Source organism: Lupinus angustifolius, chromosome LG15 (assembly GCF_001865875.1).
Source record: "Lupinus angustifolius cultivar Tanjil chromosome LG15, LupAngTanjil_v1.0, whole genome shotgun sequence".
Taxonomy (NCBI): Eukaryota; Viridiplantae; Streptophyta; class Magnoliopsida; order Fabales; family Fabaceae; genus Lupinus; species Lupinus angustifolius.
The window spans coordinates 5,889,645-6,033,823 of NC_032023.1; the positions used below are offsets into that span (position 1 = coordinate 5,889,645).

Here is a 144,179-nt window from a genome sequence, read left to right on the forward strand (position 1 = left end):
AAAAATTTCTTTTGCCAAAAGTGAAGTCTTTAACCTTATAACAATGTGGTAAGCTACTTCAATTGTAGAGGATCTGCAATAAAGCAGCCACCTAAGTCTACGTTAAGTCACATGGTTTCTGCAAAAGGAGTCTTAGATAGTTCAATCTACGAGTGAGCAAAACCTGGTCCGACTCGTAGACCCGTCTCAACCCGATGACTTAAGGACGGGTCTGACCCGTCCAAATAAATAAAAAAGGACGGTTTCGAGTCTATGTCTGGGTCACCCGACCCGTCCCTTATCGTTATATATCAAGAATAGTTAATACTTATCAATATTCACTATGTTCAGCCCACATAACTCAAATACCTACAAGCCCATGAATATTGATTAATAGAAAATCAGTTAATTTTTAGTTTTTGTGTACTTTGTGTGAACTCCAATTTAAGTTTCATTTTTCAGTTAATAGCTAGTTATTGTATTCGTTTTTGTGTGAACTTTTGAGTATTGACATCTTGTCATTTCAGTTCTCATGTGTTTTTTATCATTTACAAGAACACTTCAGCTTATGTTGGCACTTGACAATTTAAATTGATCTAAAATTTTCAATATCTTATATAATTTCTAGTCACGTGATTGTGATAGTTTTTAGTTTGAAGGATGCAATTTCTGGTTTTTAGTTTATATACTGATGTATGTGGGATGCGGGTTTTAGTTGAGTTTAGATACATATTGGGATAATTTCGATTGTGCATGCTTAAAGATTTGAGAAAAAAATCTACATTTGTCATTTTGTCCTTTTTCAACCTAGACTCGTCTCTATCTTGACCCGTCTTATTTTGGACTTGTCCCTCACGCGTCTCATCCTAACTAGGGATGCGTTCGGGTTCAAATATTGACTTGATCAATATTTAGGGATGGGTGAGAGACATGCTTAACTCGTCCCAACCCGTCTCACGCTCCCCCTAGTTCAATCAACATGTACTCCTCACAGATTGGCATTTATTGGATTTTTACTTCTCTTACATTATTGTTTTGCCACCAATTTTTTAAAAATTTAGCATATCCGATATTGTGATACATCTTCCAGACTTCATCACATAGGTGATGACTTTTTCACTTCTCTTTTTTTAATATCTTTCTTATTTTTATATCATTGTTCACATATTGTACCATCCAATCTCTTATTTTTATATGAATGCTCACGGATTGCTTTTGCATCACTATAATCAATAATTAAAATACAAATAGGTATGTCTTCTAATTAATTAGTAATTTTGTTTAGTAAAGCCCATGAAAAATTACATGCAAAAGATAATATTATTTAACATGTCTATTTCTAGCATCAATTGTGCAAGACGAAAAAACATTGAGATATTAAAGACACTTTTCTATGAAAAAGACTACCCTAAACACATTGGTAACTATGAAAAGCTATAGTCATACATTTGTTGTTTCCATTTTGAAATGAAATTAAAAACTCAAATAGATTGACTTTAATTAGAGACACTACCATATATATGTGTACAACACTTAAATTTTAACATAATTACTTCCTCTACAGAATGCTTTACGTTATTACACATTCAACATTCCATATTTTGCATATCTTCTCTTTATACATTATTTTATTTACATAAAATTTAATTAATCATATATTTAAGTAATATATGCTTATTTTTATGTTTCCTTGCAGGTCAACGTGCCTTCTTCTTCATAGCATATTTTATAAAATATTTATTACCAAAAATAGTTATTCCATTTTATTGACACTTGATTTCATTCAAATGGGTATTTTTGTAATCACATATTTTATTTGTTTACAAAAATTATAAAATAAAAATTTGTATATTATATTACTGAAAAGTATATAACACTTTACTTATGTCTTTACTTGGTAACAATAAAAAGATGATTTGAATTTTGAAATCATAAACACAACATATTTACACATGCACATGTACATTATTGCATCTCTTTGAACAATTGCTTTTCATTTTTCTTTCATTTCCCTGACAAGTAATCTAACTCATCTACCTCTCTCTTTTATGCTACTCAAACTCATCTACATCTCTCTTTTATGCTACTCAAACTCATCTCTCTCTTCTTTCTTCATATTGAAACTCATCTTTCTTTTCTTTCTCCAAAAACATGATCATTAGTTAAGTAAATCACGTCTACATTTTTTAATAGTCTATTATTTTCTAATATGAGAGTCTTTGCATGTTCGTTGTGTATGAGTGTATTATTTTATGTCATATGTGATTTTTTAAAAGTTATGCATTTTCATTCCCCTCAAAGCATGAGAGTCTATACATATGTTCATTGATATTGTCTAATTTTAAAATAATTTATTTTTGTGAAATAATAAGGCATATTTTAGTAATTGCCTCTTAGTTTTTGAATTATAAGAAATAACTCAGTAGACTATATTGAGACAAGATAATATTTGGCTTAATCTAGATAAACTTCATGTCTGAATTAATTTTAAAGTATTCTACAACCTTTTTTATTTTAAATTATATAAACTATATACTTTAGTATATGTATTCTACAACCAGATTCAAGTTTGTTCTATCTTTGGATTATTCACAACCTATTTGGTTTATTAATTAAATTAATTAGTTAATGATTAATTACTTAAATGAAAAAATTATTTTTTTAGTTGTGCCTAACAAGATTGAGTTTGGTCCTACGTATCCCTATTAAGGGAATCAATGCTTACGTAGTTCTTTAAGTAGAAAAAGACTTGTTAGTTGGATTGATTTTAGAAAATATAAAGGTTAAATCTTGACTAACAATCCTACTGATACAAGTGAAGTACATCACATACATCCGATACCGCATTTGTATTGAGGGTTAGTTAAGATATTAACTATTTATAAAAAAATAGTTTTTTGAGTCATAAGTAGATTAGCTATAGTGATTGTTAAGCAGATGAAGTGCAGCCCATATGTCCGACACCGCATCATGTCTAAGAAAATTTACAATAATTGTTTTATAAAAAATTAAGTAACTTTGCACTTATTTATAAAAAAATTCCACAATTTTTATTTTTTTCGTTATTTACATCGAAGACACAAAAAAAAATTGTAAATCATTAAGACAATCATCCCCGCTTGATTAATGAGGTAACCCATAAAAAAATGAATGAAATTGTTATGCTAATTATATGGTATGTAACATATTATGCTAAGTTGATTGATTTTACTAATTATTGTTCTTTATTTGTTAAAAATGTGAATATGGAATAATATCGTTATTTAAAGAGAAATGAATATGACTAGAACAATTTGATTTAAAACAATTATAGATTATTATTCACCACAATGAAATTCTTTTGTTGTTAATGTTGTATCTATTATTTTATAGGCTAATTAAACCTAAAGTGTGCACTTTCATCATATACAAGTTTATCAATTTTTTAATTTAATATCAGCCTTGTAACAAACAAATAATGATGAATTAAAATATACAAACTCACCTGGATGCCAAGAAAATAAGTATTTTTTATTCAGAGAAGGCCTGGATCCCGTTTGAGTGCTTAAGGGGGCCCAAGACGCGTGGCACCGTGTTACTGGACGAAAATGAGGAAATGCAGTGTCTTGGACACGTGTCCGTGTTCTACTCGATGGTGAGAAGGGTACACCAGCTACACCGTGAGACCGCGTGCAGTGGATCCAGGCGCCTGGGATGGGGTCCTAATCCTGTGTTCCTCGGCGCACGGAAGAAAGATGCACCCGCTGACGTGTAGCAACGTGGCTGGAAGAAAGGAAAGGCGCACAGTGGGTCACGTGGGCGCGCCTGCAGAGGATCCCGTGTGCACACGGGATGAGTATCCAGTGCGGAAATTGTTGGTGAGCTCGGGTGACGTTTCGCTGCCTGATTGGCTACAGCGAAGTCAACGCGTGATGCATAAAAAAGGTCAGCGGTTTGGACGGCTGTAATGCGGTCCTGGGTGCACGAAAACAAATGTGGACACGCGCACACAAGAATATTTCTCTTGTCAATCTCTTCCTTCTCTCTCTGGACGTGTTTGGCAAGGGGTTTGGGGTATTTTGGCAGTGTTCTTTTTTACTGTAAAAAATAGCTCTCATCTACTATTGTCCTAAACCTCTATTTATAATAAAACACCACAAAATTAAAATCCCTAAACACTTGCTTATTTTTTTAATTCTCAATAAAATCTGATACAGATATTTAGGAATCACAATAAGCCTAATTTGATTCTCCATTAATTCTGAAATTTGAAATTCAAATTTTGAAATATTCTTTTACTTTATTCTTATGCCTTTAATTTTTTTTTTACAAATCAAATATTATATTTAATAACCTCAATTAGTCTGATTTGATTCCCTATTAACCATGGGATTTGAAAAAATTGATTTTAAATCTGAAATTTGAATTTTAAATCTGAAATTCGAATTTAAATTTGAAAAATTGAAAAATTATTCCTTATTAGTTTGAATTTAAAATCTTTTATTTTTTTTATTATTTTTTTTGTTTTATCCGAAAATAAATATTTAAGAGAAAAATAATCCCCTTTTTTATTATTTATTTTTTTTTGAAATTCGAAAATTAATAATAATATTTTTTTATCCAATTCTGATTTTAAGCGTGATATTTTATTTAAATGCTAAAAAATATAATAAATAATAATATTATTTTTTTTTTGTTTTGGAAGATGACATGTGGGCCTATGGTGGCCTAAAAAACATTTTTTTTTTTTTGAAAAATTGTTTTTTAGGGCTTAGACTTTATTTGTATTTTCTTGAAATGGAAAACTTATTATTTTGGAAACGAATTGGGCTTTTTCTTGGGCCGGACAAAAATGGGTATTCACAGTTTGAACATAAAGATGGTATCACTTTTGGCCTTTAACAAACACAGCCATAGAGTTTCCTACTTAATTTTATTTTCATAGGGAATTTAAAGTTGTGAGCTTTGGAGTATGATAGTGTATATTGTATTTCTGATCCTTTTTTGAAATATCAAATTTCCACATTTGTATCTCTCACATATGGTGCCTTATTTAGATTCAAAAAGAAGAATGTGTGAGGAAAGTTAGTAATCAGTCATAACAACAAGGGAGGTGTATCATTAAAATAAAAGTTCATATTCATAATCCTGGTTTTATAGCAAGGCTCTATGATTGTTAATTTTTTTATTTAATCCTTTGAAGTTCTAGCATTAAAATGCATGATTTTTTTGTTAAAGGGCATTGTTTTAGTTAGATACAAAAAATTTCTTTTGCCAAAAGTGAAGTCTTTAACCTTATAACAATGTGGTAAGCTACTTCAATTGTAGAGGATCTGCAATAAAGCAGCCACCTAAGTCTACGTTAAGTCACATGGTTTCTGCAAAAGGAGTCTTAGATAGTTCAATCTACGAGTGAGCAAAACCTGGTCCGACTCGTAGACCCGTCTCAACCCGATGACTTAAGGACGGGTCTGACCCGTCCAAATAAATAAAAAAGGACGGTTTCGAGTCTATGTCTGGGTCACCCGACCCGTCCCTTATCGTTATATATCAAGAATAGTTAATACTTATCAATATTCACTATGTTCAGCCCACATAACTCAAATACCTACAAGCCCATGAATATTGATTAATAGAAAATCAGTTAATTTTTAGTTTTTGTGTACTTTGTGTGAACTCCAATTTAAGTTTCATTTTTCAGTTAATAGCTAGTTATTGTATTCGTTTTTGTGTGAACTTTTGAGTATTGACATCTTGTCATTTCAGTTCTCATGTGTTTTTTATCATTTACAAGAACACTTCAGCTTATGTTGGCACTTGACAATTTAAATTGATCTAAAATTTTCAATATCTTATATAATTTCTAGTCACGTGATTGTGATAGTTTTTAGTTTGAAGGATGCAATTTCTGGTTTTTAGTTTATATACTGATGTATGTGGGATGCGGGTTTTAGTTGAGTTTAGATACATATTGGGATAATTTCGATTGTGCATGCTTAAAGATTTGAGAAAAAAATCTACATTTGTCATTTTGTCCTTTTTCAACCTAGACTCGTCTCTATCTTGACCCGTCTTATTTTGGACTTGTCCCTCACGCGTCTCATCCTAACTAGGGATGCGTTCGGGTTCAAATATTGACTTGATCAATATTTAGGGATGGGTGAGAGACATGCTTAACTCGTCCCAACCCGTCTCACGCTCCCCCTAGTTCAATCAACATGTACTCCTCACAGATTGGCATTTATTGGATTTTTACTTCTCTTACATTATTGTTTTGCCACCAATTTTTTAAAAATTTAGCATATCCGATATTGTGATACATCTTCCAGACTTCATCACATAGGTGATGACTTTTTCACTTCTCTTTTTTTAATATCTTTCTTATTTTTATATCATTGTTCACATATTGTACCATCCAATCTCTTATTTTTATATGAATGCTCACGGATTGCTTTTGCATCACTATAATCAATAATTAAAATACAAATAGGTATGTCTTCTAATTAATTAGTAATTTTGTTTAGTAAAGCCCATGAAAAATTACATGCAAAAGATAATATTATTTAACATGTCTATTTCTAGCATCAATTGTGCAAGACGAAAAAACATTGAGATATTAAAGACACTTTTCTATGAAAAAGACTACCCTAAACACATTGGTAACTATGAAAAGCTATAGTCATACATTTGTTGTTTCCATTTTGAAATGAAATTAAAAACTCAAATAGATTGACTTTAATTAGAGACACTACCATATATATGTGTACAACACTTAAATTTTAACATAATTACTTCCTCTACAGAATGCTTTACGTTATTACACATTCAACATTCCATATTTTGCATATCTTCTCTTTATACATTATTTTATTTACATAAAATTTAATTAATCATATATTTAAGTAATATATGCTTATTTTTATGTTTCCTTGCAGGTCAACGTGCCTTCTTCTTCATAGCATATTTTATAAAATATTTATTACCAAAAATAGTTATTCCATTTTATTGACACTTGATTTCATTCAAATGGGTATTTTTGTAATCACATATTTTATTTGTTTACAAAAATTATAAAATAAAAATTTGTATATTATATTACTGAAAAGTATATAACACTTTACTTATGTCTTTACTTGGTAACAATAAAAAGATGATTTGAATTTTGAAATCATAAACACAACATATTTACACATGCACATGTACATTATTGCATCTCTTTGAACAATTGCTTTTCATTTTTCTTTCATTTCCCTGACAAGTAATCTAACTCATCTACCTCTCTCTTTTATGCTACTCAAACTCATCTACATCTCTCTTTTATGCTACTCAAACTCATCTCTCTCTTCTTTCTTCATATTGAAACTCATCTTTCTTTTCTTTCTCCAAAAACATGATCATTAGTTAAGTAAATCACGTCTACATTTTTTAATAGTCTATTATTTTCTAATATGAGAGTCTTTGCATGTTCGTTGTGTATGAGTGTATTATTTTATGTCATATGTGATTTTTTAAAAGTTATGCATTTTCATTCCCCTCAAAGCATGAGAGTCTATACATATGTTCATTGATATTGTCTAATTTTAAAATAATTTATTTTTGTGAAATAATAAGGCATATTTTAGTAATTGCCTCTTAGTTTTTGAATTATAAGAAATAACTCAGTAGACTATATTGAGACAAGATAATATTTGGCTTAATCTAGATAAACTTCATGTCTGAATTAATTTTAAAGTATTCTACAACCTTTTTTATTTTAAATTATATAAACTATATACTTTAGTATATGTATTCTACAACCAGATTCAAGTTTGTTCTATCTTTGGATTATTCACAACCTATTTGGTTACTTAGCCTAATCTAGTATTATTTATTAGGCTAAGTAATTTTTGTTAATTTTTGTTCTTTCTCAATGTATTACGAGAGGTAGGACTTGGATGATTTTTTATATCCAAAAAGAAAATAATTTTTGTAATCAACTTTGGACACAGTGATCAAAATAAGATAAGAAGAATGCAAGAATGATTAATAAAGGAAAGGGATATGTTTTTACTAATTTAGAGTATGTTGGAATAATAAGTTTTAACCATCAGATATTAAAATTGACGATAAACTTTATAAAAAAATAACTACATTAGATTGAATGGTTCTACCATTATGAGATTATAATTTTCTTTTCTTCTTTCTCTCAATCTCATGTGAGTAAGAAGTCAGTGTTTGGTTATTCATCTTTTCTTCTTTCTCTCAATCTCATGTGAGTAAGAAGTCAGTGTTTGGTTATTCATCTTAATTGTCTATATTAAAGTCATAAGTGCTTATGTTTTAAACAAAACATGATTGATACAATTTTTAATGGATATTTTTGTGATGTAACATATATCAATATTTTATATATGAATGTTGTTATAAGTATATTTTTTATTATTATTTTGGGAAAAAGTGCGCACATTGTAGGAAATAAATATATCTATAACAGTTGTTTTAATGAGATAAAATAGGGTCATACTTCTCATATAATTTTATTGTCAATCTAAATATTTAAAAATACCTGAAAACTTGGTGATTCTTGAAACTGACATTTTTTACAACTTGCAATTTTAGTATAGACAGGTCAATAAATATCAAATATTAGATACATATTTCAACATTTTTTTATATCATTCAATTTTATTACTTCAAATTGTTGATTACGAATTATTTTTTACTTTTTATTCTACTATTTTGACTTACATCAACAAGGACAATTGTTGATCAAACCTACAACATCACTACAAGGACAAACAATTTCTGCAATCTAGAGTAATACTTGGATCATAATTTAGATCGTTGACCAAATCAATGAATATGTTCTGAGTACATTCGAGATGAATAATTTTAGTTGTCTTTATATTTTCATTATATTAGACATAATAGATTTATTAAACTTATACTAATATATATTCTAATATATGATTATAGGTGAGGAAAATGGCTACCTGAGTTTAGACTCAGTTGATATGTTTGATGTTATGAAAGTGAAACATTCAATATACTAATTTTTGAATTTTTAAACTCACTTGCAACATTTGGTCATCTTAATCATAAGATAAGTTGAAGTTAGAACTCCAATAATACTATTGAAGAATTTAGACGGGTATGAAAGATTACATAATGATGTAAGATTGGTTGTCACAAAAATGACAAATCATGTACTTGAAGCAAAGATCATGAAAAAACATTGGAAATATCATATATATTTCTCATAGGTGAGGTCAATGTCTCCATTTTAATCATCATGGTCTTTCAAGCTTATCGGAAGACAGCTCCTTATAATTATTTTCTATGGTATGATAATCAATAAATCTCAAGGTCAATCATTAGAAAATGTGAGACTATATTTACCTAGACCAGTGTTTAGTCATAATTAATTGTACGTAGTTATTTCAAGAGTTCAAAGTAAAAAAGAACTAGAGATATTAATACATGATAAGGACAACTACTACACACAACAATAAATGTGATATATATAAATATTTTTCAAAATCTCTAACAAATATTCTACAACTTACTTACATTGTATTTCAAACATTTATTCATAATATAATCATTCATTAACAACTCTACATCAACAATAAAATAGATAGAAATCATCTTTTATAATGTAACCCTCAATAATATTTTTATTAACAAATTATATTATCGTTCTTTAATTAAATTTATACAAAATATATTATCATTCGCATTGATATCCTACTTGTTACTTCAAAACCAAATAACAAATCCAAACCGTTGTAAAATGGCCTAGATATTGCTCTAGAACTAGAGCTAGAAGTAGTTACAAATTTCACACACCATATTTTAAGAGGCCCAATAGGAGTTTAAATTAACATGTACAGAAAATCAAAATGTAAGAAAATCTATATTTTTACATCTCATCACACGTAATTAGATGTAACACACTACTTATCATAATGGGAAAATATTAAGTTACAAAATCAAAGTGTACGAAAATCTATATTTGTATATCTCATCACGCGTAATTAGATGTAACACACCACTTGTCTTAATGGAAAAAAAATTAAGTTACCAATGTGATGATGAGTCCTTAAAAAATAAACAAGATCATAATTTCACTTGCTTGGAAAACATACAAGGACAACCTTCTCACACAAGAGAAATGCCTTCAATGTCTTCATGGGTCATCCTTGTTCTAATATTTGTGTTAGCCTTCGTGACATGGGTCCCTGTCGATGCCGAAGAAAGCCTCTTAGAACATTGCCTAAGGCGAACTATTAATCTGCCTTCGCCGCCATCATCACCACCTCCTACGGTTAAAGCATATTATCCATGGTCTCATATTGATCGCTATGTTTGTAATGATGAATTTCGGATTGTGCAACATTATGTGCAGTTAAGGGGGAAGTTTCCTACCAATTACTTGAAGGCACTTTGTAATATCTTTGATAATAATGATCAAAAGGTGGAGCATTACATCAAGGGCAGAATTTTCATCCAAGATTTTAAAGGGCTTGTAGCTGGTCGTACTTGTACCACCATCTGAAGAAAAAAAAATAACATCCTTAATCTAGTCTCAATAATACATTAATATATATAACATAAATGAATACGAATAAATGAGTCCATTGTTTTATTATTCTTTATCATTAATTATATTAGACTCATCAAATTTGATATGTTGTTTATTATTCATAACCTTATGTTAAATCCACCCCTTAGTTCACCTACCAATATTTTTGTTCTCACAAATAATACAATTCTAAGACCAGCTTGTTCATTGGCTTAAAGCTAATGTTATCCCTCGTTTATTTGTATGAAATAATTTTTTACCATTAATTTTAGCATGATTAATATGGCTTTGCGAATACTTAGCACCCGAAGCATTTTTCAGTATATAGGAAATTTTACAAAACTTGATGTCTATGCTGAAATTTCACAATTTAGCTTCAGCCAATGGTCCAAAATTTGATTCTTAAATCTTTCCACTTAATGGAACTAAATTGTGAAACATTTATTAAGTCAATTGAAGGCTCGATCAAATTCATATATGAATGAGTTATCAACTCTAGCCCTCCACAAGTTTAATTTTTAAATATTAACTATGTTCTCTTGTGATAGGAATTCATAATTCATACCCCCTTAACCTTGACACAATTAAACTCAATTTTGAGGTCTCTTATCATCAATTTCATGTATATCTTGATGCCTAGCCATGAGGACTACCCCAATGAGTCGTTAAGTTGATTCAATGTTAGGTTATTTTAAGACTAGTTTTCTATATAAAAAATTAACTTTCAAATTTAAATAATCATTTTGATTGTGTTTCAGTCATTCTAGATTATTATACGAGACAGTGTAAGTATTTTTTACATTGTCATTAAATTATTTACCATTCATATATTAACTATCATTGATTTTCAAACAAAAGTAATATAAGTAACGATGAATGATGTACTAACAGTGTAAACAAATTTATCATAGATTTTAAAGTCTTATTATATAATTGAATTCTCATTATGGTTGCTTGGGTTTTTTTATTTCTACTTATTTTTGTTTTAAAAAAAATTAACAATTCATTGCTACTTCTTGATCTTTTAATGGATAATATATTCTCTCCTTTTGAATCTCCAAGAAGAACAAAGCATAAAATCACCTAATTTTTTGTTCTCTCGTTTAAACCTCAACCAAACATAACATAGATGCACTCATATCATTAAGTTGTGTTTTGCATTAAAATGGAAATAGGAAAGAAGTTATAAGTATCCATAATAATTTAACTTAAAAAACAAGGCCACTATGCTTAGTTGTTTCCTTCACAAAATTGCAAATTGACAGCATAAACATTGAAGAATGGACCATAGGGAAATATTTTGTATCTAGATCCAGCAACATGGGTCCCACAAGAGCCCCAATCTTATGCCTTTGGATGCTAAAATTCAAGACAATTGAAGCCGTTGATGGGCCTTAATTACCCTAAACGAGGCTCTTTGTTCAAACATTCTCCAACACAATCCCATAGATATAAAGAGAGAAAGTTCTATGATAATGAATAAATTATTATATAAACAATAAGATGACATTGGAATACACCCCTTTCTGCATCAAAATAGGACATTCCATGTCCATGTGAGACCCGATGTTTTAAAAAAGTTTTCTTAGAGGAGTTGAAAAATATAGTAAACGTACATTGGAAGTAATTTTTACCTAAAATATTAAATATTTAGTTTTGTTATGTGAATTGTATAATATAAATTTACTAAAGTTTTATATTCATTGTTGACTTTCTATGATTTGATCATGTATCTGACTTGACCTGATGAGATAAAGACTTAATTATTATTTATATAATTAAATTATTTTTAGCTTCTCAATTTAAGAGAATCCAAAAATATACATAAAAGATTTTCCCTTCTTGGAAATAATTAGAAATGAGAAAAATAATCGATTTATATTTATCCTTAAAATTTATTTAAGTGGTATCTGTAATAATAGTTTGTAGGGGAGTATGAATATTATGATACTCGATCTGTTGCTACCCACATAATTAAATTTATTTTTAATTAAATATTTTATATATTATAATTTTGCATTTATTTTAAATTATTCATTTTGTTGTCATTTCATTATCAACTTTAGTGATTGAACTATATTGTTAAATTTATAATAAACATGTCTTATTGATTATGTAATAATCATGTTTAAATATTAATTGTTACAAAATATATAAATATATAATTAAACTTAAAAATTATTAAATACATGTGAATACTAGAGTGTAACGGTAAAGAGATGTATGTATTACAGTAACACAATGCCTAAAAATAATGGGCTATAGTATTTCCAATGACTATTTTTACATTATTCTTGATATGAAATAAGAACATTATTCTCTCAATGCTATTGTGAGAGGAGGAAAAATATATGCACTTACAGTTCAAAAGTTTTATATATTAATAGTTCATCATTCATATTTAATCATCATTGATATTTCAAAAATATTAATATAAATGAATGATGGATGATGTGTTGATTGTATATAAATCTTTACAATAAAAATGCATAGATATTACACTCTTATTCTAATTAGAAAATGTGGATCCCAAATGGAAAAAGTTGAAGATAGAAATTTTGTGATAGTTGTTAGATATGTTGTTGAACTCATATAAGAATAAAAATGTTTTTTTTTTCTATTATGGAGAAAATGTAAATGTTGTTCTTAATTTTTGGGAATGTGTATTAAATTATAAAATATTGTGTAAGATTTAAATAAGAATAAAGTTGATAAGTGCATTCTTCTAACATTCTTAATGAAATAAGAATATTCTCACTCATTTGTCAACGTAAGAATCTTATTTGTTAAGAATACTCATTACACAAAAACATTCTTATGTTGGCCTCAAAAATAGAAATAAGGAAAGATGGATTTTAGTTTGGTTGAATAAAAAAGAGAGGAAAAAAATTGATAAGAGAGAAGTTATAGAGAAAGTGGATCTCTCCCTCATTTGATTGATTGAGAAGGGAGTAAGGGAAGAGATAAGTAAAAAACACATGGGATCCACCTAAAAATTTCTCTCCATCTATGAGTTGGAAGTGTGGAATAACAAAATCAATCCATTTAACTACTCTCTATATTATAATACTATTTATTTTTATACACATTTTTCACCATTATCTTTAGTTTATATTTTTACTTCGTAAATATTGTTTAAAATTACAACAATATAATTTTTACAATAAATTTTAAAGTTGTAATTCATAAATTTTTAATTAGTAATAAAATATTTTTATTTTTATTTTTTTAGTGTATGAATATTTTTGTCATTCAAGAATTTATATCTATAATTTATCTTCTCTTTCACGCTTATCAAATAATATAAAAATCTATTTTATTTCACACACTTTTATTTCCTATCTCTCTTTTTCTTCTTTGATTTTCTACTCTTCAACCAACCAAAGCCAAGAGAATTCATTTGTTACTATAAAATAAAGAAATATGATAGATTGTGAGACTTAAATAAGAATAAAATTATATTTATTATTGTAGAAAAAACTAAATATTATTCTCATAATATTAGCATTCAAATAAGAATGGAATAGACATTTAGGAGGGGTGGTGAATGGTTGTAGAGAAGCATGCTCACTCAACTAATTGATTGATATATTGATATATTCTCTCAACTTAAGATTTTTTAATAATTTTTTTTGATGGATTGCTCCTTTACTAACCACGAAACCAGACGATCTTTAAATCATTTTCAAATTAAATTTAGTACATTTATTTTTAACTAATTAAAAACTTTTTTTTTGCACAAAAAATAATATTATTTTTTTGGATCACTCATAAATTAGCACGGAACTAGATTAGACAATGTTAATATTATTTTCATCGGAAATAATAGATTTTCTCAATGACTTACTTAATATAATTTTTGTTTGAATCATTTAATATATATTTTCATTAAAATATGAAATACTAAGGAAAGAGCCAAGAAGACAACACGTGGACGTGAGCAAGAGCCAACTAATAAATAAATCGAAAAATAATAAGAAGGGACTCATCTTCTTTATTCAATCAAAAACTATATTTTCTAAAAAAGTCAAAATATATGAAAATATCATATGTGTATCTATGTTGGACATATTAATGGATTATTGGTTGTAGGATATATATTCTTCATCTTACATGGAATAAAGATTGACTATTCCGTACAAGGAAATCTTTTTGTGAGGAGGAATAGATAGGAAAATTTACATATGTGGTGCATCTTGACCAAAAAATTACGGTTTTGGTGTACCATTTAGAAAAATTACAAAACTAGTGTAACTTTATAGAAATCGGCAATGGATTTTTGTTCTCTCTCCTCCCCCAAAATCGGCACTACTTTTTATTTTTTTTCTATCCCCTAAATCGGCAATTGGAGAGTTTTTTATTTTTTTTTCACTTGGGGGAGTTATATTATTAGTTTTAGGGTTTAATTTTTCAAACACAAATCCTAACAACACACAACATAATAAATTTTGTCAACCTTAACCCTAATAACATAATACAATAATGAATATTCATTATGTGTGTTTTTCATTATTGTATTCTGTTATTAGGGTTAGGGTTGACAAAATTTATTATGTTGTGTGTTGGTAGGATTGGTGTTTGAAAAATTAAACCCTAAAACTAATAATATAACTCCCCCAAGTGAAAAAAAATCAAAAACTCTCCAGTTGCCGATTTAGGGGATAGAAAAAAAATCAAAAGTATAAAACTCCCCCTATTGCCGATTTAGGGGGGAGTTTAAAAAAATTATATTATAATAAAACTCCCTCCCCAGTGCCGATTTTGGGGGAGGAGAGAGAAAAAAATACATAAATCGGCAATTCCATTGCCGATTTCTATAAAGTTACACTAGTTTTGTAATTTTTCTAAAAGGTGCACCAAAACCGTAATTTTTCGTTCAAGGTGCACCACATCTGTAAATTTTCCGGAATAGTTACATTCTAAAATTACATACATGATTTTTTTAAAATATAAACTATATATATAGATGTTTGAGAATATTTTTCTCCTATTTAAATTTTCTAAATTTGACTCCATGTATTAAGATTTTAATATAATTATAGGAATATGTTATTTTTTCTTTTAAATGTTGGAAAAAAATACACATATGATTTATATATATTATAAATGTTTGAGAAAATTATCTTCCTTCTCAATTTGATTCAAATTATTGGGATTTCAATTTGATTTTAGAAAAGAAGATGTTTTGTTTAAGTTGAGAAAAATTACACATACATTATTACTTTTATTGATATAAACTAGATATATTTTATAGATATTTGAGAACATTTTCCATTCAATACGTTTTTTGATTTTGACTCAAATTATTGGAATTTCAATACAATTTTAGGGTGAAATTTTTGTTGTTCTAAAAGTTGAGAAAATGGCACATGGTGACTATTTAAATATCAACTATATATATTATAGATGTTTGATAGTATTCTCTTTAAATGTGTCTTATGAATTTGATTTCAATTATTGGAATTTAAATATAATTTATGAAAGAAGTTGATTTTTTATTTTAAAAGTTGAGGAAAATGATACATACATAATTCTGTTTTTAAATAACAATTATATATAAATTTTATAGATGTTTGAGAATATTTTCTCTTTAAATATGCCTTACCATTTTGAATGGAATTATTGGTATTTCAATATAATTATAAAAAAGATAATTTTCTCTTTTAAAAGTTGAAAAAATGGTGCAGAGATAATTTATTTTTAAAATACCAACTGTGTCATAAATGTTTGATAACATTTCCCCTTTAAGCATGTTCTATCAATCTCACTCCATTTATTAGAATTCAAATATATTTTAGGTAAAGATAATTATTCTTTTAGAAATTGAGAAAAAATGGTATACACATAATTTTTTTAAGAGTTTAAAATCTATACACTATCGATATATCACTCACCATTGATTTGTAATAATTTTGTTTGAAAGTCAATACTAACTAACAAATGGATGAAGAGATTTACCAAAGTATAAAAAATACTTACATATTAAATCTTTTTTTTAACCCTTAAAACTGAAATTAGAAAATAAGTTCAGCAAACTCAAGTTGAGTTCACATTGTTAAAAGCAAGAACAAAATCACCCATCTCAAAATAATAATAATAAGTGCCCAAAAAAAGAAGGAGAAGGAGAAAAGGAGTAATGTGAAGTTGAAGTAGCTTTTTGTGTTGTGTCTCATTGAACAGGATCTTAGTTGTAATAATAATGGGTGGAGTTACCTCATCCATGGCTTCAAAACTTGCATTCTTCCCACCAAACCCACCTTCTTACAACCTTGTCAAAGAAGAAGTAACAAAGCTTTTGCTCTTAAACCCATTCCCACACCGTGAAAACGTTCAAGTTCTCAAGTTCCAAAACCGTCGCGGAAATGAGATCGTGGCTATGTATGTTAGCTACTCTATGGCAAAAACAACTATCCTTTATTCTCATGGTAACGCTGCTGATATTGGTCAGATGTATGAGCTCTTCATCGAGTTGAGCATTCACTTGCGTGTTAATATCATGGGGTACTTCAATTTTTCATTTTTCCTCTTTTTACTCCATATAAAAATTCAATTTTTTTATTTTACTTTTGGAATTTTGTGAAGTGGTTTTATAATTTACATACCCTTTTGGATTCTGTACATGTAATAGGTGTTTTTATGTGATTGGTAGTTGTAATTTTTTTAGCTAAATTTTGGTGGTGGTGTGTGTGCCACTGTGCCTTTTGGGTACAAGTTCAGTACTTCAGTAGTGTTGATTCAGCTCTGGGGAAGCTTGGTTGGACTGTTTTTTCTTGGATTTACCAGGTTCTGATGTTGATGGATTTGTTGATATGAATAATTTATTGACTTTATTAAGGTTTGATTAGTTAAATATGTGATCAATTTTGTCTACTAAGAAGGTTAGGGGCAAATTGTAATTTTCTGGTTCTGGTTCCTCTACAGACCTGCATCAACAGTATTATAAATTTATGATGTGAATGCTGAGCCATATGTTTTTTCTGTGGTTCTAGCGTCTTTGGAATTTAGTGATTTGGAGGTGTGGGTGTAGTATACTAGTATTCCATCATTTTCAATAATAATTTACTATCAGCTAAGTTGGATATTTTTTAGGTTGTTCCAGAAATTGATGTGACATCAGTTAAGCTCAATGGCAGGTTTTATGTATTGCAGGAAGTGCGATTTTTTGTCCACAGTGTGACCAAAGCATTTTTTTCCCGATCTATCATTAGCAGATATTCTTGATGTTTTAACTTATAAGTGTTGCATAAATTGGTTTGTATGGTTGAATTGCTAGCTTCTAAACATTGCCATTCCCCCTTCAAGACCTTGACTTTAAGTCCATATAGTTTGACGGCTTACATCTAATTTAGAGCTTGCAGTAACAACTCCGATGCCTGATACAAATGAAATTGTAAACTCTGGTGCATTGGTTTTGAAATAATGATGAAGGAAACTTATGCTGGAGTTACCTTGATATACTAATGATATACATTCAAGCATTTAGAGTTCGGACACAAATATACTATGTTCACTTTTTGCCCTCTAACAGTTATGTTTGAGACAGTACTTTTTGAATTGCCCATCTATTAATCATCCTCGTTTAAATTACTCCAAAAAGGATCCACTTACAGAAAATGATAAAGGAACGTTAAAGTACTATACCTGCTTGTCACATGATAGTTGTCTTTGTTAACACATTTTCTAGTCAGATTTTATTATGTTAATGATGTTTTGAAGCACCTTGTTTCAATGTGTGCAGATATGATTACTCTGGCTATGGACAGTCATCAGGGAAGGTAGTTACACTTCTGTCTGCTTTATTTGATTTTTTTGATCTCATCCGACAAAAGCATCCTGAAAAACTTATCTGGATATTTTTCACAGCCCAGTGAGCATAATACTTATGCTGACATTGAAGCTGCATATAAGTATCTTGAAGAGAACTACGGTGCCAAACAGGAAGACATAATCCTTTATGGTCAATCTGTTGGAAGCGGCCCTACTTTGGATCTTGCTGCCCGCTTACCCCGACTAAGGGCCATTGTTCTCCACAGTCCTATATTATCGGGCTTGAGAGTAATGTACCCTGTGAAACGGACATACTGGTTTGACATTTATAAGGTCAGATCTTCATTGTCCTGTGATTTGGGAATTATTTATTGTTGTTGCAGTTTGGTATTTATGTATACTAGCCTACTACTGCCTTAACTTAGTTCTTTTTATTGTTGTGCAGAACATTGACAAAATTCCCTTGGTGAAATGTCCAGTGCTAGTAATCCATGTAAGTATTCCATGTTCATTTTGTTGCATTCTCCACAAACAATTATCATGTTCTCTTAATTTCTGTGGTTGCTGTAACTGGTATAAATCAACGTTTTCTGCAATGGTTGTAGTGTTGAACTCATTGCTCAGCTTTGTGTTCAAATTGACCTGACAAATAGAATCTCTTTAATGCAAAAAGCCTGCATATTGTTGTGTAGTATCTGCATTTTCCTGCTTACAATTGTAATGAAAATCATGATATCAATTGATAAATAGAATACAGTGGTTTTCGTAGCACAAGCTTGTTAAAACAAAAGGTTGGAGTCTGTTCATTATGGCAAAACATCACAGCATCATTGTAGAAGAGAAATCAACCTTTGTTTCTGATATAAACTTTTAAAATTGTATTCTTGTGAATATTATAGAGGGTGATCCTCGGCACAACGGTATGGTTGTTTGCCTTGTGACCCAGAAGTCATGAGTTCAAATTCTAGAAACAACTTCTTTGCTTGTAAGGGTAAAGCTGTGTAAATCTACCCTCCCTAGATCCCACTAGTTGGAGCATCGAGCACTAAGCCACCCTTTTTATTCTTGTGAATATTATAACATAATACATTGCTTTTCTGTAGTTATTTTTTTGGGCACAAAGCATTTCATATAGCTTTCACTAATTTGACATTGTTCCCATACTTTCTTCAGGGAACTGCTGATGAGGTTGTTGATTGCTCTCATGGCAAGCAGTTGTGGGAGTTATGTCAACAGAAATATGAACCTTTATGGCTCAGAGGTGGAAATCACTGTAATTTAGAACTCTATCCAGAATATCTTCGGCATCTCAGAAAATTCATATCAACAGTAGAGAAGTCACCATCACAAAGACTAAGTTTTAGGAGAAGCATTGAGCAATCAAGAGGGAGTATCGATTTTTTCCAAACTCCAAGGAAGAGTACCGATCAAAGGGACAAATCAAGGAAGAGTACTGATCGGAAGGACAAACCAAGGAAGAGTACTGATAGGACAGACAAACTGAAATTTCATGAACACAAAGTCAACAATCCAGAAAATATAGAGAAGTTTAGAGTCCATTTTGACCAGATGGAAAAGTCACGAAGAAGCATAGGTTACGATAAATTGAGAACGATCGAGTACCAAGATAAATCCAGGAGAAGCGTCGATGTTCAGTTTGATAGACCGCGGAAGAGTATTGATTGGCTGGATAGAACTCGAGATGGTTGAACCTTTTGAAGCATCTGTAGTATTGGTACTGGGTTTGCTACATGTGAGGGGAAAGTACAAAGATACAGGCACAATTACTTATACTGGGGGTATAACTTATGGTTTTCAGAATGCATACCACATCTGTAAATTTTCCGGAATAGTTACATTCTAAAATTACATACATGATTTTTTTAAAATATAAACTATATATATAGATGTTTGAGAATATTTTTCTCCTATTTAAATTTTCTAAATTTGACTCCATGTATTAAGATTTTAATATAATTATAGGAATATGTTATTTTTTCTTTTAAATGTTGGAAAAAAATACACATATGATTTATATATATTATAAATGTTTGAGAAAATTATCTTCCTTCTCAATTTGATTCAAATTATTGGGATTTCAATTTGATTTTAGAAAAGAAGATGTTTTGTTTAAGTTGAGAAAAATTACACATACATTATTACTTTTATTGATATAAACTAGATATATTTTATAGATATTTGAGAACATTTTCCATTCAATACGTTTTTTGATTTTGACTCAAATTATTGGAATTTCAATACAATTTTAGGGTGAAATTTTTGTTGTTCTAAAAGTTGAGAAAATGGCACATGGTGACTATTTAAATATCAACTATATATATTATAGATGTTTGATAGTATTCTCTTTAAATGTGTCTTATGAATTTGATTTCAATTATTGGAATTTAAATATAATTTATGAAAGAAGTTGATTTTTTATTTTAAAAGTTGAGGAAAATGATACATACATAATTCTGTTTTTAAATAACAATTATATATAAATTTTATAGATGTTTGAGAATATTTTCTCTTTAAATATGCCTTACCATTTTGAATGGAATTATTGGTATTTCAATATAATTATAAAAAAGATAATTTTCTCTTTTAAAAGTTGAAAAAATGGTGCAGAGATAATTTATTTTTAAAATACCAACTGTGTCATAAATGTTTGATAACATTTCCCCTTTAAGCATGTTCTATCAATCTCACTCCATTTATTAGAATTCAAATATATTTTAGGTAAAGATAATTATTCTTTTAGAAATTGAGAAAAAATGGTATACACATAATTTTTTTAAGAGTTTAAAATCTATACACTATCGATATATCACTCACCATTGATTTGTAATAATTTTGTTTGAAAGTCAATACTAACTAACAAATGGATGAAGAGATTTACCAAAGTATAAAAAATACTTACATATTAAATCTTTTTTTTAACCCTTAAAACTGAAATTAGAAAATAAGTTCAGCAAACTCAAGTTGAGTTCACATTGTTAAAAGCAAGAACAAAATCACCCATCTCAAAATAATAATAATAAGTGCCCAAAAAAAGAAGGAGAAGGAGAAAAGGAGTAATGTGAAGTTGAAGTAGCTTTTTGTGTTGTGTCTCATTGAACAGGATCTTAGTTGTAATAATAATGGGTGGAGTTACCTCATCCATGGCTTCAAAACTTGCATTCTTCCCACCAAACCCACCTTCTTACAACCTTGTCAAAGAAGAAGTAACAAAGCTTTTGCTCTTAAACCCATTCCCACACCGTGAAAACGTTCAAGTTCTCAAGTTCCAAAACCGTCGCGGAAATGAGATCGTGGCTATGTATGTTAGCTACTCTATGGCAAAAACAACTATCCTTTATTCTCATGGTAACGCTGCTGATATTGGTCAGATGTATGAGCTCTTCATCGAGTTGAGCATTCACTTGCGTGTTAATATCATGGGGTACTTCAATTTTTCATTTTTCCTCTTTTTACTCCATATAAAAATTCAATTTTTTTATTTTACTTTTGGAATTTTGTGAAGTGGTTTTATAATTTACATACCCTTTTGGATTCTGTACATGTAATAGGTGTTTTTATGTGATTGGTAGTTGTAATTTTTTTAGCTAAATTTTGGTGGTGGTGTGTGTGCCACTGTGCCTTTTGGGTACAAGTTCAGTACTTCAGTAGTGTTGATTCAGCTCTGGGGAAGCTTGGTTGGACTGTTTTTTCTTGGATTTACCAGGTTCTGATGTTGATGGATTTGTTGATATGAATAATTTATTGACTTTATTAAGGTTTGATTAGTTAAATATGTGATCAATTTTGTCTACTAAGAAGGTTAGGGGCAAATTGTAATTTTCTGGTTCTGGTTCCTCTACAGACCTGCATCAACAGTATTATAAATTTATGATGTGAATGCTGAGCCATATGTTTTTTCTGTGGTTCTAGCGTCTTTGGAATTTAGTGATTTGGAGGTGTGGGTGTAGTATACTAGTATTCCATCATTTTCAATAATAATTTACTATCAGCTAAGTTGGATATTTTTTAGGTTGTTCCAGAAATTGATGTGACATCAGTTAAGCTCAATGGCAGGTTTTATGTATTGCAGGAAGTGCGATTTTTTGTCCACAGTGTGACCAAAGCATTTTTTTCCCGATCTATCATTAGCAGATATTCTTGATGTTTTAACTTATAAGTGTTGCATAAATTGGTTTGTATGGTTGAATTGCTAGCTTCTAAACATTGCCATTCCCCCTTCAAGACCTTGACTTTAAGTCCATATAGTTTGACGGCTTACATCTAATTTAGAGCTTGCAGTAACAACTCCGATGCCTGATACAAATGAAATTGTAAACTCTGGTGCATTGGTTTTGAAATAATGATGAAGGAAACTTATGCTGGAGTTACCTTGATATACTAATGATATACATTCAAGCATTTAGAGTTCGGACACAAATATACTATGTTCACTTTTTGCCCTCTAACAGTTATGTTTGAGACAGTACTTTTTGAATTGCCCATCTATTAATCATCCTCGTTTAAATTACTCCAAAAAGGATCCACTTACAGAAAATGATAAAGGAACGTTAAAGTACTATACCTGCTTGTCACATGATAGTTGTCTTTGTTAACACATTTTCTAGTCAGATTTTATTATGTTAATGATGTTTTGAAGCACCTTGTTTCAATGTGTGCAGATATGATTACTCTGGCTATGGACAGTCATCAGGGAAGGTAGTTACACTTCTGTCTGCTTTATTTGATTTTTTTGATCTCATCCGACAAAAGCATCCTGAAAAACTTATCTGGATATTTTTCACAGCCCAGTGAGCATAATACTTATGCTGACATTGAAGCTGCATATAAGTATCTTGAAGAGAACTACGGTGCCAAACAGGAAGACATAATCCTTTATGGTCAATCTGTTGGAAGCGGCCCTACTTTGGATCTTGCTGCCCGCTTACCCCGACTAAGGGCCATTGTTCTCCACAGTCCTATATTATCGGGCTTGAGAGTAATGTACCCTGTGAAACGGACATACTGGTTTGACATTTATAAGGTCAGATCTTCATTGTCCTGTGATTTGGGAATTATTTATTGTTGTTGCAGTTTGGTATTTATGTATACTAGCCTACTACTGCCTTAACTTAGTTCTTTTTATTGTTGTGCAGAACATTGACAAAATTCCCTTGGTGAAATGTCCAGTGCTAGTAATCCATGTAAGTATTCCATGTTCATTTTGTTGCATTCTCCACAAACAATTATCATGTTCTCTTAATTTCTGTGGTTGCTGTAACTGGTATAAATCAACGTTTTCTGCAATGGTTGTAGTGTTGAACTCATTGCTCAGCTTTGTGTTCAAATTGACCTGACAAATAGAATCTCTTTAATGCAAAAAGCCTGCATATTGTTGTGTAGTATCTGCATTTTCCTGCTTACAATTGTAATGAAAATCATGATATCAATTGATAAATAGAATACAGTGGTTTTCGTAGCACAAGCTTGTTAAAACAAAAGGTTGGAGTCTGTTCATTATGGCAAAACATCACAGCATCATTGTAGAAGAGAAATCAACCTTTGTTTCTGATATAAACTTTTAAAATTGTATTCTTGTGAATATTATAGAGGGTGATCCTCGGCACAACGGTATGGTTGTTTGCCTTGTGACCCAGAAGTCATGAGTTCAAATTCTAGAAACAACTTCTTTGCTTGTAAGGGTAAAGCTGTGTAAATCTACCCTCCCTAGATCCCACTAGTTGGAGCATCGAGCACTAAGCCACCCTTTTTATTCTTGTGAATATTATAACATAATACATTGCTTTTCTGTAGTTATTTTTTTGGGCACAAAGCATTTCATATAGCTTTCACTAATTTGACATTGTTCCCATACTTTCTTCAGGGAACTGCTGATGAGGTTGTTGATTGCTCTCATGGCAAGCAGTTGTGGGAGTTATGTCAACAGAAATATGAACCTTTATGGCTCAGAGGTGGAAATCACTGTAATTTAGAACTCTATCCAGAATATCTTCGGCATCTCAGAAAATTCATATCAACAGTAGAGAAGTCACCATCACAAAGACTAAGTTTTAGGAGAAGCATTGAGCAATCAAGAGGGAGTATCGATTTTTTCCAAACTCCAAGGAAGAGTACCGATCAAAGGGACAAATCAAGGAAGAGTACTGATCGGAAGGACAAACCAAGGAAGAGTACTGATAGGACAGACAAACTGAAATTTCATGAACACAAAGTCAACAATCCAGAAAATATAGAGAAGTTTAGAGTCCATTTTGACCAGATGGAAAAGTCACGAAGAAGCATAGGTTACGATAAATTGAGAACGATCGAGTACCAAGATAAATCCAGGAGAAGCGTCGATGTTCAGTTTGATAGACCGCGGAAGAGTATTGATTGGCTGGATAGAACTCGAGATGGTTGAACCTTTTGAAGCATCTGTAGTATTGGTACTGGGTTTGCTACATGTGAGGGGAAAGTACAAAGATACAGGCACAATTACTTATACTGGGGGTATAACTTATGGTTTTCAGAATGCATATGTTGCTCTTGCAGTTTCATTGCAATGTTCATGTAGGTTTGGATATGTTGGGATTTGATATGCTTAGAAGATTTTTTTTAGTTTGTGTTCAATTGATGTGACATTAACCTTGTTTTAGTCTGAAGAAAGATTATGAACCTCATGTTAAAGGTGGACATTGCTATTATTTGTATAAAAACTTACATGAATTGAATATTCTTATTTATTTTTTCCTTATTTTTTTATCCTAACTCGTTAGTCTTTAGTCTTGTACTTTTTGGGTCATGGTTTGATGCAATTTCTTGAGGTACTTAGTTGCCATTTAGTTACTTGGTTGCTGTTAAATATAATGGAATTATTGCATTACAATATCATAGTTGACTGTGAATGATAAATGGAGTATGGTGGATTCATAACTACTATTATGTTATGGATTTATCCATATTCCATTCCAGAAATTGAAGAAGCATGGCTCAAAAGGAGAGAATAGAGAAACATAAGAAGCATTGCAATATCATAGTTAACTTCAGTGTGCAAACACTCATGAAGTTAAGGCACCTTAAGACTAAACCCCTTGTTTAGACAAAGACTTATAAGATAGAAAGTAAAGAGTGAGAGTACAAACAAATATATTTTACTATAACTTATCAAATCAAAGATTTATAATTTAAGAAATAAATATTCAACACCTTTTAGTCCTATGCAATTCTTCTTTGTTTATTGAGTCTCTTCATATTCATCACTTTTTAGAGATTCTTTAACCCAATCTCTGCATAGTTGCTCTGTGAGCATTTTTACATTAGCCATTTTATGCTATGTCCAAGTGTTCTTTATTTACTCTCTTCAAACTATGTCTAAGTGATGTTTGTCTTAGACTCTTCAAACTTCCTATAACCTAGGTAGAATATGTTTTATAATTTAGCCTATGGAAGATTTCTCAATCAGCAACTTCTACTTAATGAAAAATATATAATGAAGCTCATGAAGATGTTGTTTTTATATCCTAAGCCATTTAAGACTTGTTCAATTTGCATATATATATTAGGTCATATAAATTTTAGGCCATTTAGCTCACTTACTTCTGAATTCTGATCCTAGTTTTAGAATATCATGACCATTTTGTAATGTAGATTTCTAATTATAATTTTTATGTTTGTGATTAAAAAATGTTTTTTTAACTTGATGCGCCTTTTGATCTAATCCAACATTGCTTAAATTCAATTTGATGTGGTCCAATATGGTATGAACACAGTGTAATATGATTTTTAAGGCCGTGGAGATAATTTGATCCAATTGAAGTAAAACAAAATTAACAAGTATTTATCTTTAAACATGGCATTTATGCATGACAGGTAGAATTAAGTTACAACTTGCACCCTCAAAAGAAAATAACTGATATAAAGATTAATAAGTCTATTAATGTGTTGTATATGTTACACTAAAACCAAGTTAAATAATGTACAATAACGTTGGTTACTATACTTTATTATCCAAAAACTGCAGAAGAGTTATACTTTCCAAGAATAGAATTGCATGCACTTTTGTGTGTGGTAGCACAGTATTTTTACATAAGGGCCCATTTTCTCATTACTTTTTGAAACCTTTCCTGAAGTAATAAAAACAAAAACAGTTTAACAAAACGTTACACTTCACTTGCAACAAAACATGACATAATGCTCATAGTGTGATTCAGCATGCAAAAGAAAGATGATCCTTGAAGCATACAATATCAGAGTATGGCACAAAGGTTGTAAGACACAACTGCAGATTTGGCACCTAACTGATAATTATACAATTGAAAATCTCTCATGTTTCCTTTCTTTCACATATTGAACCTTTTGTTTCCATACTTAACCAACATCATAGCATATCCTATCTTCATAACTCTATAGATTATCATTATATATTGTTGATGTCCATAAGGAACCATTAACTTACTCATACATTTTACTACTTGTTCTTCTTGGCTTTCATTAGTTTTCATTTCCTTATATAAAGCATCCTTGCTCCATTTGTTTTAATCACATTCCATTGAATTGATTCCAACAAAAACAGGCAACATGGAAATGAAGAAGCTCTTATGGGTAGCTCTATCACTCGCCTTCCTTTTCGCAATAGCCGAGAGCTTTGATTTGCATGAGAATGATTTAGCATCAGATGACAGTTTGTGGGACTTATACGAGAGATGGAGGAGTCACCACACAGTTTCTCAAAGTCTAGATGAGAAGCACAAGCGCTTCAATGTGTTCAAAACAAATGTGATGCATGTCCACAACACTAACAAAATGGACAAGCCTTATAAGTTGAAACTGAACAAGTTTGCTGACATGACCAACCATGAATTTAGAAGTAGCTATGCTGGTTCAAAGATTAACCACCACATTATGTTCAGAGGTATTTCTAGTGGTAATGGGTCCTTCATGTATGAGAAGTTTGATATAGTTCCTACTTCTATAGATTGGAGGAAGAAAGGTGCTGTCACCATTATAAAGGATCAAGGTCATTGTGGTAAGTTCATTCAATTACTATGTTCATCTTATCTCTATTTCAGGAAAGTATGTGATCATATAGAGGATAGAGGTATATATACAAAGGTTATAAAAGAAATTTCATAAATCTTGATTAGACTAGTTATGTATTAAATTATGGTTGTGATTACTACGATCATTATGGTCATTGTGATGCAGATTGCGGCAATTGCCTAATGCAACCCAAATTCGGTTTGATACAGTTGTGTTGCAACCCGATGCAACCACATAATTGCGATTCAGTGTTACACCATAATTATGGTGTAATGCGGTTGCAACTGTCATCACAACTATAATATTGTTACCACAGCACGTGATACAGTCCGTAATTTGAATGAGTGATAGTGTCTATCTATTACCTTATATGTATTTAGTAAGGATGAATGTAATGTAATGTTAATGATGCTGTTGTTAATGTCTACTATAGGTAGTTGTTGGGCGTTTTCTACTGTTGTAGCAGTTGAAGGCATTAACCAAATCAAGACAAATAAGCTAGTGACATTGTCTGAACAAGTGCTTATTGATTGTGACAATAAAGAAAATCGTGGATGCGAAGGTGGGCTAATGGAAAATGCTTTTGAGTTCATAAAGAAAAAGGGTGGCATAACAACAGACAGAAATTACCCTTATGCAGCAGCAGATGGAACCTGTAATAAATCAAAGGTTCATATATAATGTTGAGTTTTTTATGAAACCAATATTATTGACCAATAACTAGAGTAATTTAAAGATGCAAAATAATTCATATTTTTGCAGATGAATAATGTGGTTGTGTCAATTGATGGTCATGAGAAAGTACCTGCAAACAATGAAGAGGCACTGCTTAAAGCAGTTGCCAACCAACCTATATCTGTAGCCATAGATGCTGGAGGAACTGATTTCCAGTTTTACTCAGAGGTAAATTTCTTCACTGTTAAATTTGTTAAAACTTGCTCAAATCGAAGCATTAGTGACTAGTGACCCCCACCATATATCCTAATTCCCTCCACATAAAGGGAAGGTTATGGAGCAATCAAATTCATTTGTGAAATAGCTCTGAAGTCTTCTATTTCCGTTCCTTCTCCTATACCAAAACCTAACTCGCAAACAATTCCCTATCAATATTGACACAAATGGGTATTCATAATTTTGTCTACTAATGATTACAGGGAGTATTTACTGGTGAATGTGGCACAGATCTAAATCATGGTGTAGCAATTGTGGGCTATGGAAAAACTCTTAATGGGACCAAATACTGGATAGTAAGAAACTCTTGGGGATCAGAATGGGGAGAAGAAGGTTACATAAGAATGCAAAGGGGCATATCTGACAAAAAGGGACTATGTGGCATAGCTATGTTAGCTTCTTACCCAATCAAAACCTCATCCACAAACCCAACAACAGAAGCTTCATCATCTCTTAAAGATGAGCTTTAAATGTTTGTCCATGCAACCTTGTTTGTTGTTTGCTTGTGTGTTAGGAATTGCCTCATAGCTACATGAAGTAATGATATTTTATATGTTGGATTTCATGCTATAAATCTAGTACTTAGGGTTGTGTTTCAAAGAAATAAACATTTCAATTTGATTGCTTGGAATTTCTCATTCCATAATTTAACTTAATTTGATACCAATGTTAAAAAGTTATATTAATAAGATATTGATTTAGTGATGTAAGATCCTACTAAATGTTAAGGTTGAAAATTTAATTCCTGAGAGCAATACTTATTGGGAGGAGCAATCACGAACATCGAAATTAGTTTCTTACTTGAAGAAATACCCTTTGTAATATAAAAAAAATGTTAAAAAGTTATACATTTGTATTAGATGATGTGTTGTTAAAGAATTTAATCAACTTTGACATTTCTAGCAGTAGTTAACATTGCCAAACTCACCAAATCACATGTCAATACATAGATTACATGACATTATAAAAATAAGATAAAAAATATATTGGATAAAGGCAAAATGGTGAGTTAGGGTTTTTTTGTTGAGTACCCCTTATACTCTCACTAGATGTAGCTTGTTTTTGTAATGGGTGATACCCCTCATACTCTCATTAATAAATATTTTTCTTATAATAAAAAAGGAAAAGGGTGCCCTTATAGTAGGAGTAAGCAAGACTCGGTTCGACCCAGTTCCACCCGTACATTCGTCTTAACCTGATAACTTAGAGATGGGTCTGACTCGTCCAAATAAATAAAAAAAGACAGACCTGATTAAAAGGAATAGACTTGTCGTCAAAAAAGGGCGGGTTTGAGTTTATGTCCAAGTCACGTGACTCGTCCTATAAAGAATATTTGAATAAACACATATCAATATCTATTATGTTCAGCCCACATAACTTAAATACTTACAAGTCTACACAACATATCCACACCTCTTATCATATGATCATTATTCCTTACCGTTTTTTCATTGTTTAATTCTCCTAGATAGTGAAGAGCTGCTGCGACGAGAGTGAATGACATTGCGACGCTTAAGAGTTAGTTGATTTTCCTCTTTGAAGTTGATTATGTTTATGTTATTGACTCTGATTGTAAATACTCAATAGCCTTCAACCTATCTTTTTCCATTATTTTCAAACCACCATCCAATCCATAATAGACCCTAGTCCTTGTCCTTGGTAGGTAACCGTGGAGATTCTAAACTTTTACTTTCACAAAATACAAAATTTAAAACATAAGTTTTGAAATAATTTGTACCTTTATTTATAATTGATGTGACAAACTGGTCATCTTAGTTTACTAGGTGTCATTCTTTTATGTAGTAAAATTTTATTTAAACAAAATTTATCATTAATTTATAATAGTTATTGTAGTACGCCAATACCTTGTGTCAAAATGAAAATTATTGCAATAATTGATTGTGATAGTTTTTAGTTTGAAAGATGCAATTTACGGTTTGTAGTTTATATACTGATGTATGTGGGATGTAGGTTTTAGTTGAGTTTATATACAGATTGTGATAATTTTGATTGTGCATGCTTAAAGATTTGAGGAAAAAAAGCTATGTTTGTCATTTTGTCCATCCGGACCTGTCATTGTCTTGACCTGTCTTATTTTGGACTTGTCCCTCACGCGTCTCATTCTAATTAGGAACGAGTTCAGGTTCAAAAATTGAATCGATCAATATTTAGGGACGAGTTTGGGTTCAAAAATTGACGAGATCAATATTTAGGGACGAGTGAGGGATATGCTTAACCCGTCCCAATCGAGTCCACATCTGCTATCTCACTCCTTTGTGTCACTCTATGTGCCAATAGAAATGATTAGCCGGAAAAATAATTAATAATTACAATTTTAATTTAAATAATTATTTTAACCAATCAGAGGTAATGATAAATGGAGTAATATAAAAAGTGAAACAATAAATATGTTCTCGTCCCAATCCATCCCACACCCACCCTAACTCATAGTTACTTTATCAAACCTATCAAGTATAATAAGAAATATGATTTTTCTAAATAACTTCATAGCTTTCATAGGTAATGATAAGAAGGATGAATCATTCACATACCACATATCTTTTAGGTGAATATTTATTTTTAAGAGAAAAAAATGTCCACGCTAATAGAATATGAGTTGTATATCTCTTACTGCATTATATACTAAATATTACAATTTGAATAAATTTTTATACTAACAATGCATAAATATTACACTCATTTTTTAATTAAAAAATAAATAACAAATTGAACCCTTAAAAATATTTTGTTGTCATATATCAATATCCCTAACCCGTATTGGAGATGAGGTGTACCATCTCCTCCATTTTTAGTCTAATATCTATACGTATTAGTATAAAGATTTATATACATTCAGTATATTATCCATCATTTATTAATTTTATTTAAGATTTAATGATATTAAAAATGAATGGTGTATGATGTAATGACAGTATGAAAAGACAGTTACATTTTTTGGTAAAAAATGTTTTATTATTAGTGCATACATCTTTTTCTCATAATTTTTTTAGGACATATGCTTATGAGAAGGTAGAAGAGATCCAACTCATGTCTGAATCTGAAATTGATACCTTGGAATTGCTTTCATTAGTTAAGATTTACCATCAGTAATGATAATAGCTTTTGATTATTCTATATAGATTTCTTCTTTAATATCTTTATGTAGAAAAGTTCTTTTAACATCATGTTGATCAATTTCTAATTTGTAAGTCTATACTAGCTGCTACACTCAAGATTACCTTATAGAGAAAAAGCTCATACTATTGAGAATATCTCTTCAAAATTAATACATTTCTTCTCATTGCATGATTTCAAGGCTATCATACATTTGGAGCCAGACTCCTTTCCAATGTGTTTTGTCTTTTAGTTTTAAGAGTAAAAATGTATTTTAATCTATACTATATACACAATGTAATTTATAGTTTCCTATTTTACCCTTACAATTTTCTATTTTCTACCAAAAAACTATATACACAATGTTCCCTTCATTCACATTATTACTTAGTTTTCAAAAACTATCATCTTTATTATTTTTTAACCATATTTTTTTAGAACCGTTTAAAACCTCTCATTTGAATTAATTTAAAAATAAAAATGGCACGTTAGTTATTTTTTCAAAAACTACCACATCCAAAGAAATTGTTGCCTAAATTATATAATTTGAAAGGATAACACATCTTTAGTTATTGTTCTTTCCACTACATTATTTTAGGTTGGTATTTCTAAAAAACACAAAGCAATGCACCAAAGGTGCTGCAAAAATATAATGTTACCCACTACTATCATTTCCCATTTTTACTCTCCATTATCTTCCTCTTCCAATTTTAAGGTATTTCTAACAATAACTACATTTCATGGTAATACAATATATTTCATGAATGAATACAATAAATAAATGTTCGTCACTCTCTTTTATTTTGTACTTTATGTTAATGAAGTTATGTTGTTACATTGGTTAATTGTTAAAATGTGTTGTTCATCCAGAAAGTGAGTTGTTGGAATAATACTCCTTGAATCAAAAGAGAAGGATGTTTCAATCAACAAAGATGATGCATTGGCATTCAACTTTGGTGTTGTAATTGGTGGTATAACAAATAAAATATTGAATTGGTTTTTTTTTTGTTTGGGGCCACTTCAAAAGCTCACAAGTCCGATGAGTCAACTGACTTTTTTATAATTAGTTCCAATGGAATCTTTACTGACCCACATTGATGCTAATTAGAACTTTGCAATCTTTACTAACTATAAGACTGAGATTGCAACTAAGAGAGGAATGTGAATTGGTTGACTAAAAATTATGACTACTCTTTCTGCCAAATGAAGAGTTAAAGTGCAGCGGATAATATTGTAGAAAAATAAACAAGAATAAATCAAAGAGTTAAGGGAGAAGAGAGTACACACAGATTTTTATACTGGTTCACCTTCTTGTTCACAAGAGATTTTCCACTAAATATTATGAGTTGTAATTACAATATCTCACCCCGAGATCTCTATGTACCTTACACACTCACTAATACTTATCACATTGAAAAACACCTTTCCAAGTAACTCTATCCCCTTTCTATTCACACGCCATGAAAGAAAGTAATTACAATGAATAAAGAATTTAAATGATGGCTTGGATTGCCTTAGAGTAATTGGTTACTCAAATTTGAGGAATCGGTTACTCCAATTTAAATATTGTTGGATAACTGATTCTCACTCATGTAACCTGTTTCTCAAATTTCAGTAACCTTTTACACAATATTTTGAAAAATGTTTTTATTTAAAACTTGAAGTGTTTCAATTCCTTTTAAAATATTTTGAGAATTATTACTTTAGATATTAAAGAGTATAGGATAAAAGTACCTATTTAGACTTAGACTAATTGTCTAGAAGGTTTAATCTTCTTGGTCTTCATAAGTATCTTCACACTAACTTAATTGCTAATTAATTTATCTATATTTAAGAGTGGTAAATTTTATAATTTCATCTTATCGAATGATATTTATTATTTTAGTTTTTAATATAACTCTTACATGCTTACTATTTATCTTTGCTTCTTCTATGCAAAGTAAAGATGATCATATTTGTATGTGGTAACCAAATTAACATATGTGATTTGGAAAGATAATTGGTAATTTAGCTTATTTGGAATATTTTTTGAGTACATAACTTATTTGGAATGAGTTATCACCAAAAGATCATGTTATGAAAAATGTGATAAAAATATAGTATTCACTTACAATTTACTCAATAATGTTTTTATAGATGGTTGTTTCCACATAAAACCATCCCATAATTTTGGATAGAATGTGTGGTCTTATTCATTCATATGTTTTACTACATTTGATGATGTAAAAAATATACATAATCAATTAAAAGATAACTACTATCATAAAGTATATATAATTCTATATAGTAAGTTATAAAGTCAAAATGTGTATATATTTATTGGTAAGGAAACAACCATTATTTGTAAGAGAAATAGTATGAGCTCCTTTTAAATCTCATGTTTTCATTACTATTTTATGATAAAAGACTATGAATTACTATTATACGCTACCAACCCTTCCTTTTTATACGTACCATGGATATGAGGTAAAGAAGAAATTTATTAAATATCTCATTAATGCATGATCATTGAGTGAGGATAAGTTAGATCAACTAATTTTGTTTCATATAATAACTTTTCCAAGTGGAATGAGATTGAAACTTTTAATTTTTTTTATGTTTATTTTTAATTGATATATTTTAATTTATCTATACAATACTTAATTGGTTAGGACTATAAAAAAACATATAATTTTATACTAAATTATAAAACAGATTCAATAAGATCATTGTTTAATAGAGATTAATACTTATATTAAACACATTCAATAAACCACATATCAGGTATAACCACTCAGGTACAAATATAAATATATAATTCCACTACTGGTTTATTTAAGTCAGATTATTGTATTGATTGAATATAGATATCTAAGGTACATGTATAATTTCATAAAAGAAAATGACCTATAAAGATAATTGTAAGCGATTCAATTATTTAAATGTTCAATTTTTAAATAATAGAATTGAATAATTACCTCAATCAAACATGTTCAACTCCAAATTATAATATCTAACATAAATTATTATATTTGATATTTATAGCATATAAATTATATATTATAAACAGTAGGAAAGTGGGTTGACAGACACGAGAGTGCCTGTCAACACGCTAGTTACATATAAAGAAGATACAACTGTCATTATATGTATTGTTTTATTTGTTATTTCATAATATTATCATCTGCAGTACTGGAGAAGAGTGTGGCTCAGTGTTATAAAAATCGGCTCGTACCGGCCAGTTCAACCGGTAAACCGGTGAACTGATCTTAATATTGATACAGTAATTATACCGGTCATGCAATCATAACGGTTAAAACCGGCCAAAACTGGCCAAAACCGGTCAAAACCGATCATACTGGCCGGTTTTCAATTGAACCGTATCGGTCATATCGACCAGTTTTTATTTAAAATTAATTTTTTCATGAAATTGAAAAAATATTTGCTTTTTTAATTGATTTTTCAACTTAATAATAATATATTATATTTTTATATCTAATTTCGCTTGCGATTTAATTAGTGAACCACCGATTAAACCGCTATACCACTACCCTTACCAGTTTGACCGGTACAATATTAACTGGTGTGGCTTATACCATTCTTTAGTTTTAAGTCTATACACTATTTTTGTTTTTGATGAAAATAGTCTAGACTTGAAAATATGAAAAAAAAAAATATTTTGAAGCATCATTACCACCACATTGCAAGAAAACACCACCCCTCCACCAAAACATAAAGACCAAACATTCTCCTTATGAAAGTCATATCAATAACTTCCTCGGAGTTTCATGACAGTTCATTCTGAGTCTATGTACTTACATATATTTATAAACAAACCATCATTCAAGAAGGTCTATGTCCTTCTATAACGAAAGTAATTAGGAATGAACTATGCCAATAAATCTTTCATAATATTTGACATCCAATTAATGGATATTAGTGAATGTGCTGGTCCAGATAGAAACGGAAAGTCCATCTAGTTATTGTGCTTACAGTTTTAGTGGAGGGGTTATGGTGGTTGAAGAGATTTTGGTGTTTTGGGATAAGTATGTTAATGATGAGGAAATAATGTCAAGGATAAGAGAGTGATTTTTTTAAAATGGAAATTATAAAATTACCTTTACCATATCTATTATAATTAGAATAGAAAGGTTAATAAAACTCTTGGTGTTTAATGCTAACCGATTCCAACTAAAAAAATATCTTTACCTAAGTTAACAAAATCTTATATATATATGGAGGGGATCCATTTACTTCAAAAGTAAATTTAAAAAATCTACTATACATTTTAGTTATCTATTCTATGAAAATCTAATAGTTAAGTTCTTTCACTGTTCCTTAGGATTGACTTTGGGCTTTTCCTGTGCCCAACTTAGGTGGAGGGCGAAGAAGGCCTCCTTCCGGGGGTGCTCGAGCCATTAGTGAGATACCACTCTAGAAAAGCTAAAATTCTAACATTGTGTAAGGACCTATAGGTGAATGGATAGTTTTATGTGGATAGTTTCTATGGGGTTTATGCCTCCCAAAAGCTAACAGAGGTGTGTAAAGGTTTCTTCGGGCTAGACGAAGATTGACCCTCGAGTGCAAGGGCAGAAGGGAGCTTGACTACAAGAACCACCCGTCGAGCGGGGACTAACAATGCCAAGTGGAAGGGTGGTCGCTCAATATATTAATTCAAACCATTAATTATTCATAATATTAAGGACTAAGATGTGAAATATGTTTTTTAAATTTACTTTTCGAGTAACTGAATTCCCTATCTATATATTACAACATCTACCATCATAATTTGTTAATTTTTATTTTCGACAAATATATTATAATTTATGAAAAATGTAATATCCACTATGTAAATATTTATATACAATTACTGTATCATTCATAATTTTTTCATTTTTTTGAAGAGTCAATAATTAAGAATGACTACTAAATAATAAACTAATTGTGTATAAAACTCTTTGTGGTACATTTTTTTCATAGATTTATAAAATAGTTAATGAATATTTCCTGTGCTAATAATAATATCTTTCTCTTCCGCAAACCAGTGAGTGAGTGTAAAACCAGAAACACAGGTGCAAATAGAATCATTAGTACCAAAGTGGTAGTAACTCGGGAACGAAGCAAAATAGAGTGAAGAAAAAAAGGAAGATGAAACGGTTTTTCAAAACAATAGAGAAAGATTCAGATGCGTCATTGAAGAAACCAAAGCCCAATGAAGAAATTGAAGAGAAGAAAGAGCCATTGAAATTCTTGACCTGGAATGCTAATAGTTTTCTCCTTCGTGTCAAGAACAATTGGAACGATTTCACAAAATTCATCACCACTTTTGATCCTGACGTCATTGCTATTCAGGTCCCTTAATCACTCACTCTTTTTTTTTATAATTTTTTTTGGTTATTTAGAGTTAATGATTGGAACCTAGTAGAGTGATGTTGATGCTGCATTTAACTTAATTTCATGTTTATAATGTTGTCAATGTTGATTTTATTTGATTTTGTTATTAACAACGGTTCAAGAATGTTGCTAAGTGGTTTTGGCATTTTTGTTATTTGATGTATGTAGGAGCATACTTGAGTTGATAATGTGTTTCTCTCTAAGCTTTTCCCAACTCTCTTTCGATTTTCATCCTATTTGTTAATTTTACTCTCATATCTCTTCTAACCTAAGAAGCAGCGGAACAATATAAGATACTAGACATGGATAGCATTATATGATATATGGTACAATATAAAATGGACTTATAAGCAGAAATTTGAAATTAAAGGAGAGGGGTTATATTTTAAAAGTTAGCCTAGGTAGTCAATTGCAGAGCATAGTAGCCGACCCCAAAAACACTATAGCGGGATAGCTACTATAACTAAGAAAAAACATAAAAGTAATTTATAACCTACACATGTAAATACAGAAAAATACTAAAATATATCATATTAAAGACACATTCCTGATTAATAATCAAGATAAGAGTATTACAAATTCTAGAGGTGATCGAAGTTGGAGGCAATAACAGAGTTATATCTCACAAAATTGAACCATAAGAAGAAAGAGAAGGAAGAAGAATGAAGAAAGGTAGAGCCGAGTAAAAATCGCATGGCCTAGGAAAGCCAACATGTTAAGTAGAAGGGAAAGAAGGGGAAGTATAAATTACCTCAAAACCTAGGAAAACACCTGCCACCTATTAAAAAGATGGGGCAAAAAAGACTTTTCCTCTCTAAAATTAGGGTTTAACTCACAACAAAACATGTAGCAGATCATGATCTGCTATTTGACCTGTGATTTCACCACAGTTTGACCTGCTACAGTCGCTACGGTCATCTACACCGCTATCCACTTTGGTGTCGCTGGGAACAGCCGAAAACTTGCTATAGTCCGCTATCGCAGCGCTATAGTGTGCTATTGACTACCAAGAAGTTATCATACTCGTTGTGAACATTATAAAATACTTATACTATCTAACTATTGTGATTTTATATCTATGTTGGTGTCGAAGTTCAAAAAATGAAAAAATAAATCGTAAATTACAGCTAGAAGTATCCAAAAGTGTCTGAGGAATCGGACACAAACATGACAACTCTTTTGAAGTGTTCATGCTTCATGGCTTTTGTCCACTCCTTTAGTTTTACTATTTTTAGGAATTTGCATGATATTGTGGTTATGGCGTTAGTCTCTTGTTCCTTTGGGTGTTTTATCCCTATAAATCTGATACCTTGCTCTTAACTTATTCTCCCAGTAGAGGTGGATTCCTTCTTGACATAACCATCTGTTAGTGTAAATCTCCCCTGAGGTCAAATATGCTTTCTTCACAGTTGCTAAACAAGATTAACCACTAATGATTTGCTCCAGATATGCAGACCTCTCCATGCTTTGTCTCCCAATTGTGGATGTTGTGCTACTCCATTTATTGGAAACTGGGGCTCATCCCTTTTAGCATTGTTGTGCAGCAAGTTTCTTTGAAAAACTGTTTAGGGTTTTTGGTGAATATTGGATTGCCCTAGGTTTTGCGTCAATTTCTCCTTATAAAGTTTAGAGGATTCATATCTCAGATGGAAGCGAAGATTCTATGTTAGTGTTCAGATTTTGATATTCTATTGGGCTTATGGCTAGAAAGAAAGCTAGAAAATTCAATGGAACCTTGTCAAGTCTAGACTTCATCTAGGATAGTTTTTTTTAGCATCACTTTCGTATTCGACTAATGACCTCTCTAGATGTTCTCATTGTTAGATATGTGGAGAGAAGTGACATGCTTTGTCACATTACTCAACATCATAGGGATTTTTCCCTTGAGTGTACCTTATCCTCTTTATTTGTACTCTTTTCTTCTTGCTTTATAAAATTTCTTTTTGTATACAAAAAATATTATCATGGGATAAGTTATTCAGTTGGCTGCTAAGCCTCTTGTCAAATTATTACATGTTATAATTAATATTGTCATTGAATAATTGACTTGACAGACAAATAATTGAAGAGTTTAACGTTTAAGGCTAGTTGTTTTAGTTTGAGCATGAAAATGATCCTGCTTTGGTTGTACCTTAATTAAGTTGCCCTCACGATGTCATTTATGTCCAAGAATTATTCTGTTTTATTGGGACATATTTATGCTGATAAACTTGGTTGGTGAAAATCTTCTAACATCACTTTATCACTAGGAAGTGCGGATGCCTGCTGCTGGGTCTAAGGGCACACCTAAAAATCAGGGAGAATTGAAAGATGATACAAATCCTTCCAGAGAAGAAAAGAAGGTAATCTTCTGTCTCGTCATAGATTATAGTAACAAGATAATCTTCCTATGACTGAGTAAGTATTGATTTTTTATGTAACTTTATCTATTCTTAGCCATACATGGGTTTTCCCATTTATTTGTGATTCAAAAAAAGCACTTTATGATATAGCTTTTTTAGGGCTTTTTCAGAATTTGACTTTTTTAGCTTCTAAGAAAAGCACTAAAACAGTTTTTTCTTCATAAACTCTATCTGATGTTATAAATTTATAGACATATTTTTAATTACAAAACATTCGCTCTCTCTCTAAAATAGCTTAAACAAACAGGTCCTATATCATTATCGTGTTATCCTTAGTAGAGCAAAAAGTGGACGACTTGATCAAAAATGCTAATTGGGAAGGATGTTGATGATTTTTCTCGGGTTTACTATTTTTATTCTCTGAATTTCTGAATGAATTTCATCACTAGGAAGAATGGCGTTTGCATTCTCAATCCTTCACCAGTGTTCTGTTATATATAATTTGACTGTAGAATGTAGATGGAGTATCACTTAAAAACACCAAGAAAACTAGTCATATAGGAACTAGTATTCTCTGGTAGTTCTCTGAGCATAGTTTCTGCTTTAAGACAAACCGGGGTTACCATTAAGAATGCCAAGAAAAACTTTATACAAGTTCCCTTATTTTAATTTATGATTAGGTTGCTTAACATATGAATGATGAACTCATGAAGCTTTCAAATGAAAGGATATAGTATAATAACTCTATAGTAACACATGATGTTCTTTGATTGATCTTAGAATTATTTGATGGTGTGCCGAAGTCTTGATGCAGTGATATGCATGAACATTGCTTCTCACACATTTGTTCTAACTTATGCAGATACTGATGCGTGCGCTTTCAAGTCCTCCTTTTGGTAACTATCATGTTTGGTGGTCTCTTGCAGATTCAAAGTATGCAGGGACAGCACTACTTGTGAAAAAATGCTGCAAGCCAAAAAGTGTTGTTTTCAATCTTGATCAAATAGGTATCTTGCTTTACAGATTTTTTTGGCATTATTTACGGCAATAAATGTTGACAGGAATGAAAATACTGAAGTTTTACTCAAATATATTTCCAACATTTTTGCATTGGATTGAATTTCCTTGTTTTCTTTACTTCTGATGAACCCCACCTTTGTTTCTGTTGTTAGCATCAAAGCATGAACCTGATGGCCGAGTAATCTTAGCTGAATTTGAAACACTTCGCTTATTGAATACATACGTACCAAACAATGGATGGAAAGAGGAAGCCAACTCATTTCAAAGGAGAAGAAAATGGGACAAAAAGATTCTGGATTTTGTTACCCAAAATTCAGACAAGCCTTTGATATGGTGCGGGGATCTGAATGTCAGGTGGCTATTCTCCATTTTTATTTTGGATTTGGTACTATAGGGTTATTAGTTCTGTCCTTTGTTTGCCAAAAACTCTTGCTTCTTGAATTCTTTTGTCAATAGGTTCTAGATATGAGTCAAGGTCTGCTATTGGCTGCATCTAATTTACTTATTATCCAAGTATCCATGCCATGAACAAACCAGAAATCCGCCAGTTTGAGAGGACCACTAAGACTGATGCTTTTTATACCTTGATGCAATTATACAAACTTTGTTTTGATTCGCTTTTCGATGTAGTTTTATGTAAAGGCCAAAGCACAAAAAGAATTCAGCATTTGACATGAGATTTCTATTTATCCATAAAACTTAAGGATATGAGTAGTTATGGCCTTCTTTAATTTTATTATCTTATACTAGAGGATTGTTTTAAATGTTGCATGGATTTTTACATGGAGTTTGATTAATAGTCCATGTTATTAGCTGTGTCAGTCTGTTTACAAACACATTTATTTCCTTCCCTCTCATGAATACATCGTGTGCAGCCATGAAGAAATTGATGTGAGTCATCCAGAGTTTTTTAGTTCTGCAAAACTCAATGGCTATGTTGCTCCAAATAAAGAGGTATAAGCAATTTATTTTCTGTAAATTGAGATCATCTCTTTAACTCCGAGAAGCTTAAGCTGTCAGGTGGAGCCAAGACTACTTTTATATCTCTAAGACAATAATTGCCCCCTCATGCAAGAGCTCTTCAGGCTTACAGCGTGGGCGATATACAAACACAGTTTATATTGTCCTGAAATTTAATCTAATTATGCAGAAGAGTTGGCACTGCAACTCTGCAAGAATCAAATTCCTGATCACTTAGTCATAGTGACTTTGATTCCATGTCTAACTCCAGCGGTTAGATAAAAGCCCAAGAATGGATTTTTTTATCTTACAATGGCTCAAATAGTGTCACACAGTTCTCCATATACATATATTAATTGAATATCTGATATGGCTTTTATGCAGGATTGGGGGCAGCCTGGATATACCTCCTCTGAAAGAAAGCGGTTTGGTACCATCTTAAGAGAGTGAGTGATCTCATATTCCTTTTGTTCCTTAATATATGTTTGTTATAACATCAACTGGCAAAAGCTCATACCTTGAACTTGTTATCACTTATCATGTATGGATTGGTTAGTAATTCATATTTGTGAATGTGGTGGAGAAACATAGTTGCTCTATTTAACTTGATGACAAGAAAGATTCCTAGGATCTATTATTGCCTGTTCTGTTGTAATATGTTAATGTTTAAGAAGTGATACTTTCTATGTCCATTTTGGTTCCATTTATACCTGCTTTTGTTAATCAACTTTCATAGTAAAAATTATTACTGAGGAGGTAGTAAAATTTTTCTTTTGTTCTAACAATGCTTAATGGCGTCAGTGTCAATTAAAGGTAAAAAAGGTAATAAAAAAAACAGAATGAGTCATTATAGCAACTATAAGAAGATAGGAGACTTTGTACCTTGCATTAGTCCTTCAGATATCATTCTTCTGAAGTTTTGAACAAGTTTGCGAACTTTGTATTTTATGAAATATTGCAACCAAGAAGTCGACAATCAAATTAATATACAAACTATTAAATCTTACACCATTGTTTTGGCTTATTGTAACTCCTCATCCCCTTCTACTACCACTTTTTTAAACTAGTACCACCACTAGTATCATCACCATGTTAATAGCTGATATTTTAGAGCTTGCATCAGGGGAAAGCTGGTAGATGCCTACAGATTTCTGCACAAGGATAAGGACATGGACCGGGGTTTCTCATGGTCTGGAAACCCAGTTGGAAAGTAAGAAATTATTGTTATTCTGTTTTATACCATGAATATTTAGTTGATTGAGGGGTGAAGCTAGGCAGTGTTACAATTGTAGCTTTCGGGCAGTGGGGGGCAAAGTTCTGTATCTCCCTAGAAAGGCATAAACTAGTGGCTGTTAAAATCTGAGATGAGTTGTAAAGATAAGAAAAGAGGAGTTCTTTTATTATCTGTCTTCTTATTTAACTAAGACAATCATTGACTAGCCTAATTGGATTTGTCTTGTTAGTCCTTATGAGTTTTCCTTTGTAGGTATCGTGGAAAACGGATGAGAATAGACTACTTTATTGTTGCAGAAGAGTTCAAAGAAAAGATTGTTGCATGTGAAATGCATGGACAAGGGATAGAGCTACAAGGTAAGTTTCTATTCATTTAATTGCTACTTATCTACTCCTTTTGGGTAGCTCGGTCAACAAAATTTGTATTTCGTGATGTATATACGATTTTTATTGCTTACCCATCCTTTAGCTTATTTGCTGTGTTACAAATATGAAACCAGAGTGTAAGCATTAGTAATTGGCGCTGGTCGATTGCATCTTAACCAATTTAATGGCTTGCTAAAAACTAGTTTTGTTGGGATTGAATATGTGATTGTTTGTACCAAAAAAGAAGCTATGGTTGGACCAATGACAACATAGTTAGCTTCTAGTTTTCAGGCTAATTATTTTCTATTTCATGGCTAATTAAATTTCACTCCGATCTTTTATCGATTACTGTAAATTGCTTATGTTATAACAAGTATGACATTTGCTTTTGCCTCTGCAGGTTTCTATGGAAGTGATCATTGCCCAGTTACATTGGAGCTTTCTCCAAGTTCTAACCCTAAAAAAGAGGATACAGTATAAGTACGTAGTTGTTTGTTACAAAGCCACTGCTTCAGTCATTTTTGTCTTATTTAAACTTCGGTTGTGTGAGAAGCCAGTGTTGCTTTGTTTGTCTAGTTTGGACAAGGGTGTATTCGCTCAGAAATGGTTGTTATATAATATTGATTTTATCATGGCCAAGTTGACAATATTGTAGTATTGCTTCTGTATGGATTTAATATGTATACACTGAAAGTGTAAATGTTTTTTATACTGTTAGTTAATCATCCACCATTGATTTATTAACCACCATTGACTCTCAAACAAAAGCAATACAAATCAATGGTGAATGATGTGCTGATAGTATAAAAAACTTTACAGTGTTAGTGCATATATTTTAAAATCATAAGTAAAAAGAAACGATATTCACTTGCTTCTGTCAACATTAATTGTTTGTTACTACAATTGGAACTTCCTTCTTTTAAGTTTTGATGATAATTCTTACAAGAAAGGAAAATGATAAGAAAGGTGTATTGGGTTGTTCCAATTAACTATCACCTTACTATGGTTAAACATCTAAAAATTTATAAAGACATTGATTTTAAGATTGAAATTATGAAATGGAAAGACAATAAAATCGTGAATAAAATAATACAAATATTAAGGATTCGATTTCTCTTCCAAGGATCTAGTCCAACATAGTTTTCTATCATTTCATCAATTAGTCTATGTACCCCAAGCTTACAACGACATGAACAAAGCAGTGAGTTCATAACCAAATGTTTTACATATTACAATGTTATTCCTAACAATTGTGATATGTGATAGTAATTTAATGGTATGTTAATCCTTTAATTTCCCAATTGGGATAATAACCACAAATCAAGCCATGAGTTGATGAGAATCATAAAAGCATTAAGAGCACACTTACCAATTAATAAAGCAGTTATTCAATTCAATCAAGAGAATTACATGCTAAACATCAAGTTCGTTTAAGTACCTACCAAAAGGTTTATATGCTCATAATAATAATTAAGAAGCAAGAGAAAGAAAAGCAAACTTCATGGAATGGATTTGGAGGAACACAATCAAGCCTGGACCTTTTGAATCTTTTCCTTTGACCAAAGACACCTGTAGTTGTGCACATAGTAGTTAAACTCACAATTTAACTTGTAGGATCGGTAGATCGTATGAGTTTTCAAGAGCTAACGAGTCACGTGCCCACCTTGAATTCGATGTCACCATTGTTGGTGAGATCGTTAGGGAAGAGCATAGGATCGTAAAATCACCCAAGATCTTACGAGTTTTTGTTTTTATGGCAAAAACCCCACATTGTAAAATCTCAATCTTCTAAATCCGTAAAGAAGGAAAACCTATGGCCCAAAATCATTTGACCCGTTTAAAATTCTTCTAAACCCTAAGAATTTGTTTGGGAGTCGGATTTTGGAGAGGAAGGAAGGGAAAAGAAAGGCTTGATAATCATCTCACAAGTGTATTTCATGGCTCCCAAGCCTTCCATTTCCCTTTCTTCCCCTCCAAAATCCAACTCCCAAACTAACCCTAAATTACAAGATAACAAATACCATACCAAAAATTGATTTTCATTTGTCACAGAAGTCAAGAAAGAAGTTCCTCTCATCTTTATCTTCATAAACCTCTTTGAAAAAATTATGCTCACTCTCTCATTTAAACAATTACCACTTCCTTTTCTCTCTTCTTAGAACAAATTATGCTTAGTATACATGACAACACGGATTTGAAGGACATGCTGAATAGCCACTTCATGAGATTAATGAAGATGAAGAGCTCAACAAAGATGATTATCTTGATATCCCCTTGCATGATTTGATTTATTGTCTAGATATTAGGTTATGATACTTGTTGGTATTTGTTGTTGTCAGACACTTGATTGTGTTGACATGTTAGTTTTACAATTATGTAAGATCTAATACTTTAATATGCATATATTTCGATGTTGAAGTATAAGTATTATCAAGTGCTACTTATTAATTTTGTTATTTATAACAATGGAGAAAGTTGAAGTTTTTATTATTTTATGTGTATATATATATAAAAAAAAAAATCAATATTTGGTAGGATCTTATGATCCATGTTATGATCACACGTTTTACGTTCTCGATCTTGTAAAATATGATTGTGCACAAAGACTAATAAAGACAAAATATATAATGGTGGAAATGAAACTACTTAACCATGCGAAATTAATACAAAGTTTCATTGTTACACTAAATGTGCTACACAATGGGACATTATACTAGAAATAATAATAAAATTCTAAAACATACATACCCCCACAAGGTAATAACAATATTAAAGAGCAAAAGAGTTAAGTTTCAACATTAGCTTTATTTCCGGCAAGGATGAGAGAGATTTCAAGACCACGGCTGAAGGCTTGATTAAAGAGAAGCCGAGATTGGAAAGTGGAAATGAATGGGAACCATGATAAGGACGCTATCGGTGCAAAAATGATCATCCCCATTCCAGCATCATACATTCTGGCGAATTCACGGACAGAATCCCACAACCCCAGACTCCAAACAACCCTCTTCCAAGTAATGGCCAGCTGAAAATATTACAAAATCATATCAATGTCGGACAAATCTCAACGAAGACTTAATAGTGCATGATGCAGGGGACCAAAAAATAAAGGTAACATAAATTTATTAAAAATAAATGAAAACAAAAACTTACAGATAATATTGCCCATCCTGTAGGGATAAATGCAAGGATGCTCGCAAAAAGGTCACGTATGGTTAGTCTAGTAAAGGCAACAACAACACAAACTGCTGCAACAAGGCCGAGAGCTGCAAATCCCTGTGCAATTCGCACGTATAGATGGAAGCGTGAAGATTTCTTAAGGCTGTAAGTAAAGATCTGCAAGGCATGGAAATATCAGAATCCTAAGACAAACAAGATTGCTGGGTTCAAATATAAATGAAAGCAAAAAGAGTACACAAAAGGAGAAATATCTAAAAGATTAAATTATTAGCAAATAAGTTCACACCTTAAATATCAAGACAATTCCAACCAACACAGCCCATGAAAATCCATAAACCTACAAAACAGAAAATTAACAGAACCCATAAGAAATTCTTAAATTTGTTTTATATTAAAGGCATTACTAGAAGCTATAAGCTTTTTGATGTAGCATAAGTAGAATATATAGTATAGACTAGAAAAAAAGCATTAACTTTATAGTATTTTTGGTGTTAGGACTCAGTAAATTGTATGGCTAATATCATAAGCAAAGAGGAAGACAAAATTGTTTACCGCAAGCGATGTATCTTTTCCAGTAGCATTTAGCTTATACACAACACCATATTGAAACAAGAAGAACCTCAAACTCAAAATTGTCTCCAAGATACGCCCCCTCAAAGTTTGAATATGAATCTAAAGAAAGGGTAACTGTCATTAGCAATTAACGCCAAAAGCCATGAACATGGAAGCTATTCTAGCATACAATATGTGCAGATAACATGAATTATATAGTTAAGAAATACTGAGACACAATTTAAACCTGTTGAGAAAGTAGCCTTACATAGTATTATTGTAGGCATAGTGTACAACATATCTTAGTATACTACAACTGTACTTGTAAAATAAACATTACTACAGAGCTTTAAACTAATACAAATAAGATCACTCTGAACAGTGACATTCACTCACATGCACATCAAAGGATTTTTCTCTAACATCATTCTCTTCATCATTGTAGAGACCAATGTCTAGGTTCCAACTCAAAGTCTCATCAACAGGATTTAACTATGTTGTGACATCTATGGTACACTTTACAGATTGTGCTTAATAAAACATTCTGAATTGTATTTCAGTCTCTCAATCTTTTTTGTGCTCATGCAATTAATTCTGTACCTCCAATAATATTCTATGCAGTAGAAATTTTCCATAAAAATTATCTACCAAGTTTAAAGTTTTTATGTCTTCATATGGCACCCTCCACCATCCTCATGCACTCACAATCAAAGAATGGCAAGGCTATGCATAAGATACTTAATGAGATTTTTGGGATGTTATTTTAACAAAATATTTAATTAACGTACACCCATCTCATTCTTATTGAATCAAGTTTATTTGAAGAACAGCTCTTCTGAAAGCTTAATCTATTAGATGTAACTTGTAAGCCAAAAGATGGCTTTAAAACTTCTAATATTATCCCTCATGCAAGTGCCCAGTGGATTTAAAGCATGGATAATGTACAAGCCCATTTTGACTTAAGCTAAAGTTCAACTTGATGAAGAATGAGGGCGACAATAGTTGAACTCCAAGCCATTATGGTCATAAAGGCTGTAATACCAAGTTAGAGTCTCTAAAAAGCTCAAAGTCTTTGTGCGTAAGCAGTTGAAGGGTTTGATATATCTACAAGATCCCCTCTTATATTGTGTCCAAAGCCAACTTCTACAAAAAGCTTAAGTTCTTCTTAGCATTATGAATGCAGTTTGGACTTCCTGGCGACCAGTGAAGGTTGCCAGTGACACATGAGAGCCTCCTATACATGTGTATGATGGAATTGGAGAGACAATCCATATTACGACTTTGTCAGTCTTTGCTAATGTCTTTCAGCCATTAATAAGGATGAAGGCCAATCCTCATCTTTCATTGTTATCTTGAATCATCTTACAAAAATTAACATTTATTTTTCTTCTTTTATTTTACTTCATTGTAAAAGTGATTTCCTTCATAATTATAGAGCAAGACAGAATCAGTCTTCCGTTTTGCCCCCTCTCGATCAAATAACAAACAAACAATCAAGTGAAATATGTTAACCTGTTCTTCGTCCCACCAAGACTCCCAACTATTATCTCCCTTGACTCCTACACCTCCTTTGTAAAGAAGCCAATTTGTCCAATCTTCAAAATCTTCCACAGTCCTGTTTATCAGATAAGAAAATAAAAATGATGCCATCTACCCAAACATGGAAAAAAGATTTATTGGGAAATCAAAAGCATTTCAATCTTACAAAGACACAAGTGTCATCAGTTTGTCCTTAAATATTAAATACATTAAAACGTCTTTTATGGCCACAAAACTGTCCTGTAATTTGCTAGATCATTTTGACGTGGTCATTTTTATTTCTTTCACATCGGAGGACCGAACTAATGAAACTTGTATACAGTAGACAACTTACTTTTGCCACTCAAAACCAGAGGGATTGAAAATGTAAGGAGCGAAGAGCCAAGAGATGACAAGGAACCAACTGCTAAGAGTTATCAAAACATATGTAACAGCTCCTCCCTCTGCATATCCATATGCAATGTAGACTATAAGAAGTATTGCTATCTCAAGCCTGTAGCATTAGACATAATAACATAAATGTAACTCAGTTTCCTTCAAATTCAAAAAAAATATATATGTATAATAAACATGTATTACTCACGCTTTGACAAAGTGGCTCCTAGAATACAGTCTATAATTTTCAGCAAATTTTATGTGACGGACAACAAACCCTCTGCCAGTTGCTCGGTACTGTGGTAAAAAGTCAAACACATCTTAGTTACTAGAAACAACTATATATGCTGACATTTCCACAATAAATAATATAAAATAAAATACCTTTGCACCCCCATGGAGAATGGTACGTCCAAAATAATGAGTTCTAGTTCCCAACGAGAATGTGAAGAAGACAGAACACAACTGTAGTTGCATAGTGATGAAACTGAAAACAGCCTGCAAACATTTATAAGATAAAGACGGTGATTGAGACAAAAAAGAACAGAGAATGCAGAGGTTGATATTTATAAAGGAGTCCTTAAAATCAAATGGACTAACCTTCAACAATCCCAATTCAAGTATAAAACCCATGATCATTGGTACTGCAGTAAAAACACCAATCTGGACCAAAAACTGAGCATTTAAAGCTGCATTAAGTGCTGTGTTACCCAATAATTTTGCCTCATGTGAAATAGCTTCATCGAGACCAGAGAATGCCTGAAAGAGGTATTAACATCAAAGAAAAATAGCAAGCTCATTATAGTCCAATACAATCCAAGGTACAAGCCAGTTCATTATCATATTCATCACAACAGCAATGGCTATTGAACCTCAGCAATTTCTTATTCAATCCAATATCTGATACTGCTAAAGTGTGAAGTAAAAATGGCCCAAAGAATATAACACATCATAAGAGTTGAGAATACTAACAACTATTGGATCATCAACTAGTTCAACTAAAACATGCCAGGAATTTGTTTTAGATGGTAGAATAAGATATTAGTTACAAACATACAATGAAAGAGTAATGACAAATAAACAGCAGGATACATATCCCCCTTACATATAGAATAATAAATGGTAAAAGAGTCCATAAAAAAGTGGTTAAAGACAAGTGATTAAAGAACAGGTGTTATTAGCTTACCAGATATGCTCTTCCATATAGAAAAACATATACTGTGAGGACTGTCATCTGCATTAAGAAATTGGAAAAATTAGTAAGGGATTTAAGATCAGTTAATGTCATCACAATATCTACGAAAGAAAAAAATAGGCTAAGAAATATACCATAGTGCAGACATAAAAACCAACAGTTGTAAAGTAGAAAGAAAGCATTCTGAAGAAATCAAAAAGTTGTCCAAGCCTATAAATATCCCTGCTAAGCACTTGCTCTCCATTACCACCAGCCACTTTCCCTTCAAAGAGAGCAATCTGGTTTAATCCCACATCTCTTCCTTTTCCAACCTACAAAACAAAGCAGCAATAAGCAATTGAGAAAGAGGAGTTACATGGAGCTGAAACCAAAAGTTTTTATTGTGTGCTTGGTATATTCAACCTGAATGTATTCATGGTGAGTTATATTTCCTTGCCGCAACGTCGAATTGAAACCTGCAGGACATTTTACAGGAAAAACACTGAGAAGAGAAAGAGTTAAAGTAGACAATCCTAATTTTTGTAGTTAAGAGATGGTAACAAGAGATAAATCTCAATCCCTGGTGCACTTTAGAGGTTCAAATGTAAATAATTTATAATATTCCCTTTCCTACACTACTTGATAATGACTAGTCATTGTCTACCTTTCTCCAAGTTATTTTTATTTTTCGCACAACAATTACAGCACACATACTAACCCTTATATTAGATGAAGTGGCTATACAATAAAGGATAAGGAATGAATGTATTAGAGAAAGAGTGGCACCCAAGATGGTTTGGTGACCATGTGAGAAGATCAATAGAATCTCCAGTTATAAGGGTTAATATGGAGGACTTCCCAAGAATTAGAGATAGAGGAAAACGAAGAAAAACCCAACATGAAATAATTAGAAATTGTTTTGAATTTAAACGACTTCCCTAAAATTTTGGCTTTTGACACGGATAAAGTGGTGCGCTTATATCTTTTGGCTGACCCCATCTAGTGGAAAAAGGCTGTGGCTGCAACATTAACAAGAAAAACCTTTTCCTTCTTGGTGACTACTTAAACAGAGATATAGGAAGTACAACTAAGACAAGGTACATGATTTGACACAATATGGATGCAGAAAATGCTAAAAAAATTATAAATGATATCAATATGATTCACTAAACATAAAATGTTAACAATTTATCTAATTATAGTTACATTTCCATCACCATTGGTATAAACAATTAGAAAGCGCAGAAGTATAAAAGGTTATCAAACTAGGAGTATCAGAAAGTTTGTGAAGTATCTATTACGAATACATATTCAATACAGACACAGTGACTATTTTGAAGTTTCTGTCCATGCTTCAAAGACAAAGACCATATGCAGCACATAACGATACAAAATCCAGTAAAGCATTTATGTGAATTGAGCAAATAGCACATAACTGATTGTATGGAAATATAGCTCACTGATGTAAAGGAAATTAATTCAAACACCAAAAGAGATAGATTCATGGGCTAATCCATAAACATTTTTTGGGGGGCAGGGGGATAATAGGTAATTAGGTATGGAGGTATATGGTCAAGAAACTTCTTACTTTTCATAATATTGCATCATATGATCACACATCAGATCTATGAAGACACGGACATGTCCTAGGCTATAAAATCAAAGGTGATCACAAATGAACAAGAATAACAAACATCATTTTTCACTTACCAGAATATATATCTTCACTAATATTAATAACACGTGATGCCTTACTAATGCCTCCCCGGGTTATGTGAAATATTCGATCGAAGACATCTGGGTGTCCATAATGCATGCGAACTCTGCAAGATATTTTTCCAACAAAAGAAATTGAGTAACCTCAATAAGATACAACAGATTTAATTAAAACGAAAGGTTTAAATGTGTCAATCCTTGAACACCAATTAGCTTATAAGTGCCAAATTTGCCTTACCCTCCTTTATCTTACCTATCAATTTGCACATACCAGATCATGGGTATGTTTGGTTATGGAATGCTAATGAGGAATATGAAATGGGACTGAATTACAATGCCCTATTCAAACACAGATTCATTTAATAATAAAACACATCCTAATATTTTGAGAGGGTGAGCCTTAGCACAACGCTAAGGTTGCCAGCCTTGTGACCTGTATGTAGGTCATAGGTTCAAATCCTGAAAACACCCTCTTCCCTTGCGAGAGAGTAAGGCTGAATACATCTCCACCCCATGCTCCACTAGATGGGAGCCTTGTTTACTACGGCGCCAAATAGGCTAATGCTTCAAAATTGATTGATAGGTGTTGTTATATTAGAAAAGATGTTCCTATTTTTATTTTGGTTTCATTGTATCTGTAAACAATAGAACTAGAGAAAGGGAGCGAGAGAGAGAGAAAGAGAGAGGATGAAGTTGAAACTGCAACTCGGAAAATATTATTTCTCAAAAGTAAATACAATAGTAGCAAGAGCTACTTATATAGTGGCTGAGCAGTAACAACAAAACTGCCAGCTCACCAACTTTACATTCTAACAACTTGCCTAACTAATCAACAGAATTCAGTAACAAACTAACAATATAATAAAGCTCTAATACAATATTCTAATAGTATCAATTAGGAGAATTCACATCAATTGATTAGGACATTTTGTAAAGGTTTACTTATTTCCTTGATTAGGCCATTCTTAGCCTATAAATTGTATTGTAGTCATTAGTTATAGTTTTAATCAAGCAATAAGATTATTATTCTTCTCCCTTCAAGTATAAGCTTCTCAAGGATTCAGTACTTTGACCTTTTGACCATTCAACTATTTGGTCAATAGAAATGGAGGTATATTTTTTTATCATAAAAGAAGTATCATTAGAAGAGTATAGAATAGTACAGAAGAGGATAAGACATACTCAAAGAACTAGAAAGAAACAGATACAACTAGGACAAAAGGGATACCAAACGAGTAACCCTGTCCCATAGGGTATATTTAGGAGAACTAACACCTCTAAAAGTCTACTAAGGATAAAAAAGTGTAGGTCCATAGGGCAGATTCCGGATTCTTCAAAGAAATCAAACAATCTAAGCCAAATGTATCTTGTTACCAAGCAATGAAGGGAAGTGTTGAAACTATAGGTTTTAGGATAGTCAGGGAAAAGGAATGCTCAAGATAGTAGATTTGTATTGTTGCTGTGGTGAATGATGTAATTATCTAAAGCTTCTATGGTAGAATAGCATATATCACCACAGAGAATTGTTCAATTTAGTCTGGTTATGCCCTCTATTTTCTCTTATTACACCCAATAAAAAAAGCAGGCAGTTAGTAAGCTATAAGGATTAGTTAATTAGCTAGAGAGAATTAGTTCCAAAATATACTTCATAACTTGAATGTTTTGTTCCGTTTACTTTTTGTTAGGGAGCATATCTACCAAGCTATTTTTCGCTACTAAAATCTAAATATACCTTCATTTATCACATATTGGCTAAATTGGGAAAGATTCCTTTTACAATCACCTTTGTTCAATATAGAAAATCTTTTTCATTGCAAATTGCTAGATAAGATGTGCAAGATTAACTATGACTTGAAAGAGTGATACTTCTAAAGTATCTTCAAATTTTGGCATTATAACAGGGAAACATGTAATGGAACACTTAAAAAGAAAATAAAAAATATTTAAAGCAACAGAGGCAGGTAGAAATTGAACCCTACTGCTACCAGAGACAGCTTTAAACAGTAATGCCATCGATGACATATAATAAAAAAACTCCATTAAGATCCAATAGTCTCAAATAAACTCCAAAGCAATCAAGTCAATGAATGTTGAAAAGATGAAAGGAGGAAATATTAAAGGAAATGTGATTGTTAGAAGATGATTGAAGATAAAAATAAAACATAAGGATAAATTTATTTTCAACCCTCTATACAGCAATTACATTCATCAATTGCCAAATACAACTTACTTCAGAGGATTTGCTAAAACACGTTGTCCCAAGGTGACGAAGCTAGTTTCTTGATTTGACATGAACCAAGCCAAGGATGAGACACTGCAAAAATATCAAGCATGGCAGCAATAGAGCAAAGTTATCATCATATTTTTCTAAATGCCACCAAAAAGCTAGCTCATATGGGGAGGATTGCTGAAGTCATTATAGATGACTCTTGGCTCTTATTCTTAACCAATGTGGAAATTTGATATTTAAAAAAAATTATAACACAAGCAAGCCAAACCTTCCAGTAAAAACATGCTCCCTCACACCAAGAATGGTTGGAGAGCGAAGGCCATGATTCGCATGGAACTCCTCAAGAAGGTTTCTCATTTTCATTGCCTCCTCAAGATAATTATCCTGTCCAACAAAGCAGTTAATAATTTATATACATCTATCTTTAGCCATTCATTCATCAATACAAAAAACACGCAAGTGGAGAGAGGTAGCTTTCTCCACAAAAACGTCATTAGTCCGAATCACCTACAATTTAAAATCTAGAAATGGCTGGTGAACCACTTAAAAATGCGACAGGCCAATATGTCATTGCATATATATGAAAAATAGGAGAACATGGGCAAGAGACGAAAGGATAAAAATCTGCTGAATGTTCTGACCGTGACATAATCATTTTCCTCCTATTATATCCACTAATAATTTTGACAAGCACACTACTAGTAAATATAGCTTTTTCTGATATGAAATACGGATGTTATTAAAGGGAAATGATGGCAAATATAAGGGCAGTCCGCAATGTACAAAGGAGTGCCAATTAACAAAGCTGACCAAACTCTTGTGGCAATGTTTGATCTAAGCCAATCATGAATCATTGATGTACTTGTTTGAAGTGTACATATTTCATACTTCTTCAAGGAGATTTCTTTGAATATGAAGTTTCTTTGTGATAGATTTGAAATTGGGCTTCTACTTGGTGTGAAACCCATGGGCTTTATAGAAGGTATACTTCATTGATGTTTTTGTTCATCTTGTGCGTTCTTGTAAGGAGTAGATCTCTTATCCTCGGCACTCTTATTAATAATCTTCCATTCATCTTAGATTTTTCTTGATTTATAAGAAAATACAAATGGGGCTGTTATTTAATATTTAGCATCACATCATAACACACCACTATCTAATATCATATTGTTCTAACCCCAATTTCTATCTAGCCCTCTTTCTATCTAAAGTCTAAATTTTCAACATTGTCATTAAACAAGCAGCAACTGATTGCATGCTTTCACATTTGGAATCTAAAACCATGGTTTAGGGAAAACTACGAGATAAGCTTTTACAAAGACCAAAGGTTCTACAATATCTGTATAAAACAGAGTCTTATGAAGTTTCAGATCCCAACAGCTCTATACCCAACAAATATTTGTAACATAATTCCAACATGACAAAGCATAGAACTGAGAGATTCTTTTCATTTTCTTTCCTTTTAATTTGTCAATTTTAGTACAATATAAAACATCTTGTAAGCAGAAAAATATAAAAGTTTGCAAAGGAAAAAGAACATAAGACCAAATGAGACATGTCTTCACCTGATTCATGTCAATAGTTTGAACAGCATCACCACGAGTAAAAATAATAGCATGGTTTTGGTTTTCAGGCTTTCCTTCACCAAGCTTTGGATCGCCAGGTAGTTTAATTGAATATATTTCCTACATACACGATATGCAAGAAAAATCATTAAAGACTAAATTCTAAGAAAAGAAACACAGCATAAAACAAAAAAAACCAAGAGTTTCATCAACTAATGTTAAATTAGTAAAAGCAGAATAAAAATTTCTGATGACAGTTAGAAGTGTAAAACTCCAAAAAGAAACGATGATAGGATAGTGGACACCAACATGCCTCAGACTTAGAATTCCAATCAAAAGAAGACACATTATTAAATCAAACAAAGAAAATAAGGAGATACAGGAAACAAAACTACCAGAACAAAATCATGGAAAATCTAATGGTTGAACAACAGGGTTTAACATTGAAAATCTAATATTTAACATTGTTTTATCTATTCATCTCAAACTAAGGAAAATGAAAGTAAGAGAATGATTACAAATATTAAATATTTAAAAATCATTCCAGCCAAGTCCAAGCCATTGGGTCAACATTACAGCACGTCATAACGTTTAAGGCATCAAAAGCAGTCTCACCAGTTTCATTAATCTAGTAATCTTAATGCAAATAATACCTAGCAAGACTTTCGTAAAATCTCCAGACAATTCAAATATGTTTAAGCAAAATATTCATTCATTCTATTCATAAAAAAACAAATAGAACAATCAGAAACACCACTAGAAAGGGGATTCAAAAGATTATGTTTTTTCACTTCCAAAACCAATCCATTAACAAAAAAGACAATTCAAATATGTTTAAGCAAAATATTCATTCATTCTATTCATAAAAAAGCAAATAGAACAATCAGAAACACCACTAGAAAGGGATTCAAAAGATTATGTTTTTTCACTTCCAAACCCAATCCATTAACGAAAAAGACAATTCAGATATGTTTAAGCAAAATATTCATTCATTCTATTCATAAAAAACAAATTTCACAATCAGAAACACCACTAGAAAGCGGATTCTAAAGATTATGTTTTTACACTTCCAAACAGGCTATCACTATCAAACACCACTAGAAGCTTTTCTGTACCTGATCCTTTCCATTTATATCAGCCTTGACAAGCTTTGAATAAAACACACTTGGTGTCTTTGCATCGGTTGTACTTTCATCGACATGAATGAAAGCAACTCGGAGTGCCTCATTCCTGAGAACAAAGATAAAATATATTACCAAAATGGATAGCACAAATTTAAAAAAAAAAACAGTAACCCAGAAAGCCTTTCTTATTGATAAATAATTATCAAATAAAATTTAACAAAATTTCACTCTGTTGGAGGGTTTAGATAGAAAGGGAAGGCTAACTTTTCGTTTCAATTACAAAATTCTCTTAAGAATAAATCTGCAATAATTAGACGGTAACATAATAATCTTTCATTTTTAAATTAACAAATAACCAGAATGATTACCAAAAGTAAAAGGAGCTGTTGGTGAGTAGGTTTGTGGAAAGTAAAGGAAGGAAATGGAACCTCTGACAAGTGTATTATAAGGTTTCCAAGGGTTCCCTTTTATGATCTAAAACACTCCTAATGATATGAAATTCAGAAAAATCCTCCCCCAATTAGAACAGCACATAACATCACAATTTTTTTAAGAAATCAAATTAAGGATTTCAGTGCTCCAACGCTACCAAAAAAAACCACAAAACAGCTACACGTACACAGAAAGAGACGATGTAAACAAAGAACCAGAGATAGATCCCCCATCAAAGTTCAATGAGTGGAATTGTCAAGAGCTGGCACCTCAAGCATTCTTCCAACATTTTATAAAATATTCAGGATGTTACTCAGAAATGGTTATACAAGTACTAAGCTACTTTAACTTCAAATGTTCACATAAAATTCATTATCCTATTGTCTTAATTTTAATAACACTGAAGAACATATGAGCAACAGATGGATACCTCTGTAGCAAGAGAGCAATATCAGCAGCTTCTTGTGCCTTCCGCTGCTTTTGTTGCCCATAAATTTGGCATGATACAACATAAGTAAACTTCAAATCTGCTTGTGCCCGTGATTCACGAGATGATTCAAAACCTTGACTTGTGATGAAGTTGTTCTGAGAATAATTGTCAACTATCGATACAATACATGTTAGAAAATGTCCATGCCAATGTTCACCAGAACAAAAAACAGAAAATCACAAAGCTCAACACAGAATGCTCTTAGGCAGCTACCTCCGAGTGATCTACCCTCCAAATAGCTCTGAAGCATCAAAGCCCTCCTATAATACATCATACCCCGCACTGCAAGCCCATACACGTGATTGCAGAAAAATCAGTGGCAGTGTTTAAGGAAGAAAGCGATATTTCCAGAAATACTCTAACTATCCTTGACTTGTATAGGGAAAAAGAGAACAACAAATAAAACAATGCTAAGCATTTGTAACCTGTCCTAGCTAGAGTCTGCCCTCGATAAGATACCCAGAAACGAAGCTCCAAAGAGTCAGTGGAGCTTTCTTGAAGTTCTTCTTCCCCAGTGGACACTCCTCGACCAATTCTTTCAAGAAAATTATCCCATTCATCTGCAACAGAAAACAGACCAAGCGCAATCACACACTAAATCAGTTCTAGATATTGTACTCCTCGAGTCTATAAATAGTTGAAGATTTTAGAATAAAAAATTCTTCAAAGACATTAACATGAAAATTTCATTTTTCTCTGTTGTGTTTCTTCGTTCTACCAAATTAACCATGATTAGAGAAACGGAAAGTGGGGTTAAACTCAAGTGTTAGAATTTTTAAGGCATATCCAAACATAGATAAATCTTTGAAGAGGCAAAAGATTAAAATGATGCATATACTTTTGAAGAAAATACAGAGGACAGTGAATCCAATAAGTGTTTCTAAACATCGACATGTGTTCCTTCTTTGCACAGGGAGGGATCTAAAGAGAGAAGACACATACCTGGAAATATCTTTTGAAGATAGAAAAGAGTAGATACTCCATCTTCGTTCTCCTTTTGCAATTCGGAAGTACTATACAACACAGTTTCACTATAGTATGGGGTGAAAACACTATTACAAACAAAAGACAAAATGGAACTGTTAGCATCATGGGATTAAGAAAAGAACATCACTGCGAACAATGTGCATAACATGCATATACCTGAAGGGCAACATCTCACTAACAGGCTTTGCTGAAGGCATGTCCATAAATAGTGAATTTGTGAAGAACTCTAATCTTCTCCTGGCTTCAAGATTTTTTGGAACATTTGATGCAGAGTCCTTTACAGTAAGAAGAAGATGCAATCGCTTCACCAGCTCTTTCTACAATAAACTTATAGATTACTTGCAGATCTTTTTATGTTTAAAAAAAGTTGACTGTATTAAAATACATGGGACTTACAATTTCAGGATCATTAGGCCATTGTATCCTAGAAAAAAGGCGTCCGTCAGCCCTAGCTCTAGCTAAAATGTTCCATGTATCAAGATGCTCACTGAGAAATTAAAATGTGAAGACAGTAAACTTAGAGGGGGTACTAGTCTGCACAAAGGTAACGAAATCACACATCTGCAACCACATATACCTTAAATCTGGAGAAACCAGGTCGTGAGTAACAACATCATACAGCTGAAACATAGCATTTGCAGCACCTTTAGCAAGTTCAGGATCATTTCGAATCTGCCAAATCAAACAGTCCATATATAAATGCCAATTGGGATGTTCTACTAATAGAAGATCCAATTATAAGTATTGTGTACACATCAAGGGTAATATGATAATATTGTAGATGGCAAAACAAAATCAAGTGCCGAAGAATAATATTAAGTCAATGTCTCTGCCATTTGTATCTAGCTTTGTTAGAACTCTGTTAGCATTGGCTGCACATTTTAATTGACAACTCCCACAGTATGATGTCAATACTGCACTTCTTCATGGTGACTTAGATGAAAAAATCTACATGGACATTCCACAAGGTTTTAAATTGGATGCAAAAACAAGGTGTGCAAGCTGCAAAAGGATCTTTAATGGCTAAAATACTCCCCTAAAGCCTAGTTTGGGAGATTTTCAAAAGCCATGAAGGGATTTGGGTATAATTAAAGCTAAGGTGACCACACTCTCTTTATTAAACATTTAGATGCAGGAGGAATCACTTGTGCAAGCTGCAAAAGGATCTTTAGTGGCTAAAATACTCCCCTAGAGCCTAGTTTGGGAGATTTTCAAAAGCCATGAAGGGATTTGGGTATAATTAATGCTAAGGTGACCACACTCTCTTTATTAAACATTTAGATGCAGGGGGAGTCACTTGTGCAAGCTGCAAAAGGATCTTTAGTGGCTAAAATACTCCCCTAGAGCCTAGTTCGGGAGATTTTCAAAAGCCATGAAGGGATTTGGGTATAATTAAAGCTAAGGTGACCACACTCTCTTTATTAAACATTTAGATGCAGGGGGAGTCACTGTTCTTTTTGTCTATGTTGATGACATTGTAGTGACGGGAAATGATGAGAACGAAAAGCACAAAATAAGGCAGAGATTAATATAGGAATTTGAGATAAAGCATTGTCATATCTCAGCAGAAGTATGCGACCAATTTATTGGCAGAAACAGGAAAAACTGGATGCAAGCTAACCTCTAAGCCAATGGATCCTAATCATAAATTGGGAGATGCTAGAGAAGAACCTCCAGTTGACAAGTGGATGTATAAGAGGTTAGTTGGCAAACTCATAGACCTTGCTCACACACGGACAGACATAGTATACTCAGTGAGCATGATCAGAGAGAGCCTCGTCTTCAAGTTGCATAAAGGGTGTTGAATTACTTGAAAGGCAATCCAGGAAAAGGAAACCTGTTCAAAAGGAATAATACTCTTGCTCTAGAAGCCTATACTAACACTGATTATGCAGGTTCCCTAGTGGACAGAAGATCAACTGTACTTTCCTTGGACGTAATTTGACAACATACAGAAGGAAGAAACAAAACGTGGTGACATGATCATCAGCAGAAACATAATTCAGAGCTATTATTCATGGATTATCTGAACTTCTGTGGCTAAAAACTATTCTAAATGATTTGAAAATTAAACTGAAAAATCCTCTGAAATTCTACTATGACAACAAATCAGCCAAAAGCATAGAGATTGACAGGCATTTCATCAAAGAAGAAAAACTGGAGGATGGCTTAGTGCCTATGTCCTATGTTCCATCAGAACGTCAATTAGCTGATGTATTAGTCAATGACCTGAGCAGTTCAAACTTTCATGACATACTCCTCAGCCTGAGGAGAGTGTCACGTCACAATGTAAATATTGTGTATTATTAGGAGAATCAAATAAATTATAGGATCAGATTTTGATCAAAAGTGGACATGAATCAGTTTGTAATTCCTGAAATCAAGGGAGTTCAATTTTAAGATTAGGATTGCTTTAGTTTCCTTTTTTCCCTCTTTGTAATTCTCTATATAAGTCTGTTCATTATCTATTCATCAATGAATAAAAAATGTTCAGTTTTTCCATATTTCATGCCTTATAATGGAAAACATTTAATAAGTTAGGACATAATTAAAAAAAATTGAAATCCTCCATTATATTGAAGAATTACCAAGAGTCCAGTCAACGCCGTAAATCTTGACAACACTAGCGGAAGCTTCTTAAGAGACAAGGTTAAAACAACTGAGCCCTCTGATATACTGTTATTGATCTCCCGGAAAATTTTTTCCACCCTGGAAATAGAATTTTAACAATATTTTAGGAAACATATCATATATACAAGAATCAAATGATGCAGAAACCAGAAAGATTTAAATGAACACGCAGAAACATTTTTCAAAAAGAGTTACATGTTTTGTCAGATATATAAGTAACCTGACATATTCTTTAAAATATTATTGGCTCTTGGAATACTCTGACAATCAACTTCTTCCAAGCTATGAAGCACAGATACTTCAATACCTTTCACGTAGATGATACCGATACACACTAATACTAGTTCGACATGTATTAATTTCATGTATGTTAGTATTTGTGTGTATTTATATGTATAGGCCATAAAATAAATTACTTTGATATATTTTTTTAGTTGTAGCGGTTAGCCCGCTACGGCTATCCCGCTATAGTGTTTTTAGGGTCGTCCGCTATCCGCAATTGACTACCTAGGTTCTCTAATAGTAAACAAGATTAATACAACTGACATGTTACAAAACTTTCAGGCTTGCTTTAACTATGCCACAACTTTCATCTCCAATTCTCCCCAGGTTGGTTGGTGTATGCAGCTGTGTCCCAACTGTCCTTTTCACTCTTTTCTACTCAAAGATATGTTCCAAGCGTACACAGTTCACAACTGAATGGAATGCCACTAAGTTCATATTGCCAAAACAACCATACAAAACTTCTCTAGTCTCTCTCATCTTCAAAAGACCTACCTAAATACTTTAGTTCATATAGGGACTCCCAATTAACTCCCAAAAGCTTTAGAAACTGAATATAAACAGTAGAATACATGATATTTCGTCCGTAGACAGATTTTCTGAATCTGACCCAATCTTTAAGCAAAAAATGTGATATAAAATCCAAGACAATGCGGGAAAGCATTAAAATATTAAATTCATACCAAAGTCTTCCTTCATTATCAACTACCGAATACAAAATTTTCTCAATGCTGTAATAGCACTCCTGAACAGCATAGGCCATATATTCATCCCTACTTATCCTGCTCCACAGATCTGCCTGTGTATCTTCGCAGTCCAAAGCCAAATCAATGGCCATTGGGATCTGGAAAATAAATTCTTAAGATGCCATATAAATCCCAGCATATTATAGGAGTCACTGTAAAAATCCATTGAAAGTAATTTACATTATATAATATGTTCCACCTTACTGCTTAGAAGAAACAAAGGCCATTGAACTAATCTCAGACTTCCAGTGTTGCTAGGCATAGAAAGTAGTTCCATTTCCCTGTAACCGTTTGAAAATAAATGCATAAGCAACCAAAAGAAAAAAGTATCACAGGCCAGACAAGAAATTGAAACCCAAAAAAAAGGAAAACAATTATGCTTTCATTACATTAAAGGAAAACAAATTTTAATAGAGAAGAAAACACAATTTGGGAGGATAAAAACTCCTCCATAATGAACTAAAAAAGAAACACAGAACTAAAGAGATCAAATCAATGCAGCGAAGCAGAAAACATGAGATTGGTAGATGCTATAAATTGTCAAGTGGGTAAGTTTCTTCGACTCCTTCACAGCAGAACAGGCACAAAACATGAGATTCAATATGTAGCAAAGCTGTCCAGCATTGCTGCATAAGATTTTACCACACATTATCAAGCAGTAAGTTTCGTACAACTAACCTATTACCAATGAAATCTTCCTCACGCAGGCTTTTAATTATCTCATTCCAAAATGGAGCAAACATGGCGGCGTAAGCTTTGTTCGTATCCTGTGACTCCTGCATCAAACCAACATTCATTTACCATAACCGAAAGCTATACATCAGTAAAAATAGAAGCAATGACAAGAGAACACTACTAATTTATTAACTTTAAGCCTGTCCATAAAAGCACATTAAAAAAGTCGTAAAGTCTACTAAAAGTAGAATGCATGTAATTATTGTTGATTGTATACTTATTAGAATAAATTATAATTTACTTATATTTACATATCAAAATCTAATTCAACCAAAATTTTAACATTTTCATTTAAGTCATCAAAGCTCAAGATCTGTGAGAATTTGCTTCCCCATTCAATCCTAGTCTGCCTTCATCGCAGTTGCTGCCTACATTGAGGCTTGTCTGTCTTTCTTATTGCACCTTAATCCCGCTTACAAGCCACATAACACCTCTTTCCAAAGCAGTCTGCTGCAACCACAGCGGATATATATCCACCCCGGTACAACCAACCACCAAAGACTCAATTAAATGCCTTTAGCTCCTCCTCACATGGCTGCTTGTGCCTTGTACAACCACTGTTCAGCTTGTCATTTTTTCTTTCTCAATTTGCATCCCCTTCCTCTACCTGATATACACTCATCTTGGCCAATTGCACCCTTCATCTACCCAGACAGCCAACCCACCTTCCCTTTTGACACAGCCTGGTCCACGACTTAACCAAACAGCATCCTTTTTTCTTTGCCGTAACAGCTAATCAATCGTCATTGCTGGGTTGTCTGACACAGCCGTTGTCGGCCTTCATTGTTGATCCCTCTAAGGCTTAAAAATAAGTACCAAGTACTAGGAATTAGACTATGCATTCAAAATAATACAGTGAATAAGGATGACTCGAATGGCAGTGGCTGAGATGATGCCATGACTGATGGCTCACAAGGTATCAAGGGTTGAAGAATAGGAAGCAGTTGCAGGGTTGAAAAGGATGTAATTTGCAGACCAGAAAATGAGAAGAGGGAGGCAAGCAAGTTGCCAGAGAGAGAGACAGTAACCTTATAAAGAAGCTCCTTGCCGGAAGGAGAAGGCTTTGGGGTTGAGAGCTGCTCACCTAAGGCCCAGTTGTTTGAATGTGTTGTGAGTTGCTTACCCAGGTCCTTTTGTTCGAATTAACTTTAGGGGTTTGTAGGAATGACAAAACGTCCCAAAAGAAGCACACAGTGTTTAAAAAATGAGGGCAAATGGGGTTTTAACCTCATCATCCATATACCAGTTCTCACTGGGAAACTGGGACGAGATCCCAGGATAAGCAGATGCATAGTCGGGATTCAGATCTGAGATTGAGTAGCAAATCCCCTCTCATCAATGTACAAAACTGGGATGGGATCCCAAGATCGCAGAGGATACAACTTATTCCATTGATGACATTGTAGCAAACAAGAAGGGGAAGCCGCTGTTATCACATTAAAGTTTCAACAATTTGATATGTATATATATATAGTATGGTTAATGTACCATACTTATATACCCAGTATCTTATATCCCAATTTGTTTCTTCCACACATTTTTTTCAAAAACAAGAGTTTCACATCATCCCTTGAAACAACATAAGTACACAAGTCATTAAAGTGTATGTGAATTGAGTTCAAGCCATGAATTTGAAGATGAGTGCATTCCGGGAAAAATAACATGGGAAATTGTTGAAAGACAAATGGGGTGCCAATGGATTTACACCTAAAACGCTATTCTTATGGCATAAAATCAATATAAAGCAAGGTTAGTTGCAACAGAAATAAAAAAGTTAGAAAAAACTACACAATCTAACCAAACAAGACCCTCCTCACTCCAACAACCCAAAAACTAAATAAATAAATAAAAGATAGCTATATTCACCTCAGTTGATGGTCCATTTAAGGGCACCCTGGAAAGGCATATAAGCAATGTCAATAACATAATAGAGAAAATATATTCAAAATACATTTCAATAAAATCAAGTAATAATACAAAACATACTATACGGTTAGAAGCATATATCAAAACAAAATTTCGATAGCAGGCATAAATTTTATTGGGAAAATATAGGACACACAAGGTTGGCAAAGCATTCCAATATCCTCACATATGGTATATCCAACAAAGAAGCAAATCAGAACTATCTGTCTGAAGTGCAAAAAAATGTGACTAGTAAAATACCAAATCATCTTTACTACAAATACATAGTGCCAGGACACAGTAGAAATGAAGAAACAAATATCATATTCTTTCACCACCGGATATAGATCATCAAGTAAATCCCTTTAATAAATTAAAATTAAATAGAAAAACCAAACTAAATACACATAGTGGGATAAAAACTTGGTTGTTGATTGGTAAATAGAAAAACCATACCAAATGCAGATTGTAATATTGAAATAATATCAGACAAAAGAGGGATATCTTAGTGATACAACATTCTTAACGAGGAAAATCATGTAGATAAGATAACCCACCTCTTTATTTGTGGAGAGGCCAAATTTTTGACAAATGCCCCTGGGAAACTTTCAAAACGTTTATGCATCATTTCTATTGAACGTATCTGCAATAAGTCATTAATAAGAATACAAAAGGCAAAATCAGACATAAACCATGAAGAAAGCAAATTAGCATGTAAAATGAAATGGCCGAACTTAAGTATTCCTTCTAGGAGGAAATTGACAATATCTTCAAAGAGTGTGTCATGCAAGACTGCAAGTGTTAGAGAATAGTGTAGAATTTAATAAGGGATAGGTGTTAGTTATTTTTGTATAAAGTCAGTTAGACTTGGTAATAACTTGTTGTGCAAGCTATCCAGTCTACTCTAACTATAAATACCTCCTCCCATACTTTGATTACTAACTTTTCATTAATATTTTTTCCAAGCGTTCTATTCCCTTCTTCTCTTTCTCCCTCTTCTTACATGGTATCACGCTGCTAACTAGGGCCACTATCACTATTGAGATCGCTCCTCTCTGACCACCATTTTCTCCTTTACTTGCTTCACCATTACAAGATGTTTCTTCTCCCTTGGTGCTTCCTCTGCCTTCTCTTAAGCTGACAGAAAAGAACTTATGTTTGGTATCACTTTAAGTTAGCAACACATACGTCAAATCGTGCCAATCGTTTTGTTCTTGGCACTTAAATTCCACATTGTTTCCTTCATGATGATCATAAACTCATCAATCATGTGAATCATACTTACCTATGAAGGAAAGAACAGGATGAATCCATTTTCTCATGGATCCTTAATTCACTCTCAGAAGATCTTCATCCTAGAGTTGTTGGTTGTGTTCACTCTTGGCAACTACGGGAGGAATTCCATTCCATCTACAATTCTCAAACTAAAGTTGTAGGTAGGCAATTGACGTCACAACTTAGATCCATATCTCAAGGATCCAATACAACTTTAGAGTATTTCATGAAAATCAAGGTTCTAGTTTATGCCTTCATCTTCATATGTTCAACCTGTGATTACTTCCATTGAGATTTAACCTGATTTGCCTAATCTACATAATCTTGAATCCTTTCTTTTAAAATTTTGAGGCTCATCATGAAAAGAACAAGAGTAAAGCTCTCTCTGATGCTCTTTCTACCAATACGGCAGTTGTTTCCACACCATCCATGTCACTTGGCCCTGTAAATTCTCGCCCTCACCCTAATCAGGTAAATGTGCTTCCGTTGTCTTCGTATTTTGGTCGTAGACATGACTTTGTTTCTCCAATGAACTACAGAAGCTATGGAGGATATCGTGGAGATCATGGTGTTCATCGTGGTGGCAGAGGCTACAATCGTCCACCACTACCCTATTGTGAGTTCTGTAATCGCCATGGCCACGACATAACTATCTGCTACAAATGCACCATGTGGTTATAGGGGGCATCTATCCTATTCCCCTAGGCTTGGAGCATCAATGCAATCTGCATTTCATGGAATACTTCCAAGATATGTTCCTAGTTGTGCTTTAGCTTCACCTAGTACTTTATCCTTTGGCTCTACTACATATAGGCTTAACACTATTAGTAGCAATAACCATGATTTGCCTAATCTGTATTTCTATGGCATTATGGACCTAGTCATCTTCATTAGACAATTGTTCATCATGTACCTAAGCATGGTAAGAGGCCCCATGCTAATGTCTTTGATTTTTATTCCTCTTGTTGTTTGGGTAAGGCTCATTTCCCTACTTCCTACATTGTTTATCACTCTCCATTTGATCTCTTGTACGTTGAACTACGAGGTCCTACTCTTGCGCATTATATCTCAGGTTTTCGTTATTACTTGCCAATTGTTGATACTTTCATAAATATATTCAAACTCAATTTAGGAAGATCATTAAAGACATTCAAAGTGACTGTGGGGAGAAATTAGATCATTTACAGCATACAACAAATCCTTACGTATTGTGTTGAGACTTTCATGTCCCCATACTCATCATCAACAAGGGTTTGTTGAAAAAAAAAACATAGGCATATTGTTGAAATTGTTTTATCTTAATTAGTTAATGCTAATTTGCTTGGTTTATAGGGAACGTGCCTTCAACACTCCAGGTTTTCTCATAAATAGACTGCCAACACTCATTCTCCAAAATATGTCTCCTTATTAAAGACATTTTGGTATTGCTCATGCGTAAATAAACATCAGTGTGTTTTGTTATGCTTGTTTTCCCTCACTTAGACCTTTCCACAAGCATACATTGAACTTTAGAAGTTCTGAATGTTTGTTTCTAGGTTACTCTACTACTCACAAGTATGTCTAAAGAGGGTAGACTTTATAATTCTAAAGACGTAATCTTCATTGAACATCCCTCTCCCTTCCAACTTAACTTAGATATTCCTTCTTCTACTTCTAATAGTAACTCTATGCCTAATGATGTTGTACTTTATCCTTCCATCCCTAATTCACCCTTTTTCCTACTTCAGCAACCAATAATGTTGCTTCTCATCCTGCATGCTCCAATTTCTCATCCTTTTCTTCACCAACAACACACTCTCTTTTTCCACTTTTCAATTTCACTTCACTAAATCCCAACTCGGGTCCTACCTCTCCCTCTCTGATTTCTATTCCTAATTCTCATATCAATCCTCATCCTTGTCCTTATCATCTATTTCTATTGCTTTTATACCCACTTATTCTACTAGTCTATTTCCTCTATCTTCTAATTCTATAGTATGATGTGGATAGAGTCCTTCTCAAGAATTGATGTGGATAGAGTCACGTCTAAGTGAGCTAAAGTTCCAACATAGAATCCAATATTTTGTGACAATCTCAATACATTTGCAATGTCACAATATTGTTTTACACAACAAGACTAAGCACATGGATTTAGATCTCTATTTTGCTAGAGATAAGCACATGTCACAATATTGTTAAGCATGTGCCTTCTGCTTACCCGAGAGCAGACATTCTCACCAAGCCTCAAAGTAACACCAAGTTTATGAGTTTCAAAGTTGCAAGCTATCTAGTCTACTCTAACTATAAATACCCCTTCTCTTACATTTGTAACTAGCTTTTCAATAATAATGTTTCAGAGCATTCTATTCTCTTACTATTTCTCTATGTTTTCTCTCTTTCTCCCACTTCTAACGGTATGAGCACAAATGCAACATCAGTAGGATGCCTTACTAATTAAGATTTGAGAGTTAATTTTATACAATTTTAATATTTGACAATTTACAATGGATATTTAACAAGCACAAGACATCCACGGTACTGAAATTCCTCCTCGGTTTCTAAATCATGATGATCGATATATCAATCGTGTGAATCCTTCTTACTCGGTATGGGAGGAATAGGATCAAACAATTTTTTTCTTCCCCATCGAATTCCCTTTCTAAGAGTCTTCAAATTTGTGTTTGAGGTTGCTATCATTAATGGCGGTTATGGAAGGAAATTCATGCCTTCTACATCTCTCAAACAAAAAGGAAGTGAAGTCAGATTCGTTCATTATTGTATTTCATCACTCCATGATCCATCTCCAAATACATGTGAATCAAGTTACTTGTTAATTTGCTAATTTTCGGTTCAAGTTCACTTTCTCAAGTTGAACATAGATTTCTTTCTTGATGGCTTGATGAGGAGTTTCAGTCTGCGATCACTTCAAAGTTAACTTGAACCTCCAACATTTTATTTTCTTGAGTCATTTTTACTCACGTACAAACTTCTTCTAGAGAAGATTTGCCTTAATATTGTTTTTGGTTTGCTTTCTGCAAATGTTGCAGCAACACCGTCTTCAAATTGACCCCCTACTCCCGTTTCTTATTATGTTCTGACACATTCTACTTCAGTGTTGACATTGTTTCAACTGAATTTCGCTTTACCACAATTTCATCCATCTTATGGTATCTTCACTGGTTATGGCAATTATCGTGGCTCTTGTAATGGTTACTTTTCTCGCTCTTATCCGTTTTGTAAGTATTGCAAACGCTCAGGTCATGACGCCAAACTATTCTATCATATTCATTATTGACAAACAATTGATATTTAAAACCTTTTCAATTATTTATCTTAGTTTTTCTGGTCTACTACAACCACTAATAATTGAACTACACTCCACTTGATCTACTCTCTTTATCGGGGCTTCAACATGTTGTATTCATTCAAACTCAAATCACCTAAGACGAAATTCTATGGCCTATTCTACAATAGATGCTACCCTAACTTTTTCACTCACAAGCTCAAAAAAAATTTAAAAAAAATTTAATAATAAATGTTTAAAGAAGGAAAATATAATAATACAAAAAGTTATCACCTTAGAACACATACCTCGCCTAGACGAGCTCGTGCACCAATGGCACCACCAATGATTGCTGACATGACAGTGTACCAAATGTGAAGATCCATGAGGTAAATCTGTTGAACATAAGCTCATAAGCAAAGTAAGATATGTGGAACATGAAAGCAAACAACAACCAAGTTTTTATCCTACGGCAAACAGGAAAGTAAAGTAGTACAAGAATAACCCTAATGGTTAGCAGGGTGTAGGTGATTCTTCAATTTTTTAATGTGTTACAAACTGAAAATAGAGACAGGCAGAGAGAAGAGAGAAAGAGGGAAATTGTAACTATCATATTTATCATTGACTTATTATCTTTACAAAGGAAAGGATCTCTACTTATAGAGATAAAGGGAAAGGTAGTCAATTGTCATTACAACCAGCACACAAATATCTAACTAACTGAAATTACATAAATCTAAGTCTCTATTACACTCTAATATGTATCGTAAAATAATTACAAAAAAACAATTGACATAACTGTAAATGATGATTCATAACACATACAATTAATATAAGAGTGAATAATATATAACTCATACTCAGCAACTCTTTCATTCTCCCATTAGAGTATGTTCATATATAACCAAGCTATGTGTATATAAGTAATTATACAACAAAGTGTAGGCTAGTGCAGTGCCTTGCTGAGTCAGCAAGGCAGTTACATATCATTAGAGGTGACGGAAGTTGTTAACAACTTCACAGTTAATACACTCCTCTCATCCCCTGTCCTGAATGCACTTCCCCTTTTATGCTATCTAGAGCTTAAGTTCATCTATGGCTTCTGCATCTCTAATAAACAACAGTGACACTGATAGCAGTACTTAGGTGCACTAACACACCCTTATTTTAATATTAGTCATTCCTAAAATTAAGCATTGATCTCTTTGTGGACAGAAAATAAGGTTTCATTAAAAAATTTAAACTCTACTCTACCCTCCCTTCCATCGTTAATATCAAACTCAACAACAAGAACTTTCTAGATAGGAAGCGATATGTAGAAAATGTATTGAAAGCTAATCTCCTACAGCATGTGCAGGGTGTCTGCATAGACCACTTCAGTTTCTCAATGATCGAGAGAAATATCACATCAATCTGGAAACAATTTAATTCAGAATAAATTCCCTCTTCCTCTAATACACTTCTTTTATAGTACAATGTCAAATTGCATTATATGTATTGCGTATCTGATTTCCTCCAGACATATTACGGGGATCCATATTAAAAGGATATTTCTACAATGCACATGTGTACATTGAGTATCATGTAAAACAGAAAATGTGCAGTATGATAAATATCTTGTAACTAAAAGAAGTGATCATGAGAAATCAAGCATTGATCTCGGATGAGAATAATTGTTATTTTGATAAATGACAACAGTTAATATGAATCATTAGATCTTATTTGAACGGTCAAGATTTAAAAGAAGTGATCATGAGGCCGATAAATAACTTTTAATCCTAATCATCGATGTATGGTTGTAAGGCCCAGATTTATTGTTCTCATAGCTTTTATATGAAAATTGTTCTCACTTGAGTCATTCCCTATAATATAAATTATACTTTTTCTCTTAGGTGTTGCAGTCTACCTGCTTTAGTTTTGGATTGTCAGGATGTTGCACTATACATAATTAACTACCTACGGATGTATCATCATTTAGGTACTTTTTAGGTAGCTGATGCCACAAGGCATAGATGGTATTGCTTCTCTCATTTTTCTTTCCTTCCCTCTATATCAGCATCTAGATTTGTCTGCTTTTTCCTTGTAATCCGAGCTCTGCAGTGGACTTTCCGATAATTTTACATAGTTAATACTTGTATCTATCATAAACTTAAACCATTCTCGTCATCTATTCGCATGATCAAATAACAGTACATAGATAAATGACGGGAAAAAAAGGTAAATCAAAGAATACTCACAGCCATAACAGGAGCCCACAAGCTAACTACAGTCAAGATATTGTTATTCTCTGCAAAATTCACATGCATTAATTAGTCAACCGTTTCTAAATAATAAAATGCACACAGAAAATACTACTCATGTAAGCACTTCAAAAATATTTCCTCAGCATCCATCTTTCTCCCAATCAAAAATTAGAAGCACTTCGTACACACCAACAGTTTTGTAGTACTATACGAGTCAATGGTGCTAATAATATGAACCTAAGGAAAACCGCTGCACAAAATTTAGCCATTGTAGTGGGCATGGCAAAAGGCCATAAGCCCCATATTACAATCTCATACTCCTATTGCAAGACGAAGTCTTGTACCCAAAAAAAGGTCACACAACCTATCCTCCTTCAATGGTTTTCTCTTCAATTTTAGTTGTCATGGTAACAATAGCAAAGGGATAAAACCATTAGTCATCCACTTGTCCACCGTAAGTGATGTCCATTAACCGCATCCATTGTACTCACAGGCTTCATGCAGCAACTTCCTTTTATGTAGTTAACAACAACAACCAGGCCTTACTTCTATCAGGTGGAGTCGGCTACATGGATTTAACAAATTCATAATGTTCTATCATAAATTATGTTCATTGACAATGCATTGATAGGTAATTATTGCAAATCGTTTCCCTGTGGTTTATCTTGGTCTTCCTCTAGGATTAAAACTAACCTCCTTATTGGGCTTTTACCGGTCTCATCCACACGTCCAAACAACCTAAGTTGTGGCTCTACAATCTTTTCTACAATAGGAGCTACTATAACTTTCTATTTAACTAATTCATTTCTAATACTATCTTCTCTAGTGCGTCCACTCATATAACACAATATTCTCATCTCTGCTACATCAAATTTATTGATTTGTTTAGATTTTACTGTCCAACAATCAGTCTCATCACATTGCAACTCTTATAGATGAGCAGTAAAACTTCCACTTCAGCTTGAGTCAGACTGTACCTCTTAGCCCACAATATCTTACGGGCAGGGCATATAATTTTAGTTTGGTTGCCCGCTTTTCCAATCATGTTGTTGGCTATGCTTGAGGGCATTCCTAGTGGGCAACCCGTGGACAAAACATTTAAAGATATCCTAAAATTCAAATAAATTGTGATGTTTTTTTTTAAACGAATGGTGCAACTACACCAAACCATATATTAATAAAGGAACATTGTTACAAAGAGTTGAATCTATAAGAAGGAAGAAGAAGCCAATTCCTATTGAAGTCATTGTAAATGAAAGTTGGAACATCATTCCAAATAGTGAAAACCTTAGATTGGATTCCATAATTTGCAAGCTTGTCCGCGCACGCGTTTCCCTCCCTAAATATATGGGAGACTATGAAGTTCATTGAGGAGAGGAGCTTGGAACAGTGAGTCCATTTGTTTAGAAGTTGCCAAGGAGGTTGAGTGTTCCCTTTAAAGATATCCACCACCGAGGTGGAGTCACTCTCAAGCCAAATTGTATGCCAACCTCTTGTATGAGCAAACTCGATAGCCTGAATAGCAGCCTGCAACTCAGCATAAAGGGCATCCTTGTTGTCAAAGAAATCAGCAAAAGAGGCCAAAAAATCACCCTTGTGATCTCTAAAGATGGCATCACCCCCTGCAGGGCCAGGAGCACCGTGAGCCGCACCATCGGAGTTGATTTTAATTCTGTCTATGGCTGGAGGGAACCACATGACCTCAATAATTGATGGGGCTTTGTGGTAGTTGACATCCACAATGAGAGATTTGATAATGATAAGCTCCTGGAAAGAAGGCTTGGATGATGCATTAGAACAGTTTCCAGAAGTTGAGATGGCATATTTTACCTTAGCCAAGGCCTGAGCCATGGAGACAATCCTATTCTGAAACAGAATTTGGTTTCTGCAATACCAAATTGTGCTCACAATATGCACAATGCTTATAGATAATAGCTCCTTAATTTGGGGGCTCCACCTCAAGTTACACACCAAAAGGATTGAGGCAATAGAAGAAGTGTCTAAATTAGTGCAGTCTAAGAAGACATGATTAGAAGTTTCAATAGCTTTCAGGCAAATGCAGCATCTAGAGGCTAAGTTAACACCTCTTTTCTGAAGGTTCTCATCAGTTGGCAGCTTGTTGTGAACCAGTCTCCAAGTAATGAAGGCCTTAGATGGGGGAATGGATTTATTCTAGATATTGCAACACCAATTGAGGGAGCCATGAGCAGGAGATGAGTGGCTATAAGCCTCCTTGAGAGAGAATAGGCCATCTTTTGATTTTTGCCAGCAGATGATGTCTTTAGAATCGGAAGGGAAAATGTGAGAGATTTTAAGGATCACCTTAGGCTGCTTTTCAGCCAAAATGGAAGGAATTAGCTACTTGTTATTATGTATGAAATCTGAGACCGAGGCCATCAAGCAATGATGCAGGTGCTCAAGAATGTTCAGAACCTTTGTCAAAGGCTCTCCCAGCCAGTTGTCCTTCCAGAAGTTGGTGTTAGTGCCTTGTCCAATAATCCAGATTGAATTATCAATGACAGAGTTCCACTGCTTCTTGATACCAGGCCAAGTTGAAGATTTGAAGTATCTAGCAACCTGCAAACCATTAGTGCCAAATCTTCTTCTGTAGAAATTTGCGCAGAATTTATCAGAGCTCAACATTTTCCAAGCTAACTTCAACATGGCAGCCTGATTGAGCAACTTAATCGACCTAAGCCCAAGCCCCCACTCTTTAAAGGAGAGCACACCTGGGACCAAGACACAGTGACCAATTTTCTTTTAGTAATGTCTCCAGACCATATGAAATTCCTTATACAGGAATCAAGATGCTTGAGCAATTGATCAGGCCAGACATATATGTGGAAGCTATACACCAACATACTATGGATAACTGATTTGACCAACTCTACTCTGCCCATGACTGATAGAGAATGGCATTTCCAAGTAGCCAACTTGCTAATGATTTTGTCAGCAATTGGTTGCAGATGAATTCTTCTAGGCTTGCCAATAAACAAAGGAACACCCAAATAATTGAAATGAAGATTTCCAGCATTGAAACCCAACCAGGAAGTAAGGTCAGAGAGTTTCCTAGTAGAGGCCCTGGTAGAGTAGAATTTGCACTTGTTTGTGCTTATGTGTTGACCCGAGGCCATGGCATAGTCATAGGTCAATTTCTTGAGAGCCAAGAGATCCTTTTTTATGCCCCTGCAAAAATAAGAATGTCATCTACATAGAGCACATGACTAGGGGTTAGCAAACCATTAGGACCAGAAATAGGGTGAAGCTTTCCCATATCAACCAACTTCGAGATTCCTCTGCTACGCACATCTTCAGCAAGGCAGAACAACAAAGGAGATAAAGGATCACCTTGCCTTACACCTCTCACACAATTGAAGAAGCCAATGTTGTGGCCATTGACATTAATGGAGAACTTAGCTGATTGCAGAATAGAATTTATTAGAAGGATAAACCTATCATTAAATCCAAAAGCCTTTAGAGTTTGGAGCAGAAATTGCCAATCCAAGGTGTCAAAAGCTTTCCTAACATCAAGCTTTATTGCTAGGTTCCCCCCAAACACTTTATGGTCCAACAGGTTAATGGCTTCAGAAGCAATGCAGATACAATCCTTGATTTGTCTGTCTCTTATGAAACCTCTTTGCTGAGGAGACACAATTCTAGAAGTTATACCAGAAAGTCTATCAGCAAGAACTTTGGATATAATTTTGAATTGGAAATTGGCTAAGGCTATAGGCACCTAAAGTCCTCAATTTTGTCTGCATTAGGAAATTTAGGAATCAGGACAACATTATTGGAATTGAGGTTAGGAAGCAGCCAACCTTGGTCGAAGAATTGAACCACGGAATTGCAAACCTCTTTGCCCACTATGTCCCAGAAGAATTGGTAGAAACAACCACCAAAGCCATCAGGTCCATGGGCCCCATCACCATTCATAGAGAACACAACAGCCTTGACTTCCTCATCAGAAGGGATGCTAACAAGCAACTGGTTTTCATCATCCTTCACCAAGTTTGGGATTACCTCCTGAATTAACTGATTGGGAGAAATGAGGTTTTCAGAAGCAAATAGATCAGTGAAGTATCCCAGGGCATGACTAGCAATGTCATGCTACTCTGTGAGAATTGAATCACCATTCCTCAATATGGACATAGACTTAGAAACTTGTCTGATCTTAGTAACCCTATGGGAAAAGCAGTGTTTCTGTCACCATGAATTTGCCAATTAAGCCTTAGACTTTTCCAACCAAAACTCCTCTTTCAACCTCAACGCTTTATGGAGATTGGACTGAGCAACAAATTTCTGATTTAACAAATCCTGATGAGCTCCAAACTCATTGATGTTGTTCTGAATTAGATCCATCTCATCTATAGCTTCTTTAACTCTAAGATGAATATTACCAAACACATTAAGATTCCAGGATTTAAGATCACACTTAAGCCTTTGAAGCTTTTGGACCAGAATGAACATTGGACAACCAACAATATCAATCTTCCAAGAGTCAGCCACTAGCCTTCTGCAATCAGAGTGACTAAGCCACATCTTGAGAAATTTGAAAAAAGAAATTCTAGATATAGATGGATTAGAAGAGCACATAAGCAAAGGGTGATGACCAGAGGCCACTCTAGGAAGAGTACAGTAGGTGACTTGTTGCCAATTAGAAAACCAATCTTCATTGCATAAGCTCCTGTCCAATCTTTTTTCAGTAAGAGCAACACCTCTTCTCTTGTTTGACCAAATAAATTGTGATGTAATGTGCCTTAATATCTCAAAAACATTGTATTATGATGTGATTTATTTAAGTTCATATAACATATCAAAGTTTTTTTTGTTTTCTCTCTTCAACTTCTTTTTTAATTTCTTTTTATTTAGATTTATAATTGAGTGAATTACACTGCACCCCCTTAGTTTTAGTGAAATTACACAAACCACTCAGACCTTTTTAAAAATACACAAACCACCCCAAGTTATACATATACATTACACTGACTACCTCTGTAAGAGATATAAGTGTAATTTCTTAAACAAAAATAGTGACGATTGCAATTAAGTCAAACAAAATACGATATATTCTGGAGACAAGTCCAAATAGTATAAACTTGATCTATATTCATCATTTTTTATTCATTATAAACTGCATCAATAATTTTAAGGAGGTGTTTAAATTACTATCATACTATATTGTAACTAACCAAAATAAAGAATGAATATCGAATCTTATACTATTTGGATTTATCTTCACAATATGTCGTTTTCTCACGGAGGATGATCGATTGATCAATCGTGTCAATCCAGCGTACCTTCAATGGGAGAACTGGATCAAATGGTGTTTTCGTGAATTCTAAACTCTCTCTCTGAAGCTCTTCAACCACGTGTGGTTGGATGTAGACACTCATGGCAACTCTGGGAGGAACTTGATTCTTATTGCAACTCACAGACAAAAGCCCGAAGCAGACAATTACGCTCTCAACTTCGTTCAATTTCGCAGGGTTCGAGTTCAATTTCTGAATATTTTACGACAATCACGAGACTTGTGGATTCTCTAATATACATAGGTACTCTGATTTCAACTACGGAACATATTGATTACATTCTTGATGGACTTAATGAGGAGTACCAATCAGTAATTACCTCGATAGAAAGTCAATTGGATCTTCCTTCTGTTCACAATCTTGAATCATTTTTACTCACCTTCGAGTCTCCCTTAAGAAGAATAAAGGTAAAGCTCTATTTGATGCTCTATCTACTAACATTGTTGTTCACCTAACTTCACCTCCTTCTTCAAAACCGATTAATTTATTCTCTCGCCAGAATATGCCTCTGTCGCAAAATCCATTGCCTTACTTCGCGCCGCGATCTAAATCACAAAATCCAGGGTTTTCTTGTGGTTATGGAGGTTTTAATGGCTATAGAGGAAGAAGTGGCAATCGTCATGGTGGTCAGAGTAGAGGATGACGAAGCTTTGGACAATTTTCTTCGTTGTTTTGTGTGTATTGCAATAGATCTGGTGATGAAGTCAACACCTGCTATTATGCTCCACTGAATTTTGGTGTTACCTACTCTCCTCCCTTATATCATGCGCCACGTGAGCAATCACCTCAATTTCTCAATCATGTTTGGGCCACATTCTCATTATCCAGCCCATTTCCTTCCTGATTTTAACAAAGACTTCTACTCAGGACCATATCACTATTACAATCATGGCCTTCATTTTATCTGATACATGACACTTCTCTTCTTGGGCCTGGCCAAATCATTCCACAAAACACTCATTTCCTCATTATGCAATGATTGCCTTCTGTGATGTTGATTGGGCATCAGATACTGATGATAGAAAGTCAACTTCTGGTGTTTGCCTCTACTTAGGTCCTAATATTATTACTTGGTGGTTTAAGAAACAACACACTATTTCAAGGTCAAGCACTAAAGCTGAATATAGAAGCTTAGCCTTGGCATCTCAAGAAATCATGTGGGTTGAGTCTCTGCTCAAAGAACTATGAGTTACTCATCAAACTCCCACTATTTTCTGTGACAACTTGAGCACAGTAGCAATGTCTCACAATCCAGTTCTGCATAATCGCACCAAGCACTTTGAATTGGGTTTGTATTTTGTCAAGGACAAAATACAAAACAAAATTCTAACTGTCAAGCATATACCCTCAGAATTCTAGACTGTTGATATCTTCACAAAGCCTCTACCAAACACTCAGTTTATTACTCTTAGAAATCAACTACAAATTCAAGACTGCAACTCAACAGATTAATCACATCATCATCATCTGAGGAGTCTTGGATTCAGGGGGATATATTAGAAGTGTGCATTGGTTAATAATGCAGGTGCTTCCTTTACTTAAGTAACTCAATCAGTTAGGCTTTAGTTAAAGTTTGTTACTAGGTTGTTAGAACCACATGCATTGTATCTTCCCTATATAAAGGACTCAGCTCCTTATTGTAAATCACAATTGAAATAATACATTTACTCAACTCTCTCTTTCTATATTGTTTTCTAGATTCTTCTTCTCCTTCCTTTCTTATACAAACAGTTGACAAATGCAGAGATAAGGGAGAAGCGTGATAAATGTTTATGTTTCAGGTGTGATGAACCTGTACACTCGGGAACATCGATGCAAAAACAGGCAGTTCTGAATGATCATCTTACAGGAAGAAGAGGAAGATAAGAGTGGAGGGGAAGAGGAGATTGCACATTTATGACAAGAATTGAAGTTGTCTTTATGTTCTATGTCCAGGTTCACTACAACTCCTTATTGGAAGATGGAGAGGTGGCTTAAAGGAAAGTCGGTAGTTATTCTCATTGACTGTGGGGCTTCACATAATTTCATTGCCAAGGAGTTGGTTGCCCAGTTGACACTTGCGGTCCAAGATACACCTTCGTACATAGTAGAGGTGGGGGATGGGCATAGAGTGAGGTGCACGGGAAAGTGTGCAAGGTTACCTTTTCAGATACAACAGTTAGAGGTGATACAAGCCTTTTATCTCTTCACCTTGAAGGGAATTGACCTTGTGTTGGGCCTGGATTGGTTAGCAAGTTTAGGTGAAGTTAAAGCCGATTTTGGGAAATTGGAGCTCATAGTGAAGCAAGGCTCAGAGTTGATCCGAATCATGGGCAATCCGGCTTCGGCAAAAACAGAGCTTTCCTTTGGAGTATTGATGCAAGTCCTTATGGTAGAAGGGGAAGGGTTGTTGATGCAGTGTGAGATGACCAACCGGGCATGTGACCCACCCGAAGATGGTATGGCACGAATGCAGGGACTACTAGAGGTGTTTGGGGAGTTGTTTCGGGATCCTACGGACTTACCACCAATATGGAGACACGATCATCTGATACATTTGACAGAAGGGGTTTTGATACCAAATGTGAGACCTTATAAGTATCCTCATTATTAGAAAACGGAAATTGAAAGGTTAGTGGGGGAGATGATGGAGTCGGGAGTCATCCGACATAGCTTCAGCCCCTATTCTAGCCCGGTTATCTTGGTTAAAAAGAAGGATGGAGGATGGCAGTTTTGTGTGGATTACCGTGCGTTGAACAAGATAACTATACCCAACAAATTCTCAATCCCCATCATAGAGAAATTGTTGGATGAGATTGGAGGCGTCAGTGTGTTCACTAAACTCGATCTGAAATCCAGATATCATTAGATTAGAATGAGAAGCGAGGATATTGAGAAGACAACTTTTCGAGCACACGAAGGACATTATGAGTTTGTTGTGATGTCATTCGGTCTTACTAATGCACCTTCGACCTTCCAATCTTTGATAAATGAAGTCGTGCGACCCTTTTTGAGGAAGTTTGCGTTGGTGTTCTTCGATTACATCTTTATTTATAGTCAAGATGAGGAGGTTCATGAAGAACATTTACGGCAGGTGTTGGCGGCTTTAAGAGCCGATTCTCTAAGGGTCAACAAGAAGAAATGCAGTTTTGTTAAACCGAGTTTGGAATATTTGGGGCACATCATTTCTCATTCAAGAGTAGTCGCAGATGTAGCGAAGGTGGCTACTATGCATTCTTGGCTGATGCCCCGAGGTCTGAAGAGTTTCAGGGGATTTCTGGGTCTCACTAGTTATTATAGAAGGTTTGTGCAAGGTTCTAGTCGAATTGTAAAACCTCTCACCGATTTATTGAAAAAGGATAATTTCGTGTGGACTGATGATGCCACAAGTGCTTTTCAGACTCTAAAGTCCACAATGATCAGTTTGCCAACGTTGCTTGTGCCCGATTTGTCGAAGACGTTTGTGCTGGAAATGGATGCTTCGAGTAAATAGATGGGAGAAGTTTTGAAGCAGGAGGGGCGACCTTTAGCTTTTTGGAGTGAAGGTATATCCACTAGATCCCAATTGAAGTCGGTTTATGAACAGTAACTAATGGATGTGGTCCAGGCGGTACAAAAATGAAAACATTATTTGATGGGTAGACATTTTGTGATCAAAACTAATCAAAGCAGATTAAAATTCCTTACCGAACAGAGGCTTTTCAGCGAGGAATAGTTCAAGTGGGCAGTCAAACTAATTGGATTAGATTTTGAAATCCAATTCAAACCGGGAAAGAAGAATTTTGTGGCTGACGCATTATCCTGTAAAGCTTTTTATACGGCCCTTTCCGTGATCAATTTAGCTGACGAGGATGAATGGTTTGCAGAGGTACAAAAGGATTCGAAATGGAAGAAAGTGATCAAGACATGGCCGAGAATCCAGTGTCACATCCGGGGTTCAGATTTCAGTCAGGAAGGCTTTTGTACAAGGGCAAATTGGTGTTGTCCAAGGGGTCCAATAAGTTGCCTCTGATCTTAGCAGTATGCCATGATAGTGTATCTGGGGGGCATTCCAGAATTTTTCGCACATACAAACGGGTTTCTAGTTTCTTCCATTGGGTGGGCATGCGAGGATATGTAAAGCAGTGTGTCGAGACCTATGATGTATGTCAGCGACAGAAATACTCCACTCTAGCACCAGGGGGTATCTTGCAATCGTTACCGATTCCAACTCAGGTTTGGTAAGACATCTCTATGGATTTTATTTCGGGGTTACCGAAGTTAGGTGGGAAGGACACTATCTTTAGTGGTGGACCGAATGACGAAGTATGCCCACTTTTTTCGTTGGGTCATCCATTCACTGTTAAAGATCTGGCGGCCCTAATTGTGAAAGAGATAGTAAGATTGCACGGGTTCCCCTCTTCCATAGTTTCATATCGGGATCTGATTTTCTTCAGTCAAATTTGGCAGGAGCTTTTTCGCTTCTCTAGAACTAAGTTGAAGTATAGTCCAACCTACCATCCTCAAACGGATGGCCAGACAGGTGGTTAATCGCAGTTTGGAGACCTATCTCTGATGCTTCGTTGGCCCTAAGCCAAAGAGATAGGTTGATTGCCTTTCGTGGGCAGAATTTTGGTTCAACACCACTTAACGTTTCAGTGGGAATGACGCCTTTTAAGGCTTTGTAAGGAAGGGACCCTCCCACCTTGCTTAAGGGATGTACTTTTACTTCCAAAGTAGAGGAGGTGAATCAACTCCTCATATCTCAAGATGTAATTATTCAAGAATTGCGGCAGAATTGGTTGAGAGCGCAAGAATTGATGAAGGTCCAAGCAAATAAGCATAGGCATCTGGTGGAGTTTGATGTAGGGGAGTGGGTGTTCCTGAAACTCCAACCGTATAAGCTGAAATCTTTAGCTTCACGTCCTTCTGCTAAGTTGTCAACGAAGTTTTATGGCCTATACAGAATTTTAGAGAAGATTGGTTCTGTCGCATACAAATTGGAATTGCCAAAGCATGCTAAGGTTCATCTAGTCTTTCATGTTTCATTGTTGAAGAAGGTGTTGAAACCGATTCAGAAGAGTTCGAGTTAAAGGTGTGACCGGCGGAAATTCCACAGTATAGGGTGGATACTGGCGGTAGTAAGGAGGTGCTAGTACAGTGGAATAATTTGTCGGAGTGCGAGAATTCCTGGGAGTTCATAACACAGCTTCGGGAAGTTTTTCCTCAATTTCCCCTTGGGGACAAGGTGGATCATCTAGGGGGAGTATTGATAGAGTTAAGAAGCCACTTAGGCCACCTATCATTAAGGTGTATGACAGACGTCCACGTGGCGCAAGAGGGAACGCCATGTGTTGCAGTGGCATTGCCACTGAAGCTGAAACTACCACTGTGGCAGAAACGGTTACACCACCAGAAATCTAAATAGAAGGAGGGAGTGAGTAGAAGTTAGCTTTTGGGAATTATCTTGAGTGGGATTGATTCATGGGAATCAATTAGGGTTCTTCATCCATTGTAATCCATCTACTCCCCAATTGAATAAAGTGCATTTAGTATTCGGAATTCAATTGATTCTGGATTGGTTTCAATCTTCTTCTTGTTCTTATTTTTCTGCTTGATTACCGGTGGTAACACTGTAAAACTATAAGGCTAGCTTTTAATGAGAAGAAAGGTAATATGAACTATGTTGTATATTGAATGAATGAATGAAAGCTTAGTTACAATAGCAGAGGCCTTCCCTTTATATAGGAGAGTAGAAAGCTTACAAGAGAAGATCCTATAGGAGGTGACGTGTACAATAAATCACCTCCTCTAACTAAAAAACTTGAACAATAGAAAAGGTTCAGTACAGGTGTCACTGCAGTTACCAAACCAAGCTAAGTTTGGTTCTTGCTCTCTAATAAGAAAAGGTTCTAGTTCCTTTTCCCTTTTACTTCAATCTAATAGACTGTTATTTTGAGTTTAATATCCATGTACATTGATTATTTTTATCTATTACTTTATCTAAAAGAAAAATCAAATTCTAGAAAGAGATTTCGTAATGTGTGTAGAAACATATCACATACATAAATAATAGAGAAAACGCCATGGCCTTATAGGTTGAACCATTGAACAAAATAAAAACAGTATAGACTTACTCTTTGAGATAATATCATGCCATGAGTAAGTCAGAGATGGAAGATGCACGATAATATTGGTAGGTTTCACAAGAGGTTTAATCTGCAATATTAGGATTTGTGAATAAGTAGCAATTACTAAGCTATGAATGTACAATTTTACGACATTCTATCAATTGTGTGTTATAGAGAATTTTTTTAATTAACTTAACCTAAAATCAAATGTTAAACACTCAAGTTTCTGAAGATTTCATAACATTGTTAACAATATATAATTTATTAAATAAAAACCAAAAGACTTGCCTGGAGAAAATATGCAAAAGTGAATTTGCAGGCAAGTATCACCAACCAGTAGGCCACATAACTGAAGATGTTAAAAAAAGAAGTGAAAATAACAGGTTAAAACTCTATCCAAAAGCAGCACTCCTAACAACATGACAAGTGAATACCTGAATATAAGCAGCAATGGCAGTAAAAAAACAACTTTTCTAAATATTAGTAAGAACAAACTTAGAAAGCCATCAATGCCACTAATTATAATTTATAACAACCAAAACATGCACAATTAACAAGCACCAGCACCTAAGATGCTAGTCCAAAAGCTGACAAGAATAAGAAATATTGTAATTAAATGGATCAATATTAAAGAACCAGCAAGTAAACAAGTATCTCATCCTATTAGTGAAGGTATATCGAAACAAAGATCTCATTTTGAACATGACAAGCTGACCTGCAATAATCACGCATATTCTCATATAGGCCACGTCCAACAAAGTACCTTTCCTAAAAAATGACATTAAAAAGCCAATAAAAATACCACGTCATAACAAACAGAAATAACTAGAAGAAAAGAGTATGTTGGGTTTGAGAAAACATTTTCTGTTACATCTAATAATTGCAAGCACGAGACAATGTTTTCATTGTTTCAAGCACAAATCTTTGAAAAGAAGAAATATGATGAAAACAAGGGGGCATGCATATTAATGGAAACAGAAAATGAAAAGGAGAAAACATTTCCGAAAGCAGGCAGCTCTAAACTTGTCCAAATTAATTACTAAAAGTAGCTCACTTGATAAATCCATTTGAAAAACTGAAAGAATGACTGATCAGACATGTCAGAAAGTGCATGACAAGCTGGAAATTTGAGCAGGAAAGCAAAAAATAGACGTATCGCAGCATAAACGCCCAATACAAGAATGTATATCCGGAAATAGAGTGAATTATCTGGATTATGACTATTCCTCTCCTGCAAAACCTTCCTGCAATTGTAGCATAGTTATGGTAAAAACTAAAAACTCAAATACAGTATGAAACGCAATCCTAATTGCAAGTGTTGTCAAAAGCTGTTGATGCAGCCGCCTAGGACAGTGAAAGCATTACCGCCTCAGATAGCCAGAGACAAAACAGTTTGATGATGCGGCTACACAATGCATTTCGGTTGATCAATCTATGTATTCACCCTCACTAAAAGAATGTTCCTTGACAAATTTGTATCAAGCATAATGGGGAATTTCAGTCTATCTGAACTTAATTTTTTGGATAAATATCTGAACTTAATTTTACTTGGCAATCCAAGAAAACTTTCCTAAAATAGGATCTGAAATTACCTCCATGAATGACTTTATAGTCCAGAAACTGAACCCTTATTATCATCTGATTCCATGCTTCGTTGCATAGCACTACGCTGCTATCTCCTAGTTTTAATTGTTTCTATTTTTTTCTCTCTGAGGAGGTTTTATCCTCTTCTTTTGCACTATTCTTTTCTCTACAAATGAAACTTCTTTTACTATTAAAATATGAAGAAATTATAACATCTGATTCCTAGCTATATTAACAACCTTGATTTTGGATTGAACTATTAAAGCTGTGGACTCCACCATTTGTTCTCTAATATTTGCCATTTTGTTTCACACCTGGCCTTTTGGAAAGAGCATTTGATTGATGGTACACTTGCATTAAATATTTCTACCATTCTCTATTAGGATGGTTTTGAAGTATAGTCATGACTGATGGCTTAATTTGCATTTAAATAACTAAATCTTATTTTGGTTATGAATTTTACCTTGTGGGAACAATTTCAGTTATTTTTTTAAATATCCACATCACTTCAATGGTGTGTTCCCACTGCCTCCCTAATCAAAGTGATGTTGTTTTCAGGAAGGGAGCTTAAACCTGTTTTTCGTCCTGTGACAACATTGCTTACCAAATGACAAAGGGCAAAGTGAATTTAGAAACTCACACATAAAGATATGTTACACCAGCAGAAGTCAAGCCACCCCAAAAAAACCTTATAACTAGCCTTGAAACAGCCATTCCCCTTGCAGTACTGTATGCCCCAAATGTAAGCAGCACATCTAAGCAGCCTATTTATCATAAAAATGATATTATGAGAATTGCTCACCACTGAAACATGGAATAACTGCAAAAAAGACAAACTTACTCTTGATAAAATTCATAATTGCAAATGAGGGCCCAATACTAAGTATTGTTTTAATAGTATCCAAGTTGATACGGCCATGGTTGAAAGCAATTATTGTCAAAGCCTGCATGGAACAAAAAAATCTTCAATGTTGATTTAATTGTTCATAAGCATAGTTCAGACTTCAGAGAACGATGATGAAAGAAGGAATTTAGTAGAAAAAGTAACCTGAAACATTAATGCCAGGAAGATCCAAAGACGGTGGAAACTTCGATACAAGTGAAGAAATGTTCTGTGCTCAACAAAACTACTTTTAGCAGTCTGCCAACGAAGACATGGGTGGAAACGGCAATCAGATAATATATGCAACCAAGTAGTTCAAAGAAACAGCCACCACTATTCCAACTCATCGTTGAAAAATCATGAGCTCTCAAAATACATTATCATTACTGGCAAATTTCTTCAAACAAAGTGTCTCAAATTAATCTATGAAAGCGATTTCGACAAGAGCATACTCCACAAACAAAAGTGACCAGAAAACTCAATCATAAACTATTATGTATATTTTGAAATTCATCGATGTCATGTCTGGTCTTAATATTAATGTGTCTAAAAGTTACTTGGGCGGTGTGAACATATATAGAGCTATTGACTGCATGTGCTACTTTGGCAGGGTATCAATTTCTCAGATGGTCCCTCGCTAATTTCACAATCCTTTAGTTGGTAATTTGGGGCCATGTCCTTTGGGACCAGGTGGTCTCTAAGTGGTTAGATTACGAAATGGTTCTTTTATTCTTTTTGGGGTAAGTTCATACTTATCTGGCCCTGATTTGTGTAATACGTACTGCAGGTACAGTGTAAGTACATATTACAGGTGAATATATGTTTTGACTTTAAATGATGAACACAATGAAGGAGCTTAAAGCATTGTAGGTGACCACATTAGAAAAGAGCAAACCAATGTTGGTGAGCAAAATGACAAAAAAAATATGGTACAAAGGTTTAATTTCTCAATGATCTTATGAGATGATGTGTTTCTTCGATAAACAAAGCTCTTCGCTGTTGACAAGCAAGTTCCTAGTCCAAGATCGAGCAAACTCAAGTCCTAAACATGAAGTATATAAGGCTCGAGGATATTTTGGGACTTACAGTAAATTACATAATGGCATCTGGCTATTTGCATCGAAGGCACATAAGGACTCTAAAATAGGTTTTTTTTTCTATAATTAATTTCTCCAAAAGTACCATATAGAGATTTGACAAAGTTCTATATAGATGTTGACTGCCTAACACAACCTTTCTAGAGGAAAAGAGAGGCCAAAAAATCATAGGGGAAATGATTAAGAAACACTTAGAGATCAATATTTTGTCAATGAACATGATTTATAATAGAGTATTATGGCATTAACCGGTCCATGTAGCCGACCCGACCTGGTGGAACAAAGGCTTAGTTGTTGTAATTTTTCTAAAAATGCCTTCTTCCAATAAAGCTTTACTAAAATGATTGTTATAAAATAGCTTTTTCTCAAATGGTGCAGGAGAATCGCAAAGTAAAATAGTTGTCATCAATTATTTTTATAAAATAGTGCAAGTTATATATTTTATATCTTTAGTGGAAATGGGGAAAACACTAGAATCGCAATGACAGGGTATATGATACCAAAAGAAAAGGAAGTGCATTACTTTAATTGACAGAGAAAACACTCAATGAAACTACGAAACAAGCATAAGAATTATAATGCACTTGTAAGTTGTAATCTTGAATTTAAAAAGGGTGGCCTAATGCACAAGACTCCCATTACAAGGAGTCTAGGGAGGGTTACAAGCAAGTGGGGTGGCTATCTCTAGGATTTGAACCTGTATCACTCAAGTTACAAGGCAACAACCTTACCGTTAGGAAAAATTTCACCCTATGATAAATAAATTCCAAAATGGGCAACAGAAAAGTAAATATATTTTTTAAAAGAAAATAGATCCAACAAAATAATCATAATTGTTAAAAGTAAATAAAACTATTGCTGACATGTCAAATTAGTTAGGATTCGGTTAGGATTAAGATAAGACTTAGTAACGTTTTGGTGGGCTGCTCTAATCTTGTTATATGTACTAAAATCAACATAAATGGTTTCAGAAATAATCATGCACATTGAAGAAAAAAATTCCATATAAACATGAAGAAAACACAGTAAAACTAACAACCTAAGGAACATATAAAGGACGAAAAAACAAAGCACTGAAACTAACCCTTTTTGATTTTTTTGGTTTCCGTAAGAATGGTGAATCCATCCTCATTGGCCAGCTTAATTCAAAACAAGCAGGCGACCTACATATAACTGAAAATTAAAATAGCGAATTCTATATCCTCCAACACTCCAAAATGTTACAAGATATCACTGCTGCTAACCAAAAGTATTCATTGAAGTCATCATAGTTCCTCCATGCTGAATGTGCGGCTTTCCCATTATTGTTTCTAGCAGCTTCCTACACTTGGGGAGAGGGTGAGGTCAATTAACGGTGGATTAAAAAATAAATAAAGAATACTAATTATACAAAAGATTAACTAGAGAACATATAATGTCTGGCCACTACAGTATCATTGGAACTCCAATAAATCAAACAAGCAAAAACAATAAATTCAGAAGTCATTATCATTATTATTTGGTAAAACCTAGGTAGTCAATAGTGCACTATCACTGGAACAGCAGTGTCGCAGTGGTTGCAGGTCAAAGAACGGATATTTTGTGGTATTGATGCTCCCGCAGGTCAAAGAATGAATATTTTGCAGGTTAAAACCCGTCCCAACAACGCTGTGAGTGGAATCCTAATTTTAAAAGGGAAAAGTCATTGTTGCCCTTATTTTTTAATATGTGGCATAGTTGTTTTGGGCTGTGTAATTTATCCCTCCCTTTTTTATAAAACATGTGAGCACCTTCTGTAAAATAAAATATTCACACGTTTTGTGGGCAATGAAAACATCCTTCTGAACAGTGAACGGAACCTTCTTTCGCTCTTTCCACAGTCGTTAAGTAGTGAACACATTCTGCAATTTCTGATCACTCTCTTATCTCAACTCCCCACATGCCCACTTCTAAGGCAAAGTTACTTCCACAATCATGGCCTCATCTCAACCTCCTACTATAATCCCCACTCCAAGTAATGCTAAATACAAGTTGCCAAAACATAAAGAATATAAATTGCTTATACTTCTAGTATTTCGTGTATTTGTTTATTTATGTGTAGGGTATAATTTGATTTTATGCATTTGTATATTTATATGTGAATGGTAAAAATTACTTATATTGTTTCCCTTAGATGTAGCAGCTATCCCACTGCCCGTTATAGTGCTATAGCGTTTTTAGGATCGATCACTATCCACAATTGACTACCTACGGTAAAACATTAAACATCCTACAATTACGATCAGACTCAACCACTAACATTTTCAACATTTTGAATGTTTCCAGTAACACGTAGTTGATATACAAATAACAACACCAACCATCACCATTTCTCTACATGAGCAGCATTATCTGAATTTAGAAAAACATTTTCTTAAGGATAGAGTGGGAAAACTTAACAACTAAAAATATCAATTTAGAAGTAAAAAAGAGACTAATCTATGTCAAGTACTAATATAGTACAATGGTACGAGTTCAAGTGTTCAACCAAATAAAACTACTAATTATAAAATAAGATTCCTGACACAGAAACTCCAACAGCTTCTGGCAAGTTGCCAAATATTGCAGTAGCCCCTCATTTACATAAAAGAATATTTAGAGTTGAAGCTTTTACCTCATAACAAGCGGTATGCAGAAAAGGTAAATATTAGATGAATGATTTGAATAAAAAAATGTCAATTGGCAACTCATTCCCAACAAACAAATATTATCTACTACTCAGAAGAATATTGATAAATATTATTTCATACAACTGCATTAAGAAAACAAGGTGAATAAAACAGCTGACCTCAACTAGTGTCTCATATATAGGACAGATTATTTGCTCAAGGAATTTCACAGAACCATCATTGGTTATGCAGCTGGGAGCAGGATAAGCTTCTCCGTGATCCAAAATAGCATCCAACTCATTTGCCATCTAAATAAACAATGAAATCAAAATAAAATATAAAATAATAAACATTCTTGATAAATAATTTGAAAGGACAAACTTTAAGCTTCTTAAAAATCAAAATTTTAACAACAAAAGCGCATACCACAATATTTTCCTTTGTCAGAAGAAGAAAAAGCATGAAATATCTTAAAACCGAAAACAAAGAGATACTGAAATATCTAAAATAGGAACATGAAGAGATACAAAAAGTATTCCGTACTGTTTACATGTGTATCTAACCTTTTGGATTCAAAAGAACCAATTTGTCATAAGACTACATAACTAAAATCGGCAGCCCAATGCACAAAGCAGTCAGCCAAGTGGGATCTGGGAATGATAGATGTACGTGGCCTTACGATCGCAAGCGAAAGGGTTGTTTCCAGGATTTGAATCCATGGCCTCTAGGCCACAAGTCAAGCAATCTTACTGTTACACTATGTATTTGGCGAAGCTGCATACTAATGGCTCAAACTTGAAACCACTACCTAAGCAAGATCAACACCCTACCCTCTGATCCACACAAACAATGTATTTTAAGTTCTTTTTATAAAAGAATAAATTTATTATACAAAGGGAAAGGGGGATAAAAAATTCAGTACCATTAATTGTAAGTCATTAAATTGGGAGGTTGTCTTGTAAATTTGAATTTTACGAGGGTAGTGGTACCTTATACCACTTAGGGCTTCATTCAACTTATGGCAACATAAAATAAATCAAAATAATTTATATTTATATTTCAACGAAATGGGACACATGACTAAGAGTGGGCCACAATTGCTAAAGATATCTATACCGACACAAAAACATAGAGGGTAATCTCAAAACAGATGTGAGTATAATTCTCAAATCATTTGCCATTAGGGCAATTTCAAAACGGAAGTCATGATATAATTCTTACGGTATAAATATGTTATATAAAATTCATCAAGAAACGAGAAAGAAGGAAAAGAATGGAAGGAGAAAAGGAAATGCAAAAAATAGTAAATTATTTTGATACTATTATGAATGATGTGATCATCTTCTGATACAAAATATATAATATTAACCCTATTTATATTAATGTTATACTCCATAATATGAGATATTCTCTCTAGCTATGTATCCTCCAGATATTCTCTATATGATAATTTAAAATACTCTAAGATATTTTCATATATTCTGATACATCCCCTTCAAGCTAAAGTTTACTAAGCTTTGTTTATTACATAAAAAATAAAATTGTTTTTTCTTCTTAGTGGCGCCGAAAATCTTTGAAGTTATAGTTGATATTAGCTTCCAGGATAGAGACGAGACTAATACATCTAGGACAAATATGGGAACAGCACGTCTAAGAAAAGTCGGCGCATTTGGGACAAAGCATGAGGCCATTGCATATGGGACACAGTCGGGGCCAACGAATTTGAGAAAAGTCGGGAACAATGCATTTGAGAAAGACCTAGACCAGTGCAGCTGGGACAAAGCCTAGACCAATGCATCAGGGACCAAGCCCAGTCCATTGCATCAAGGACAAAGTCGAGTCCATATCATCAGGGGCAAAGTCGAGGCCATTGCAGATGGACCCAAGCTTAGGTCATTGCCCTTAGGACAAATCAAAGGTCATTGCATCTGGGACAAAGCATAAGGCCAATTCATAAGAGACACAGTCGGGGCCAATGCATCTGGGACACAGTCGGGGCCAATGCATCTGGGACACAACCTAGGCCAATGCAGCTAGGACAAAGTCGACTCCATATCATCACGGACAAAGTCGGGGCTATTGCAGATGGAGCCAAGCTTAGGTCATTGCCCTTACAACAAATCATAGGTCATTGCATTTGGGGCAAATCAGAGGCAAGTGCATCACGGATAAAAATGGGGTCAGCGCATTTGAGATAATTTTGGGGCCAATGCATCTGAAACAACAGTGTGTAGTGTGCAAGTAAATCAAGCAAATCATCAAACATTTTAGTGTGCACCAAAACACAACAATGCATCTACCTCCAACTTTAACAAACAAAGTGTCACACTTTGTGTGCAGGCGTCAAAAGGAACACTAAATCTAAGAATAGATCACACTGGCATCCAAAAAGCGCCAAAAAAGACCATGAACACATGCCACCAAATCTTAGCAAAACTTGAGCCAGCTAATTACACAAACTGGCAAATTGAAAGCAGAAGGAGCACCACAAACAAATAACAAAGAAGCAAACAACCGAACACAACAAAACATTGTGTACCCCTCTCAATGCTATGATAACAACTGAAAAAGAAATATATCCTTAACGTTATAGAAAAACAAATCCAGTCGAATGAGGTGAGTAGATAGGGACGACGATTCATAATTTTTCATCTCCATTCAGAAAAGATGACAAAAGGAAACAATGGCTAGTAGTATCAAGGTGCTAAAGAAGGAGGATGCAAGGATGATAAAACAATAGCAAAAAGCAATGGAACCTGAAAGGAGGATGACAACGACTAAAAACAACATGGAAAGAATGTGACAACCAAAAAACATTTGGCAAACGGATCACAGCCATATGCTTCCCTCAAGGTGGATACCATGACACTAACATCATGTTAAGGGTCCATCTCAAAACCAATTGGCAATGAGATAAATAGCTCAACAGGTATTTAAACCAATCTCGAGATAATGAGGCAGGGAATTTGGGACTTACTTCCCAACATGCCCCCTCACAAAAGCTTGTCGGACCAGGCAATGGATTTCCTTTGACCCAATACGAAAGGACATCTCCGAATCATACAACCGAAGAAAGGTTTGGTTCTAGTTCTGATATCATGTTGAAATTATAGGGTTCAGAGATTGAAGAAGAAAAGGAATGTTCAGAATATTAAAGGGTACAGGGAAATCTCAAAATAGATGTGAGCAGACTTCTCAAATTATTTGCCTTCCTGACAATTTCAAAAGGGGACCATTAGATAATAAATACAATCTAAAAATGTTAAAGAAAATTCATTGAAAAACGAAGGAAAAGAAAGGCAAAGGAAGGAGGATAAGACAGCTACAGCAAGAAAATAGCTACAGCATGGGCTAAGCATAACTCTAGAATAACAGCGTGCAGGGGCAGTCCAATCTCTATGCAAATATGAAACAATCAAAAGACCATCAGTGGAGTAAAAAGATAAGGAGAAACCCAACTCTTCCCGACAACACTTCTACAAGCATTGGAAACCCTTTGAAAATCTAAAGCACTCTCTACAACCAAATGCACCATAGAAAAGTGCACACAGCACAGTTCTACAAGATTGGACCACTTTTCTACTTGCAAGCCGATAAATCTTATCATCAAAAAGGTTTGCAGAGAATTCAAACAAATCCTATGTTCCCCAAACAGCATACTGAATAGGAGATTAGCAATTTACAATGTGAAAACAGATGTATAACAGATTCAGAATTGTTAATCACAACACACATATTAGAGATAGATGTCTTAGGTCTCTGAACCTAAGACAAATCATTAGTATTAATCCTATTCAGTAATGCTATCCAGAGAAAAGACTTCAACATGGAAGGAGCTTCGGACTGGTTGAACTTCTCTTAGTATGTATATGTGAAAACACTTCAACATTTGAACTTCTCTTAGTACATTGGTTGAAGCTCAGTTAATACTTATATATATATATATATATATATATATATATATATATATAGTCCTACAAATTATATCATTGTATGTACCATCATATGTAATTGGTTAGAAAAATAATTAATTATTATTTTTAATTTAAAATTATTTTTTCAATCAATCATAAGCATATATATATATATATATATGTATGTATGTATAGACAAAGAATTATTGGCACTCAAACTCAATTTAATCCTTGTTTGGAGTTTACCAGTTTACATTGGAAAAAAAATAAAAACTTTCTATTTGTTGAGATTGATGTTATCAGTATCTGATTCTATTATTGACTATGATATATTTTGTTATTGATTATGAAACAATTATGCAATTATCTCTTTGATTCTTTTCCCTGATGTCAAGGGATGTATGCTTGTATCCTAGTAATTATATTTTTCATCCCTTTCAAGTCTACCAAAATAAATAATTCAAACACACACTAACCCGCCAAAGAAGATTCACTTTGGAAAAGGATTTCATTTAACTATAATAATTCGGGCAATAATAGCCAAAAATGAGAAAGCACAATTAGACTTACATGGTGGAATATATAGCAAATGCACTCAGGAAGAAATCGGACATTTGCAGCTTCACCCCAAATAAGGAAATACAAGGAAACCAAAAATAGCTTCCTATCCCTGTTAATTGCCTCTAAACTGTAGGAAACATACAATCCAATCAAGCAAGGTAACAAAAAGAAAAGCTATTCAAAGCATGATCTAGTTGAAGTAATGACCTGTTCCAAGCAAGACGAACTCGAAGGTATCTGCACCATCTGATATAATTATCTAGTACCTTCAGGAAGACGTCATTGATGGTTTTTTCATCTATTTTCTGTACACACCACCAAACAAAATAAGAGATGCAAAAAAAAAATATAAAAAAGGGTGTATCAATGTATTCTAATCCAAAAGAAATTTAACAAGTATGGAAGCAACATGTACAACAAATGGTAAGGGGCCATCTTCATTCACAGTTTCACACATAAACTGTAGTCATCCAATGCAAACATCATATAAATATAATAAATACAGAAGTACAATAATCTTACATGATGCAAATCATTGAGACAATTGTACCATAAGTAACAATCCGAGTTATATAGGGAAACTATGAAGAAGAATTACAATTAGGACAACTGATAGGAATGTTTAGAAAAATAAGAATATGGTACTGTTTTGAAATGTGTTGATACATAAAGGAGGTGATCTATGCTTGGGCGAGTTACCTTATTGGGGAGAGTTCTAAATTTGGACCAATTTCCCATCGTGTGTAAATGTTTCAGTTCAAGGTAATAATATTACATATTCCCTAAAAATATATCTGACGTGATATTTTGCAATACAGCCAATATTCCTTCTTCAGAATAACAAATGTTTCAGTACCTCAATAAAGTTCTCTATACCCAAAACAGAAGTGCCTGCAAATAAAATTCAGCCTATAGAAAGAGCTCAAAACATATGCAAACATATAATGTTATAAATTATACACCATAACCCACTAATGATTAAGAACGCTCATTAATGTATCATCTCATTGGAAAACTAAAAAGTTTTTTTGAAGTATGTAGACAACAATACACTTAAACATATGACAGCCTTCTCTCACCCAATTTAACCTTATTGCAAACAAATCACCTATGAACAAACATGACATATTGTTACTCAAACATCCAATATGAAAAGATAAATTTGAACAGCTGCACAGCCAAATGAATATATGTTAAGCTGAAAGTCCACTAGCAAATAACATTCAAAATAGTTTATTCATATCAGAAAAGAAAAAGAAAAGCAAAATAGAATATATAAAAACAGAGAAATTAAATTGTACATAGTGAAACTGCAGTGAAGTTGATTTAGAGGGCTCACCGGATCATTTTCAGCAGGTATGCCAAGTCGAGATTGTGCATTTGCTATCGTTAAAACAACATTTTCACGCTGGTTCCTTACATTATCTTTCTGCATACAAGACAACTAAGATTATTAGCCAAGACTGTTAACATAAGGTAGGAATCATAAGTACTTAGTAACCTACACAACTATTTGCAACATGCAAGTATGAAAATGTTAAGCATATAGGAGAGCGGTTCTGTTATGCTATTTCTGCTGTATTTCAAGCATTAGTTAGTGTGGTTACACCTGCCTCTGCTGAGGAGGCTGGCAGAGGCAGTTAAATTTGGTTGTTAGGGCAGCTAGCATACATAGTACCAGATCATTCAACCAATCAATAAAGTTTCTCTAAGGATCAGTTCTAAATACTCTATCTTAGGTTGTTGTTAGGACAGCTACCATTTGTATTACCTGATCATTGTAACAATTCATCTCCTCTTGTTTTTTATATGGTATCAGTGAAGGGCATTTTCTCTTTCTAAAAATACAAGATTGCAGTTATATGGGTACAGAGAAAAATAATTTATTTTGGGGTGCAATTTTCTCACACAAGAAAAAAATTAAGTTTAAATTGTCTTTGAATAGTCATATAAGAAAAATATTTTTTGAAGAAAAGAAGTGTTTAATTGAGAGAGGAGGGAGATAACCCCCAACAGAACAACACTTAACTAATAGAAGGAGTATTTGTAACATAGAAACCTGGGTAACCAATTGCGGATAGCGGAGCATAGCGGTTGACCCAAAAAACATTATAGTGGGTAGTCGGATGAATGCTACAGCTAAGGGGAAAATGCATCATAAGACTAAAATTAATTTCTACTCTTTAAGTTTTAAAACATGGATAACGAAGTAGTATAATTTGAATATGAATAAAAACTTAGAAGTTGACATAAGACCATGGTTGTGAAAGAAATGGGTATGTGAGAAGGGAAGTGAGGGGAAGAAGCTTTGCCCTAGAAATGTGTATGTTGGAGGTTTAGATGAGAGTCAATGTTGGTGCAAAAAGAGGGAAAGAAGGGGAAGAGGAGGGTTTCACATTTCTGCTAGGCTTTTCCCCTTTAAAAATTAGGGATCCATTGCACAGCCTTGTTGGAGTGGGTTCTGACTCGCAATTTGGCACGTGAAGTCACTGCTCTCTGACCTGCGACAGGTGTGACAGCCATTTGCGCCGCTACACTCCCCTTCGTCGTGTTGAAGGGCCGGCAACCACCGCGATGCCACTATCCCAGCGTGATAGCGCACTATTGACTACCTGGACTGAAACAGGTGGGTTTAAAATTTACAAAAGCCCCCTTCATTGTTACTTGTTAGTAGTTACATAAACCATCTCTTCCAAAAGTTTAAGGAGTTGAGTAAAAGGCACAATAATGGTTTTTATATCTAACACACTCAAGAGCCCTTTAGACTCGAAACATGGACAATGCAAGGGCCCACAATGCCACGACCTAATGCTGAAAATCAACATTTTATTATCAGAAATTAGAACGGAGGCAGCAGGGGTCATTCTCCAGACCATTTTGGTCATAGAGGCTCTAATTTCATGAACCATCTCTCCCAAAGACCTAATTTGGTAGGTGAAGGTGCATAAAAGAATTTATACATATCTAACAAGTAAATGGTAACAATTGGCATTTTGTTACTATGAAGAACCACCTTTCTATATTTGAGAAGACATTTCTATTATCGCAAGAAGAAAACTCCATGAGAAACCGATATAGAGATATGTTAGTCACCACACATATATTGCCATGATACACAGCAAAGATGGAGAATATTACAACCATTACCAACCTGGAAACCAAACACAGATTCCAATAGATCAAACATGTCTGCATCCCTTTGTCCAGATACTTCAAATCCAGCAGGAAGTCTAGGGAACTGTTCAGTATATCTAATTGCAGACATAGCCCCTTTAACCTGGTATTAGAATGAAACTATATGTTACAAAACCATAGAGCCAAAGATGTGAATTCAAAGTAGTATTACAGAAATCATGTATGCAAATCATAAAGCGGTGTGTCAAAGCCGGTAACATAATAGCCTTTTATGGACTATAAATGAAAATGGATAAAATGCAGGTCAATGAAGAAAATAAGACATGAATGCGTCTTCTGTAGGTTCCAACTTACTTCAGGGAAAATTCTGATAGGATTGGTTAATGACGGTGCTTCCAATGGAACAATATTGTACGGTGTCAGCTCTCCAGATAATGTTGTACTTGAATTTTTTATTTTTCTCAACTAAGAAAACATAGAAGAGAAAGATGACAAAGTTATTTGCAATCAGTTGGTTAAAAGAAGTTTGCAAGTCCTAAAAGAGCACAAAGCCAGCAAGATGACAACAGGTTACTAAACAGATTTCTTAACTCCAACCTTTAATGTCCTACTGTCTAAAAAAGAATGAAATATAATTGATGATAAAAGATGCTGTTAACACACAATTTCAAACAACAGAGAAATGAACTGCATAATCATGTCAAATCAGACAAGTTAATTTGCTTCTTGAGAGACATCTTAAAATGAATATAAAAGGAGTACCTACCTCCTCCATTATGAGACCTCCAACTCCACTCGGATCAGCATCATTACTGAGCGCCTCCATGACCTCCACTAAGGCACGTAGTGTGGCAATTACCTTTTTCATCTCTGACGATCTAAGTTTCAACCTTGAACAACAAAATTAACACAAATATTATGCTGGAGGAAAGCTTAACCTAAATAAAGTAACTTTGTGATTTTAACGATTAAAAAAACAGTCAAGGTCATACTTGCAAATAAGCATAAAGCTTTCAACTAGGCAAAAAATAAAAAAAATAAAAGAAATAACCTTGACCAATGTCATGAAAGAAATAAGCCACACATGGAGATATAATGAACATGATTATAAGTTGGACATACTCTCCCAATGTAGAGCTAAAAGTTCCAGATTCTTGCAATCTTTGCTCTTCTCGTTGGATGTCATCCACCCTATGACGTTGCTTGTACCGTTGATAAAACTCCCACAGATTTTCAATGTCGCGATAGCGATCAATGCGGGCTCCACCCTTCTGAGCAAGTTTTTGCTACAAATACAGTGAAATGAAATCATAAGCAAGCGATTTGAAAAGCCCATAAAGTCACATACAAAGAAAAAATCAAATGGCAAAATGGTTTCCAAGTAAAAGTATCCCTCATAATTCACTATTAATACCTTAATTACAGACATCAAACCAGTCTTGAACTGAAGAACTCCTCTACCATCGCTGCTAGGATCAAGATTTTGAGCCATACTATATGCCTGCTCACACACTGAAGCCAGAAGGAAAATGTCTTGCTTATTCATATCATAAAAATAGCACAATCAACTTATTCAAGGTCTGTTCATGCTCCAGAAAATATACTAGCATTCAATGGAACGAACGTGATATCTTCATATTTAACAGCACAAAGGCATCATATAAGCAGACATACATCAATAATACACAAAAACCTGAGAAAACTTCTAAGCAAGTCATGTGGTCAGCATATATATATATATATATATATATATGGCAAAAGAATTCAATATAAAAACTAAGCTACATCAAGACGATAATATAATGGAGCACTTCATGGTTTTTTTAAGAAAACCCGTAGGTACTATACAATAGAGAAATTGAAGGAGATATAAATCATAAGATTCAAGCAACATGAAGGAAATGACGGAGTGCACAGGTGTCATATATGTTAGAAAGATATCACTGAAGGACAAGGTTAACGGAAATTTTTACCGCCCAACTATAAGACCCACAATATTACATGGGAGTGAATGTTGGGTGGTAAATGGGAATAAGAGAAAAAAATAATGTAGAAATGATGAGAATGTTGTGTTAGATAAGTGGACGCAATAGATAATGTACGATTATGAATGAATGCATTAGGGAGAAAGTTAAGGTAACTCTTATTATAGAAAAGATAATAGAATCGTGTCTTGTGTAGTTTGAGGCTTTGATGATAAGTGGAGGAGACTGTTAGAAGCCCCAATAAGGAGAGTACATTAAATAGAGTTTATTCCAATCTCTAAAGGTAGAGGGAGACCAAGAAAAATCATAATTTAGAGATAGTTGTTTTGCCAATGAACATAATTTATGATAGAGCACTATGGCTTCAATCGATCCATGTAGTCACCCCACCTAGTAGGACTAAGACTTGGTTGTTGTTATAAAGGTATTCTTGCCCTTGATTATTATTTTCCTTTTCTTTCAATTGCAACCCAGTCCATGCCTTCTCCTCTTTGTAAACCATAGTCTATTATCATAACCCATGCACCCGTTTGCAAAACAATAGAGTAATGTGCATGCTTCTCTGTTTTGTTTCACCGTAACAGAACCAACCACCAGGACTGGTTTTCTTTTCACCATAACAAGCCATGATTTTGTTTTCATGTTTTTTTTTTTGCATGATTGTGTTCTTTTTATTAATAATTTCTAATTCGACCACCTGATTGTTCATTGGATGGTTCCATTGATCATCTAAAGGATGGTTTAGCAGCTAAGGGATAAATTCATTGAGGGAGTCTTGATATGCCAGTTGCTAACATTGCATCAATATGGATATACTAGCCTTCTGTGGACTGATTTAGACACAACTCAGCATACTCTCTAATTAGACATATGTATAACTAGGTTTAAGACTGTGTCTTTGCTAGACTTAAAATTACAAAATGAAATAAAAAACCAGAATATAAAACTAGGAACACTAAACGCTGAAACGAGAAAAAGTAAATCCATTTTAAGAAGGTACACCACCTAGAAGAGAATGGAAAATGAGGATAGCTTTATCAAATGTATATAATAAAATGAAGATCTTTCAATGCATTATCAAGCTAGGCTAACAAGCCCCACTGTTGTATTGCCCTAACGAGATTAGCCTGGTAAATATTTGCCAAGCTTGATTCCTAACGAAGTTGAATAATCATTAACCAGCTAAAGCTCAAAACACAAAACTAAGATCCAGTCAGTTCAGCTTGGCTACAACTTTTCCACATGTAGTACAACAAATTCAGACTACATATAAAGCTCAAACTCTCAGAGTCACCTCTTACTTCTTACCGAAAACTATTATTCACTTCCCTATCATCTCGAATTCTACTGAAATCATGACGCATTCCAACATAGACATGTTCACTTTTAAACTAAATGCAACTAACTTAGATTACTCACCCTCGTCTAAAGATTATGCTATCTTCAGTGTATTTCATTTTCCCACCACTAAATTCAAATTTCCATCTAAATTACAAAATTTAAAAAATCAAACAATTTTACTTCTAGAAGGTTTCTCTAAGACAGATTCATGCTCTTAAGTCCCATCCATCAAACTAAATTCCTTTCAAAAAGTAAAGGCATCATCATTATCAGCACAACACTTGTTCAAACAAATCTATCAGATCTCAAATTAGATATAACAACAACAACATGAACATCCCCATTAAAATTCAGAAACCAATCTCACTCCAAAATGAATCGAAAAAAAATCACAGAAGCACTTACAGATCCTGGCGACGTTAGGATCCTCAGATTGAATCTCATCGGCGGCCTGCAAAATCAAATCGATGTTAGTAGTTTGAGCGAGCGACGGCGGAACAGCTCCGGCGATTCCGCTGGCGATTCTGCCGTGATCTTGGCCAGCATTTCGAAGTTGCTCTCTCTTGAGCGTGGCGCGAATCAGCCTCTCCCAATTGTCGCGAACCCTAGCCATCGCAGCGCGTGACGAGTGATTCGCTTTTCAGCGGTTACAGATTTCAGAACTGGAAAAGTGTGTTGTGTTGTGGGAGAGAAATGATGATGCAGAAGAATATATAACAGGATTTGGACAAAAGAGGGTTTAAGTGGTTTTTGTAACTATCTTAACGAGTAAGGTTACGGAGTTGAGAGGGTTTTCTCTTTTGTCTAAAGAAGAAACGCGGATCCAGAGGAAATGTTTGAGTTGGTATTTTCTTTTCTTTTTCCGTTTTATGAATTTGGTCGTTTTGAACTTTGAACACGTGAATCCTCATATGCTCCCACTATTTCGATATATATTGAGAGACTTTTTTTCAAAAGAAGAAATACTATTTTACAGTGATTTTTCCTTGTGTGCTAATTATTATTAATTAAATATTCAATAAAAGTATTATACATTAATAATAGAGTAAATTATATTGACACCTCTGAGTTTTAGTGAAATTACCCAAATCACCTCTCATTTTTTTATACCTACATAAACCTCTAATTTTTTATACTTTCATTACATTGATCACCCCTACCTGAGAAATAAGTGCAATATTTTAAACAAAAAAACAATAAATGCAATTTAGTTAAACAAAACATTGTATATTGTATATAAAAGTTCAAATAATATATGAGACAATATCTCTTTATTATTTTTGGTTCGTTACGATATAGTATAAGAGCGATTTAAACAATTGTTCATAATTGTTGATGCATTTTGTAACAAAAAATAATAAAGATACATTGATTTGTATATTATTTGGATTTGTCTCCACAATATACAATGTTTTGTTTAACTAAATTGCATTTATCGTATTTTTTGTTTAAAATATTACACTTATTTATCATGCAGAGGTAGAATTAGGGGTTTGTGTAGGTGTAAAATAGTGAAGGTAGTTTGTGTAATCTCACTAAAACTCATGGATGTGAGTATAATTTACTCCTAATAATATATTGATCGTGTAATAATTTACATTGAGATTATATTGATAGAGTGTAATACCTTTGTATAGACAGTATAAAGATTTATATACAAACAATGCATTATTTATTATTCATCTCTGCTAATTTTATTTAGGAGTTAACTATGGTAAAATATAAATGGTGAATGATATATTGACAGAGTAAAAATCTCTTATAATGTATATATATTATTTTTCTCATATTGATAATTATTTATTTTTGTATAGTGGTATATAGGAGGTATAAGGAATGATATAATGTAACTTAAAAAATTGAAAAAAAGTAGGTAAACAATTATATAAAAAAATAAGATGCAAACACTCCCACTACCTCCTCCTTAACTACCAAAATGTTGGTCAAATTTTAATAGAATCTAAAAAATGTTATTTATAATTTTAACTCCAATTATCTTATCATTTTCATTCTTCTTTCATATACTATTTCAATAATGTTTAAGAATAATTATTCATTATATATACTAGCGTGTCTATAGATATTTCGTGTTTGACGACCTATATTCTTATTTATGATATTAAGTATTAAATTAATATTTTTTATTTTAGAGAATTAGAATGTTTTTTATTGGATGTACTTCATGTTATATTTTTTGTATTTAATATAATATACAACTTAAAGTGAGATGTATTAATTATAGTTATCTATGATTATATGGTTTTACTTTAGAAATAAAAAATATTAAGGGTAAAATAGGAAAATAAAATCATGGTAGTAGTTATTTCAAATTTTGGCTTTATATATGACTAGCGTGTCGACCGGCACTTTGTGCCTGACGAGCCGCATTCTTATTGCAATATATAAACTTAAAGAAAAATGTTAATTTAAGAAGATAAAAATCATTGTATGATTATTAGATATTAGTATTGTGTGGAAGTTTTTATTAGTTATTAAGGAGAGAGGTTAAAAAAGATAAAAATGGAATATTAAAATTATGTCATGCATGGTGGTTACCACTTGTTTTGGCTTTATTAATAGTATAGATATAGAAGTATAGATATAGATAGATAGTATAGAAGTATAGATATGGTATAGATGGTCAAAATTATATTAAAAAAATAGGTAAACAATTATATATAAAAAATATGATGCAAATACTCTCCACTACTTCCTCATTAACTACCAAATATTAGTCAAAATTTAATAGAATGTAAAAAATGTGATTCATAATTTCAACTCCAATTATCTTATCATCTTCATTCTTATTTCATCATACTATCTAATAATGTTTAAGAATAATTATTCATTATATATATTAGCGGTGATAGGCATTTCGTGCCTGCTAGCCCATATTCATACTTTTACAATGTCAATTCAAAATTTATATATTTTATTTTGGCGAATTAGAATATTTTTTTGAATTGAGTATACTTTATATTAAAGAGATACTTTATATTATAATATTTTGTTTTACTATAATGCTAGAGAGATGGTTAATAGATTTGTGGTGATTACATACTTATATATAATTATATGATTTTTTTGTAGAAATTAAAATGTTTAAGGGTAAAATAGGAAAATGAAATTACACTATGGTAGTTATTTCATATTTTCCCTTTATATATAGTATAGATAGATATAGTTGCAAATTTCACTTTTATTATGAGTGCTATATTTAATATTGACTTAAATATTTTTAAAATTACAATAAAATATACATCTCTTAGTTCTAATCCGTATAAAATAATAGTTTTCTATTGTTGTTAATTAGTATTGATTCTCAGAATTAAGTCAAGTCAAATGCATCATGACAATAATCTAACTATTTTCCATTTCTGCAAATGTCAAGATCAAATCACTAAATGAAATGTTTATTGTGATGAAAATAATTACATCATAAGAGATAGTATCATTGAAAAATACAATGCTGAAATGAAATTTTGGTTCCTCATTTTTCACAAACGTATGGTTTTGATCCCTTACTTTATGTGCGATTTTTGGTCCCATAATCTATATGATTATGTGAAAAAACTTATATAAGCTATTTTTTTCATTCAAACTCCTAACGAAATTGTTTATGAGTTGAATGTTGTTCACCTTTTATGATTATGCAAAACTTATTCCTCTACTTTATTTTGTGCGATTTTCATCTCCTAACCTTCATGAATGTTCAAAAAATTCAATATTTCTATGAGGTTATAGTGATGCTATGTTCACATTCATAACACAAAACAATGACAAATACTTTGTTGTTTTGTTACTTTATTATTATTTTTGAGTAATTACCTATTTTGTTCTCTCATGTTTTCCGACTTTATCAAGTTAGTTCCTAATAAATTTAAACTAGCAATTTAGCCCTAACAATTTCAACGTGGAACCACGATAGTCCTTCTGTTCATACCTGTCAGTTAATGTTAACAATTTGCTCTACGTGGGTCGTTAACTATTGACTTGGTCATACATTTTTTGTCCATGTAGGCATGTATGATACATCACTAGACCACATATATTTTTTTCCAAATTCTTTAATCAAAATGATGTTTTAAATATTGTTTCCCAAGTTGTTTTTAACAAAAATTCAACAACTTTGTGTTGGACCAGACTCTGGGTCTCTCCTTCCTCCCCACACACTTTCCGGTCCGCTCCCCCTTGAGTCCACCATGTCCCAGCTGAACTATCAGTTCTGATACCACTCTGATACCACTTGTTGGACCAGACTGCGACTGGGGAGTCTCCAACCACCGGGGAGTTCCATTGTTAATACATCTCACTTTAATTACTTCATGTATATACACTAAATGAACTAAGAGTTGACAACTTTACACCAGTCAAGGTTCAGACCACTAGGAATAACAAGAACGAATGCAAACAATAAACAACTCCTCTCATTTGATAGTTTTTAGTTTGATGAACTCTTTTTGTTTTCATGAAACAATTGTAATTCTCCAATGATACTTCATGGTTCAATGGTTATTTTGTTCAACGCTTTTATTTTTGTCAACTCTTATAATGGATACAATTTGATTTATCTACATTATGTTGTCAACTATTTTTTTAACTTATTTGTTATTATGCCAAACATAGCAGAAATACATTATTGTCAACTCTTAGTTCATTTAGTGTATATACATTATGTTAAACACAACAGAAATATTAACATGATTTGGTCAACACCATCTTCAAACATTGTCTAATTTGAAATAGAGATACATATAAAAATAACAGCAAATACAACACAAAATGCAACAACTATAACAATAACTTTTCTAGACCATTTGACATGTTCTTTCATCATAATTTGATTTTCCTTGACATTAGCTTACAACTCATCAATGTCCATTGCATTGTACATCACATGTTCTTCCAACGGTGGTTGAATTCCCTCCAAATTTTCGACCCACATAAAAAATCCAAACAAAATTTATTTCCATCATACAAAACAATGAAAATGTCACAAAATGGAAGGGGCAAAAGGAGAAAACCTACAAATATGGAAAATTGAGAACCTTGAAATATGAACAACCATAAAACTGTCTCCTTAGGTTATTCAGAGTTTTTGATGTATATACAACAACAACTCTATTATAGTGGCATAGTGGAGGAGGAAATCTTCTACACTGAAACCTATTAGCCACATTGGAGCTGCAATATGTGCTCATACCAGGGCTGCTATAAGTGTTCACATCGCCATACGTACATCTTCAATGGCATTGAGATTTATGTTATATGCTATGGTAAATTAAACATTCGACCATTTCTTAGTTTTAACTTTTAACTAGAAGAAGAAACCCAAAACGAGTTGGGTTATTTTTTTATTTTATAAAATTTAGCCCCAAAACAAAGTCGTTTCGTAAAAGGATTTCTATTAAAAAATTTGAAAAAAAAATACATGCGGTTTATTGACGTGTCAGATACGTTGACATAGACATAAGACGTTTCGTCAAGTCAGTAGCTAACAGTCCATGCAGACCAGACTGTTAATATTAACTGACAAATATGGACAAAAGGACTAACATGATTCCACATTAAATTGTTAGAGACTATATTGGTAATTTAAATTTATTAGGGACAAATATGGGCAAAATGACTAACATGGTTCCACATTGAAATTGTTAGGGACTAAACTAATAATTTAAATTTATTATGGACTAACTTGGTAAGGTAAAAAAACATGACGTCATGTACCTTTGGTAGAAGAGAGTAAGCAAAGAAAAAATTATGAAAGTGATAGTCCAAGGAGAATAACATTTTTCCCTCTCATTTGGGAGAAGGGAGAGGGGAAAATAAAAGTGGTGGGACCCATCAACTTTTGGTTTATTCAATAAAAGTGAGAAGAAAAGTTAGACTTGAAAAATGTTTTTTTTTGCATTTACTATAATTCATTATATTTATGATCTACTCATTATTATTTATGAGGTGTAAACTTGTGTATTAAATAAAAACGTAGTTCTATCTCTTTTAACTTTTTTATGTTTCTTTCCCACCAAACAACTCTTACAATCAACAAATTTTCTCATTTTTCTCTCTTCACTCATACTCTTTCTTTTTATATTATCTCCTCCTATTTTCTTCTCCTAACCAAACAATATGTGATATAGTTTGCATGGGTTCGATGCATAATTTGTAAAACAATAATCGATGACTTATGTATTCTATGATATATGGTGATATGAATGGACATGTAGAACATATGTGTTGTTATAAAAAAATATTATTAAATTTTAATAGTGTTATTTAGCATCTATATTATGCATCATATGTCATTATGTATGTCATAAAACCAAACTAGCAACTATAGCTCATTTTGACTTACCTATTCTTATAAGTTTGAAAAATATTTACAAATATGCACTATTTTTTTAACTTATTTGTTATTATGCCAAACATAGCAGAAATACATTATTGTCAACTCTTAGTTCATTTAGTGTATATACATTATGTTAAACACAACAGAAATATTAACATGATTTGGTCAACACCATCTTCAAACATTGTCTAATTTGAAATAGAGATACATATAAAAATAACAGCAAATACAACACAAAATGCAACAACTATAACAATAACTTTTCTAGACCATTTGACATGTTCTTTCATCATAATTTGATTTTCCTTGACATTAGCTTACAACTCATCAATGTCCATTGCATTGTACATCACATGTTCTTCCAACGGTGGTTGAATTCCCTCCAAATTTTCGACCCACATAAAAAATCCAAACAAAATTTATTTCCATCATACAAAACAATGAAAATGTCACAAAATGGAAGGGGCAAAAGGAGAAAACCTACAAATATGGAAAATTGAGAACCTTGAAATATGAACAACCATAAAACTGTCTCCTTAGGTTATTCAGAGTTTTTGATGTATATACAACAACAACTCTATTATAGTGGCATAGTGGAGGAGGAAATCTTCTACACTGAAACCTATTAGCCACATTGGAGCTGCAATATGTGCTCATACCAGGGCTGCTATAAGTGTTCACATCGCCATACGTACATCTTCAATGGCATTGAGATTTATGTTATATGCTATGGTAAATTAAACATTCGACCATTTCTTAGTTTTAACTTTTAACTAGAAGAAGAAACCCAAAACGAGTTGGGTTATTTTTTTATTTTATAAAATTTAGCCCCAAAACAAAGTCGTTTCGTAAAAGGATTTCTATTAAAAAATTTGAAAAAAAAATACATGCGGTTTATTGACGTGTCAGATACGTTGACATAGACATAAGACGTTTCGTCAAGTCAGTAGCTAACAGTCCATGCAGACCAGACTGTTAATATTAACTGACAAATATGGACAAAAGGACTAACATGATTCCACATTAAATTGTTAGAGACTATATTGGTAATTTAAATTTATTAGGGACAAATATGGGCAAAATGACTAACATGGTTCCACATTGAAATTGTTAGGGACTAAACTAATAATTTAAATTTATTATGGACTAACTTGGTAAGGTAAAAAAACATGACGTCATGTACCTTTGGTAGAAGAGAGTAAGCAAAGAAAAAATTATGAAAGTGATAGTCCAAGGAGAATAACATTTTTCCCTCTCATTTGGGAGAAGGGAGAGGGGAAAATAAAAGTGGTGGGACCCATCAACTTTTGGTTTATTCAATAAAAGTGAGAAGAAAAGTTAGACTTGAAAAATGTTTTTTTTTGCATTTACTATAATTCATTATATTTATGATCTACTCATTATTATTTATGAGGTGTAAACTTGTGTATTAAATAAAAACGTAGTTCTATCTCTTTTAACTTTTTTATGTTTCTTTCCCACCAAACAACTCTTACAATCAACAAATTTTCTCATTTTTCTCTCTTCACTCATACTCTTTCTTTTTATATTATCTCCTCCTATTTTCTTCTCCTAACCAAACAATATGTGATATAGTTTGCATGGGTTCGATGCATAATTTGTAAAACAATAATCGATGACTTATGTATTCTATGATATATGGTGATATGAATGGACATGTAGAACATATGTGTTGTTATAAAAAAATATTATTAAATTTTAATAGTGTTATTTAGCATCTATATTATGCATCATATGTCATTATGTATGTCATAAAACCAAACTAGCAACTATAGCTCATTTTGACTTACCTATTCTTATAAGTTTGAAAAATATTTACAAATATGCTATGGACGAACTTGATGTCTATCTTGACTCGAAATAATATTTCAAAGCCAATGGTGCAATCAAAATTCGATTTTGAGTTACGGAAACACGTTTTTGGGCCGAATTTGGATCCGACAGTAGCTCAAAAATTTTCTGTCACATAAAGTTACGAAAATTTACCACAAAATAAGAATTTATAAAATAAGACTAACACTCAACTATAGTTTAACTTAAATCAATACTGATTAATTTCTAAAATTAATCGTCAGTAAAATATACACAGAAAATTCACAGTGTTACAATATGACATTTCCCTCACGTCCTTTTATTATTAGGATCAAAATTATAATTGGTGCTAAAGCTTATTAAGTTTGTTGAACATTCGATTAGATAGCCACCCCCCAATGCACCCTAATCCGTAGTCCTTTGAAGTTATAGCCCATTTAATGCTTTTTGCTTCTACTTAAACGACAATTTCGCCCTATGTCAATGTGTCGTGCTTTGATTGAAGGTGAGGCATTTCGAATTTTCATCAACAGATTCACATAGTTTGGAAACTGTACTGCATATGTTGATATTGACCATTCCTTCGAGCAAGTTCTCTTTGCTTGCTTGTTCAACGAAGGAATTATAAAGAACTCTAATGTAGCTGTGTGAAGGAAACCAAAACTGCGCCTTTATATAATTTGATTTAGATATTAATTATATAATAATTTGATTTCATTCCATGAGTATCTATTTTGTTATTGCCCTTTTAACCTATGTAAAATTATGTAATAATTTGATTTCATTCCGTGAGCATCTATTTTGTCATTGCAAATTTAACCTATGTAAAATTGTCAATGTAATTTATAGATCCAATATGAGTAAGTCTGAGATATTTTCCTGGTACATATAAGTGTAACTGTGTAAGGGTGGAGGCGACTCCACCAAATGAGACTAAAAGTCCATTTTTGAGTTGAGTTTTGAAAGAGGAAAAAACAAATGGAAAACTTGAGAGTCATAAATATACTTATAAAGTAACTCGGAAAAAACTTAACTCGCAACGGACTCTAAAGCTTAGTTGTCGTTGAGGGTTTGAATATCTATTCCAGCCAACACAAAAGCAGGGGAGGGGGGATGTTTGGTGTGACAATTAAGTACAAAATAATATTCAGTTAACTTATGTATTTGATTTATCCAATAAATATTTATGCTTTTCAGGTAACCTCTTTAGTACTGATGGCAACCTTTCTAAGAGTCAATAGCCCTAAAAGCAAGGGATATTAACTCATTTGATAAGAGGAAACCTTCTGGATCACTTAGCCGTATATAGGCCAGCCTCTTTTCTGTGTTACTTTCATTCAATACATAATCATCAAGTTCATCTATTCTAATAGATTTCCTCTTCTCATCTAAACAAATCACATGTCCACTCTCAACATAAGGTTTATAAGCCTCAAGAAGAGAGAAAACAATAGAGTTTCCATATGATTCTTTAAAAGACTCTATGTCTAGGCCTCTTGCAGTTCTTAGGGACAGCATCACCACATCCATGGCTATGTCCTTGCCATGAATGTGGTCACCAGCAGAACTATCCACTAATCCATTTTCCAAATTTCGCACGAAATTCATGTAATCATTCAGTTTCTTGGGTCGTGAAAACCTCGACCCACCAATAAAACTTGCAGAGCCAAGGCCAAAGCCGTAGAAAGGCTTGTACTTCCAGTAGATAGAGTTGTGTTTGCATTCATATCCACTCTTACTATAGCTGCTGATTTCATAATGGTTGTAGTTCGCGTCACTAAGCATTCTCGAAGCCATCTTATAGAAATCAGCTGATTGTATCTCAGAAGGCAATGGAAATTCCCCTGGTGTATACCTGCAAATGTTTCCAACTTCAGGTTCCAAATCATATAATTTTAAAAAACTAAAATAAAAGGAAAATTATGCTTGTACATCATTTTTGTACAACATTTCTACAACTGATTAATAATTTACACATTTTTATTATAAAAAAAAGACTGTGGTTAACAGGACTAGTAGTCCATTACTCCACTAACCACATGCTACATATTATTTAGATATTTGTATACTGTTAACTAGTGTGAAAATGGTGCAACTACAAAACTCAAAACAAAAATTATCACCCCTCACTACCTTTTTAACATAACATGTAAATCGGTGATTAATCACATATATTGAATGGCTAAGGAGATAAGTATTTACCACCAATATTAACATATATTCCACCATTCAATTCAATTCTCGAGATTATGCACAAATTTATACATCGGGTAAAAAAATGGTGTAAAAAATTAGTGTGAGAATATAGAGATTGAAATAAAATGCTATGATTACTACGAGTGTGTGAGTGGAACTTACAAGTTTCCAAATTTTGTTCCTTGTTCAATTTGCAAATCATAAACAGAAACATGAGTTGGTTGTGCCTCAATGGTGAGCTTTAGACTTTCCTCCCACATCTCACATGTTTGATGAGGCAATGAAGCTATAAGATCTATACTCCAATTCTCAACCCGGCACGACTTTACAATATCAATAGCCTCATGAACCTCTTTCAAACCATGTGCCCTGCCACAAGAACTCAACAGCTTCTCTTGAAATGCCTGAACTCCCAAAGACACTCTATTCACTCCCAACACCATCATCTCTTGCATTTTCTTAGCGTCAAACGTGCCAGGGTCCATTTCCATTGATATTTCAGCATTCTCACTCAACCCAAACTTCATCCGCAAAGTCTCCAATATTGTAGAAACCATCCTCGGAGGCACGAGGGAAGGCGTCCCACCTCCGAAAAACACGGTCTCAAGGGATGTTTTATCATCAAATTCTACTTTGGTTGCATTGATTTCTCTGCAGAGCCACTGTACATAGTTTAAAACTCGCGGGTCGTCGTCCATCTGCATTGAAGCAGAGCCCAGAGCGACAATGGGGAAGTCACAGTAGTGGCAGCGTTTGCGGCAGAAAGGGAGGTGAATGTAAGCTGAAGAAGGGGAGGTGATGATTGGGGTGTGGTGTTTGAGTGAGGCGTTTTGTCGAACAGGTTGTGTGCTGTTTGTGAAGGTGTTGGTGAGAATGAGTGATGATAGTTTTGAGGATTTGGGTTTAGGGAAAAGAACCCAGAGAATTGGAGTGAAGGTTGATTTGAGCATGGTGGTGGAAACTGAAGCAGGTAAATATTATTGATCTAAGTATTTGCAATGGTGTGGAATGTGAACAAGTAGAGAGACTCTCTATGCACAGAATAAAGTATATCTTTGCCACATTACATAACTTATCTCCTTAAATTTATTTATTGTTTGATATGTGTTGTATTTCTTTTCTCTTTAAACATTTTCATTTTAAAATCTAATAAAAGAATAAAAAAAGATATTTCTCAAATATTATATGGACTTAAGGAGATAAATTATCTCCTGGCATAATGATTACTTTATACCCATGTGTAAACTAGTTAGACACAAGTTGGATGGTCTTGGCTTAGCCATGCTGTAGAAGAAGAAACATAGATAGAGTTGTGGCCTTGTGGGTATATAATTTTATTTTTTTAAAATTAAAATGTTAAATAGCAGAATTTACAGTAAATCAAATATTTTCTTTTCTTATTGAACCGGACCGATGCTTTGATTAGTTGAGGAAATAAAGTAAGAATAAAAAATAGAGATAATAAAGAGAAAGACGGTATAATTTTATATTGTTTGGTACAAAAGAAATGAAAGAGAAAAGGAAGAGAAATTAATATTAAACAAACAAATTAGCCTATCAACTAATTTTTTAATTAGATGAATAAACTCTATTTCAGAGGTAAAGATTAAAGATCAAGTTTTATTGCAAGTTACTAGATTTAAGTATATTGAGTCAATCATATAAAACGATAGAAAAATTGATGGGATGTGAATCGTATGATTCAAGTTGGTTGGAAGAAATGACACATTGTTTGAGGTGTCATTTGTGATAAAAATATCACTTAAGCTTAGAGGAAAGTTTTAACGCACTACTATAAGACCTACAATGCCACAAGAAATTGAATGCTGGACGATAAAATGTCAACAAAAGAATGAACTTCATATAGCAGAGATGAAAATATCGCGTTAGATGAGTGGGCACATTAGACAAGATAAAATTAGAAATGAATGCATTATGCAGAAAGTTAGAGTAACTCTTATTGTAGAAAAATGGTAGAATATCACTTTAGGTAGTTTAGACATGTGTGGAGGAGACCAGTATAAGCCTCCGTAAGAAGAGTAGATTAAACAAAAATTAGTCTAATTCCAAGAGAAAAAATGGGCCAAGAAAAAAATGTAAGGAAAATGTTAAAGAAACACTTAAAAATTAATGTCAAGTCAATAAATATGATTTATTATTGAACATTATAACATTGTTTGATTCATATAGTTGACATCACCTAGTATGATAATGACTTGATTGTTGTTTATTACATCTCTACTATAAATATTAAATATATTACATTCTATACCAACTACATTTATCAAATGTTTTAAATTGTAATAATGAAAAAAAAAAAATAGAATAAATTGTTGTACATTGCTATTAGTCTGTTCAGCTCACATTCCTAAGATTTGGTATTGAGTGTACAACTATTACATGCTATAAATTCTTACAAAAAATTTAACTGCTCAAAAAGAGTAAACTAATAATCTTTAATCTGGTTGTGTTTCTTAATATATCTTTAAAAGTGTAAAATTTATGATGTTAAACCATTTTTCACTGCAAAATTGAAGAAACAAAATGACCAACAGAAAATTAAGCAAATCAATTTCATACATAATTATTGAGTAATACGAAAATAATTTAGAAACATATTGTTTTAGCAAAGTGTATAAGATATTACATAAAGTCAATGACATAAAAGGAAAGTTGGTATGTTTGGTTACTTGGTATACAAATTAGTCTTCTTCCATCTTCAAACGTTGAATAAATGTTTTAGTTCAGAATTGTGGTATAATCATTTTATTTATGTCATTGGTGTCACATACATAAAGTGACAACTTTTATTTTCTTGTATGCATATGATTCAGATGCACATAACTGTTGAAAACCATTGTGCCTAATGACAGAACCATGCTCATAAAAGTTTTGATGCAATTAGTGTACATGTAAAAGGTCAATAGCAAACATATAATCGAAGACATCAAGATCAAGGTTTTTCTAAAACATGAATCATAAAAAAATCATTAACTGTAATAGCTAAATTAAAGGATGAAGCTACTTTTCTAAAACCCAACTGCCTTGATCTACCAATTTCATATCCTCACATGTTGAACAAATCAGATCAAAACCCAACAATCTACTTCGTTAGATTAGTGTTACCAGAGAGGTGTTGGATATTAATGATTTTGCAGAGAGATATTGAATACTTTTTTACTAGAGAGGTTAATACTTGATTAAACTGAAGGTGTGAAAATACTTGCACTCTTGGATAAATAGGGGAATGCTTTTGATTCCCAAGCAATGAGTTCATTGCAGGCGCCATCATCTTTGTTAAGCATGGCAAATCTATATTTTTCGTAGATATGTTCTTCAATGGAGGCAGAGCCTTTTTGAACCACCCTGTCAACATCTTCTAGATCTTCCCAACCATCACACCTTTTCACATGTGACAGTGCCCAAGAGAAGTAAAACTTAAATATAGACACATACCTATGTAAGTGGTAATCAATCAAAATCCAAGTGCTCATTGAAGTAATGATTTAGAAATACAACAAAAGCACATTTACATATTTCGATTGCTTGTTCCTACTATGTATGGAGTGTGGCTGTACAAGTTTACTCGCAAAGGAGAAAATAGCAAGAGCGTTTTTGATAGCTATTATGTTTTTCATTTCCCTTTCATTCTCTTGAACCCCAACTCACAAACAGAGCCTAACATTCCTAACATTGACAAACTCGCAAGTTATACAGGCAATGATGTGGTAGTACACTTGTTGCAACTTCTAGATAAAACAAAAATAGATATCACAAGGAAGAAATATAGTGAACTATAAAAACCAGTATCTAAATCTAAATTTTCAAAATCAGAAGAGAAAATGGGGGAGGCAACCCTTGTGCACAAATAAATGTCTTATGATAAGCATATAATAATATCATTGACATATGCTACAAAAACTGGGTAACAAATAACTAATAGTTATAACAGTAATTTCACCATGTAAGGCCCTTCAAGCTCATATCCTAGTTTCCTGTAATAATGGCGTGTACCAACCCCCGAAATTACAGCTATTTTTGTTGATCTGTGTTCTCTGCGAGCAATACGCTCTGCCTCCTCCATTAGAAGTGTACCATAACCCTGTTAACAATTATTTTGGTTGGAAGTAAGTTAATTAGAACAAAAAAAGGCATTTTCCTATCTACTAGTGCTAAGAAAACTACAGCATTAATATCCATGTGTATTTTTCTTGGTTATTATACATTGGATAAAAGATTTTTTGGATACACTAACAACTCTGCAGAATTTCTCAATTACAAAAACAAAAACTAGGCAATTTTAATCAGATCGTTTTGTCGAATAAGGTCGTTGAATACTCTTCGTTAGAAACCATGTTTATTATTTGTATTATTTCTTCATTTAGTAAATTGCAATTATAATGTTTGAGGGAAATATCCGTGAATCGTAGGGATCTGATTGTAAAAGATTTTGGGGAAGGCCATTCTAACTGCATGTTATCTAATTAACATACTAGTATACTACCTTCAAGCGTTCTAACCTCAAAAAGTCCAATGGAGATTTGTCCTCTTTCTACCCTAATGTGGTCGTGTCCAATAAACTTGTCTCAAGAATATTTGGGTGTGTATCATTTGTCCATGTCCATAGTGGTGATAGAGGTGAATTTGATCCTAAAGCCTTAAAATGTGTCTTTATAGATGATATTATAGTGACATGTGATGATGAGGAAGAGTAACACGGTTACACCAACATCAAGCCAAGGAATTTGAAATTAAGATCTTGGGAGGATTGAAGTATTTTCTAGGGATTGAAGTGGCTCATTCTAAAAGGGGATTTTCATATCCCAACAAAAATACATTACTGATTTGCTGAAAGAGACTGGTAAGACAATATGAAAGCCTGCAACTACACCAATTGATCCAAAATTTGAAGTTGGGAAACACAGAAGAAGATACTGTAGTTGACAAGGAAATGTATCAACGATTAGTTGACAGACTATATTTTTCCCACACTAAACCTGATGTTGCATTTGTTGTGAGTCTAGTCAGCCAATTCATGCACCAACCGAAAGAGATTCACTTGCAGGTTGCACTAAGAATTTGCAATATTTGAAGGGACCCCAGTCAGGGGAATCATGTTCGAATGGAATGAGAATGTAAGTCTTGAAGCATATACAGATGCTGACTATGAATTATGCATGGTCAATTGTGAATAGGAGGTCAACTACGATATATTGCACTTTCCTTGGTTAGAATCTTGTGACTTTGAATAGTAAAAAACAAAGTGTGGTAGCTAGATCCAGTGCTGAAATAGAGTTCAACTGGCACAGGGGATTTGTGAACTACTATGGTTGAACATCATCTTGGAAAACTTGAGAACAAAGTGGGATAAACCAATGAGACTTTATTGAGATGACAAATTCGCTATTAGCATAGCCCATAACCCACTGCAGCACGATAGAACCAAACATATTGAAATTGACAGGCATTTTATAAAAAAAAATTAGACAGTAGCCTAATCTGCACTCCACATATCTCTTCACAAGACAGTCTTGCATGTTTTCTAACGAAGGGGCAGAATAGCAACAACTTTGAAAGGATTGTTTCCAAGCTGGGAATGTAAACACCTATTCACCAGCTTGAGGGGGAGTGTCATAAAATGTTTTATTACTTCCTTATTTACTATTTAGTTAATTGCAATTAGTGTTTGAGGGAAATATCCCAAAATAATAGGGATCTGATTGTGTAGGAGTTGTCATTTTATTTCCGAAATTAGCTTTTAAGCCTTATACATGTGACTAATGTATTCATAGAATAATTCAACGAAACCAATTCATTCTACCCTAATCTTTGAGACTCTTAAAATGTTGCATGTCATCTTTGCATTAGCATGATAAAATTACCTGGTGTTGTAGCTTGTCAGCATCCCGCCCATGAACTGGTACAGCAGTTCCATAAACATGGAGTTCACGAACAATAGAACACTTCCCCGTAAGTTCTGGACAGGTAGTGTTCCGGCCACATTTTCGCAGTCGCAACAGACCCACAAGGATATCCTGTTTACGGGCAGAGAGCACAAACAAAGTTGTGCTACTTCAGCAACAGCATAATATTTGCATAAAATTGAAGATTAGGTTGAGACATATCCCTCTTGATTCACCAATGAGGTGGAACACACACACCCGACTAAAGGAATATATGCATGTCCATACCAACTAAGCTTATTATTATTCTAGATAAGTGTGAGGAATATTTATCATCTGAAAATTATATCAGCAGACAGCCAGTTATAATTATGTTTGCCTGTCACAATTCACAAGTAAAAAGATAGCTAGAAACAGGAAACATTTGGAATATATTATATATGCATGAGTGTAGACCCTAAGGATGGGAACAGGCAACCAAGTAATAGGGCAGGAAGGTTATATTACCTGTCGTGTATCTTCATAAGACAGAAATGTTTCCCAACCCTCATTTGCCATATAGTCACGACGGACAAGCTCCACCTCTTCTGGCTTAATTTGGTGGTGGATATCCTACAAAGAAATGCAAAATGTTTGTTGGTGTTCCAAATTTTAAAGCGTTCACACTCTTTGTTATATAAAACTCCCAAATGAGTCTGGCTTGGTATAATAACCTGAATTCCAGCTTCTCTGGTACGAACATCACGGCATTTCAATCCCAGGTCTTCCATTCGAGCTAATGCTAGCTCCCTCAGATTCCCTTTCTCAACTCCAGATGTCACCAGAGGCATGGGAATATCTCGCTGAACTCTATAAACACGTGTCCAGGGAGGTACCATAGCAAGGATCCTTGCTACAATGTCCACAAGTTGCTCAGGTGGATAATTTCTATACCTACAATTGTATTCATGATTTTTTTTTTAATTTTTTGATGTGCTGATGAAAATGAAATACTAAGATTGGAGTTTCAGAAAAATTTGCCCAAGAATACATGTTTGACAGGTACCTGCCAGTTTTCCAGAGCTCATAAAGCCCAGTTCCACGTATTACAAGTGTAGGATATATTTTAAGCCCATCTGCTCTAAATGAGGGACTCTCAAAAAACTCACGGAAACTTTCCATGTCCCTTTCAACGCCAACATTTGGAAGATCAGGCATCATGTGAGCAACAACCTAATGCAAAAGCCAATTTCTTTAAAGAGAAACAAAATGACAAGGAGTACATTTGATATCATTCATGACTAGCCCAACTTATGTTCTAAAGGATTACAATTGGAGAAGTATAAAATATTCAGGAACAATAGGTCATAACAGAGAAAATTGGCTGATTATATTGCAAAAATATATCTAAAGCTTATCCGAATCTAGACAACTAAGATGAGAATTAAAAAATTTGAGTGCAGGAATAAGCATCAATAAATTTATATCTAGTCTACGAAGACATGGCATAAGGGATAAGAAAATAGTTTGTGAGCTGTGAGGACAAAACAGCTTTTCCACTTAAGTTGTGCACCGTGTATATTGATGTGAGAGGCTGAAAACGAACCTTGAAACCAGCATCTTTTGCCAAAGAAAAACAATCGGCTACAGCAGCCACAGTATGACCTCTATTCGTGTCACGGGCAACATCCTCATAGGTGCTTTGGACTCCAATCTCCAATCGTGTACAGCCATAAGAAAGCATTTGTCGCAAGTGAGGCCCAAGACAATAATCTGGCCTCCTGATAAATTCAAGAAGTTAATAAATTAATAAGCTATTAATTGATGTGTTACGTTACTCCATTGCCATGTAAATCTCACAAAAGTTTCGACTGAAATAATAATTATATGCTCAAATAAAAAATGCAGACACCTATATATTATATAACATTACGTTTCAATCGTCATGCCAATACACTTAGTTGCGCTATGTTCGGAATATGCCACTGCCTCTTCTACATTGGCAGAAGTGTGTCCAGACAATGCGTCATGAAGATTCCTTATAAAGTAATCACGGTAATCAGCTGGAAGTGACATGAAAGTGCCACCCATTAAGATGAACTCAACCTGGAAACAAAACCATACTTATAAGGACATTAAATACAGCGGTTATAAACATATTTCAGCACTTTGAATGTTTGACATATATAATTGATTCAAAATTGAGCACCAAACCTTGTCTACACTATGACCCAAACGCTTAAGCTGATCTATCCTGCTTCTTGCTTGGACATATGGGTTATACCTAAATCCACAAAAGCAATTACCCAATGCCAAAGAAATAAGTGTGAGAAACATTCACTGGGGCCTGGGCACATGTTTTACGATATAAGCACACATACACACAACAAATGAAATAAAATGAGCATGTAACCTTCAAAGAATGTTAAAAAACAAAAGCAAACAGGACCTCCGTGATAACCTTCTCACCAACCCTTTAAAAAAATGAACAATATGCCATTAAATGCCTCTCTTCTATTTTTTTTTGCAATTAAACAACTTCCAAAAGCTCGGTGAGAAGGTCTTACATAAACATATGATGGACATGGCACTAAAGTTGGTGCACTAGGCTAATCTCATTATAAATTAATCATCAACTATCACACAATTATTAATCAATAAATTCTTGCATAAACTTGGAACACCCAAGTTGGGTGCTCAGTGCTCTTAACCAATCACATCATTAAATAACAGATAAATATTATAGTTGATTAGTAATTGGTTACCCTAGTCTACCATAATTACTTAATTAGTTATCCGATTGCTAAATGCACGCTTGGGTGCTGTAGTTCTATGCAAGATGGCTTAATTATACATGGCACCCCTCTTCTTTCATAAATTACATCAATCTCCTACGATACTTATGTCATCGTTTCACTTACCACCCCCTGAAAGATGATGATTGAAATTACATGGACATCTCCTATAACTTACAAGGGAGATTAATGTAATTTAAAAAACAAGACAAGTAGTGTTATTAAGTCGAATCTCACTAGAGGTCTCCCAAATTAATACGACATAAGTATAACCCTAATGCATAAAACGGCAATAAGTATAACCCTAATGCATAAAACGGCAATAAGTATAACCCTAATGCATAAAACGGCAATAAGTATAACCCTAATGCATAAAACGGCAATAAGTATAACCCTAATTCATAAAACGGCAATACGGGGCAGGCATCTGCAAGTTTTTCTCTAACACCTAAACTTGACTCTGTAGTTTATCAATAGGCACAGAACCACTAGCATAATCAACACATCACTACATTTATTCGAATATTTCATTTACCCTAACTCAAATCAAATAACTCCAATAGAAACTTGAAACCAAAAGAAAGAATAAAATCAAAACGAGAATACATTCAAAACCAAACCTTGCTCGAATTGCACGCATGCTAGTAGGTTCATATCCAGTATAAGACTGAGTACTATACTCAAAATCCGAGTCAGGTCCTCCAGGACAATAAACACATATATTCCCCGTCGTCGCGATATGAGGACACCGATGCGGCTTCGACATAACTGCCACCACCGCAATCCCCGAAGCGGTTCGAACCGGTTTGGCCCGGAGCTTAGGAAGCAGCGCCTCCCGTTCAGAGTCAGGGAGCGCCGCAATCATCTCAACGAGCTTGGGGGCGCGTGAGAGGCCGTACTTGCGACACGCGGCGGATTTGAGCGCGTTGAGATCGACGTTCTGGCCCTTGCGAGAGAGGTCTACCATGGAATTGACGATCTCGGAGATGGCTCGGACACGCGCTTCCTCTTCACTTAGGCCGTGAGCCTCGAAGCCTCCCTTGCCGGGGCGAGGTTGCTTTCTTGGCTCGGTAACCGCCGCAACTGTCGCAGCCGCCATTAGTGACAGAGTTCAATGGGTTGGGTTGGAGAATAACTGGTGAAGAACCTCAGCGCTTTTCGAATTCGCTGTTTTAATTAATCTCTTTTAATTTCGAAAAATGTTTTTTTTTAATTTTCCTTAAATAAGTATGTTTAAATTTTGATGGATTCTATAACAACAAAACATGAATAAATGGATTCCAAGCGGCCTTATTTATGGGAAAAGATAATTATGTTTTTTAATAAAAATTAGTTTTTTACTCATACATTGGTCAAAGAAAACCTTGAAAAAGTAGCAGAATTACACATTTATTCTTGATTAGGGATGACAAAAATATCTGCTCTGTGACCGTTAAAATACCTAAATAGCTAAATGTCATATGAGCCTTATCACTAAGGATGAAAATAGGTCATACTGTTTATCATGAGCTTATTACCTTGTCTGTAACAAGTTAGGTCAAGCCATGCTTTCTTCATAAACAAGTCAAACTCAAGTTTTCTAAAAAGCCTATTTAATTTAATATGTCAAGTTTTAGGCCACCTAAAAGACTTACCTATTTACTTATATAATATAAAAATGTTGAAATTATAATATTTTAATATAAGTAATATTATTATATATGTAATATTAATATAAAAATGTATACAAAAATATAATTTAATTATTAGAATTAGATGAGTCTAACTAAAGTAGCTTATAAGTCCATTTAAATATAGACATGATAACCTATTTCATGATTATAATGTATAATATGCCTTTAAATAGACTAATAGATCTGACTAAACTTTTAAACAAGACATGCCTATATGCTATATGATATATATGTTTGACATGTTTAAGACAAAATCTAGTCTAACCTGTTTCCACCCTTACTAATCACCAATCTAAAATGATGTGAGTTGGTGTCACAAGGTTTCAGATTTGGTCCCCAGCAGTTGAGTGTGTTTTGCTTCTACTTTTTATAAGTTTTTATTGTGAATAATTATAAAGGTTTTAGAGCACATGATGATTGTTCTCAATGTTGATCTTAATAGAAAAACAATATTTTTACTCTATTCTCCACCGTGTCCTTTTTATTTTCTATTTTTGTTCTTAAATAAAAAACATTCTTGATTGTTCTTAATCAAGGGAAAATTATGAGAGAGATAGATGTTGTGAGAAAAAAAGTAGATCTCATGGAATGCAAATAAGAATAAGAATGATGTTTGTCATTGTAAGAAAAGAATAGATGTTCTTATTTCATAAGAAGTTGTAATAAAATAGAAAATAATGTGTGATATCCAAATAAGAATGAAGATATTGTTTGTCATTGTAATGATTCTTAGTCCTTATTGTTAGAGAATCTCCATTAAGAGCATCTTCAACAACAAATAAATTTTTTATTCTTATTTGGGTCTCACACATTATTTTATAATTTATTACAACTCCCCATGAAATAAGAACAATATCTATTCTTTTCTTACAATGACAAACATCATTCTTATTCTTATTACAACTTCCCATGAAATTTGATGACATATTAATATACAGTAAAAATATAAATGAACACTATGAACATATTAGACATGTCTTACTTCGTACTCTTGACCTAATAAAAAGTTTTATAATAAGAAAGTTCCTACATGTTTCTATTGTGGCACACATGGCCCACTTTCTACTCTTGCTATATCAGGAAGTATGGTATACCTAGTGGTGTATATGCTTGGATGAAAAAGGAAGAGAACTCCCTGGTTACTAACAGAAAAAGACACAATACAAATTGGGTACCTGAAAAGGCAAGTGATCTGTTTTGCAGGTACATCCACGAGCATACAGGCAACATTTGTATCTTGATAGTGGATGCTCGAGACATATGACAAGAGATAGATCGAAATTCCTAGATCTATCATTGAAAGAAAAATGGTTTGTCACGTATGGAGACAACAACAAAGGAAAGATACTTAGTACTGGGACAATTGGAAACTCAGCTTAGGTAGTGATCGAGAATGTACTATACGTTGAAGGCCTGAAGCACAACCTATTGAGTATCAGCCAACTCAGCGACAAATGTGCTTTAGAAGAAGCATACTCTATGGACATGGACCAAGACAAAGAAGAAGAAGCAGATCAAATTGTCCAAGATGAGCATCAGGACTTGCCAATCGCGTGGAAGACTAAGAAAGATCATCCACTTGACAAAGTTATATGTGGTAACCCGTAGTTCTTTACGTAATTTTTGTAACTTCGTCGCCTTCGTATCTCAAATCGAGCCAAAGACCATCGATAAGGCCATTGAGGATGTGCACTGGGGTATAGCTATTCAAGAATAGCCAAACCATTTCGAGCGCAATAATGTATGGGACTTGGTCCCTAAGCCAAATGAACATCCACTGATTGGTACTAGATGGGTTTACCGAAACAAACGAGATGAAACTGGCTTGATCATAAGAAATAAGGCACACTTAGTGGCCAAAGGCTACAACCAGGAGGAAGGCATCGATTGTGATATGACCTACACTCCTACAGCTAGGTTATTGGCCATTAGGATGATTTTATCCTTTGCATCAATTATGAACTTTAAGCTCTTTCAATTGGATGTTAAGAGCGCCTTTCCGAATGGCTATATTCAAGAGGAGGTGTATGTTGATCAACCTCCCGACTTTGAAAAATTTAAATATCCGAACCATGTATATGAGCTTAAGAAGGCTCTCTATGGCCTAAAACAGGCTCCTAGAGCTTGGTATGACAGATTGAGCTCTTCCCTTTTGGAAAAAGGGTTCGTGAGGGGTATGGTTGATACTACCCTCTTTATCTGTAGATTAGATGATCATGTATTATTAGTTCAAATATACGTTGATGATATAATTTTTAGATCTACCAACGACATTCTTTGTAGATAATTTTCTAAGATGATGCAAGGAGAATTTGAGATGTCGATGATGGGTGAGCTGACTTTCATCCTTAGGCTACAAATTAAACAAATGGAAAGTGACATCTTCTTTCATCAATCGAAGTACTAAGAGGAGTTACTCAAAAAGTTCGACATGGAAAAATGTAAAGAAGCTTCTACACCTATGGCGTCCGCTTGCTATCTAGACAAGGACGAAAAGGGAAAATTCATTGAGGTAACCAAGTATCGAGGGATAATCGGCTCTTTATTATATTTGATTGCGAGCCGCCCCGATATTATGTTTAGTGTTTGCATGTGTGCTAGATTTCAAGCATTACCTAAAGATTCACATTATAATGCTGTTAAACATATCATGAGATATTTAAAAGGAACAATAAATATAGGATTATGGTATCCTAGGGATGCCTCATTATCCTTGGCAGAGTATTCCGATTCCGATTTTGCTGGATGTAATTTGGATCGGAAGAGCACTAGTGGGACTTGTCACTTACTAGGCAGTTCTTTAGTTGTATGGCACAGTAAAAAGCAAGCTTGTGTTGCTTTGTCCATCACTGAAGCGGAATACATTGCCACCAGTGTGTGTTGCGCTCAAATCCTATGGATGAAGCAGCAACTTAAGGACTTTGGTATTAATCTAGAAAAGATCCCCATTAAATGTGATAATACAAGTGCCATAAACCTATCCAAGAATCCCGTTTTGCATTCGAGAACCAAGCATATAGAAATTAGACATCACTTCTTGCGTGATCATGTTCAAAAATGTGATTGTGTGCTTGAATTTGTTGAAACTACTAAGAAATTAGCTTATATTTTCACGAAGCCCCTCCCATGAGATACTTTCTATATTCTTCCAAGAGAACTTGGAATCTTTGATGAAAAATATCATGATCTAGTATAATATGCTCTATATGTATGTGTGTTTGCTTAAAGTTGCTTGATATATGTTAAAAATCTTTGCATGCTTTTAAAACTCAAAAACCTACTTGATTCTACAAATCTGATGACTGTTAATCAATTAACCATGAGTCTTAATCGATTAGAATGAGTTCCGGTAGCCAACACCTTATTTTTTTACGAAATTTAATCGATTAATATCTCATCTTAATCGATTACCTAGGCTCATTTTTATGAAAATCTAGAATTTTAACTATGATTAATCGATTAAGTACTGCTCTTAATTGATTAACGACATTATATAAAGTAGAAATAGAAGCGTTTTTGTCATTTTTTAAATCCTCTCTATCCCTTTTTCTCTCTAAATCTTAGAGGCAACAACACAATCTGAATTCTTAGCTTAAAAGATGATTAAACCTCACCCTCTACCTACATTGCACTTCATTTCATCCCATTTCTTCACAATTTTTTTTTTCCAGGGAAACCCATTTCTCCAATTCCAAACCCTAAGGTTAGGTTCCTCCTAAAATCCTCCTTCACCTCTCAATTCCCTCGGTTTTGCAATCAAAATGGAAAGAGGCCATCCAAAAAGGATTAAGACAACTGCTCAACATGCACGAAGGGCTCCTATTGCTTCATCTTTGAATCCAAGTGTGAGGCAGGATCGCGGAGACCCTTACTACTCTTTCATATTACGGGAGACCCGATTGTCAAAGTTTGAGCATAGAAAACCAACTTATATCAAGTATGCCGATTTAACTTGGATGTCGGAACAAAATTTTGAATTTCATCAAGGCATGCAAGCTCAAGGAGCTGTCACTTTTCTGGAATTAAAGGGAAATATATACCCTACTTTGATTAGAGAATTTTATGCCAACTTTATATATAAGGTTGTCAAGTAATGGTCTATGGTTTCTGGAAATTTATTTGAGCTGAGTGAGGAAATTTTCATGAATGTGGGAGGTTTGTCCACCAATGGTGCTAGCATCGGTAATTGTGACTGGGTCTAAAATTCATTCGATGCTACTAAGGTTTACAAGTCATGTTTAAGAGGTTCCCATCTGTATATCCAAGGAGAATTAACAAAAGCTGGGCCATTATCTGTAGAAAATAGGCTATTGCACTATCTGATAGCGTACATTTATGTTCAGAGGAACACAAATCATGCACAACCCACCGTGAATGATTTAAGGTTCATATATGTTGTTCAGGAAAATGTTATGATCAATTGGTCTGAGGAGATCCTTAAGGTCATGTATAGCGTGTCTATTTCACAATCCAAACTGCTACCCTATAGTATATTCATTTCGAGGATCATCGATTATCTGCATATTGATGTGTCTAACACCATCATCATGGAGTCTTCTGATAAAGATCACCTGGTTGGTGAAAGTTTGATCCACAAGATGGGTATTTACAAGTATGGAAATACTTGGCAATACCAAGAGGATTACACTACTATGGATCTAGACTTATCTGGAGATGAGGATCAGGCAGGAACGAATCAACATAATGTAGGAACTCAGGGGGAGTCAGCTGGAATTGCATCGCAGGAACCACCCTTTGGATTAGCTCAGTTGGATGCAATGGAGCAAAGGCTGAATAATAGAATGGATTTACATTTCCAGTCTTTGAAGGATTCTTACCATACATACTTAGAGCAATTTGAGGAATTTCAGGTCGCCTACATCGATAACCATTATCAGTCTATGAGGAGTTTTGTTCAAAATACTGTTGAGGCATAGAAGGATAGGTTTTGTGCAGAATTTGAGAAGCTGAGAGTCCTCATCCAGGGAGATAGTAGTCTGATAGTTATTAATGAAAAAGACCTTCCTCCGCATACTTAGATTAGAAGACCTTAGACCCTAGGTTGCATTGGCTTTTATTGGGTTGTAATAGTTACTATCTACTCTTGCTGAACTTTTATCACTTGATATACATGACATTGAACTTTAATCGTTACTGGTTTTGTTTTGTATTGCTTATATCATATGTGTATCTATGTCATATATAGTATGAATTTATGTTTGATGGTACTTGACAGTGATTGGTTATCTGCATCTATCCTGTTTGATTGAGCCTGTTGTTTACATGCTATGATATTCATACTTGATCATTCTATGTAATTAGTTCTTGTATAACCTTCCATGCCATTAAATTTGTTCATTTAATATATTCTGTTAATTTAATCGATTAACCTACACATTTAATCTATTAAGTGTTTGTCAACAAGTGCATTTGTTCAAGCTTCCTTCAACCGGTTAATTAATTGAATTCCTAAAATTAATTGATTGATTAAAGTTGTGATTTCATTACATAACTCTTCTTTATTTTGACTAGATTGATTCGTTTATCTTTTTTATAATGTCAAAAGGGGAAGAAATGTTGCTTTTTTGTTTGATGTGAATTTGCAGGTTGTAAATAATATTCAGCTTCCATTGTCTAGCTATGCGCTTTAACTTTGACATTAACAACCATGCATTCTATAACCATCATCAAGCTATGCATCAAAACAAGATTTAGTGTGGAGTTTGTCATCCTCAAAAAGGGGAAGATTGAAAGTGCAAAGTGTCAATTATAACACTATTAGATTGCCTATGTTTTGATTTAGTGAAAGCTTGAAGATGACTCAACAAATCAACATGCCATGGACTCAAGGGTTTCATATCTAGACTAGGTTCCTTAAAAGAGTCATTTTTAGAGTCTATGTTAGGTAAACCTAGATGCATTTCTCACAAGCCTTAAAAATAATCAATTCATTTACATGAGACATGCCATCTAGATTATTATATGTTCATGTATTAATCATACATGTTACTTGTGCATCTTAGGCATAATATATTGGTAAAACATGTATAGTTGATGAGGATAACAAATAGGTAGTTTACCATTTAATCATCTAGCTGAAAAATATGCCAGTTAATCGATTAAGGAAGGTGTTAATCGATTAATGTGAATTCAGTTTTAAAAGATAACTGAAAACCTGAAAACAATTATTCTCAACATCCCATTAATCGATTAAAAGAGCACTTAATCAATTAACTGGGTCTCAGAAAGGTTTTCTATATAAAATGTGTTTTTAGGTCATGCACCATACATCATATCATTCATTTTTAGAATTACTAGTTGCATATTTTTCCAGGTTAATTTTGTCATATAGGCAAAGTGAAATGCATTATGAGATAGTGAGAAATAGTATCATGCTTAGGATTTAATTGTCATCTAACTGCATGTGGTTAATGTGTTAAACTTTGCTATCTTTTCTTGCATGATTCTTGCATTTCTTTAGAAGAATTTTAGGGTAGAAATTCTATGTTTCTGCATATTAATGAAGTCATACATATCCATGTTAACTTGTGAGTTTTGTATATGGTTTTAAGATGAGTTTCAATTGTAATATTTTGAGCTACATTGTGCTTTATAATATTACGTTTTTGTACTGTTTTTGTGTTGTAATAAGGGAATTCGTCTCTTGGTGTCTTACCAACAAAGAGATTCAGTGAGTCTTCACCAAGACATAGAGGTCTTGAGTTTGGAACGTTTTCTTGGTTGGGGCTAGATCGTATGAAAGGTTTTCTTAGGCGATTAGGATAGCCAAACCAAGAAAGTGGGTTCTTGGATTCAAGAAGGGAGCACCTAAGTGTTTGTATTGGAAGTTTGCATGTAACAATACATTTATTTCAATATTAGTAAAGAAAATCTCATGAAATCATAAAGGGGGCCTGGATGTAATTTGCAAGTGGACCTGTAAATGAACCAGGATAAAACTCATCGTTGTAGGCTTTTTCTATCCATAATCTCTTTACATTTTAAGTTGTATTATTGCCTATTTTTAGCTGATATTATGGATACTGTAAATTTTCTATATCAAGTTTAATTATGTTCAAATATATTTGCTTTATCTGTTTTTGAATATCGGTGAGTGGCTGTGCAATAAGCCATTCTGCAACTTGCTGTTTTCTATGAGTTAATCGATTAAGACATGGTGTTAATTGATTAACTTGGGCTTTTTCCAGAATAGGGCTTCAGTGCGAAAAGCGGTAATTGGTAACCGCGACACCTATTCAACCCCCCGCTAGGTGTGTTCTCTCTACTGATACCTAACATTAGTGTTCATATGAATTTACCCTAGATTGAATACTTTAATTTGTTTTACTATTGTTGGTAATCGATTATCTGTAGGTGATAATCAATTATAACTATGAGAATTTTTAGAATTTTAAAAAATTTCTCCCAAGTAATCGATTAACCATAGATAATAATCGATTATTTTGAAATTAAGCGATTACTTGTAGTACTAACACATATTTAAGTACTTTCAGTGTGATTCTAGGTGGATGCTAATATACTGTTGGTAAAAGCCTACCCTAAGAGTCTAAGACACATTACTAAACAGTAAAAATAATCATGAACTCAATTATATACAAGAATCAAGCAATCAACTCTAACAACATATAAGCATATGTTAGAGGCATGGCAAAGTCATATATAGAACCTTGAGCATGCTAACTTAGATATGATTCATCAAGAATTCCAAGTTCTCTTTACATAACAAAGAAGGTATCCCTTGGCAGGGGCTTAGTGAAAATATCGGCTAGTTGCTTTGAGGTTTCTACAAACTCAATAACACAATCATCTTTTTGCACATGATCTCTAAGAAAATGATGCCTAATTTCAATATGCTTAGTTCTAGAATTCAATATGAGATTCCTAGATAGGTTTATGGCACTAGTGTTGTCACACTTGATATGTATTTTATCAAGATTTAGACCAAAGTCTGACAATTGATGCTTCATCCATAGAATTTGAGTGCAACCCACATCGACGGTAATGTATTCTGCTTCAGTTGTTGATAAAGTCACACAAGCATGCTTTTTGTTATGCCATGACAGTAGGGACCTACCTAAGAGGTGGCAAGTCTCACTTGTACTCTTACGGTCCAATTTGCATCAATCAAAATCGAAGTTCGAGTATTTCATGATATGTTTCACAGCTTAAAAATGTGACTCTTTTGACAATGATTGGTATCTAGCACACATACACACACTAAACATAATATCGTGTCTACTATAAGTAAGATATAATAAAGAGCCAATCATACCATGATACTTGGTTACCTCAATAACTTTTCCTTTTTCATCTTTGTCAAGGTAGCAATATGATGCAATTGGTGTAGAAGCTTCTTTTGATTTATCCATTTCGAATATTTTCAAAATCCATTTACAATTTTTTGATTGGTGAACAAAGATTTCGTTACTCATCTGCTTTATCTGTAGCCATAGGAAGAAAGTTAATTCTCCCATCATAGACATCTCGAACTCTCCCTTCATCAAATCATAAAATTCCTTACACAAGGTATTGTTAGTAGCACCAAAAATAATATCATCTATGTAAGTTTGTACTAACAATATGTCATTTTCAGATTCCGATATAAAAAGTGTAGTGCCAACCGTATCTCTCACAAACCCTTTTTCTAACAGAAATGAGTTTAGTCTCCCATACCAAACCCTTGGGGCTTGTTTCAACCCATATAAAGCCTTTTTAGCTTAAATACATGATTTGGGTATTATAGTTCTCAAAACTAGGAGGTTTTTTAACATACACCTCTTCTTGAGTATAACCATTCAAGAAGACACTTTTTACATCCATTTGGAAGAGTTTGAAATTCATCATAGAAGCATAGGCTAATAACATTCTAATGGCTTCTAACCTCACAACAGGGGTGTAGATTTCGTCATAATCTATACCTTCTTGATTATAACCTTGAGCCATTAATCTAGCTTTGTTCTGGATTATTAAGCATGATTCATTTAATTTGTTGTGAAAGACCCATTTTGTGCCAATGATAGCGTGATCATTAGGCTTAGGGACATAGTCACACACATTATTTCGCTCAAAATGGTTTAGCTCTTCTTGCATAGTTATACAATAGTGTTCATCTTCTAAGGCATCGTCAACATTTTGAGGCTCAATTGGTGATATAAAGCAACAAAATTGTAGATATTGCGTAAAGAGTTTCGGGTTACCACTCCCTTACAAATTTCACCTATTACTTTATCAATGGGTTGGTCTTTCTTTGTCTTCCATTCTATAGGCATATCTTGATGATCTTGACTTTCTTCATGATCCTCTTGTACATCATGTTTTGTTTCAACATTGTTTGTATATGTGTTTTCTAAAGCACTAATAAGTGCGAAAAATAGCTAATTTTCATACACTTTTCATGGCACTTATCCTATATAATTCATGCAAAACCAACTTAATTCAACTCTGATTAGATAAATTGTCATAGTTTGATTGTATATTTTGTCCACCTCTTTTCCAATTCTTTGTGTGAAGTTTTTTAGATAAAATCAAAGAGAAGAAAAAATCAGAAAAATAGTCAAGCAAGGAGGTGTCCACATAAGCCACTTTTGATGCACACTTGGAAAGCTAAGTGCTTGGCCAAAAGCATGGACCAAAAACATGAATCTGCTCACAAAGCAGCCTGGCATGGACAAATAGGACCGTCCAGCTGACCTCGCATCAACTTGACTTGGTCAGACACAAGCTTGACACAGTCAGATTCAAGCTTGACACAAGCCAACTTGCTGAAGCAGGCAGCTCAGCGTGCACCTGGATCGCCAAGCCTGGAACCACACACTTGGACAGAGCAGGACAAGCTGATCAAGCAGGCAGCTGAGCAGTGCCACCCAAGCAGCAAGGCGGGCTGGACCCAGCAAGTGGTCAACTTGACTTGGCCACCAAGCAATGATGGCATCATGCATGACCTCATTTGACATGGCCTCTGAGCACTTTTCATAATAGCCCGCAATATCATGGTCAAATAGCTCTCAAATAGCTTTCGTGAGTCAACAATATGTAGTTGACTAAGTTGCTTGGCTAAGGACCAAATTGTGACCTGATTGCCTATAAATAGATGCCCCTATTCCACCATTGAAAATATATTTCCATTCTTCACTTCTTCTCTAAAAAATACTTCTCTCTAGAATTCTTGTATTTTGGGGTCATGGTACCAAGCTAGTTTTTAGGTAAATTTTGTAATTTTCTTTTAGAATTCAAGAGGGGAAAGGAGTTAGTAAATATGATGCAAAAGTTAATTTTGTAACCTCATTTGATTCCAAAAGCATCTCATCCTTGGATAGATGGCTAATGCTCTTACACATTGCTTTGGATTTTGGTGTAATGCTATTTCTTTTTTCATTTGTATCATCTTTTGATTTCAATACATTCATGTTATTACTTTTGGTTAAGTTTTGATTCTTTAAGAATTTCTTAATGCAGTTTTAGCTTGATCACCTAAAACTTGATTTAAAGATCCAAAAATGCTTCTTCTTAAGGTATTGACAAGTGAACTAAAAAGTATAACCTACACCTTAGTTAACATGCAATATCAAAGCATCTATTTTTAAGAAACTTATGTTCAAGACTAAATAAAGTTAACAGAGCCTGAAGTAGGGTGTGACAACCTACTCTAACGAGTGACAGTTAATTATTATTTAGTGTATTACATAAGGTTTGAAAATCATCTTATCATACTAGGACACTAGATGAGAGATTTAGACTTGGTGTTTAGAATTAACCAAACTATAACAGAAAACTTGTCTAATATTTTCAAAATCATTTGAGTCTAGAAATAATTCCACAATTCAAACCAATTTTCTCCTCAAGAATTTGTGAATGTTAGTTTATGTTTCTTAGTTAATTTTTATGCAACATAACACAAAACCATCAAAAAGTTGTTAATCATTATTTTTGTTATAATATACCTATATAATTTTCTTCTAATGCAATTCCCTTTGGTTTGACATAACTTTATACTACACTACAATTGAATATTGAAAGAGATTCAAGTATAAAATAGTAAAGTGTTAACTTATAAATTTTATTTGTTGATTAAATATTCCTAAAAACATAAGTTCAAACCAATTCATGGTTTGTAAATTTGTACATAGGAATAATATGCAAAAAGTGCAATCCAATCAATGGATTGTTACTTAGATCAATAAAAGAGTGATGAATAATAAATCTAACCGCTAACATTTACTTCTTGTCATTTATTTTCTGCATCTAACTTTTACTTTCTGTCATTTACTTTCCGCAACTAACATTTACTTTCCGTCATTTACGTTTCCGCAATTAACATTTATTTATTGCTTTATTATTTTATTCTTTATACCAACCCTTTGAAAGAAATGGTACGCTTAACTGCTAATTTTATTCTTTTGTTCATTTTATTCTTTGAAACCAACCTTTCATAAGAAATGGTATGGTTAACTTAATAAAATGAGACAAACCTTTATGGTATGGTTAAAAGGAACCCGAAAAGGGAGTAAATAAATAAAGTCACTAATTAAATAAGTTGTCCATCACTCATGACTCTTAAATAAATAAAATAAACTTGCAAGACAACTCGAATTAACCTTTCAACAAAGTAACATAGTTGTTGTTGAGGGATGAATTCCTGTTGTGGAAATCTCCTTTCAGCAAGCACATGAAACATCACCAAAGACATCGCTTCTCTTTTCTTTTGGAGAAGATTCATTAGGATGAATAAAAACAAATTCTTCTACATGCATAATATGTTGGTTATAAACTCTATATATTTTACTATGTGTGGAGTAACAAAGAAATATACCATCATAAACTTTTGAGTCAAACTTCCCTAATGCTTTGTTTGGTTTAGAGAAGAAAATAGGATGAGAGAAGATAAAAAGAAAGAGTATGAGTAGAAAGAAAGAAATGAGAAAATGAGTTGATTGTAAGATTTGTTTGGTTATATGAAAGAATTAGAAGAGAGAGAAAATGTGTTTTTACAAAAAAGGACAATTTCACCCTTTAAATAATAATGAGGATTTGATAAAGTTAAAGGCACTATTGTAAATGCAAAAAAAAACTCGCTCCCTTTACCATTTCTTCTCACATGAGAGAAGAAATTAAAAGGTAGTGGGTCCCACCAATATATTTTCTTTCTCTCCATACTCTCTCTTACTAAATAAGAGAAAGATACTCATTCTCCTTCAACTTTCTCCTTCCTTTCTCCTTCTTTGCTAATTCTCTTCAAGCAACTAGAAAAATATAAATGCTTCCCTTAGGAACATGGAGATTCAAATTGGGCAGTTGGCTAAACAATTGGTGGAAAATCAGAAAACAACATTTTTTGCCAATACTGAAGTCAATCCAAGGGAGCATTGCAATTCTATCTTGTGGGGTGAATCTAGCTCAGCTGAGCAGTGGGATGGGGTTGGTGGAAAAAGCCAAATTTTGTAGATAAGATGCGACAAGCCTATGACGATAAAGAAGCGCTTGTTGGGAGGCAACTCTGTACATTTTGAAAAAATATATATAAATATGTTTTTTTTCATTAAATTTCTTTTGTCTTATTCTTTAATTTCATTTTTTACAAGAGAAAATTGAGAAAAGTTAGTTTGATCCACAAAAACAATTGTTGAAAATCAAATAAAAGAGGAAAATGAGTAAAACATTTTTTTGGAGTCAAAATGGGCCTAATTCATGAGCCAACACGGCCCAACATGGACCAAGCCAAAACTAGTCAAAGTTGACTAGTGCGCCTGGAGGGGTTGACAGGGCGCCCAACGCCCCATCTGGCAGCCACATGGAAGAAAATCTCCCAAAATAGGATCTCCCTTATCCTCTTATCTTTTTTAAATCCCATCCCATTAAAACCCCTCTTTGACCGAAAATTCACCTTCATCCGCATTTTGAAAAACCAAATCAATTGTTCTCCAACAACTCTCTTCAAAAGCTCTATCTTTTCTTCCAAATATTCAAGCTTCAAACATGTAAGTACCATCTCCTTCGTTCTTAAAAAGTTTTAATCCTTTATGTTATGTTGCTCTTGAATTAGTTTTTATTGGTAAAATTTTGAAACATCAAGTCAAACTTTTCACAAAAGTTCATAAAAAAACCCAAATCAAATAGTTTCAAAAATTTCCATTCTTGGAAATTTTGAAGAACAGATATGTGATTTTTGAATCTCTTTAATCATTCATGAATATTTGTGTTGAATATGGTTGAAATATTGTGCATATGAAAAAAAATTCTAAGGTTAAAAAGTCTATGTTTTGAAGTAGGAAAAAATTTCTAAATTTTTTCTCCAACATAAATTTGGTTGATTCATGAACTTTGTGACCAAACATTCCTAAACATGACTCATTCATGATTATGGTAAAGCAAAATTTTTAAGACCTTAGTTTGCTCACAAAGTGTTTGAAAAAATGACTCAACTAAATGCTAAAACTGTGTAGGAAATTGAGTAAGTTTTTTAGCTAAAATTTTGTTCTAAAATTGCAAAATTTAACCATATTACAATATGTTTTGTGGCTGAAAATTGTGTTGCTTTGGCTTAAAGACTCATCTAAAATGTTTCTTAAAGGAGAAAAAGTCCATACATGCACAAAATTTTGAATTCTTGCAAGTTGTATGAGCTTTGTGTTATATCCTCACTTTTTCATGAACCCAATGCCTTAAAATATTAAAGAAATCTGTTTTCATGTGTTAATTAAACTTTGGGGCTGTTTTAGAAAATATGATGCAAACAAAGATTTTGAAATTTTTTACATGGGCACTTTTTGTGAAAATGTGATTTTTTGCTTGGTTGATTGAAAAGTATGATGTTGGGGATGTTTTGATAGTGTTAAAAACATCATAAATTTAGAAAAGCATATTCACAACTTGAACATTAAAATGAGTCAAAAAGCATGAGAAAAAGTGTATGCCTCAGAAAAATTGTATGCTTACTTTACAACATACCTTAGAATTTTTGTTTATAACTCCTAGGAATGGAAAAAAAATTGCATTGTAAAATATTTTGTAGGAGTGGAAGATTTTTCTCAAGGAAAGGCAAGGAAGTTGAAAAAGAAGCAAAGAAAAGCACCAATTTTTTGTCCAAGGATGCCAAACATATGCTCAAGGAGATCACCCTCAAAAGCACAATGGTCCTAGAAAAGATGTTCAACTTGGAAGAAGAAGAATTTGATGGGTTCATTCTCATGGTGGCCAAATTTGAATGGAACAAACTCACAACTCCCAACAATATGTTTTTTTTGAATTTGAAGCAATTTTATGCCAACTCAATTGTGTAGGGGGAGGCAAGAGCTAATAGATACACTAGGGTCAATGGTAAGAGAGTGTATTATGATAAGTACATGATCAATGATTACCTAGGAAACTCATGGTCTTCAATTCCGAATTGTGACCATGATCTTTGCACATTTCAACTCAAAATAAGGGCATCTTCTTTGGGGGAAGGAGGATCACATGACGATGCTCAAGTAAGAATGAGCTTATTTTTGCAAGGATTGGAGGTCAACCAAAGTGGCCCGGTGTTTCAATTTTGTATGACTGAAACATCTCAACTTTGGACCATCTTTGTGTTGTCCAACATTTTGTCGGCTTCTCATGTCTCAGATCTATCTCTAGGCAAGGAAAAGCTCCCCAACTCTATTTATGAGGAAGACTCCATTGACATAGTGGTCATCCTCTCGGATGCCATCAATGATTTCATAACAAGGGGTATAGCCTCTTTGATTTTACCATCACCTATCACTGACTTATATAGGTACCAACAAGTGCTTGAACCTTATGGGGAGATCATGACACTCAAAACCGAGATCAATACATATTATGTCTAATCTCATTGCAAGGAAAGAAGGTTGACCCAAGCTAAGGCCGATTTGAGAAAGAAGTTTGGAGATGTGGGTTCCTCTTCTCAATCATCACGTATGAGGACAAGTAATGCCACTTTGGAAGCAATTGTTGAAAAACAACGTTTCCAAAACCAACAACAAATTGCTTGCTTTCGTGGGATTACAAGCATGTATAGATGCTTTCAAAGCATCTATGCCTCTCATCCAAATTTCATAGGTGGAACCTGTGAGGAGTTTGTTGCTAACACTCAGTAGCCGGAAGGGAGATTACCAGGCCTTGATGAAGATGAAGAGGAATGAGCAAAGCAACAAAATCGGTTTTCTCTTTACTTTATTTTTATGCATTTGATATTTTGCAAAACTATTTCCTTGTTTTCGTACATTAAACTTTGTTGTTTGCTTTCTTGTTTTGAATTTTAGTTTGAACTATGTTGTGTGATTTCAATTATTCGCAAATTGTTAGTTTAGTTATCTTTTTAATAATTTTCCATATTCATCAAACATCTCCTTTCAAAAACAATTTTTCATTGGCTTGAGGACAAGCCATCATTTAAAAATGGGGAACGTGGTTGATGAATATGTAAAAATTATAAAGAACTTATTAATTTATTTTAGAATGTACATTTATTTAGAAAGTAATTTGTTTGTCCATAAAAACTAAAAAACAAATCAAAAATCCGAATTAATTTTCCTAAATGAAATTAATTGGCAAAGATTGCATGATTGAAAAAATTGCTAAAGCACATTTTTAAGCTTTAATTGATAAAAATGGGATATAAGCCATAAACCTTTTTGTGAAATCACATAATGTCATAACAAGAAATTTTGTGCAAATGGAATTTTAAATTTGTGTAACATGATTATTGCAAACAATTTTTCAAAACAAAAAAAGTGTATCCAAACCAAGTGAGGGAGTGAGCCAAACACATGTGAAAAGAGTGAAATCAACATTTTTTTGTCTAATTAAACTTGTTTTAGTCTTTAGTTCTCTTAATTGCATAAGATGGATAGGAAATGATCAAGACATGTTTATTTTTTAGTTGAACAAAAAATGGCCAAAAAATCTAACAAAAAATAGGATCGTCCTTTGATAAGCTCCTTAGAGCCAAACAAAGTGAATTATTTTTTTTCCAAACAAACCCATGAAAAAAGAGAGCATAAATGTTTAAAGTGTTTGAAAAAGAATAAGTTGGGGGGAAATTGGTAGGCTGGACTTCTTGAAAATGAAAAATGAAAAATATTTTTTAATCTCTTTACAAAAGCGATAGAAGTTGTCAAAAATAGAAAAAAACAAAAAGAAATTGAAAAATACAATGAAAAAGCCAAAAAGAACCAAGGTTCTAAAGCTAGAAGGTTGAGGAAGAAATTATGAAAAAGAAAAAAGTAAAGTGCTTAATTGAGAAAAAACTTGAAAAATTTTGAAATTTTTTGCTCTCTCGAAAATAAATTTTGCTTATCCAAGAAAAACCATGATTTTTTCAAGCCTAGCGTCATTACAACCGAAAACAAGTTCTTAGTGATCCTTGATTGAAAATGCAATTTAAGAGAATAGGTAAGACAAAAACCAAGTTCAAATTACTACATTCAAATGGTTGAAAATTGAGTAAAACACTTACATCCCTTGAAATTTTCCATTTTTGAACTTGTGTGCACAACAAACACTTTTTGATTGAAAATTATTTGCTTTGATTTTGTTACACATTTTTTGATGAACAATAGCATAGAATTGATGTTTGAAGCATTATGTGCAAAATTCACAAATCTTGAAAAATCTCATTGGAGAGTTTTTAGCATGATTAAGCAAATTTTGAAATCATGTCAATCTAATCTTGAAAATTAGCCATAGCCAATTCGAATGTGCTTTACCATTTGTTTGAGGACAAACAAAATCTTAAGTTGGAGGGATTTGATAAGTGCCAAAAATACCTAATTTTCATACGCTTTTCATGGCATTTATCATATGCAAATCGTGCAAAACCAACTTAATTCAAACACTTTTTAGATAAATTGCTATAGTTTAATTATATATTTTGTCCACTCTTTTCCAAATATTTGTGTGAATTTTTCTAGGAAAAATAAAGAGAAGAAAAAATCAAGAATAATAGTCAAGCAAGGAGTTGTCCACATAAGCCACTTTTGATGCACACATGGCAAGCTAAGTGATTGGCCACAAGCATGAACCAAAAACATGAAGTTGCTCGGTAAGTAGTCTGGCGTGGACACTCAGCACCGCCCAGCTAACCTAGTATCAACTTGGCTCGGTCAGGCACAAGCTTTACACGATCAGACTCAAGCCTGGCACAAGCCAACCTACTGAAGCAGGCAGCTCAACATGCACCTTGGGACTACCCAACTGGAACCACACACCTGGCCAAAGCAGGACATGCTGAACAAGCATGCATCTCAGTGTGGCCACCTAAGCATCCAGTCGGGTTGGACCCAGCAAGGGGTCAACCTGACTTAGCCACCAAACAACTATGACATCATGCATGACCTCACTTGAAAAGACCTCTGAGCACTGTTTAGAGTAGCTCACAATAGCCTAGTCATGTAGCTCACAACTAGCTTTGGTGAGTCAACGCCAAGCAACTGACTAAGTTGCTTGGCCATGGACCAAACTCATGCTAAAGGGTTTGGTGTGCCTAGCATGGGCAAGCGGGTGAGTCAAGCGGTTACGAGATTCCTATAAATAGAGGGTCTCTTTCAAGGCTAAAAGACATTCATTCCACATCAATTCCTCATTCTTCTTCCATACTTCTTTTCTCTAGATTTTCTGGTCACAATTATAAGCTTATTCATATGAAACTGCCAAAGCTTATAAAGAAAGAAAAATAGGTGGCATCACAAGTATATCCTTCGAAGATAGTTTCGAGTAGGAAGTTTGATACTTTCATTTTGTTGGTGCAACGGAAGCGATTGTTGCGTAGTGTTGTCTACAAGGAATCAAATAAAGTGCATAGAATAAATAGAAGAGAAGAAATAAGAGAATTTGGTAATGGGGTTCGGCCAATTGTGCCTATGATCCCGGGAGTGTTGAGCGGTTATTAAGATTTTATTAGAGAATAAGGATTATAAACCCTAGCACACCCATGGGCCCAAGTGCCCATGGGGTGTTTCAATTTGGTGCTTATATCTGGTGCGCATTATAACAAGGTACCTTAGTCCAATATATAACATTGATATTCTACTCTATTCCAATGCTAGGCAATGTGGGACTTCATATAATAACATATGTCAAACATCTCCAACACATTTAATTGAGACTCCAGGCTCTTCCCATGAAAGCTTAAATCTAGGTGGTTTGGCCCTTCCAAAATCAAAGTCTTCATTTATGGATTTGTTAAAATCTAGAATGAAGAAAAAGGTAACTTGAAGGTCAATGGTAAGAGATCGAAGTATTATTGTGGGGAAGATCTTGCTCTTGACCTTGGCTAGGTTTCGATGAAGATACCAAAGCCACAAAAAGAAGAAAATGGATTGAATACCTTGAAGACTTAGAAGCATACTCAACAAGGTGATCAAGATTTTTAGCTTTCTAAGTAAGGTACTTATATCCTAAAGTCCTTTCACTTTAAGTAAATATCAAATTCTCATAGGAAAGGTTTTTGAAAATATAAACTTGATTTTGAAAGACGAACCTAAAATTTTCAAAAAGGTGAGTAACAGGTTACTCGAACTGACTAATGGATTACAGTGACAGAGTGACTGATTACCCAAATAGGGTAACAAGCTACCAAGTAAGAATAGCTTAGAGTAATCGAGTAACCAATTACTCGAAGTGACAGAAACTTTTGGTAATCGATTACACCTCTAGAATAATAGATCACTCATAACTCTTACGACAGTTTTCCTATTTAAACTGAAACAACATCTCTCAAAATGAATGGATGCCACTCCAATCGACTCTTGCCTTCTGGTATGGTATGTTGACTGGTTGGAAGACTACTCAAAGGCACTAGGAATTCATATTTGTACATATTCAATAACACAACAATTTCTACTACTTTCTATACACTTTATGGAATAACTTTTCTGAAAATTGGTTAAAGTGCTTTTCTTAACCGAGTTTCTGAACTTGAATTTTATCATAGAAAACACTTGTGCATTTCTGTATTACTCAACGTGATTGGTACATAAGGATTGTGAGTTTTAGCATTACAAATTTGTATCAATCTTTAGAACTAGACATAAGTTCTTAATTACCATTTTCTATAAATTCACCATAGTGTATAGTGAAGCAAAAAATGAAAATTTAGAAGTGGTGTGCTTATAAGTTAGTGAGTTTAGTCTCATGGTGAGTTTGGTAAATATTGACATTCATCATAGTGAAATCTCTTATGGTTTGCAAGAGGATTGGACATAGCCTTCAATGGACTAGAAGGTGAACTAGGATAATCTCGATGTCTCTCTTTTCCTTATATTTTTATATTTCTGTATTTGATATTCGCATACCTATCTTTCTTTTGCATCTACATTCTTACTCTTTTTTAAAGTTGCAAATTTTTTGCATTAAGTGTTAAATAACCAGAAAAACAAGTCGCCTTATCTTAGTTTCCCATCTTGACTTACAGTTATTTGGAGGATGCACGAATTGAGAAGCTTGGAAACATCGCACTCCTAGACCCTATTGGTGTTTAAAGTGTCAACGATCAGGCTAATGATGTTAAATAAGCATTTGTTGGGAGGCAATCCAAGTTTTAGGAATAATTTATTTTTTATTTTTTGGTTAGCTTAAATTTTTATTTGTGTCGGACTAAAAGAAACCATAAAAAGATAAAATATATAATAAATAAATCTCACTAAAGTGATTTGAGCATAATAAGTCCAAGAAATTAGGAACACAAGAAGTTGGGAGCAAGTTTAAGAAGATTTTGGATGATCATGCAATTATAGCCACCACATTAAGAAGGAAGTTTTCTGAACTTAATATTTTCTTTTCATATTTTTATTCTTCTGAATTTATGCTTTAAGTGTGGGGAAGCATCGAGGACAATGCTTCATTTTAAGTTTGGATACATTATATTTGTAAACTGCTTTTAGGTAGACAATTTTAGAATTTAAAATTTTGAAGCATTAAATGGAAAGAATTAATTACTTGTCATAAGTGATAATTATTCCTTTTATTTAATTCATAATTTTGAATTTATTTTTTCATTGGGAAATCATTTTTTCAAAAAAATATAGTTTATGAATTCAGTAACACTAGATTGACATTTCATTTGAAAACTGAAAAATAGCATATATCATGTATTTTCTCTCTTGTCATTAATTTGAACAAATAAATATGAGATTTTAATCTTATAAGGATTTGAACTATAGACTTATAAAAGCCGACCATCTCTTTCATGAACGATTGTTTTATTATTATTATACATTTAAGAACTTGACTTATGACCGTTTTAAGATTGTGAGTTGTTTGTACGTTAGAAAGTAGTTAAGACACTTAAGGATGTTTTTCTAGCCTTCAACACTTTTAATTACCACATTTTTCCAATTAGTTGCTCTCTTTAAGCTTAAATTATAAATTTCGTTTGGTACTGCACAAAATATAATAATTTACACCTAGGTACCCTTAAATAAGTAATTGGAGCAAAAGGAAAATTATGTGTTGGAAATGGAAATTCAAGAAAGTTACAAAATATGAAATATTGTTATTTTCTCTTCCAAAAATCCAAAACAAAAAACATATGAAAAATTAAAAAATTAAAGTGCACAAACTGCAAGAGCGAAAGAGAGAAAGGAACAAAAATGCATAGAGTAAAGGAATTTGGGAAGCAACGGAGGTGAATTATAAAAAACTCAATGCTCTAATCATTAATTGAAAGGGTAGTTTCTTATGGGAGATTTATTATAATAACCCTATGAATATTATTTCTTTCTTGTATCTCACCTTTACATTAAATATTTTGGCCACATTACAACTAAAAGTAAGATCTTTTAATTCTAGCATGCATTCAATAAAATTTAGTGGCAAATTGATATATAGCCATGTATATAGCAATGTATTTTCTAAAATAATGAACTGGAATTTCTAATTCTCAAACAACACATTGAGAGTGGTGTGAGAAAAGTGACAATTTTTCAATCACTCGATTGAACTCACATGATTAAAATTCTATACTTAAACTTGGTTTCTCATGAAGGTGAATATCAATTGTTTTATTCTAAATTTACTTGAGTCCAACGTTGGATGGTTTCTTTGGTCTATATATTATCTTTTACAGATTGATTTACCGCTTGAGACAAGCAAAGTTTAAGTGTTGGGGTGTTTTCTATATGTGAAGATACATCATATTTTATATTCAAGTATCTATTTAAATTGTGATTTTAATTAATCTTTATTACATTATCACTTAATTCAGATTAAGTGTGAGTTATCTGTTATTTAGTGAATATTTAATGAATAGAGCTTCATAAAAATCAATATATTGAAACATATGATTTGACAATGGTGAACCACTTACTAACCTCACTCAAGTTGTCTTTCTTGCTTGTTTTACAATAATCATGATTTTTCATCTCAAGGCATAATTTGGTTGATTCTTCATTGTCTGAGGTGTTTGAAGGCTTTCTTAGCCTTCATGTCCTTTGATTCTTTCTTGTCATTCTCAAACCTTTTGAGATAGGTAGGACATGAGAACTTCATATGACATACATTTCCACACTCCTGGTAAGTGATCTTCTCCTTTGTGTTCTCGCTCTTCTTGGTTGAGTCTCTTAGTTCTTTTCGTTGAAACCTTATGAGTGCTCCTTTCTTCTTTACGAACGTGTTGAATTTATTTACAAGGAGTGCCATAGTTTCATCGTTGATATCGGAGGAATTAGAATCTTCATCATAAGGTGTCTCCTTCTGAATTTTTGCATGTGATGTTGTAGCCTTGTGTCAAGTGGCCTAGCTCCATCTCATGTTATTGAAGCTTTCTGGAAAGTGTTGAAAGTGGCATTGAATCCAAGTCCTTGGATTCCATAATAGTCGTCACCTTGGGTTTCCATGCCCTATCAAGACATCTTAAAACTTTGTTAGTTAATTCACCATTAGAAAACACTTTAGCTAATGCACCTACGTCATTAACAATATGTGAATCATTTTTGTATGCCATTTATTGATTCATTAGGAAGCATACGAAACAATTCATATTCATGAACTAAAGCATTTAATCTAACTCACTTGACTTCATTAGTGCCTTCATGGGTTACTTGTAATACTTGTAAACTATCCTACATTTCTTTGGTACTTTTACATTTTGAAACTCTAAAGAATTCGTCATAGGAAAGTGCATAAGTAAATATGTTTTTAGCCTTCAAATTATGTTGCAATTTTCTCTTTTCCTCATCGGTCCAAAGACTCTTTGTTTTTTATTTAGTTTGACCATCCACCAAGTGCGTGGAATGTGAGGTCTATTTTGCATGGCCTCCCAAATATCTGTGTCTATAGCCTCGATGAAAATCCTCATTCTAAATTTTCAGTAGGCATAGCCCTCTCCGCTAAAGACGGGAGGGCGATTGATAGAGGATTCTTCACCACGAAAAGAATTTGTAGAGTCCATTGTGTATATCCCTAGTATCTCACGAATTAGAAATTAAGCTAGTATATGTTCGAACTAGCTCTGATGCCACTTGTTGGTTAACAAGGACTCTAACGCCACCTAGAGTGGGGTGAGTAGGTGGTTCAAGTAAAAATTAAACTCAATTCGAATTGCAAAAGATAATCTAAAAAACTACTAGTTTTAATCGATTAAATGATTTCTTAATCAATTAACAGAAAGATATAGTTAATTGGCTAATTGAAGGCTTAATTGATTAACCTATTGGTTTTCTTAAAAATCTTTTGGTTCTTGATGCAACAAGAAAGCAATAATTAAACTAATCTACTATGCTCTTAAACAAATTACAAAAGGTGATTAATAGAGCGGATTCACTTATGCAATGATCTCTAAATGAATGTTATCAAATAAAGTGAAAATATGACATTTGCATGTAAGTAAAAAGTAGGGTAAGAGAGAAGATGACACAGTCGAGTTATCCTGATTCGATTGCCAATCCACATGCAATGTACATCCAATCCTTCCCTTCTGATCTTGGGAGATTTGTTTTACTATGAGAAATCACATATTTATACAAAACACTTCTTCCACCAAGAATTCTCTTGGCCCTAACTTCTAATGGATTCTCACCACTTCTAACTAAGTATACCCAATGAGACATCTTCTTGGACCTTGACTGCAGCCTAGGATTTCTCCTAAATTTCTCTCTTCCTCCTAGGTGATATACCTCACACCCTAATAGAGACAAATTTACAATTCGATTGTAAAAATGTGTACAAAGTTCCATAAACCTACAATGTCCTAATCAATCACCAACATTCAGAACAAAACTACCCTTTGATGAATCTCACAATCTCATATATGAATGTGAGTGATTATGAGTCACTAAAGGAAAATCTTTGAAAACTCTCAATGTATCAAAATCAAATCTTTCAAAGATTCACAATACTCTCTCTTTTTAAATGAAAGTTTCTTTCTCTCTTTTCATGAAATCACACTTGAAAAACGTGTATCAATCTTGCATCAAGTTTTTGTAAGCGTAAAAATTCTTGTTCAGTTTTTACCAATGGGAAAGGATGGTAAAATACCATTCAGTTTCAAACTGTTATGTTGGGGATAATCGATTAAATAACCACTTAGTTGATTAATGTTTCTTTAAAACATCCAAGATTCCAAAACAGAAACTGACTTAATCGATTAACCATGTCCTTAATCGATTAACGGGTTTCTCATTTGCAAAGACTTAATCTATTAATCAATATCTTAGCCGATTAACATTTTTCTAAAAAGACTTAGTTAGTTTTATGAACCTCTAACATGAATGATTAATGCATGGTGCATGATTTTGAAAATGATATAAGTATTAGTGCCCAAAATCATGTATTTATGTTAAATGC

At 33.5% G+C, this 144,179-nt stretch overlaps 7 protein-coding genes across 8 annotated transcripts; 4 read left to right on the forward strand and 3 right to left on the reverse strand.

Moving 5' to 3' along the window:
- LOC109328444 (protein ABHD17B-like) lies at positions 16,564-20,048 on the forward strand. Its single transcript, XM_019561911.1, has 5 exons — positions 16,564-17,023; positions 18,261-18,297; positions 18,386-18,622; positions 18,735-18,782; positions 19,463-20,048. The coding sequence occupies exons 1-5, from the start codon at positions 16,722-16,724 to the stop codon at positions 19,997-19,999; spliced, it is 1,161 nt and encodes a 386-aa protein (XP_019417456.1). The 5' UTR covers positions 16,564-16,721; the 3' UTR covers positions 20,000-20,048.
- On the forward strand, positions 21,272-25,045 carry LOC109328443 (protein ABHD17B-like). Of its 2 annotated transcripts, XR_002105438.1 has the most exons (6): positions 21,272-21,731; positions 22,969-23,005; positions 23,094-23,330; positions 23,443-23,490; positions 24,171-24,850; positions 24,892-25,045. XR_002105438.1 is itself a non-coding variant. In XM_019561910.1 (5 exons), exons 1-5 carry the CDS (start codon positions 21,430-21,432, stop codon positions 24,705-24,707), a joined length of 1,161 nt encoding a protein of 386 aa, XP_019417455.1. In that variant the 5' UTR covers positions 21,272-21,429; the 3' UTR covers positions 24,708-24,990. The 2 variants fall into 2 exon arrangements, 1 of the variants encoding a protein (XP_019417455.1); XM_019561910.1 differs by having other exon boundaries at positions 24,171-24,990.
- LOC109327604 (vignain-like) lies at positions 26,469-28,900 on the forward strand. The gene is made up of 4 exons (XM_019560779.1): positions 26,469-27,311; positions 27,759-27,994; positions 28,088-28,228; positions 28,480-28,900. The coding sequence occupies exons 1-4, from the start codon at positions 26,864-26,866 to the stop codon at positions 28,744-28,746; spliced, it is 1,092 nt and encodes a 363-aa protein (XP_019416324.1). The 5' UTR covers positions 26,469-26,863; the 3' UTR covers positions 28,747-28,900.
- Positions 36,398-43,328, forward strand: LOC109328757 (DNA-(apurinic or apyrimidinic site) lyase). Its single transcript, XM_019562362.1, has 9 exons — positions 36,398-36,721; positions 39,013-39,105; positions 39,968-40,112; positions 40,278-40,479; positions 41,001-41,079; positions 41,470-41,531; positions 42,209-42,295; positions 42,572-42,675; positions 43,085-43,328. The coding sequence occupies exons 1-9, from the start codon at positions 36,518-36,520 to the stop codon at positions 43,162-43,164; spliced, it is 1,056 nt and encodes a 351-aa protein (XP_019417907.1). The 5' UTR covers positions 36,398-36,517; the 3' UTR covers positions 43,165-43,328.
- LOC109328077 (callose synthase 10) lies at positions 45,313-100,505 on the reverse strand. Its single transcript, XM_019561336.1, has 51 exons — positions 100,055-100,505; positions 97,738-97,835; positions 97,446-97,609; positions 97,090-97,213; positions 96,678-96,788; positions 96,340-96,465; positions 94,528-94,617; positions 93,396-93,493; positions 93,198-93,315; positions 88,893-89,021; positions 87,331-87,407; positions 87,171-87,249; positions 85,155-85,247; positions 84,948-85,050; positions 84,747-84,870; positions 83,577-83,766; positions 83,238-83,290; positions 82,811-82,871; positions 82,529-82,610; positions 71,119-71,168; positions 69,190-69,276; positions 64,902-64,987; positions 64,306-64,333; positions 62,383-62,480; positions 61,904-61,985; positions 61,642-61,802; positions 60,634-60,754; positions 58,623-58,717; positions 58,442-58,532; positions 58,202-58,362; positions 58,001-58,110; positions 57,484-57,618; positions 57,272-57,340; positions 56,999-57,170; positions 56,128-56,242; positions 55,013-55,132; positions 53,716-53,831; positions 53,448-53,531; positions 51,212-51,324; positions 49,925-49,977; positions 49,657-49,833; positions 49,514-49,561; positions 48,928-49,086; positions 48,712-48,825; positions 48,536-48,624; positions 48,287-48,445; positions 47,926-48,028; positions 46,414-46,533; positions 46,148-46,198; positions 45,835-46,017; positions 45,313-45,706 (listed from the first exon to the last, which is right to left on the reverse strand). Exons 1-51 carry the CDS (start codon positions 100,260-100,262, stop codon positions 45,470-45,472), a joined length of 5,715 nt encoding a protein of 1,904 aa, XP_019416881.1. The 5' UTR covers positions 100,263-100,505; the 3' UTR covers positions 45,313-45,469.
- Positions 108,973-111,061, reverse strand: LOC109327332 (oxygen-independent coproporphyrinogen-III oxidase-like protein sll1917). The gene is made up of 2 exons (XM_019560430.1): positions 110,190-111,061; positions 108,973-109,686 (listed from the first exon to the last, which is right to left on the reverse strand). The coding sequence occupies exons 1-2, from the start codon at positions 110,975-110,977 to the stop codon at positions 109,059-109,061; spliced, it is 1,416 nt and encodes a 471-aa protein (XP_019415975.1). The 5' UTR covers positions 110,978-111,061; the 3' UTR covers positions 108,973-109,058.
- On the reverse strand, positions 113,886-119,875 carry LOC109328492 (elongator complex protein 3-like). Its single transcript, XM_019561977.1, has 9 exons — positions 119,325-119,875; positions 118,124-118,193; positions 117,843-118,015; positions 117,516-117,690; positions 116,976-117,142; positions 116,644-116,863; positions 116,438-116,542; positions 115,910-116,062; positions 113,886-114,129 (listed from the first exon to the last, which is right to left on the reverse strand). The coding sequence occupies exons 1-9, from the start codon at positions 119,801-119,803 to the stop codon at positions 113,971-113,973; spliced, it is 1,701 nt and encodes a 566-aa protein (XP_019417522.1). The 5' UTR covers positions 119,804-119,875; the 3' UTR covers positions 113,886-113,970.

Coding starts and splice junctions, on each gene's coding strand:
- LOC109328757 (XM_019562362.1), top strand. CDS start 36,518: ATGAAACGGTTTTTCAAAACAATAGAGAAAGATTCAGATGCGTCATTG. Junction 41,532..42,208: donor TTTGGTACCATCTTAAGAGA/GTGAGTGATCTC, acceptor AGCTTGCATCAG/GGGAAAGCTGGTAGATGCCT. Junction 42,296..42,571: donor TCTGGAAACCCAGTTGGAAA/GTAAGAAATTAT, acceptor TTTCCTTTGTAG/GTATCGTGGAAAACGGATGA.
- LOC109328492 (XM_019561977.1), bottom strand. CDS start 119,803: ATGGCGGCTGCGACAGTTGCGGCGGTTACCGAGCCAAGAAAGCAACCT. Junction 117,691..117,842: donor ATTGGCATGACGATTGAAAC/GTAATGTTATAT, acceptor TGAATTTATCAG/GAGGCCAGATTATTGTCTTG. Junction 114,130..115,909: donor CTGACAAGCTACAACACCAG/GTAATTTTATCA, acceptor AATTGTTAACAG/GGTTATGGTACACTTCTAAT.
- LOC109328077 (XM_019561336.1), bottom strand. CDS start 100,262: ATGGCTAGGGTTCGCGACAATTGGGAGAGGCTGATTCGCGCCACGCTC. Junction 83,767..84,746: donor GGTGTAACATATCTTTATGT/GTGAGTTTCTAA, acceptor CTACAATTGCAG/GAAGGTTTTGCAGGAGAGGA. Junction 57,341..57,483: donor GCAGACTCTAGCTAGGACAG/GTTACAAATGCT, acceptor ATGGGCTTGCAG/TGCGGGGTATGATGTATTAT.
- LOC109327332 (XM_019560430.1), bottom strand. CDS start 110,977: ATGCTCAAATCAACCTTCACTCCAATTCTCTGGGTTCTTTTCCCTAAA. Junction 109,687..110,189: donor GGAACAAAATTTGGAAACTT/GTAAGTTCCACT, acceptor AAACATTTGCAG/GTATACACCAGGGGAATTTC.
- LOC109327604 (XM_019560779.1), top strand. CDS start 26,864: ATGGAAATGAAGAAGCTCTTATGGGTAGCTCTATCACTCGCCTTCCTT. Junction 27,312..27,758: donor AAAGGATCAAGGTCATTGTG/GTAAGTTCATTC, acceptor TGTCTACTATAG/GTAGTTGTTGGGCGTTTTCT. Junction 27,995..28,087: donor GAACCTGTAATAAATCAAAG/GTTCATATATAA, acceptor ATATTTTTGCAG/ATGAATAATGTGGTTGTGTC.
- LOC109328443 (XM_019561910.1), top strand. CDS start 21,430: ATGGGTGGAGTTACCTCATCCATGGCTTCAAAACTTGCATTCTTCCCA. Junction 21,732..22,968: donor TTGCGTGTTAATATCATGGG/GTACTTCAATTT, acceptor CAATGTGTGCAG/ATATGATTACTCTGGCTATG. Junction 23,491..24,170: donor GTCCAGTGCTAGTAATCCAT/GTAAGTATTCCA, acceptor TACTTTCTTCAG/GGAACTGCTGATGAGGTTGT.
- LOC109328444 (XM_019561911.1), top strand. CDS start 16,722: ATGGGTGGAGTTACCTCATCCATGGCTTCAAAACTTGCATTCTTCCCA. Junction 18,298..18,385: donor ATGGACAGTCATCAGGGAAG/GTAGTTACACTT, acceptor TATTTTTCACAG/CCCAGTGAGCATAATACTTA. Junction 18,783..19,462: donor GTCCAGTGCTAGTAATCCAT/GTAAGTATTCCA, acceptor TACTTTCTTCAG/GGAACTGCTGATGAGGTTGT.